We start from the raw sequence: 122,201 nt of genomic DNA, 5'->3' as shown, positions 1-122,201 counted from the left end.
TTGCACTCTATACAAGTAAATTACATCTACGTTGTTAACTAATCTTTTTTTTCTTAGCCTGCCCTCTAGTGATAAAAAATAAAAATAAAATAAAATAATAAAATAAAATAAAATAAACAAAAAATAAAATAAAAACTACAATAAACTCTGCTAAAGTCCTCACGTACTAGGATTCTTCTGGAATTATACAGTTTATATTGTTATATTACGATTATCTTCTGGATTTGTACAGTACAGGTTGCTATTGAATGTTCAGGAGGGGAAAAAAAACACTTCACCAAGTCTTCTTGTATTGAGATTTTTCTTCGTGGTTGCTATGAAGGTTGTAGATGGGTCCTCCATATTCTTGGAATTGTTAGGCCATCATTTTTATTCAGATTCGGATCATGTTTGAGCATTTCATATGCTTTCTTGAATTTCCGCTCGAACCAGGTTTTGGTGCGGTGTAGGGACTTGGTACTGGGGGGGGTGGGGGGGGGGGGGGGTGGGGGGGGGGGGGGGTGGGGGGGGGGGGGGGTGGGGGGGGGGGGGGGTGGGGGGGGGGGGGGGTGGGGGGGGGGGGGGGTGGGGGGGGGGGGGGGTGGGGGGGGGGGGGGGTGGGGGGGGGGGGGGGTGGGGGGGGGGGGGGGTGGGGGGGGGGGGGGGTGGGGGGGGGGGGGGGTGGGGGGGGGGGGGGGTGGGGGGGGGGGGGGGTGGGGGGGGGGGGGGGTGGGGGGGGGGGGGGGTGGGGGGGGGGGGGGGTGGGGGGGGGGGGGGGTGGGGGGGGGGGGGGGTGGGGGGGGGGGGGGGTGGGGGGGGGGGGGGGTGGGGGGGGGGGGGGGTGGGGGGGGGGGGGGGTGGGGGGGGGGGGGGGTGGGGGGGGGGGGGGGTGGGGGGGGGGGGGGGTGGGGGGGGGGGGGGGTGGGGGGGGGGGGGGGTGGGGGGGGGGGGGGGTGGGGGGGGGGGGGGGTGGGGGGGGGGGCTAGTCCCTACTATCTGTTTTAAAACCTTAGCAACCTATCTTGCTTCTTCACATCCTGGAATTTCACACCCTTAGAGGAATAGGTGCCATTATCTTGGGGAGGGGGGGGGAAGACTAAAACCTCTGTGCTTGATTGTTAGATAACATAAAATTTCAGTTGTAATACTGAAAAATAAATAATCCCATAATATAGAAACAATTCTACACCACTAGCAAATGCAATATTTGAGCTACTATAAAATGGCGGTTGTGATACAGCCAAAAGTAATTCCTGTGCAGATATTAACTGCACCATCAGCAATCTTAATATTTATTTTAAAAAATCCAGTGCTAGTGGAGGTGAAACCACCACTAGCACTGGCTTTCCATTCCAAAGGAAAGAAAACCGAAGTACTTATCTTTCTGAAATCAAAGTATCATCAGTGGGAGCCAGACCAACAAGAAAACCAAGGTTAACGAATAATATTTCTGGCTAGATGGGTGAAGAAAAATTGCTTTTCGTATTCCCCTTTGTCTGAAATGAAAAACTTTGAATGGAGTGTTTATGAGCCACATGCTCGCCCAGTGAGCTGTGTTCAGCTATACTGAAGATATATTTTTTTGGCCTTTTATATTTGTAGTTTTTTTCCGCTTCATTATATTCCGAAGCTTACTTGATCAACGGGTTTGGGTGGTTGCTGGTCTTGGTAAAGAACTTCACTGCTAGATCTAGTAGAAGGGAAGAGATGTAAGGAATGTTGACTTCTCTATGGATCTGAGTGTTTCTGATAAACCAAGGGGCATCCAGAATCATTCTCAGGCACTTATTCTGCAATCTGTGTAGTTTTAGAATATTTGTATTTGCGGTGTGGCTCTATGCGGGGGACGCATAAGTGATGATGACCGGTCGAATCACCATCTTGTAAATTGTTAATTTTGTTTGTGTATCCAATTTGCTTTGTCTGTTGATTACAGGGTAGAGTTGGGCTATGACCTTAGATGTCTTCGAGGTAATGTGTCTTATATGATTGCTGAATAGAAGTTTTCTATCCAGGATCACTCCGAGATATTTGACTTCACTCTGCCACGGAATCTTAACTCCCAAAAGATGAATGTCCTCCATATTGTGGATTTTCTTCCTTGTAAACATATGTATACTGGTTTGCAATCTTCTAGTTGCCAGTTTTGGGCTCACAGATCTTGCCATTAATGCAGTATCATCTGCATATAATGCAGTGAGTGTTGTTCTAGGGTTCAGAGGGATATCTGCTACGTAGATTGAGAACAGGAGAGCGGCCAGAAGAAAGCCCTGAGATACTCCTGCGAAGACCCTGCGTCTGGACGAAATCGATTCTCCGTTTCTGACCTGCATATATCTGTTTTTCAGGTATGAGTGCAGTATTCTTATCAACTTGATTGGAAAGCCGAACTTTATGAGTTTATAGAGAAGACCTTGATGCCACACTTTGTCAAACGCCTTCTCTGCATCGATGAAGATGGCAGCAGTACTGATTTTCCAATTGAAACCTTTCGTAATGATTTCTACTAGCCTGTGGATTTGTTGAGCTGTACTATGGGCCTTGCGGAAGCCAAACTGCACGTCAGGCAAAACTCCTAACCTATCCGTTTCTGCTTGGAGTCTTGTGAGGATCACTTTCTCTGCTACCTTTCAGAGGCTGAAAAAAAAACCAGGCTGATTGATCTGTAGCTCTCGGGAAAGTGAGGGTGTTTTCCTGGCTTCTTCAGTGGCATGATGGTGGCTGTTTTCCACGCAGTGGGAAAATGCTGTAATCTGAAAATAGCATTGCTTATATTGACGAGATGAACTATGGCCTTTCTTGGGAGTAGTTTTACTATTCGGTTAGTTATGCCAACAGGTCCTGGAGCCTTTTTATTATTTAGGTGTGTGACGATATTTATTACTTCAACCGGAGTAGTTGGAGTGATGTGTTCAGAATTAACAGTATACTGCCATAAAGATGATCTAACATGCCGGTGAATTTTGTATATAAGGTTAATATTAAGCTTTGCATAAGATGGATTGCAGATTCAAGGTTATCTGTCAGTGTTTCAGCTTTCTCTTCATCTTTGTGAACTGTCCCTTTCTTTGTTTGTATAGGGGGTATGAGTTGCTTTTTGGTGCGGATGGCTCTTAGGAATTTCCAGACGGAGTGATCTTCAGACTTGGTGTTAGCCAGTTTGGATTCCCATTGGTGGTTTCTGTGTTTTTGGAGAACTTCCCAGACCTGTCTGTTTAGGTTATTCAATACTGTTTTGTCTTGTGGGGCTCTGGTATTGTGGTATCTCTTTCTGGCTCTATTTTTTGCTCTGATTAGATCCATGATTTCTTCTGGGATATGGTTGGTTGGGTGGAAGACAGTGGATTGTCTGTCTGATTCTATTGCTTTCTGAATTTGTATGGTTAAGTTATTTACTGCTGAGTCTATCTCTTCCTTTTTACTGATATAATCTGAAAGAACCTTGGCTAACCTATCCCAAGGTATGAATCTGTGTGGAGGAGAAAATTGATCTGATGAACCTAGATTAAGCACTATGGGACTATGGTCAGAAGATAATTCATTAACTGTTTCCAATTTATATTGGTATCTTATATTTTTGAAAATGACAATGTCTAGCACATCTGAGCTACCTGATCGGCTGAAGTGAGTGGGCTAGGTGGGACCTGTCACCACTGCAGAGTTCAGCATTGCGTAGTTGAATAGTGTGTAGCCTTTGGAGTTAATTGAAGAGCTGTGCCAAGCTGTGTGTTTTGAATTGAGATCTCCTGCTATTATTATGGAATCATTTTGTCCAAGTATGGAGTCCAGATCAGTTGTTAACAGAGGAATGCTTTGGGGTATATAAGCAGCATAAATCTTGAGACTGCCAGCATTGCTGGTATGTACCTCCACCCCGGTCACCTCAAGGTTTACGATTTGAGGGTTCACTATTGTATTATGATTCAGGTAACTCTTAATATATATGGCAGTGCCTCCCCCCTCTCGCACTAGTTCAGTCATTTCTGTACATAGTGTATCCATGGATTTTAGGGTTATTTGCTGATCTTAGGTGTGTTTCATCAATCAGGATGATATCGGCACTGAGACGAATCACAAATTCTTGAAGCTCCAAGACCTTGTTCATTAATCCATTCGCATTCCATGCCACTATCATGAGCGACTTGGGTTTAAATTTTTTACTCATGACAGATGGCTGTTATAATGGTTTGAGTGCCTTGGAGGAATCTCTTTCTGGAAGATGGTGAAGGGCTTGTTGAATTCCTGCAGCATGATGGCAAGCGAGGCAGTTAGAACTGATGTTAGGTTGGAACCTTCTGGCTCAAGAGATGTGGGTAACTTAGTGCTTGCAGCCTCAGCATATGTTTTGATCGTAGTTGTGGGTCGTGTTCCTTCCTGCGTGATTGAAGGTGAGGTGTTTCGAACTGGGGGACGGCCCACTAGGTTGCTTATAGTGTCATTACGAGGAGGAGGAGCAAGATTGGCTTTTGCTGACCCTCGATTTTTTGGATTGAAAAGGCATCCCTTGTAGTTGGCAGGGTGAGGTCCTCTGCAATTTGCGCAGCAGGCAGGAGTAGTGCATGGCTTGGAGTAGGTTCTGGTTTGGTGTCCCTCGCCGTACTTCAAACACCTGTAGGCTGCCTTACATAATTTTTGGGCGTGCTCAAACTTTTGGCACCTATGACACTGTCCAGCTGATGCCCTCTTTCTAAGTGGCTCAGTTGTTATTTTGGGTCTACATACTACAATTAGATTGTCGATTTGTTTCTGTGTGTGTTGCTTATTTCCACCAGCACCAAAGGCATTGGTCTTTTATCTGCTCTATCCTGCTCACTTCCACTGTGGATAGGCCCTGTCTAGAAAGATCAGTGCTTACATCTTCAGGAATGATACCTTCAGCTATCACACGTAGCACCACGTTCAGGTTCTTTTCGCTGGGTAAAGTGAAAGTGTGGTATGAGACATTACTATTGTCCATAAATCTGGTCATCTATCTGTAATCCATGACAGTAGTGGGTTGTATTTTAACTCCCTCATCTGAGTTTTTAGCCCATGAGAATGAGATGTTTTGTTCTCTGAGGGCTGACGAGACAGGGATCCATTTTTCTTTATCCCTTAAGATGACTGATGGTATCTTTTCTTTAGGAATATTGAGTGCTTCCATCCCTGTTGTTTTGGGTTCTTCAACATTGGTGGAGATTTTACTCTTCTTTTTGACCATTTGGAATTCTGTATGTGATTCCAAGGTCTGATAACTGCTGTCTTGGGATGTAGCATCTTCCATACTTGGGGAGTGTACAAAATCTGATTGCGTCAGAGTTATGGGATCTTCACTTATGTCATCTATATTTTCCTCTGTGACTTCTGAAGGGGGGGGGGATGTGTCAAAGAGCTTGACTTTTCCCACCCAAGCAGCTTTCCTAGTCTGAGGAATTCCTTGTATACGTCCTCGAATTTAGCCTCATTCAGAAGTTTTGCCACGACAACAATAATTTAGAAATGTGTAAAGACACAGATGGAGAAAGAGTAGAGATTGCTCAGGTGTCCCGAGCAGGTTACAGGTAATCCTGTGGACTTTTGAGGGTCCATTAGCAAATCCCGTAGACACTCTCTGGTGTCTACCAGCAATAAAATACAACTAGCTGTCCTACAGTAGGGAAAAGGAGTGTCACGAATTCACTTGGCTAAAGATTGAAATCCTACCTCCCTAAATAAAACTATAAATCCACCACTGGTCCTCATTGCGGGTGGGGCCTTCCTGCCATTAGACCACTTGCATGTTTCATGCAGAGGGGAGAGACAGTAGGAAACAAACTGTGCCTGCACCAGCGCTATGTGCATTTCGTGATAAATCTTGTAAACAAACTAATCAGGCTCAGTCTAAAATAATACGTCCGCTCACATCAAAAGCCAAAAGGTGTAACACCTCATTACTAATTACTCTAGTTTAGAACTAGTTGTTGAAAGTTTTTTTCATTTGATTATACTATAAGTTAAAGATGCCAACAAATTATATTCTTGATTTCATCCTTTATCCAAGTGTAAGTAAACAAAGTTTTCAAGTGAAGTAACTTCACTACTGGGCTACTTGTATATAGAGGCTAATGACTTCACATCAGTTACCTTAGAAATTAATGATGTAATTTCTTGGCATATTTAACTTATAGTATAACCAAGTGAAAAAACTTTCAATACAAGTTGTAACTAAATTGGAGCAGATGGGATTGGATTCTAGATTATTATTTTTATTCTTATTATTATTTGACACCTCCAGGGAGTCCAAAGACTCATCGAGGGAGGACACCTGCTCTACAACTCTGTCTCCACCAATTGACTGCACCAACTCCATCTACTGCCTACCAACACTATTATTTCCACAGACAATCACAAACATCCATGCCCATGGCGGGATTCGAATCCACAGTCCTTTGGCTGGACAGCAGATATGCTAACCACTCAGCCAACCAGGCTGGCAATTAGCAGGTTAGGTAGGTGGCGTTCTCAAAAAGATGTTAACAAGTTGAGTATGGTGGTGCAGTATCCTGGAAGAGTTAAGTCACTAATTGCATGACACAGAAGTCTGTTTTGGAGCCATTGTTATTTACTTCTATATTAATGATAATGGTATAGGTTTAACTGGTGATATGCAACTGTTTGCAGATGATGCAAAATTGGGGAGAATAATGCAGAGTCAAGCAGAAATAGATCAATGGGCAAATGAGTAGAAATATAAGTACACTGTTGCAAAGCATAAAATTGTGAAAGTGGTATCCCAAATAAGATTAGAAACCAGGTTTTTCCAACCAAAGGTATCATTGGTATTAACTGAGCTACAGACCCTGTTGGTTGGTGAATGGAGACAATATCCAATCAGCCAGCTAGGCTATCAGTCATGATGATAACTTCATTAGAATATTTCATTCTGGTGAAACAAGTTTTATTCTTAAGAAGAATGGGAGGGACTGGAAGGGAAAGAAACAGCTGTGAATTTAAATACTAAATACTCAGGAACTGGCAGTATCATTTTCTGGTTCTTCAATGAAAGTCTTGCAAAAAAGTGCCTAAAGACAGGAGGGAGAATAAGATTGTGCCATTGTAGAAGGTTGGTTGTAAAATGGATGCATGATATTGCAGACTAATTTGTATATTTTTTCAGTAAGTGTTAAGATTTTTAGGGTTCTTAAATAGAGTTTGGCAGAAGAACGAAGATATATATATATATATATATATTTTTTTTTTTTTTTTTTAATGGAGCTTTTTGTTTCAGTAGTCTAGTAATCTATTTATAAAAGCAATAGGAGGCATTCATGAGGGAAATGCATATATTGTGAATTTTCTGGATTTTGAAAAAAAAAAAAAAGTTAAAAAAAAAAGCATTTGACAGTTTGTTGCATGGTACACTGATAATTTAAGTTTCAGTAAATGAGTTTAGATATTGGATTATCTAAATCCAAACTTGCTACATGTGGAATTCCATAAGGATCAGTTCTCCCTGCAATCCATTGACTATCAATAGATTGCAGGGAGCTATTCAGCTTTTTTTGCTGATGATATCTGCATGAGAGTATTATTTGGGATGGTTCTGATGAAGTGAGTACTGAGACCTCATTTTTTGTCAAAAAAGGTATAAAAAATTTATGCTGTTTTTAACAAAAAATATATTTTTGTTATACTCTTTTAAAAATTTAATTTGGTATGTTTTAATTTAGTTTATTAATAATTCTGTTATTTTAATAAAAATTTTAATAGCTTTGTTGTATTCGTTTAACATGTATAATGTTATGTTAGGCCAAGTCCAAAAGAAGTATTATTGTTATTCGTGACACCTCCAAGGAGTCCCAAGACTTATCACAGGAGGACACCCACTGTATAACTCCTCGTCTCCACTACCAAACCGCTACTACCAATCAACTACATCAGCACCATCTACCACCCACAACCACCACAAGTATTTTTTGTCTGAAAATTGCGTGTGTTCTGAGGGGCCAATTTGTCTGTATGCGGGATTGAAAACTCGAGTTTCTGGGAGAAAAAACCCTGCTATTATGAGATCAGCTAACTCACCGTCAAGTAGTAATAGGACAAAATTATTCCACTTTATGAGGAAGATGATAGGACTAAGGCTTAAATTATAGGCCAGTCTGTGTCTCTTGAAGTTATGATTAAGCTGTTGGAGAAGTTAGCATAGACCATGATTCAGAATTGGGTTGATAACAGCAGCATTTTTTTTTTTTTTTTTTTGAATGGACAGCATGGGTTTGCTAAAAGGTGGTTACATTTTAGCAGTCTCCTTACTTATCTTAATAAGGTGGAAAATGCATTGGACAAGAGGGAGAGATGCACATAATGGTATATTTTGATTTTGTGATGTCTTTTGATAAATTTTGATAATTAAATTTTGAGTTATAAATGTTAATAACTCAAGAGTCTGGTTTCTGTTTTAGGATCATTGTTGTTTAACTTGTATGTTAATGATATGGAGAAATGTTTGAATGATGATATGTAGTTGTTTGTAGATGATGCAAAACTGGAAAGAACTGTGGGATAGAGTAGATGTCATTTTACAAGAGGGACTTAAAAAAAAGAGAGGGAGAGGCAGGTGGTGGGTTTGTCAGTTAACTGCTGCAAAATGTAAGTTCTTAAAATCTGGGAGCAAAGATGGGATGCAAGGTATATAATTGGTGGTGTGAATAACTTATAGGAAATGGAAGAGATAAAGGTTCTGAGGGTATCGGTGGATAAAGACCTAAATTCAGGAGAGACATTGCTAAAATTGTCAGGGTGCATAACAACAGATTATGGCAATGATGCTGAGGTCACTGATATCTATAAGTAAAGAGATTATGATTTCATTGTGTAATGCTTTGATCAGTCCACATATGCATTATTGCGCACAGCTCACTATTTTTCAAAAAGGTGAAGAGAGATTGGAAAGGGTCTGGAGAAGATTGACTAAGGGATTTCTGGTCTCTGGAATGTTGAATGTGAATCAAGATTAAGGAACTGCAATTTGCAGCTTCCAGTGGATAAATTCTAGAGTCTCTAGGGCCATCTCTAGATGATGTGAGCAAAAGAGAACAAGGAATAGGCTTTTTGCACCCCACCACTCTCCATGCAAAAAAAAACATTATATGACACCTCCAAGGAGTCCAAAGACTAATCAAGGGACTCTACAACTCTCTGTCTCCACTACTCAAACCAAAAACTACACCAACGCCATCTACTGCCTGCCACCACCACTAGTATTTTCACAGATAATCACAAACATCCATGCCCATTGCAGGATTCGAACCCGCAGCCTGATGTCAGGAGAGCAAATATGCTAATGACTCGATGATTTAATGGTTATGACGAGACCTTCCGCAATGAGTTGTTTTTGACTCCATGGAAGTGTGATGAAAATAATACTAATAAATGTTAATAAAAATGAATAAATTTTTATTAATAAAAATTTTAATAAAAATCTTACATTTCTTAATATATAATTCTAAGTTTTATAATGGTCCCATAATGATTCAGTATCTTAAATGCCTGTTATTATTTTAGGTCAAGTCCATGCGCCTTCAGGTTATGCCCACTGTTGATAGACGATCACCTAGTGAGTCTTCAGCAAGGCTGCCATCCCTTGATCAAAGATTAAAGCAACAGACTGAGGAGATCCTTGATGCCATTCTTCCTCCAAGGTAGGTTATTGAAACAAGCAACTTACTGTAATTTGTGGATCAGTAGCTGAATCAGAAAAAAATGAATTGTGTTGAGGAAAGGACTATTATTATTATTATTATTATTATTCCTGACACCTCCAATATAACATTATAACATTTAATTTAATATCAGCATTTCCTTAGTTTATTCAAGCTTGTGATCAATCCTGGTATTAACTTCTTTGCTTATTAGAAATTTAATAATTTCTAATTATATGCGAAGTTAATTCCTCCTTCTCAAATAGGTTGTAATTTTGGAATAGGGTAATGCATTGTGTACCTTTATTACATAAATGAGAGTGAGAGAATAGGAATAAGAGAGAGAAAGTAACCATTTAAACAGTAGAAGAGAGGGAATGAGAGAGGTATGGGAATGCTAGCAGACAAGAGGATGGAAACAGTAGAAGAGACGGAATGAGAGAGAGATATCGAAGTGCTAGAAGAGGAGAGGATGGAAACAGTAGGAGAGAGATGGAATGAGAAATGGATATGGAAGTGCTAAAATTGGAGAAAATGGAAACAGTAGGAGAGAGGGAATGAGAGAGATGCATGGGAGTGCTAGAAGAGGAGAGAATGGAAACAGTAGTAGGAGAGAGAGGTATGGGAATGCTAGAAGAGAGAATAGCAGTAGAGGAGAGGGAATGAGAGAGATCTACGGGAATGAAAGAAGAGGAGAGAATGGAAACAATAGGAGAGAGGGAATGGTAAGAGGTATAATGTATGGCAACTCAATGATCCGTGGTGTTCAAGATAGGATGTGTGAGGAGTGTTTGCCAGGAGGAACAATAGAAAGGGTGGCTATGGCAATTAAGAGAGGTGAAAAGGTGGATGAGATGATTGTGATGGTAGGAACAAATGACTTCAGTGGTAATGTAAGTCGGGCAGCGAGAGATATGAGATTTTTGCTTGAGGCTGTACGGAAGAAGACACAGAGAGAGGAAAAATAGTGCGCGTGTTGCCTAGGTATGATAATGATGAGCTGAGCAGAAGAGCGGTGATATTGAATGGCATAATAGCGAGAATGTGTGACAAAAGAGGACTGGTATATGTGGATGCTTGGAGTGCGTTTGAGGAAAGAGAGGAATTGTATGCGAGAGACGGCTTACATTTGAATGAGGAAGGACGTAGGCATCTGGAGAGATTGCTGTTCTGAACGAGTCAGTGTGTCCCAGGTAGGATGATAGCAGGGGTGGCCTCTTGTGGGAATGGATACTTGGTAGAAGGGAGACGACATCAGGTAACATCGAGTCCAGTGGAGTCTAGAGGGGATAATGCTGGGTATAGAAACAATGGCATTTATATGCTTTATACTAATGCCAGGAGTATGTGGAATAAGGGAGAGGAATTGGTGGTGCAGATAGCATCAGCCTGGCCAAAAATTATTGCGATTACTGAGACGTGGTTGACAGAAGAGGATATAATAACAGGAATAGAAGTCACTGGGTACAGCATTTTTCGACAGGATAGAGGGGAAAGCGTGGTGGTGGTGGTGGGGTACTGCTTATGATAAGTGACGACCTATGTCCTCTAAGAGTGGAGGCTTTGGAAGGCAGTGAGACAAATGATTTTTAGAGCATATGGTGTGAGGTAGAGGTGGGCAAGACAGGATATTTAGTGGGGTATTGCTACAGACCCAGGAGCACAGAGGATGGGGACTAGGAGATGTTTAGACAGTTAAGTTTGGCAAGTGCAAGAATGATTGTTATGGGAGATTTTAACTACAGTAGTATAAATTGGAGAGAGGAAGATGCATGTAGCAATAGGGGAATGGAATTTCTAGAATTCTTGAGGGACAAATGTCTTAGGCAACATGTAATAGAGGTAGCAAGAGGTTCAAGAGTTTTGGATTTGATCATAGCATCAGAGAAGAGTTGATAATAACTGAGATGACATCTTTCCCACCAGTTGGAGAGAGTGACCATGTGGTTTTCACTTGGAAGATGAATAGACATGCAGGAGTATCAAAGAGAAGGGAACATATGTGGAATTATAAGACAGGTGATTATAATAGTCTTAGACATCAACTTGGGGAAGTTTCATGGAGGGAGGAATTGGAAGGACGGGATATCATTAGTGCTTGGGAAATTGTGAAGGGATATTTGTTAGCAGTAATAGTAAGCTGTATTCCACAAGTGAAGAAGAGAACACAATTTGGTGTAAAGTGGATGACAGACAATATTAAACAGGAGCTGCATGTGAAAAAGAGGCTATGGAAGAGATATAAAGAGACTGGTGAAGAGCAGATGCATGAAGAATATAAGACACAGGCCAGAAGAGTGGCTAGTGTGGTAAGGAAAGCGAAACTGGAATATGAGAGGAGATTGGCCCTAAGATCCAAGAAAATCCTAGGGAATTTTTTAGCTATGTGGCCAGTAAGAGGAGAAATGACTGTGGAAGAATGATATTGTGGGATAAAAATGGGAATAGAGTGACTGATGCAGAGGACATAGTGGAATTGTTCAATGAACACTTTATTGGAGTATTTCAACCATTACAGACTTGCGGGCCACATTCAACTTTTATTTTTAACAATTATTTTTAATATTATTTTAAAAAATAATAATTTATTTTTTAAATTTATTTTAAAAATTAAGAGAAAATAGTGAGGAAAAAAAAAACTTTTTAAGTTATCATTTTATTATATCAATCTTAAAAAACACAGAAATATTTAAAGTTTGAGATTACGATATAAAGTACGATATTCTCGTAATGATGTCTGATATATTCTTTTATAACAGCAACAGTCTTATGACAGATAAGACAAAGGGGATTATCCTCATTTTCAATAAAGAAGTGCTTGCTGTTCCATTCATCATTAAACCTTCTTCTTTCATCTGCAATTTTATGTTTTCTTGAACCCATTTTTGAAATTATTTTTTAGAAATATATATCCTCTGAAAATAATAGTTGATGTTATTGAATTATATTAAAATATGGACCAGGGAACGCGACTGAAAACGTGAACCAAAATCTCTGTTTTCATCGGATGAAGTCGCCTGGTTATCCCCACTCACTCGGTTGACTCGCACCAATTTGCACAGTGATATCACGAAGTATAGGTATAAAATTATTTTTAATTTATTATTCATATTATAAAATGTAAAAAAAAAAAAAAAGAAAGAAAATCAGCTAACGCCTTTATAAAATGTATTATTTACATAATTCAGCATACAGGGCCATGTGCCATGGAAGTATGGTTAACCTTTTGCAGGCTGCCAAAAATGCATGTTTGGGCCGCATGCCCCCATTTGCCGACCCCTGATATAGAGAATGAAGAGTTACTTGTAATGAGAGAGAGAGAGAAATAGCACGCTTATGTGGAGTTCCTTATAGGATGAACTGTGAGCTTGAGAGATTCTAGATTCTGGAAACATCTGGTGAATTGTAGCTGAAAAAGTTGCAAGGAAAGATAAAGGAATGTCTATACTCTTCTTTTCCTGCTGAAATCAGCAAAAACAAAAAAAAAAGGGAGAGTATGGACAGAATTTTGTAAAGAGACTCCATGAAAAGAGAAATATTTGATGAAAGTATGATGAAATCATGTTTTCCAGGTGCAAAAATTAATGATGTTAGCAAAACTATTAAGTTGCTGAAAGGTAAAGTGAAAGTGTTGATCATTTTGGCAGGTGCAAGTAGATTTGAAAGGTGACAAGTATAATATGAGGGAATTTGAGTGAAACAAACGTGCTCCATACTGAGAATCAAATATTTCTGTGCTGTAGCACAGAAATATTAGACATCATCTAGACTGTATTAAATTCCATGAGCCAGAATAATCTGGACTTGCCGAACTCATCTCCTCCAAACATAGAATTCTTTGGAAAAAGATTAAAGTCCTATTTAAAAGCTATTTTGTTATTGAGTAGTTGCATAAAGAAAGCTGTGAAATCTTGTGGCATTGCTCATCTGAATAAATCTGATGGGCTTAACCTTACTCATTGAGTTTATTCGCTGCACTCACCATTGATAACAAAGAAATACTGAATACAAAAATAGAAAAATAGAAAAGAAATCAAATCAAACCACTTCTTGTTTAATGGTTCATTGTTCTTTCTCAAACAGTGTGCCATAACTACTGTGTTTTAAACATATATAAAAATGACATTAGTACTTTAGAGCAGTTTTGACATGCTACTTCACATTTTTGATGTGTAACTGACACATTCTCTTTGTTAATTCATCAGTTATGTTATTTATTTTGTATAAAAAATAATAAAAATCCATCTTGTAGCACTTAGGAGGGCGAAGGACACTAGCAGTACTGTGTTTACCACAGTGTCATATTACTATGTGTGCAGTCATGTGCACATCATAGTGAGATACGAGCTATTAGCGTAATTACTTAAAATTACTTTAAAATAAAATATATTCTTCGGTTTTGTTTCATGAAAAAATATCGTTTATTATCAATAAAATTATACAGTTTAGTATAATTCAAAATTACTTAAAAATAAAATCCATTATCATAAGCCCAATAATGTTCTAAAATAAAAACTATAACAAATGTTATCTCTTTAATTGTAATGTCCAAATATTTAAAGAGACAGAGTAAACACGATAAGCACTACGAACACTCTACTACTGGTGCAAACTGCATTTAAACAACAGTGTAACTGCGCAATGGACAGTGCCGCATTACGCTAATAGCTCACATCTCACTATGACGTGCATATGATTACGCGTATAGTAATATGAACTGTGGTAAACACAGTACTGCTAGCGTCCTTTGCCCTCCTAAGTTATGCAAGATGGATTTTTATTATTTTTTATACAAAATAAAAGAATTGTATAGGATTGGTGATGATAAAATTAAATATTACAAGCAAATATAAATAAATTAATAAATATATTTATATATCGAGAAAAATTGGGGGTGCTGCAGTTCCGCAGTGCCTATACTGCCCTGGCATGGAGATTTAAAAATTTCTACACATATAAATCTAAATAAATATATGTGTATGGCTCAGTAGAAATGATGTTTGCATTCTCTGTGCTTGGCCACCCAAAGGAAGACTTGAGTTCTAGTATAGTCGTTGGCTAGGGGGATTTTTTTCTAAGCCTTTCTTCAACTGGTACCAGAGTTAGTTAATCTCTGTCATGAGCAAGTGGGTTTATCTTCCTGAAAATCGATCATAGAACTCACGCTATTTGAGACAGTAACATATTGTGTTAGGGAACATGAAATGGAAACAAATGTCAATCATCTCTTCATCAGATGTCACTTATAATTAGTGATAGTCTTGGACCAGCTATCTCTGATTGGCTACTGGTGGAGACTGCCCCAAGTTCAATCTCCAAAAGTTAGATTGGCTAAAATGACCTACTACACCCTATAAGGGAATAAAAGGTGTTAGCTGATTTTGATTTTTTGATTTTAATATATATATATATATATGTGTGTGTGTGTGTGTTTAAATAAATTTTTTTACCTCGGGAATAATGTATATTAGGATTACCAAATAATAAATTAAACGGTAGCCCCAATATACATTATTCCCAAGGTAAAAAATTTATTTACATCTATATCTCCTCCAGAGATTATTCAAAATAAAAACACCTTTTAGCAACCTGCATAGGTAAAGTTGATAAGGCTCTGTATTACTAAAACCTTGGTATTTAGGGTCTAGCTGCTCACTGAGGAGACCTCAAAAAAGATTAAAACCGGTCTGGATAGTGACCCCACCCATAATGTATTGCAGTATACATCTCTTAGTGAGATGTGCTTTACATTATGGAAAATACTAAGAATAGTGATCAGAGCTTTACCCACCTTTATAATGAGTTGCCCTGGTGTTGCACCACCTTTAGACTTGAACTACGTTTCAGGCGCAAACTTAACTGTTTGCTTACTTGGGATTAGGAGTAAATAACCAAGTTTATAAAATTACTTGGTAACCCTAATATATATATATATATATATATATATATAAATTTAAAGAACAATAAAATTGTTTTATTCACTCAATAGGGAATACGAAGAAAGTGGTCAGTTATGGGTGCAGCATGTATCCCGCACACCAGCTACCAGAATGGATGTTGTCAATCTTCAGGAACAACTTGATACTCTACTTAGGCAGCGGCAAGCTCGAGAAATGGGAATATGTCCTATTAGACGTGAATTATACGACCAGTGTTTTGGTAATCCCCTCCTTGTTTTTTTTTTTTAATTTTTATATATACTTGATTTTCATTACAAAATAAGCAAATCTTTATTAAATGGAAAATGATCAAATGAGACTATAGGATGAAAGAAATACAAAATAAGTTATTGTGAAGATTTTGTTGATAGTTCCATCATTTTATCCTGAGATTAGCTTACATCTGTGGTGGAAAATAATTCAAAAAGTAGAAATAATTATTTCTCAACATGATAAAAAGGCCTTTAAAGTATGTTGCTTTCCATTTATATATCAGTGTTATTTAGTTTTCATTAATGAAACTGTTTAAGAAATGAAGCTATCATAGTTAGGTTGAGGGTAGGAGTACCGATGATGATAGCATCCAAAATGAATAGGAGACAGGCAGGAGGGTGGCTGTTCATTTGAAGCAATCTGGTGTGAGATTAAGGCCAGAAGGACAAAATATACAGTTGGTTGTTGCTATAGGACAGGAAGTTCCACAGATGATCCAGAAGATTCATCACCAAATTAGTACAATGAGTACAGGTCGAATGATTATTATGGGGACTTCAACTATGGAGATATAATAGACTGGAAGGAAGACAAGATCACATGACAGGAAGGAAATAGAATTTATACACCTGTTGAGAGATAACTACATAAGACAGCATGTCATGGAGAGTACTAGGGGTGGAAAACTATTGGACTAGATCATAGGCTAAGAAGAGTTATCCATAACCAAGGTGACAACATTGCCTCCAGTTGGTGAAAGTGACCATGCAGTCTTGACTTGGGAAATTGTAAAACATGAGGAATATTCTATCAAGAAGGGGTATTTGTGGAACTACAAGGCAGGTGATTATGACATGCTTAGGAAAAAGCTTAAATCTCTACCATGGTCAGCGGGAAGGAGTGATGACAAGAGGCCATCCTTGGAAGTTACAAACGGAGGCTGTGAGCAAGAAGGTGAAGAGTGGTTTCTTTGCATGGAGGGTGGTTGAACCATGGAATGCATTGCCTGAGAGAATGGTTAGAGCAGGAACGGTCAATGGGTTCAAGTAGTGGTATGATAAACTTTGTGTTTCCTAAAAATGACCTCCCACGATGAGTCTTTTGACTTCCTGGAGGCCTGGATAACGATAATAATAAGACACTGTAGAATAAGGATATTAATAGTGCATGGAATATAGTTAAGGGTCATCTAGAGGAAGCAATATTAAATTGTATACCTAGGTTAAGGAGGGTTAATCGGGTAGGAGTTAGATGGATGACATGATGAAAGTGTCCGCACGGTTAGCCTAGTGGCTATGTGCTTCGCAACCATATGCCTGGGGAAGGAGTGTCGTAGGTTTGATTCCTGCCAACAATGTGAGAAGCTTAAGGATATTCCTCAGCCATAACCAAGTTAGCCGGTCTTGAGTATGGACAGCAGGGTTTTTCCCCCAGTTTATCTGGGATTTTTCATCCCGCAAGCAGGCAAACTGGCCCCGTGAACACACACGGATACAGTCATGAATACTTAAGACAATCCCTCCAGCCATAGGTCTGAATTGCCAGCTATGCCGGTCCCGAGCCCAGATAAAAATAGGGGAAATTGAAGTGGTGTCATACCTCGCTGTGAAAGGGCTAACCTTTGAATCACCATACGAAATGGATGATAATGAAATGGTGAAAGTGACCATGCCGTCCTGGTTGGCTAAGTGGTTAGCATATCAGCTCTCCGGCCAAAAAGCTGAGGGTTTGAATCCTGCTGTGGGAATGGATGTTTGTGATTGTCTGTGAAAATACTATACTACTAAATACAGTAGATGCCATTGGTGTAGGTAATTTGATTCGGTATAGTTAGAGGACTGAGTGGTGGAGATGGAGAGTTTTAGAGTAAGTGTACTCCCTTGATGAGTCTGGGACTCTTTGGAGGTGTCAAGTAATAATAATAATAAAGTGAAAGGTGACCAGCAAGCTCATGAACAGTGAGAAAGGTGACCAGCATGGCAAGAAAGGAAAAATCAGATTATGAGGATTTTCTAGGATTGATGGAAGGAAAATATTTTAGCACTTAGCTTAAGGGAAGAACAAGATGACCTCTTGTTCTGGAAGTTGGTTAAGAATGTGGTCAGCAAGGGTGTGAGGACTAGATTTTTCACTTGGAGAGTGGTGAATGAGTCGAATGGGTTGCCTTAGTCATTTGTGAGAACTTTGTCTGTTAATAGTTTCAAGGAGAGGTATAATAGATATTGTGTTGATAGTTTGAGTCTCCCATGATGAGGCTTAGACTCCATGGAGGTGACTGTGCAATAATAATAAAGTGCATCATTGAAACCATCTCAGCTATGGAGGCTTGGAAAGTTATGAGAGAGTGATAATGGGTAATAGTTATGTGATCAGTTCAAGAATAATAGCATGGATGATTGGAGAATGTAGAGTTACTTGTAATGAGAAAGAGGAATAGCATGCTTATGCAGACCTATATAGAGTCCTGTATATGACAAAAGTATGAATTTGAGAAATTAGAAACATCTGGTGAGTAGTAATGCTAAGAAGAGAAAGGAATACTTGACTAAGTGCGAAAGGGACCGTAAACAGAGAATTTTGTATAGAGATTCCATGATAAGATAAGAGCATGATGAAGATTAGTGATTTTAGTGAAGCTATTAGAATAGAGAAAGGTAAAATGAAAGAGTTGATCATTTTTGCAGGTACAAATGATTTTATTATTATTATTATTATTATTATTATTATTATGGGCAACTCCAGGGAGTCCCTAGACTCATTGAGGGAGGCTCCAAATCATGTTCATCACAACTATTCGACATTCATACAGTATCTATCATACCTTGCCTTAAACTCATTCACTGTCACAGCATCCACCACAGACTCTGGCAGCCCATTCCACTCATTCACCACTCTAAAAGTAAAGAACCCAGCTCTAACACCCTTACTAACCACACTTTTGTCCAGCTTCCATGGATGTCCCCCTAATCCTCCCACAACCAGCCCTGTTCTCAAAAATATCTTCTGAATTAATTTTATAGAAACGCTTCAGTAATTTGAATGTTTCAATCATATCTTCTCTCCTCTGCCTATCAACCAATTTTTGCAACCCACAAATCCTCAACCTGTTCTCATAAGATTCATTCCACAGGCCTATGGATCCTCTCAACCTCCTCCCCATCAAGAAGAAACCTAGGTGACCAAATCTGGGCACAGTAGTCTAGATGTGGTCTTATCAAGGCTGGATACAGAGGAATAATAACATGCTCGGCTCTGCTTATCAACGTATTCTTCAGCAACCAAGTGATTTGTTGAGCTGATTTGGCCGCTTTTGCAATGTGCCCCCTAAACCTCAACTCCTTATCCACCAACACTCCTAAATCTTGTGCCTCATCAATTTCCTGGAGTACAGTTCCATGAATGTAGTAAACTGCTGCTAATCTTTTCACCCCAAAATGTATAACCTTACATTTTGCCACATTAAATTGACATCCATTCTCCTTAGCCCAGACCTCCAATCTATCCAAATATCATCCTGCAAAATTTTGACATCATCTGCATTCACTATTGCCCTACCCAACTTCGCATCATCCGCAAACAAATGAACTGTTCCTCTCAGATCCTTTCCTATATCATTAATGAACAAATTAAACAGCAGTGGTCCAAGAACAGATCCTTGTGGCACACCACTAGTCATAGGCCGTCTTGTGGACTCTACTCCTGAATAAATTACTCTCTGATATCTCTCCATCAGCCGCCCTCCTATCCATCTCACCAACCCTATATCCATCCCCATATGCTGCATTTTACTGATTACAATTCCATGTGGTATCCTGTTAAAGGCCTTAGCAAGGTCCAGTTAGACTCACTGTAAACCCATTACCCTTATCCAGTTCAGCCGTCACTGTGTTATAATACGTGAGCAAGTTACTGAGGCATGACCTACCCTTCACAAAACCATGCTGTCCTCGATACAGTATCCCATTTTCATCTATCCAATCTTGTATTTTCCTCTTGACTATATTCTCCAAGACCTTGATAACGATTCCTGTTATGCTGATTGGCTGGTAATTTTCAACAGCAGCCTTTGAACCACCTTTTTGCAGCAGAACTATTTTCCCCTCTTGCCACCCCCTTGGGACTAACCCAGACCCGAAGCTTAAATTAAACAAAATGGTCAAGGGCACTGACAATTCTTTAGCCGCTTTACGTACGACACGAGCTGGTATACCATCCAATCCCACAGATGTATTGAGGTTCTGTAATAGACTATTTACCTCTACTTCATTCATCATAATTCCAGTATAAGCTGTTGGTTCTTCAATTCCTGCAATGTCACCACCTGGATGATATACTCTTGCAAAGTGCTCGCTCAGTAATTCCACTATATCGACTGATTCAGTTACCTCCCTACCCTCAGCAGTTTTTAAAATCATTCTGCCATGAACATTTTTCCTTTTACTTGCAACATATTGAAAAAACTAAGATGAAAAGCCAGACAGCTATTTTTCTGGCAAAGTTGATAAATTAAAGGGATAAAAATCCCTTATTGTTTTTTAAGTATGCGAAACTCTAAGATCGAAAACTACGATATAAGCATTTCATGCCGACGAACCCAAGCATAAGTGACCCCTTGGCAGTACCACACCAAGGCAACTCGATGCAAAGGTGGAGCAAGATCCCTCACTATTCTTGATATTTTCTCATAATGTAAAAACACGCAGCTCCTATGAGATGTAATACTGCTTTACATTATGAGGAGAGGTCACTACCCAGACCGGTTTCAACCTTTTTTGAGGTCTCATCAGTGAGTAGCTAGACCTAAATGATATCAAAGTTTAAGTGAAAAGAACTTATATACCTTCGCTATACGAATGCCAGAAAGGTGTGCCACTATATTATATTATAACATATTATAACTAAGATGAAAAGCCAAACGGCTATTTTTCTGGCGAAGTTGATAAATTAAGGGGATAAAAATCCCTTATTGTTTTTCAGCCAGTATGCGCAACTCTAAGATCGAAAACTATGATCTAAGCATTTCATGCCGACGAACTATCGGCGAATCCAAGCGTAAGTGACCACTTGGTAGTAGCACACCAAGGCAACTCGATGCAAAGGCAGAGCAGGCTCCCTCACTAACACGTCTTAACCACCTCCCATGCACTATCAACATCCAGCCCTTGCAGTTTTACATGCCATGGCACTGAGCCAATCACACTCCTAAGCTTGTCATACTTACCACCCCAGTAATTCCACATGTAGCCTGTCTGAATTGTAAATTTCACTCCTTTAGCCACCTCCCAAGTCATGACCTTATGATCACTCTCACCAATTGGTGGCAAAATGGTCATGTTTGTTACAGCCACATTCTCAGATGCAATTACTAGGTGAAGCACTCTCTGCCTCTCTAATATTTTCCATTACATGCTGTCACAGATAGTTGTCCCTTAATAACCACATAAAATCCAATTCCTTCCTCCCATGTGTCCTCTCCTCCTTCCAGTCAATGTTACCATAATTGAAATCGCCCATAATAATTGCCCTCCTTCCACTCATTTCTTCTATTTGCCTATGCATACTATCCCCACCATCTATTCCATCACCATCATTTGATGAGAAAAGATATAAAGAAGTTATTAGAAGTAGCAAAAGGAAAAGAGTGGAAAGTAAAGATAGTGTGTGAGTTAAGGAGGCCATGATTGCAAATGCATTAATGTGTAGCTCATGCAGGAATCTCAGTCAATCAGATGCTGACAAGGTATGGTTTGAGATTGCACAGATTTTGTTAATGTATAAAGCAAACCTCCTCTTTTCATTTCATTTCATTTAGTTTTGTATGGTGATTCAACGGCCGTGAGCCCCTTTTATGGCGAGGTACGGCACCACCTCAATCCCCCCTATTTTTATCCGGCTGAGGACCGGCATAGCTGGAAATTTAGACCTGTGGCTGGAGGGATTGTCTTAAGTATTCCTGACTGTATCCGTGTGTGTTCACGTGGACAGTTTGCCTACTTGCAGGATGAAAAACCCCAGATAAACTTGGGGGGAGAAAACCCTCCTGTCCACGGCCAAGACCTGCTAACTTGGCTGTGGCTGAGGAAGATCCTTAAGCTCCTCACGTCATTGATGGGAATCATACTTAGGACACTCCTTCCACAAACATATGGTTGCAAAGCACATAGCCACTAGGCTAGCCATGCAGACAACCTCCTCTGAATATTTCTTTACCTGATTTACTAACTGTCTGATCTTTATCACATCATACATGAGCCATGGAGATACTTCTGAAGGCCAAGGATAGTAATTGAATGAAATGACCAGCATGCTGTCAAACCCATAGAACATGTTTGGGACAAAATAGGAAGATGTATTACTGATTGAAATTCTCTTCCAGAAAATAAACAAGGCCTGATCTTTGCTCTGAAGACAGGAGTGAGCCAGTTTGCCTCAAGAACCTGTCCCACCGAACCGCTTGGTGCTTAACATGGTACGATGTTGCAAGAGGTGAATTGCAATTAGGTGGACATATTTCATACTGAAATGTCTCTCTCCACATAGTTTTCTATAAGCACTGTACATTAATTTCATAACTACACTCTTAGAAAATTTGTAACTTTGGCCAGAATTGTATTGTAATTTAATATGTATGAAATTTATAATGGGATGCTTAAGGGTCAAAGCTGTACAACTGAGAGCAGACCTCCACATAGCCTTTAAAGGAATGTGGAGAACCGACCAGGACTTCTGACCTAGTGTCCAATCCTCACCTTCTCATGGTGCACCCTGTTGAGTATCTTCCTGGATACTGAATGAACGAGGATGGACTGGCAATTTGGGATTTAGCCGACCAAATTGTATTCTTATTGGCTTAAACCAAAATACGAAAGTATGGTACAACATGACAAAATTTCATGCCGGTTGGGGTGTCGCCAGGGTAAACAAGCCCCCGTTGTTTTCACCAGGGAACCACGGCGAACGACGAAAAGTTACTGGAACAATTCTGAAAACAACTCCAACTCAACATCACCAGAGTTAAAAATCAGTAATATCAACATAAGAAGCCTGAATGGCAAGGAAATGGAAATAGCTGAGGTATTAGATAAGTACGAAATCGATATAATATGGGTGACTGAAACAAAAAAGATAAAAACTGGTGAGAAATTTCTGAGCAATAAATACAGAATGTTATATTCAGGCAATGACAATCAAGGAAAAGAAGGAGTAGCCATAGTATTCAACACTGAATACGAGGCTAATCTTCTTGAAAGGCAGGCAGTCTCAAGTAGAGTTATGTGGGCAGATATGAGAATGGGGAACTGGACAATGAGACTGATTTGTACCTATGGTCCCACAGAAGGTTCTACTAAGGTAGAAGTGGAAGAATTTTTTGAGGCGTTACAGAAAGCAACTGACACAATGAAAAATGAAAAGTTGGTCCTTGTTGGAGATCTAAATAGCAGAGTAGGAAATGATTGTCAGACATAAAAAAATATATGGAAATATTTGGAGAAAAGAGCAAAGCTAATAATAATGGCAAATATCTGTTGGATTTCTGCTCAGGACATGGACTGGTTATTACTAACACCACGTTTCAACATAAAAATGTGCACAAATTCACATGGAGAGAAGGGGGAAGGAATAAGAAAAGTCTCATTGACTATGTTATTGTTGATAGTGATGTTTTCTTCCTGGACAGGACACCAGAGTGTATAGAGGATTTGAAATTGGAAGTGATCGCTATTTAGTCTTGATCAGGATAAAATTGAATTTCATATTGAAAAGAATAACATCTAAGAAAGTTTTAAAGGGAATAAAAGCGAGCAGCTCTCAGATATGAACTGTAGACTAAGATTATTGAAGTAAAAATGAAAGAGTTTGAGAACAGGAACCAAACCTTGGAGATTCAGCAACATGCCCTAAAGAAAACGCTGATTGATTCAGCCAGAGATGCATGTGGTGAGGATAGAAAACTCAGAACCCCATGGTGGACACAAGAAGTTAAAGAGGCAGTGAAGTAAAAGAAGAAAGCATATCAAAAATTCCTGGTAAATAAGTCAGTCTTAGAGAATATAGAAACAAATTATTATTATTATTATTTAGGCCTTCAAGGAGTCAAAAGACTCCTCGTGGGAGGTTCCTCCCAGGAAACACAAAATCTATCATACCACTCCTTAAATTCATTGACCGTTCTCGCTCTCACCACTCTATCAGGCAATGCATTCCACAGATCAACCACCCTTCATGCAAAGAAACCACTCCTCACCCTCTTGCTCACAGTTTCCTTTCGTAACTTTAACTTCCAGGGATGGCCCCTCATCATCATTCCTTCCTGCTGTTCAACCAAGCGAAAGAACTCCCCAGTGTCAACCCAGTAACCACCTCTCAACAATTTAAAAGTCTCAATCATATCACCTCTCCTTCTTCTATCCACCAAACTCTGCAGTTCACATTCCCTCAGCCGATCCTCATAACTAACATTGCACAATCCTGAAACTGTCTTTGTTATCTTCCTCTGTGTCCTCTCTACAGTTAATTTATCTCTTCAAATCCTGGGGACCAAATCTGAAAACAATGTAAGAAAGCAAAACACTCTGTAACACTGGCTAAACTAATGTCATAAGAGGACTTTGGTAAGAACATAGAAAATAAATATCAAGAAATTTATTTTTTTTATTTATTTATTAAAAGGCAAAATATTCTGGAGGTTGTTGAAGAAGCTTAGAAATGGAGGAAAGAGTGCTGCAAAAGGAGTTAGAGATGATAAAGGTGACATGAAAATGGGAGATGAAGATTTCCTTGAAGTATGAAGTAATTACTTCAAAAAAAAAAACAAGCAGTGATAGCACAGTGGTAAAAAAACACTCAACAGGCATACAGTCAGGAATGCATATACATACTTGAAGTAGAAAAAGCCATCAAAGGCTTGAAATGTGGAAAGGCAGCAGGAGTATATTTGACCAAAAATGCAGATGTATGGTGGTATAAAAATCTTACAGTGGCTGCACTGCACTGCATACTTCAGAAGGCCTGGACAGAGGGACAAATTCCCAATGATTGGAATAGCTCTCATAGCATATACAAAAAGGGGAATAAAACTGAATGTGATAATTACAGAGGTATTTTCCTACTGAGTGTTCCTGGTAAGATTTATGCAAGTATACTTGAGAAACGATTGAGAAGAATTGTGGAAGAAAAGCTTGGTGAAGAACAAGCTGGATTCAGGCCAAATACAGGATGTCAGGATCAGATCTTTATGACGAATAGTTGAGAAGTCATGGGAATATAACCAAGATCTGTATTTAAGTTTTGTCAATCTGGAAAAGGCACATGACAAGGTGCCAAGAGAGAGAAGCTATTTAATACGGTACAGTTATATGGTGTTAATGGGTCATTATATCAATCAATACTTAGTCTTTATTTGAGTTGTAAGTCTGCAGTTAGAATTGAAGGAAGTACAGGAAGATGGTTTAATGTTAAATCTGGTGTGAGATTTAACACCAGATTTAATTCATAATCTATATGATTTACATTATGAAGGAAAGTAGTATTAAACATGATATCAAAATTGGAGATGTTAATGTCAGCTCCTTTCTTTATGCGGACAATGTTATACTTCTAAATAAATCTGCTACAAGTCTGCAAGACTTCCTGACTACATTGAATGACTGTTGTAATAGATTTGGTATGAAGGTCAGCAATAAAAAGACAAAGACAATGAAAATAGGCAGAATCATTGAAAATGTCAACTGTGTTGTGAACAGAGAACCTGTAGAACAAGTAAAACATTTCAGCTACTTAAGCAAGATTTTTAGTGAAGATGGTAAATTAAATATGGAAATAGACAACAGAATCAACAAAGCTGGCATGGTAGGAAGTCAATTGAATAAATTCATATGGAATAAGAGAGAAATTAATCAGAGCACTAAATTAGCTGTATACAAACAATGTTCAAACCAGTTTTAACTTATGGATCTGAGAGCTGGGTCAGAAGTAAAACACTTGACCAAAGACTAGCGACTGCAGATATGAGAGTCCTCAGAAAAATTGGAGGCATGAACAGATGGCAACAATGGCAATATCATATTAAAAACGAGGATATTAGGAAAGAATTTGACATTGTCAGCATCCAGGAATGCATTAGCAGAGCTAATCTCAGGTGGTATGGTCACTTGAACAGAATGGGTGAGGAAAGATTAGCAAATCAAGTGTTCTTTGCCAAGTTGGCAGGAAAACAGCCCAGAGGAAGACCGAGAAATAGGTGGATTGATATGGTACAAAGTGCCTTAGACAATAGAAATATAAGATCTGATAATGTTGGAGTCTTGGCAAGTAACAGACTGATTTGGAGGAAAATTGTAGATAGGTAGTAATGATGTATTTCATGTAGTACTATCATATCCTGTACACCCCTTGAGGGTACACTGCAGGAATTTGATGATGATGAAATTTATTACACATTTCTTGTGTAATATAATTTATTAGTGTCAGCAATAAACTTATGTCCACATTTGACTGTAGTCATGAATTTTTTTTTCATATACAAGTAAAAATATAGTTTGTCCTTAGCGTTTGGACATCAGTGTACCTTTGCAAAGTGATCATGTAATAACTGAACTATTTATTCTGCTTTTGTAACTTTCCTACCATCAGTAGGAAATTACCAAAAATTAGCTAAGCAGAATTTGAGAAAATTAGCTAATTTTCTCAAATTCTGCTTTAGCCTTCCTTACCATACTAGGCACCCTTCTTTTGCTTTATATTGCTCATGAGCATGCAGATCACCTTTTTGTTTATATTGCTTACACAATGCTTTCTTATTTTGCAGCTCCTCCTTTATATTGCTACTCATTCACTTTAATCATACTTGGTTTATTCTCCTGACCACTTCCCATGCACTAATGGCATTCATTTCATGTAACTTTTCATGCCATGACACTGCTCCAAATTGCCACCTCAGTTTGTCATAATTGCCAGTTCAACATAAACTCTTTCTTGACTAAAAAAAAAAAGGTGAGCAACCTACCAGAACAAGACTGCATGGCCACTTGCCCCAATTAAAGGCAGAGTTGCTACTATTAATTATAGATCTTCTAATGCTCTCAAATCCCTAGTCCCCCTCCATCATGCATTGTTTCAGGTAATTATCTGTTAGTAGCATTTCCATTTTGCTGTTCCCTTCCCTCCTTCCAATCTATATACCCATAGTTGAAGTCTCCCATAGATTGCTTGCCCAGCACTCATCGCCCTGCACTAATCTGCCGTTGTATGTAATCCACTTCTTCTTCTGGATCCCCAGGTCTATAGCAGCAACCAACAATATATTTTGGCCTATTAGCCTCTGTCTCACAACAGACAGCCACAAATGAACCATTTCCCACTATATTATCACCTCTAATTGCAAGAATAGACATGCATCTATCCTTGCTTGGCATATATCAAATTCTCTGTTCTTGTTATTATTATTATTATTATTATTATTACGGGCAACTCCAGGGAGTCATTAGACTCATCGAGGGAGGCCCCAAATCATTTTCATCACAACTATTCGACATTCATACAGTATCTATCATACCTCGCCTTAAACTCATTCACTGTCACAGCATCCACCACAGACTCAGGGAGCGCATTCCACTCATTCACTACTCTAAAAGTAAAGAACCCAGCTCTAACACCTTTACTAACCACACTTTTGCCCAGTTTCCATGGATGTCCTCTAGTCCTCCCACAACCAGCCCTGTTCTCAAAAATATCTTCTGAATTAATTTTATAGAAACCCTTCAGTAATTTGAATGTCTCAATCATATCTCCCCTCCTCCGCCTATCAACCAATTTTTGCAACCCACAAATCCTCAACCTGTTCTCATACGGTTCATTCCACAGACCTGCTATCATCTTGGTCACTTGCCTCTGGATCCTCTCCACCTCCTCCCCATCAAGAAGAAACCTAGGTGACCAAATCTGAGCACAGTAGTCGAGATGAGGTCTTATCAAGGCTCGATACAGAGGAACAATAACCTGCTTGTCTCTGCTTGTCAACGTATTCTTCAGCAACCAAGTGATTTGATGAGCTGATTTGGTCACTTTTGCAATGTGTCCCCTAAATTTCAATTCCTTATCCACCAACACTCCTAAATCTCGTGCCTCATCAATTTCCTGGAGCACGGTTCCACCAATGCAGTAAACTGCCTCCCATCTTTTCACCCCAAAATGCATAACCTTACATTTTGCCACATTAAATTGACATCCATTCTCCCTAGCCCAGACCTCCAATCTATCCAAATCATCCTGCAAAATTTTGACGTCATCTGCATTCACTATTGCCCTACCCAACTTCGCATCATCCGCAAACAAATGAACTGTTCCTCTCAGATCCTTTCCTATATCATTTATGAACAAATTAAACAGCAGTGGTCCAAGAACAGATCCTTGTGGTACACCACTAGTCACAGGCCGTCTTGTGGACTCTACTCCTGAGTAAACCACTCTCTGACATCTCTCCGTCAACCACCCTCCTATCCATCTCACCAACCCTATGTCCATTCCCATATGCTGCAATTTACTGATTAGAATTCCATGTGGTATCCTGTCAAAGGCCTTAGCAAGGTCCAGCAGAATCACTGTAAACCCATTACCCTTATCCAGTTCAGCCGTCACTGTGTTATAATACGTGAGCAAGTTACTGAGGCATGACCTACCCTTCACAAAACCATGCTGTCCCCGATACAGTATCCCATTTTCTTCTATCCAATCTTGTATTTTCCTCTTGACTATTTTCTCTAAGACCTTGATAATGATTCCTGTTATGCTGATTGGCCGGTAATTTTCAACAGCAGCCTTGGAACCACCTTTGTGCAGTGGAACTATTTTCCCCTCTTTCCACCCCCTTGGGACTGACCCAGTCTTGAGGCTCAAATTAAACATAATGGTCAAGGGCACTGACAATTCTTTGGCCGCTTCACGTACGACACGAGCTGGTATACCATCCAATCCCACAGATGTATTGACATTGAGGTTCTGTAATAGACTAGTTACCTCTACCTCATTCATCACAATTCCAGTATAAGCTGTTGGTTCCTCCATTTCCGCAAAGCCACCACCTGGATGATATACTCTTGCAAAGTGCTCGCTCAGTAATTCCACAACATTGACTGATTCAGTTACCTCCCTACCCTCAGCATTTTTTAAGATCATTCTACCATGAGCATTTTTCCTTTTACTTGCAACATATTAAAAAAACTGTTTGGGATTCTCTTTAGCCTGCATGGCCAATTTCCTTTCGTAATCTGCTTTTGCTTTTCTTACCACCCTTGTTACCATCCTGGCCTGAGCTTTATACTGTTCATGCACCTGATGGTCACCCTTCTCCTTAAATTCCCTCCACAATTGTTTCTTTTTTTGCAGCTCAAGCTTAATAGTGTTATTCATCCATTTAACCCCTACCTGATTTATTAATCGGACTCTTGGTATACAGTCAACCATTGCCTCCTGCAAACAGTTCTTAACCACCTCCCATGCACCATCAACATCCAGCCCTTGCAGTTTTACATGCCATGGCATTGAGCCAAGCACACACCTAAGCTTGTCATACTTACCAGCCCGGTAATTCCACATATACCCTGTCTTAATTGTAAATTCGACTCCTTTAGCCACCTCCCAAGTCATGACCTTATGGTCACTCTCACCAATTGGTGGCAACATGGTCATGTTCGTTACAGCTACATTCTCAGTTGCAATTACTAGGTCCAGCACTCTCTGCCCCCTGGTATTTTCCAATACATGTTGCTGAAGATAGTTGTCTCTTAATAACTGCATAAAATCCAATTCCTTCCTCCCATGTGCCCTCTCCTCTTTCCAGTCAATGTTACCATAATTGAAATCACCCATAATAATTACCCTCCTTCCATTCATTTCTTCTATTTGCTTATGCATACTATTCCCACCATCCACTCCATCACCCGGTCTATAGCAGCACCCAATTGTATATTTTGTTCTGCTCGATTGTATCTCGCACCAAACAGTCTCAAATGTGCTTTTTTCCCCATCCTGCAGTTCAACTTCTATACTCCTTGGCTGAAGCTCATCAGCTATCATCAATAACACTCCTCCCCCCTTTTTATTCACCCTGTCACTCCTGAACACGCTATACCCATCGCATTCAATCCCACTAGCTTTATCATCTTCTGTCAGCCATGTTTCACTAATACCGACAACCTGTGGCCTGGAAGTGCCAACCATGGCCAAAAACTCTTCCTTCTTGTTCCTAATACTCCTGGCATTAGTGTACATGAATCGCAGAAGCCCATTTGTCCCATCCCTACTTTGATTCCTTATACTAATTATCCCATTCTGATTTGTTGTCCGTCGTACTCGCCCGGGCATAATATACTCATTCATACACTTAACTGCCCCCCCTAAAGTCTGCATATCTACTCCCCCCCTCTTAATAAATCTAGTTTCCCTGAGTCTGTACATCCACTTCCACATCATTCATCAACACTCTTTCAAGTCTCCGTACACCAACTCCATTCAAATGTAACCCATCCATCTTATATAAGTCCTTTCACCCATCGAACTCATTCCACACATCCACAAATTCCACACCACTCTCCATGCATAACCCACGCATAAAGTCATTGGCAATTATGGCCCTCCTTCTAAACACTTCGCTGTCATACCGCGGTAAGATACTCACCATCCTAACTCTCTCACTCTTCTCTTTTGCTACCTCAAACAACTCCCTCACATCCTCTATCATTTCCATTTTGTCCTCTTTCAAATCATTCGTTCCTGCCACTATTATCATCTCTTTCACCCTCTGTTTTTGCAGTCGAATAGATTCGCTGACGTCCTTTATGTTCGCACCCGGCTGGTACGACTTCGTTAAATTCTCAATTATTACGCCTCTTAATAGCGAATCCCCATACAGCACTCGCTCCTTCATTTTATTGACGTTTACATACATTCTATTATTTGCCGTCACAGACTTCCACCGGTTATTTGTCGGTACGTTCAACACACATTTTTGCATACGCTCCAGTTGTCGTTTGGCTCTGTGTATCGCGCCATTTAAACGGGCAATTTCGCTACTCGCATTTATCTCACCATTTTCATTATCGATCAAATCATCCATTCCTTCGGTGTTTCTACCTTCATTTACACTTTCAGCGACGCTCTCACACATATCTGGCACTACCACGCAATTCTCTAGTACACTGCCATTTTCTACATTCTGACTACCGTTAACGATATCAGTTTCGATACACGAAACACGCTTGAAGTCCTCATTCTCTTTACACTTTCTACACATATTAACTCCACTATCACTTTCTAACCAGACTCCTATCGCTCTTCACAAGGCATACATCTCATTCTCAATTATCTTTGCTATTTTGGACAGACTGGCCATTCTGCTACAATTAGAATCTAAGAACATGAAGATTATATAAGATTTCTGGAATCAGAAGGTTCAGGCCTTGTTTTTTGTGCCATTGATATTAGACACAAAGTTCACTGGAACCAAGCCAAGATGCTCTGCTGCAGAAGGTTCAAATTTGATTTGTCTATTTCTCGAATTATGTGAAGCCCTCGTCACTGTCTTAATCGTATTCTAACAGATTGTATATGCCTTTCCCTAAGTTTTGGGAAGTGATTGCAGTTAATTTTTTATTATTTTTTATTTATTTAATTTTTTTATACAACTGTACTCTGAAAACTCTAATAGTGTGTCCTCCTCCTATTCGGCAGACAGCTGTGACCGAGACACATAATAGTATACGCATGCTGTGTTTTTGTGCTCATAATTTAAATGTTGTAGCCAATTCTTCTGCCTTCTCTCTGAATGAATCTCATGACATATTGAGAAATATATAAAAGTAATAAATTCTCTTTAGTTTTCTCGTACATGTGTGAAGCCAGTGGCATATAAGTTATATGGTGACATATAAGTTACATAAAAGATTTTAGAGGATTAATGGAGAGAAAATTTTTCCACACATGGTGGGGGCAGAAAGAACTACAGGTCATTTTCCCAAAAATTTATTATGAGTGTAACTAGCAAGGGTATGACTAAACTAGCATCTTTTGCTAGTCAGGCTAGATTCTTTTGCCTAAAAGTGGATTAGTGGAAAAGTGATGATTAGCACTTGGTGAAATATTTGGGTCCTCCCTCATTAAATCTGTGATCCATGGAGATGCCTGTAAATTGTCTATATTCTCAAGACTGATTTGTCTGTATGCAGGATAAATAACCTGTGTTTCCAGGAGAAAAAATCTTGCTACTTCCTTATGAGATCAACTAACTCGCCTTCAGTTGAAAGAAGAAAAAAAAAACATATAAAGATTCCTCTCATCACGATGAGAATCTAACTCGGGCCGTTTCCAATTGAAGGGTGCAATGCACTATCATTCTTCAAGTTGTGCTATCAAGGTGCTTAAACATAATTTTTCCTAGATAGTATCCCTCTAGATGTTATTTCTCTCTCTTTTTTTTGTACAAACTGATTTGTAGTGGTTTGTGTTATTCTATGACAAGTGGTTGTGCTCTGAGGATACTGGTTTGAAATTCATTTCAACAAATATCAGCAGCTTAATACATGCTTCATTTTATTCTTATGTGTTGTGGTGAATTTAATACCATTTAAATAAGTTATAATATAGTATTTGGGAGTTTTCTTGCAGATCATAAGTTGTACATAGTGTAGTAAATGTGATCAATAGTAGATTTTTATTCCTGTGATGAATCATTGACTCCATGAAGGCATAATGATATCGTCTATCTCCCTCAAATTTAATCTTGCAGATGAATTAATAAGGCAGGAAACAATTAACTGTGCAGACAGAGGCCTTTTGTTCCTACGCATCAGAGATGAACTTCGAATGACTCTGACAGCCTATCAGACTCTGTATGAAAGTAGTATTGCTTTTGGAGTGAGAAAAGCCCTTCTAGCTGAGAAACGCACCATTGATGCTAAAGCTGATGTAAGTGATAGTTGTAAATTTTTATTCAGTAAAATATCCAGTTAATTCTTTGTTACAATTTATAAATATAGGTGATCGGATAAATAAATGAGTATCTTTCATAGGTATAATGTGTGAGTTTGAGCAGACATTATTAACAGTAATTCTGAATGTTAGGCCAACATGTCTTCAAATTAATAAAAAAAAATTCTGCTGTCTTTTTCTATAGACTATTATCAATTACAGCAGTTAGAAATTATGATTGATTATGATTTAATTGTTAAAATTAAAATAATACCCTATCTCTACTCCAACTCTAGTCATATTATACATAGAACCATTATGGATTAGAGTATGGATTAGAAATAGTATAACTTTTTGTAATCCATGCTCTGGATTAGAAATAGTTATACTTAGAGATAGAACTATTTCTAATGTTGAGTGTCAGAAAGAGCTCTGGAAAGATAAGTGCTATTTTGAATAATAATTGGAATTCTTTCATGAATTTTAGGGTTTTATTATTTATTTTTGACAGTGAAGTGTATTTGAATGATTTTTGCATGAATTCTGGTGGATTTATTAGTCTAAATTGCCTTTTTAAGTATAACATAATGGCGGTTACAAGGTTAACCACAAGGACGTTGAACCGGTGCTACTAGGCGAGCACCGCAAAAGTTAAGTGGCATTGGCAACATAGACTTTTCGAAACTGATTCAATGTCATGAGTGCAATATGTATGTATGGCGGAGTGTAAGAGATGTATTTGTGGAGAGAGAGAGAGAGAGAGAATGTATGGATTTGTCGGAAGTGCGATATATTGTTGGACCATGATGCAAGAATTCGAAACTGACTGAAAGGATAGATGGTGTACATGAAAGAAATGGAAATGAAATGAAAGCTAGAGAAACTGAGGGAGTGAAAGAATGCAAGGATGTAGAAGCAAAAGTTATGGACAAAGTTATGAAAAACAGAAATGAAATGAAAGGTAGAGAAACTGAGGGAGTGAAAGAATACAAAGATGTGGAAGCAAAAGTTAGTGATAAGGGAGCGAAAGAAAGTATAAATGAGGAAATGGATGTAAGGTGTGGCAGAATCAGAGGTCGTGAGATTGTGGGAATGATAGAGAGTGAAATTGTCGGAATGCAAGATTTAATAAAACCAGTTATTGGAAATGAAAAATGAAATGAGCAACATATGGAGTGATTATCTAGTGGAAACTAATGAAAGTGTGCAAGAGAACAGAATGAAAGAAAAAAGAGTAAAAGAGGTGATGAGTGATTCCAGGATAGCAGTATATGGAGACTCCATAATTAGAGGGCTAGTTACTGAGAGAGTCCATAAGATATGCTATCCCGGTGGGAAAATGAGTAGGATAATTAAGGCATTGGACATGAAGAAACGAGCAAGAGAGTTAGTCGTGATTGTAGAGATGAAGATCTAAGTGGACATGTGAAGAATGTGAGGACGAATATCAGGAGACTATTGAGAAGAGTGGAAGATAACAGTGTAGTAGGAAAGGTTGTCAGTGTATTGCCAAGTATGGTGATGATGAATTGTGAAGGAGAGCCAAAATCATGAATGGTATGCTAGCGGAACTGTGTGAGGGAGAGAGTGAAGTTTTTGGATGTATAGCATGTGTTTGAGGGAAAAATGAAATTATACAGGCGTGACAGGTTGCATTTGAATGGCTTTGGAATCAGTGTACTAGAGAAAGTGTTGCTGGATGAAAGCAGTGTGTGATGCAGGCAAGAGATCAGAAGAGAGAGATGATGGAAAAAATCAGTAGAGTGGTACTGAAAAGACAGAAGTGTTTGGCAGTGGAAACAGTAGTAGTGTGAGAGAAGAAGAGAGAAAGGGGGATGCAAAAGAAACAGGGAAATGGGGTATCTCGGGTGGACAGGGAGATATGGAATAGGGAGAGTGGATGTTGAAAGCAGCAGTAAATGTGTATATAAAGATGGAGTATATTGTGATATGAGTGGGGAAGTTGAGACTGATAGATATATGTGGTTAGTGGTGATAAAGGTGATTGGGCAGGTGTGGTGGGGAAGTCACAACCAACACGTGGCTTGGATAGGACTGGCTATACACCTAAAAATGAACTGCTGTGTTTGTTTGCAAATGCCAGAAGTATCAGAAATAAGGGGGATGAAATTATTATTATTAGTCACCTCCCAGGAGTCCAAAGACTCATCGAGGGAAGGCATCTACTCTACAACTCTGCTTCCACCAATGCCATCTACTGCTGACCACCACCACTAGTATTTCCACAGACAATCACAAACATCCATGCCCACAGCAGGATTCAAACCCGCAGCCTCTTGACTGGAGAGTAGACATGCTAACCACTCGGAGAGCCAGGCTGGCATCAGTTTCACTGATTGAGTTAATTTTCCCCAAAAGCATTGGAATAAGTGAAACATGGTTGAATGAATATGATATTGTAACAGGAATAGAAATGGAAGGATACAGTATTTTTCACAAGGATAGAAAGGGTAAGAAAGGAGGGGGGGTGCCGCTCATGATAGCAGGGGAATTAAGTCCACATAAAGTAGACATGAAAGGAAGAAATGGTGTCAATGGTTATGAGGCAGTGTGTTATAACATGGAGGTTGAGAGGAAGACATATTTAGTTGAATGTTATTATAGACCTGAGAATGTGAAGGGTAGTGATGAAGAAATGTATAAACAACTTGCATTGATGAACTAAGGAAGGGTAATTATTGTGGTATAGATTGGAATGAAGAGATAGCATTTGGGAATAAGGAAAATGAATTTCTCAAGTTCTTGAGCGATAACTATGTCAGGCAGCATGTAAAGGAGGGCACATGAAGATCGAGAGTTCTAGATCTGTGTTCCAGATCCACTTTGCTCCAGTTGGTGAAAGTGATCATAAAGTAATCACCTGTGGTGTGGCTAGTCATATGCAGACTTTTGTGAGGAAAGGGTATATGTGGAATTATAAAGCTGGTGATTATGACACTCTTAGGAGAGAGCTTGGAACTATAACATGGAACGAGGAGTTGAGCAGTGAGGAAATAAATGCTGCATGGGAACTGACAGAGAAATACTTAACAGCATCAATATGAATGTATTCCGAGGCCAAAAGGCTGAATAAGGTAGGTGTAAAATTGATGAATGTGGAACTTAAGCATGAAATCTGGAAAAAGAAAGTACTTTGGAAGAAGTACAAGATGAATAATGGTAATGATCAGTCACATGAAGAGTATAAAGAACAAGCCAGGAGAGTGACTCAATTAGTAAAGAAAGCAAAAGTGGAGTATGAGCAGAAATTGGCAAATCAGGCAAAGATAAACCCTAGAGAGTTTTTTAGATGTTTGGCAAGTAAAAGGAAGAATGACCATGGTAAGATGAAGTTAATGGATGAAAGTGGTAGAATGGTAACTGCTGCAGAAGACATGAGGAACTTAAGTGGACATAGGAGGGTAATGACTTACAATTAAGCCATTCCCTCCTATGTCCTCTTAAGTTCTCATGTGTACACTTAATTCCTCATGATTCCACTCTGATCAAGATGAAACACCTGTTGAAAATTTATTTATCACTAGGTTAGACTATAATAGATTTAGTTTAATCCTTTATCCCAGTGAGAGCAAACAAAGTTTGCGCCTTGGTGTTGCACTACTTACTGGATAAGATAGTACAACACTATATATTTAGTCCTGAAGATATTTTCAGGCGCAAACTTTGTTTGCTCTCACTGGGATAAAGGATTAAACTAAATCTATTATAAGATGAAACACCCTTATAAATTGATCACTGAATACCCGAACAATGTCTTCTGCGGCAGTTATCATTCTACCGCTTTCATCCAGGAGTTATTTGAGGAAATAAATAAGCTTTATGTCAATAAGCCAATAGGATTTGATGACACATCACTATGCATCTTAAGGGAATGTTCTAGGAATTGGCAGTAGTATTGGCATGTCTGTTTAATAAAAGTCTTATAACAGCACAGGTTCCAAAGGAGCGGGAGGGTAAATTGTTCCACTGCATAAAGGTGGTGATAAGGCTGTAGCTTCAAATTATAAGCTACAGCCTTATAATTGTATATCTGGAGTTGTGGTAAAGGTACTGGAGAGATTGTTGAGAAGTAGGATACAGAAATGGGTTTATAACAGCAGTATTCTCTGTGGTTATCAGCATGGGTTTGTTAAGAGGAGATCATGTTTCACTAACTTACTTATGTACTATAACAAGATGACACATAAACTTGGATAGAGGAGATACATATACAGTTTCAGTAAGGATTATGATTAGTCTAGATGTTGTTTCGCTATTTACAAATGTTCTGTTGGTGGACAGCATAGAATTACTACGCCAAGAATTTCCTCCAGACATTGTCAAATTATTTGAATTTGTAATAAAGTCTGGTTATTTTTCCTTCAAAAACCAGTTATACCAACAAATCGAAGGGACAGCAATGAGTAATCCAATATCTCCTGCTATTGCCAACTACTTCATGGAGTATTTCGAACAGCGTATCCTTGACAACATTACACCCAGACCTAACATTCGGTTCAGATATGTGGAGGACATTTTTGCCATATGGAAGGGCACCACAGAAGAACTACAACATTTCTCTCAAAAATTAATACACTTCGTCCAAGGATCCCGTTCACCCTAGAAGTAGAAGTAAATAAGCAGTTAGCCTTTCTAGACCTCTTGATTCTTCACCAACCAGATGGTTATCTACAATTCACAGTCTATAGGAAAGAGACTCATACAGGCCAGTACATCCACGCTGAATCACATCACCATCCCAGCCAAAAGGCAGGTACTATAAAAACACTAGTTCATAGAGCTAACTCCTTTTGTTCTTCAGAAGAACTTTTACAAAAAGAATTACAGTATATTAATTCCTCCTTCATATCCAATGGCTATAAGAAGTCCTTTATAAAAAGAGCTTTAAGTAGTTGTGCTGCAGCATTATCTTCAAGTACAGAAGAACCTACACATATACCTATCCCCTATGTACATGGGGTTAGTGAACGCATAGCTAAGGTGCTAAAACCACTAAATATCTGTGTGGCTTTTCGACCCATCAGAAAAATCTCCACATTCCTAATGTCTCCAAAGGACAAGCTCCCACATCTCAGCTATCCAGGTGTCTACCAGATTCCCTGCTCGTGTGGATTATCATATTTCGGACAAACGGGAAGATCTGCTCAGGTCCGGTTAGAAGAACACCAGTCATACATCCAGTAACTTGAACCCGAACAGTCTGGAATTGCAGAACATGCCATCAACACCAGACATAGAGTTAAGTGGAACAAGACAAAAGTCATTCACAAAAGTCTGTTCCTAATGGTACGGCTATACAAAGAAACATGTGAAACATTAATTCACTCCCCTAACCTAAACAGATTCGATGGTCTATGTCTTTCCCCCCTTGTGGGAGATAGTACTTTATAAAGCAGCAAATCTTTCCTAACATATAATTGTATACACATTTATATATATCATCATCATCAAATTCCTGCCATGTACCCACAAGGGGTGTACAGGATATGATAGTACTACATGAAAAAATTATATCATTACTAACTTCCTATCTACAATTTTCCTCCAAATCAGTCTGTTACTTGTCAAGATTCCAACATTATCAGATCTTATATTTCTATCATCTAAGGCACTTTGTACCGTATCAATCCACCTATATCTTATCTTTCTCTGGGTCGTTTTGCTGCCAACCTGGCAGAGAACACTTGTTTTGCTAATCTTTCCTCGCCCATTCTATTTAAGTGACCATACCAAATGAGATTAGCTCTACTAACGCATTCCTGGATGTAGACAATGTCAAGTTCTTTCCTAATATCCTCGTTTTTTATATGATATTGCCATTGATGCCATCTGTTCACGCCTATAATCTTTCTCAGGACTCTCATATCTGCGGTCTCTAGTCTCTGGTCAAGTGTTTTACTTCTGACCCAGCTCTCAGATCCATAAGTTAAAACTGGTTTGAACACTGTCTTGTATACAGCTAATTTAGTGTTCCGACTAATTTCTCTCTTATTCCACATGAATTTATTCAATTGACTTCCCACCATACCAGCTTTGCTGATTCTGTTGTCTATTTCTATATTTAATTTACCATCTTGAGTAAAAATCATGCCTAAGTAGCTGAAATGTTTTACTTGTTCCACAGGTTCTCCATTCACAACACAGTTGACATTTTCAATGATTCTGCCTATTTTCATTGTCTTTGTCTTTTTATTGCTGACCTTCATACCATATCTATTACAACAGCTATTCAATTTAGTCAGAGAATCTTGCAGACTTGTAGTGGATTTATTTAGAAGTATAACATCATCCGCATAAAGCAAAGAGCTGACATTAACATCTCCAATTTTGATATCATGTTTAATACCGCTTTCCTTCATAATGTGATCCATATAGATAATGAATAACAGAGGGGATAATGTACATCCTTGTCTTACACCAGATTTAACATTAAACCATCTTCCTGTACTTCCTTCAATTCTAACTGCTGACTTACAACTCAAATAAAGACTAAGTATTGCTTGACATAATACCCCATTGACACCATATAACTGCAGCGTATTGAATAGCTTCTCTCTTGGCACCTTATCATATGCCTTTTCCAAATCGACAAAACTTAAATACAGATCTTTGTTATATTCCCATGCTTTCTCGACTATTTGTCGTAAAGTGAAGATCTGATTCTGACAGCCTTTGTTTGGCCTGAATCCAGCTTGTTCTTCACCAAGCTTTTCTTCCACAATTCTTCTCTCAGTAGGGAAATACCTCTGTAATTATCACATTCAGTTTTATTTCCCTTTTTATATATGAGTACTATGAGAGCTCTACTCCAATCATCGGGAATTCGTCCCTCTGTCCAGGCTTTCTGAACCATGCAGTGCAGCCACTATAAGACTCTTATACCACCATACTTCATCATTTCTTGTCGAATATCATCTACCCCAGTTGCCTTTCCACATTTCAAGCCTTTGATGGCTTTTTCTACTTCAAGTATGGATATGTATTCCTGATTGCATGCCTGATCAGTGTTTTTTACCACTGTGCTGTCATCACTGCTTGTTTCATTTAGCAGTTTTTCAAAGTAATTACTCCATACTTCAAGGATATCTTTTTCTCCATTTTTCATGTACCTTTATCATCTCTAACTCCTTTTACAGCACTCTTTCCTCCATTCCTAAGCTTCTTCAACAACCTCCAGAATATTTTGCCACCTTCTTGATATTTATTTTCTATATTCTTGCCAAAGTCCTCCCATGACTTTTGTTTAGCTATTTTTACACAGTGTTTAGCATTCTTGCATTTGTCTCTATATTCTCTAAGAGCACAAGCTGACTTATTTGACAGGAACTTTTGATATGCTTTCTTCTTTTCCTTCACTCCCTCTTTAACTTCCTGTGTTCACCAGGGAGTTCTGATTTTTCTATCCTTGCAGACAACCTCACCAAATTCCTCTCTGGCAGAATCAGTCAATGTTTTCTACAGAGTTTGCCACTGAATCTCCAAGATTTTATTCCTGTTTTCAAACTCTTTCATTTTTTTCTTCAATAATCTTTGTGTATTTTAGTGTATAGTTCACATCTGAGAGCTGCTCAACTTTTATTCGCTTTAAAACTTTCTTACATGTTATTCTTTTCAATTTTATCCTGCTCAAGAGTAAATAGTGATCACTTCCAATATCAAATCCTCTGTACACTCTGGTGTCCTGCACCAGAGAGAAAACATCACTATCAACAATAAAATAGTCAATGAGACTTTTCTTATTCCTAGCCTCTTCTCTCCATGTGAATTTGTGCACATTTTTATGTTGGAACATGGTGTTAGCAATAACCAGTCCATGTTCTGAGCAGAAATCCAACAGATATTTGCCATTATTATTAACTTTTCTCTTTTCTCCAAATTTTCCCAAAATATTTTTGTATGTCTCACAATCATTTCCTACTCTGCTATTTAGATCCTGAACAAGGACCAACTTTTCCTTTTTCATTGTGGCAGTTGCTTTTTCTAAAGCCTCAGAAAATTCCTCCACTTCTATCTTAGTAGAACCTTCTGTAGGACCATAGGCACAAATAAGTCTCATTGTCCAATTCCCCATTCTCATATCTGCCCACATCACTCTACTTGAGACTGCCTGCCATTCAAGAATTAGCCTCATATTTAGTGTGAATACAATGGCTACTCCTTCTTTTCCTTGATTGTCATTGCCTGAATACAACATTTTGTATTTATTGCTCAGAAAGATCTCACCAATGTTGGTCTTTTTTGTTTCAGTCACCCCTATTATGTCAATCTGGTACTTATCTAATTCCTCAGCTAGCTCCATTTCTTTGCCATTCAGGCTTCTTACGTTGATAGTACCGATCTTTAACTCTGGTGATGTTGAGTTGTGGTTTGTTTTCAGATTTGTTCCAGTAGCTGACTTTTCACTGTTCGCCCTGGTTCCCTGGTGAAAACAGCGGGGGGCCTTGTTTAACCGGGCAACGCCCTAGCCGGCATGAAATTTTGCCATGTTGTACCATCATTCTATACTTTGGTTTAACTAATAAGAATACAATTTGTTCGGCTAAATCCCAAATTGCCAGCCCATCCTCGTCCATTCAGTATCCAAGTAGATACCCAACAGGGTGCACCACGAGAAGGTGAGGATTGGACATTAGGTCAGAAGCCCTGGTCGGTTCTCCGCATTCCTTTAAAGGCTATGTGGAGGTCTCCTCTCATTTTTTCATCAGCTTTGACCCTTAAGCACCCCATATATATATAAAAAAAATATATTTTTAAAAATTATTATAATTGAATAATTAAATAATTATTATTTAATAATTAAATTTAAATAATTAAAAATAAATAATAATAATTAAATAAATTTAGGAAATTTAACCTTAGCTACTTAGGTGGTGCTTTGTGAATATAACAGTTATTGTTTAATTAGCCTTGTACCTGTACTGATGATGCCTGTGATACTCAGGTGAAAATTCTACGAATAAAGAATAATTTACGTGAGTTAATTCCGTTATTATAATAGTTAGTAGTACATATATAGTGGTGTACTTTGCAAAGGCTTTTGATAGACTGCCACATGACAAGCTCTTATATAAATTGAAGCAGATGGGATTGGATAAAAGACTTCTGAGTTGGATCAGTGACTGGCTGTCAGATAGGTATTGGAAAGTTGTATATAGGAGTGCAGTGTACCTCGAGAGGAAGGGCACTAGTGATGTACTGCAGAGGTCAGTTTTGAGACCGTTGTTGTTCAATTTATATGTTAATGATATTAGGATGGGTGTAAGTAGTGATCTGCAGCTGTTTTCAGATGATGCAAAATTGGGGAGAGCAATACAGAGTCAAGCAGATGTTATGGCGTTAAAAGAGGACTTGAATAGATTGCATGAATGGGCAAATAAGTGGGACTATCAGTTCAGTGTTGCGATGTGTAAGGTTTTGAGATTTAGTAAACAACGATGGGATGCAAAGTATATGCTTGGTGGGGAAACTTTAACAGCAGTATGGACAAGGACCTGAAATTCAGGGGCTACATTGTACAAGTTGTGAAGATGTCTCATTGGATAATGGCAATGATGCGTAGGACCCTGACATGCAGAAATAGAGAGATTATGATGCCATTGTATAGGGCCTTGAGCAGGCCTCATATGGATTATGCTCAGATTTGATTGTCAGGTTTTCATGTTGATATGTTTGGAATGGGCACATTGAGAGAATGTAGGTTGCAGAGCCTCATGAATAGGAGGAAGAGGGGAGGATATGATTGAGACATATAATCTAGTCATGGTTGTTATCGGGTTGACATGGAAGAGATTTTCATAGAATGGGAGTGGAACAAGAGGCCATCACTAGGAAACTGTATAAGGAGGATGTGAGCAGAGGAGTGAGGAGAACGTTCTCCTCATGGAGAGTGGTTGGTGAGTGGAATGCATTGTCTGAGTATGTTGTGGGTGTAGACATATTGAATCAGTTTAAAGCACGTTTGGATGAGCATTGTGTGCAATAGTGTGTGCCTCCCATGATGAGTCTCTGATTACATGGAGGTCAATTGTTAATAACAATAATAATCCAGAGTATAGTAATAATATGTAGTGACATATGCTAGGTAACTTGCAGTAACTCAGGAAGAAAACAAAAAAAAAAAAAATATATATATATATATATATATATATATAAAAGTCAGGTACTTTATATAGAAAGTGACTGAGTCTGGATATCGTAAACAAATGAGTGGCACTATCAGCACTATTCAAATGAACGAAGGTGCAAAATCAGGCATTTTGGAGTAGTTTTTTATTTCATTTCTGGAGTGAGAATAAAACATTTCGTGGTAGCAAAATTCTTGGATATTGTGCAAGATATCGTTTAACCAATTAATTCTGGTGATAAGCCATTTTAAGAGTAGAGGCTGGCTAAAGTCAAGTGGAGGTAACCAGATAGTTGCATGTGAGTTATTCTGTTGTTCACAGACTGTGGAACCAATGGACTACAACTGCAGTGGGTGACCGATATCTTTGATTATCTGCTCACCAAAACAGGCGTGCTACCTGAAACCAGCTATGATCTGACTTCATGTTGGCTATAGGAACATTGGTGTCTGCTTCCACTGTGAGCAGAAGGCCTCATGAAAGTGGTCTGCTCACAGACCATTAGTCTGTATTCCCCTAGCCCTAATGCCACAGGCAAGAACATTTGAAATGAACAGGTGCCATGTCAATTGTAGCCAAGAATCAATGCGGGTCAGGACTGTTTACAGACAAGTCCTGATTTTTTTCTACAAAGATATCCAGTGTGTTGTGATCACAAACTTCATTGAGCTGAGAACATGCAGTAAGAGAATGGTGTTGACAATGATGCAAAAACAAAATGAAATGAACAAGGAAAATAATGAATACTAAAAGTTTAAAGACCAAAACGAAATAAAAACGAATGAAATATATAAAGAACTAGCAGCATGATGGTAGTTCTGGCCATTTTTGTGAGAATTGTCGTCAGATGATAAACAGTGTAAAACTGACTATGAGCTGCTGCATCACCTGAAGATTATATATTAAGGGGATCCAATTGACAAACTTAGGTATTGGATGTTATTCATAATTATTTTAATGTTATTACTAGGGATGTGCCGAATATTGGGTTTTGCTTCAGTATTCAGCCAAATCAGTAGAAAGATTCAGTATTCAGCTGTCTGAAGCAGAAAAATTCCTGTTGCATGCATTTTAACAAACACAACTAATCAGGAAAAGCCTCACCTTATCTCATGCAACCTTTCAAATAGAAGAGTTCCATTGCTAATAAGTAAACTTCTTCCATAGTACAGTTACTCAAAAAATCTCTTCTGGCACTAGCTTTGAAATAGTTTCCTTTTTTTTTTTTTTTTTCAGGGGTTGGAAATATTTATGAAGAAACCAGGCATATGCTACTCCAAAAAATGCTGAAAAATTCATTTTCCTACATCATGATTTTATCACAAATTCATTTTGAATATTAAATCCATAATTATTTCACAATTCAAAATAAGTTCTGTTAATATTCTTGTTACTTGACGAAACAAGTGCAATATTTTGTTCTGAGTTTTATGCTGTATTGTTTGTAAATACAATATTCTTTATGAAATTAAGTGATCCTTTTATTATATCTAAATGGAGGATATTATTGCTCTATGTATTTTTTATAGCCAAATGTAAAAAGAAAGTGAAGGTTCTAAACTATACCAGTGAGTTTATGAGAGCAAGACTGGAATTGAAGTTGCCTCTTTGACTGCACTATTTAAACAATACAAACTCTACCCACAACTCCTATATTTGCCTTTTATTAATACATTTGAGTAATTTTCATTAGCTTGAAACACCAGGTTTCAAATTGACCAAATTCAAAAAAAAAAAATTATAAGTAGAAGTGAAGACAAAAGCTCATTCAATGCTGTAACTAAAGCTGTGTCAGAAAGTTAAATTTATCATAATTGATCTCTAGGTGTGTGCATAATAAAATATTAAACTATAGCGCTGAGAAGCTTGTATTTGTTTTATTTGGATATTATAATAGACAATATTACAGATTCATCTACGTTATAAAGCAGAATGTGGAAACAAGTGAAAGTAAGAAATGCAGAAAAATTTTCTTACTTTTGAAAATTTACTAGAAAGCTTATAAGAGGTTATGTGCTTACAAACTCTGGTTGAAAATTTACAAACTAAATTTTCAAATGTTTTAAATTTCTTTCTACTTAGGCTATAAAATATGGATTGATTCATAATATTGATCCATAATTTAGATGGCCTGTGACTAGTGGTGTGCCGCAGGGTTCTGTTCTTGGACCACTGCTGTTTAATTTGTTCATTAACGATATAGGGAAGGATCTAAGAGGAACAGTTCATTTGTTCGCTGATGATGCAAAGTTGGGTAGGGTGATAGTGAATGAAGAAGATGTCAAAATCTTGCAGGATGACTTGGATAGATTGGAGTTCTGGGCTAAGGAGAATGGATGTCAATTTAATGTGACAAAATGTAAGGTTATGCATTTTGGGGTGAAAAGATTAGCAGCAGTATACCACATTGGTGGAACTGTACTCCAGGAGATTGATGAGGCCAGGGACTTGGGAGTGTTGGTGGACAGGGAGATGAAGTTTAGGGGGCACATTGCAAAAGTAGCTAAATCAGCTCATCAACTCACTTGGTTGTTGAAAAATACCTTGACGAACCGAGACAAGCAAGTTATTGTACCTCTGTACCGAGCCTTGATAAGATCTCATCTCGACTACTGTGCCCAGATTTGGTCACCTAGGTTCCTTCTTGATGGGGAGGAGGTGGAGAGGATCCAGAGGCGAGTGACTAAGATGATAGCGGGTCTATGGAATGAACCATATGAGAACAGGTTGAAGATTTGTGGGTTGCAGAAATTAGTTGATAGGTGGAAAAGGGGAGATATGATTGAGACATTCAAATTTCTAAAGGGTTTCTATAGGATTAATTCAGAGGATATTTTTGAGATCAGGACTGGTGGTGGGAGAACTAGGGGACACCTATGGAAGCTGGGCAAGAGTGTGGTTAGCGGGAGTGTTAGAGTTGGGTTCTTTACTTTTAAAGTGGTATATAAGTGGAATAAGCTGCCAAAGTCTGTTGTGGGTGCTATGACAGTGAGTGAGTTCAAGGCAAGGTAGGATAGATACTGTGAGAATGTCTTATAGTTGTGTGGACATGATGTTTAGGGCCTCCCTCGATGAGTCTAAGGACTCCCTGGAGTCATCCATAATAATCATCATCATCATCATCAAATTCCTGCCATGTACCCTCAAGGGGTGTACAGGATATGATAGTACTACATGAAAAAAATTACGTCATTATTAATTTCCTATCTACAATTTTCCTACAACTCAGTCTGTTACTTGTCAAGACTCCAACATTATCAGATCTTATATTTCTATCGTCTAAAGCACTTTGTACTGTATCAATCCACTCAATCCACCTATATCTTGGTCTTCCTCTGGGTCGTTTTCCTGCCAACCTGGCAGAGAACACTTGTTTTGCTAATCGTAGTCAGGCATGATTCAGGTTTAGGCAAATAAATCATGTTTATTGGAATATCAAAGCAAAATACAGTAAAGAATTTCATGCATTCAATTCATTTCAGTACTAAATAAGGGAACTCAGTTTAAAAGACCAACACACTTTAAGTTTAAAGTAAAAGTTATAAAGCAAGGTTGGTCGATTGGTAGAGCCTCTGCTACTATTGGATCGCAAAAAGTTAAGCTAGTTTGAGTGCTGTTAGTAGTTGGATGGGAAAAATCATTCGATGCTGTTGGTACTCTCCCTCGATGAGTGTTTGGACTCCCTGGAGGTGTCACAATAATAATAATAATAATAAAAAAGCATGTAAAACAACAGTAACTGATAATTGGGATTGATAGCAAATGGTATGGTGTTAAACCAAAAGTCCTTTCTGCAAGCAATTCATAAGATCATATAACAAACATTCTACTGTTATTCAGTTGCTATAAATCTGCACTCCTAGTCTCATTATGTTAAATCAATCACATACAACACAAAAGAGAAGAGAGAAAATTATTTGTGAATGTAAATTATGAACATTATTCTAAAGGACTCTATGGACAGACTCTAATTAGATAACTCTAATTAGATAGTTAAACTCCTTTTAGAAGTTTAACTATCTAATTAGTCTGTCCATAGAGTCCTTTAGAATAATGTTCATAATTTACATTCACAAATAATTTTCTCTCTTCTAAGGAATTCAAAACACAAAATAGAGTAATTCTATTTTACCGAACTTTTCCAACGTCCTTCAACACCATGTGTACGTCTGGTTACCTCTTGTCTATTGGCTGTTCTTATGCCAGCATGGGAGCTACGCTATCTTCATAATTACTGCTGAACATAGACTCGATTCTTTGTGTCTCAGGAAACATCTTTATTCTTCTTGATGGGACTTTTCAGCAAGGACTCGATCAAGCGATAGTTGATACGGCACTCATTCCCTTATATTCTTCATTCGAGTGCCCCCTTTTTCGGAGTTCCCTTTGCACACGACCTATGTCTTTTCTCCACTTGGGTTCATCCCTTGCTCTTCTCTTTGCTGTTTTACTCTTGTATTCACGGAATTCGCGTCGGCATACCTTCTGCATAAGCTCCTGCCTCCGGTGTTACACTGGACACGTGCAGTTGTACGCTTTCTATGAATTGGTTGTTGCTTAATATCTACTTACAATCATTCTATACAGCTAAAGTGAGGCTTAAATAATATTAACAAATTCCTCTTTTAAGACATTCTCTAATTTGATCTTGGCATGATCACAATAGATTAAGGTAAATGATACATAAGATTAATGAAATTTTATACATATGTGAAGAAGTCACGCTTAAATTTCAACTAACGTGCAGGTATTTCTCTTTGTCTGTGTAGTTTAGTATGTTAGACCCCGAATAAATGATTTCTTTGCAAGATTCCTTCATTCAGGATCTAACAATATAAACTCCTACCACAACCCAACACAAAAACTAGGTGTCATTAATACTCTAAAAAATAGGGCTTTGAAGATCTGCTCCAATGAACATGCACTGAAAGATGAATTTAAAGTTATCAGCAATACTTTTCTAAAAAATGGTTACAGCCAAAACACTATAACAAAATTCTCTACAAGACCTCAATAAAAAACAAAGATAAACCAGACTACAATAAAACTATAACCATTCCTTACATTAAATGGACATCAGATAAAATAAACAGAATACTACAGAAGCACAACCTCAAAGCCATCTTCAAACCTTCTGCAAAATTAAAAACTTACTCAACTCTTCAAAGATCCACTCCCTCCGCTGGCCCACCCTGGAGTATACTGATCATTCCCTTGAACACCTTACATAGAATTGACTGGAAAAGCACCAGTTGTTTACATCACACCAAAACATGGTATGAATGCAAATTTAAGGAAGCCTGTGAGATTATTATCAGCCACCCCAATCTGAACAATAATGATGGTCTAAAAATCCCAAACATATGGAAAACACATATTCGACCCATGGAACCTTCCTCTCTAAGAGTAACTATAAACAGGACCGTAGATAATCCAGGATCCTAAATCAAAAATAACAATTGTAATGCTAAAAATAGGACATCATTGTTACTGTAAGAAAACTATCTCTAAGAAAGAATATAATAAATTTAGTTTAATCCTTTATCCAAGTGTAAGCAAACAAAGTTTGCCCCTGAAAATATCTTCAGGACTGAGGTAAGGTAGTGCAACACCAGGCAACTCCGAGTAAAGGTGGACCATGCTCTCATCACTCCTTGTCTCAGTATCTCCCATTATGCAAAGCAGATCTCCTTGTGGACTTGTATACTGCTATGCATTAAGGGAATGGACACTACCCAGACCGGTTTCAACCTTTATTGAGGTCTCGTCAGTGGGAGGCAGACCCAAATGTGAAGATACTAAGGCAGAAGCAATGGGATAGGTCATATTTACCTATAGGAGTTGCTAACAGTGTACCACCTTATTACTGAATTACTCTGGATTTAGAGAAAGATGTTGGAAGTTTATTTTACACTTGGTTAGATTATAATAAATTTAGTTTAATCCTTTATCCAAGTGTAAGCAAACAAAGTTTGCTCCTGAAAATATCTTCAGGACTGAGGTAAGGTAGTACAACACCAGGCAACTCCAAGCAAAGGTGGACCAAGCTCTCTGGTGTTGTACTATCTTACCTCAGTCCGGAAGATATTTTCAGGTGCAAACTTTGTTTGCTTACACTTGGATAAAGGATTAAACTAAATTTATTATAGTCTAACCAAGTGCAAAATAAACTTCCAACATCTTTCTCAAAATCCAGAGTAATTCAATAATGAGGTGGTACACCTGTTGGCAACTTGTATAGGCAAATATGACCTATCCCATTGCTTCTGCCTTAGTATCTCCACGTTTGGGTCTGCTTCCCACTGACGAGACCTCAATAAAGGTCAAAATCGGTCTCTTAGTGGCCATTCTCTTAATGCATAGCAGTATACATGTCTGCAAGGAGATGTGCTTTGTATTATGGGAGATACTGAGACAAGGAGTGATGAGAGCTTGGTCCACCTTTGCTCGGAGTTTCCTGGTGTTGCACTACCTTATCTCAATCCTGAAGATATTTTCAGGCGCAAACTTTGTAAGAAAGAATGTTTGTTTATGTTATCATAAATAGAATTTAGCTTGATGTAGATTTTAAATAATTAATTTGTAAATTATTTATGTTATTTTATTTATTTTATTTTTTTTTCACTAGAGGTCATGCCAGTGGAATAACCTGTGATCAAATCATTGTTTCTCTAGCTTACTGTATGTAATGTAACTCAGCTTGTACTGTATATTTGTGTATGTTCCAGATGATGATCTTAATATGAAGATCGAAACGTCGGAAAATTAAAAGAGTTATTTATAACATGGTTGTAAAGTCAATAATTTCTAAAATGAATGCTGATCACCGTGCAACACTAAAAGAAAGGATAAAGCATACTTCAATAAACAAAATGTTCAAAAGAATTCTAGGATATTGTAATTCATTTTATTCAGACGAATATTGTAGTCAATGAGAAACCTGTGATTGTTTTTCTTCACCATTTCTTGGATATTAGGAGTGCTTGAAAGGGCACAACACGGGTCATTTTAAGCCTCCAACCTAATTTGTTGTTTTGTTTTCATTTGCAACAAAGTTGAAAAGCCTGACTCACAAAGATAGCTCTTTCTGCCACTTTTGGATAGGAATCACACATCAAGGGACAAAATTCTGTGATTGATTTCTCATTGAACATATCATACCATTAAAAAAAAAAAATCTTAAAACTCTGAAAATCATATTCAGTTTCATAGATAAATAAATATTTTAAATAAAATTTATGTTACAACCTAAAAATTGTTTACAGATTTCTTTTCAAGCATCCTAATATGGATTTATGGATTAAAGTTATAGTTAACCACCTTACCAGCCATTATGGATCAAATACACATTCTTGTATGCTTCGTATCCATCATATATTTCAATGTAATATCAATGGTATTACAATTTTAATATGCACATCGTATCCACGATAACCTTGATGTCTATAGACATCTTGGCCGGTAACGTGGTTAATTCTGTCTAATGACTTCAGTAACGACGTCATTAATTAAGAAATTTTAAATATAATGATAAATTATTATAGCATACAATATTTGAAATTGTGCCTAACACTTAATCCATCCCCATTATGCTCCCAAGTCCCCTCACCAAAACCCTGAAATCCCCCCCCCCCAGTTGTGAACCCCTGCCTTAGAGAAATACCACTTCATGAGATGGAAGAAAGCCAGGCTACTTTGCAAATCCCAGTTTAAATCAGAGAGACTGTTCCTGGAAGCAGCATAAGTGTGTAACATAATGAATGGTGTAATTTTACATAGATTTTAGTGCATTGTCCTATCTGCCCATCAGAATTAACAACAGGAATCACCATGAATCAAGAAAAAAGGAGAACGCAACTGTCGCCCTCCATGCATGTGACTGTCCTTGTTATCCAGACCATTTTGGTTTATGTCTTCAATGAGTGCTAATTTGCCTCTTATAATGCTACCTTATAATTGAATGTCATCAAAGACAGGAATGGAGCATTACTAACAGAAGAAATGGAAATTAAAAACTGATGGAAAGAATACTGTGAGGAACTGTACAGTAGAGTGGATAAAAAAATGTGGAGGAGCCCTCTCACCAGGAAAATTTTGATTCGGAACCTCTTCCACTTAGGCATGAAGTTGAAAGAGCAGTTAAGCAGCTTGACAACAGTAAGGCACTAGGTGAAGATGAAATCCCAGCAGAGTTAATTAAGGCCACAGGGGATTGAGGTATAAGAGTGTTTCATATATTGATTACGAGGATATGGTTGACAGGATCATGGCCTAGGGACTGGAAGAAGTCTGTTTTCATACCACTACATAAGAAAGGAGATGTGAAAGCATGCAACAACTATAGAACTATTAGTTTAGTATCTCATGCAAGCAAAATTTTATTGAAGATCATGCTAAATAGGATTGTGGCCAAAGTTGTGGCAGAGATGCCTGAGGAACAAGCAGGTTTTAGGAAAGGTAAGGGCACCAGAGATCAGATCCTTTGCCTTAGACAAATCATAGAAAAATATAAAGAATTTAGACTTCCTCTGGTAATGTGGTTCTTAGATTACTCTAAAGCTTTTGACTGTGTTCAGCATGTTAAACTGTGGGAAGTAATGAAAAGAATCGGTTTTCCTCAACACACTATCTGGTTTATAGCCAACTTGTACTGGGTGCAAAAAGCCAGAGTAAGAATAGGTGTTGGATTGACAAATTGGCTTCAGGTTGGAAAAGGAGTAAGGCAAGGATGTTTACTTTCTCCTCACTTGTTTAATATATATACAGAGGACATCATGCGTGAAGCATTGGATAAGTCAAGACAGGAATTAGGATAGGAGGTAGATTGATCAGTAATCTGAGGTATGCTGATGATACAGTACTCCTTTGTAATGATGGAAGAACTAGGACAAATTCTTGACATAATTAACAAGATCAGTAATAACATAGGACTTCAACTAAATCCTAGCAAGACAAAGATTATGGTTCTCAAAGGAAATACAAACAGGGAAGCTCTTGAGAAACAAGTTTACCTTAATGGAAAAAGAATTGAGGAAATCAGTAAGTTTGAGTACCTGGGATCCATTATTAATGTGAAGAATCGCTGTTCAGAAGACATCAGAAGAAGATTAGGAATGGCTAAAACAATAGTCAGAGACTTGTCGAAAATCTGGAAGGATGGATCTATCACAATGGGAACAAAGTTGAGGATTTTGGATACAGTTGTTTTTCCAACGGTGACTTATAGATGTGAGACTTGGAACCTAAAGAAGTCAGATGAGAAAAGGATATCTGCTTTTGAGATGTGGTGCTACGGAAAGCTGTTGAGGATATCATATACTGAAAGGCATACAAATGAATGGGTGTTAGAAAAGATCAGCAGAACTTTAAGGCTCCTTAAGGATATTGACAAAAGAAAGTTAAAATATTTTGGACACATTGAAAGAATGGAAGAAGGACTTCTCAGAACAAAAGTTCCTGGAAAAAGAGGAAAGGGTAGACCATCAATGAGATGGATGGATGGTGTGTGTGTGTGTGTGTGTGGAGCAACTAATCTCCAGAGAGTTGTCTGCAGAAAAGCAATCAACAGGACTACATGGCACATCACTGATCATCGGAGTGATGATACAGCATCTGTGGATGCTGTATGGTCACTCCATCTATATCTGTATGTTAGATATAGATAGATAATGCTACCTTAAGCTAGCAAAACATCAGCTTGTAATTAATTAATTTTAGCAAGAAAATTTTGATTCAGAGTTTAGTTTAGTTCAGTTTAGTTTTCTGTTCCAGAAATTTCAACACAAATAATAGCAACAGGAATTTAAACATGGAAATGCGAAGCCTCTGTATGTAAGTGTTTTTAGAATTTCATATTATTGGGCTGGATTATGATGTAATTGTTTATGTGTAGATATCTTGCTGTGTATACGTGCGCGTGCGCTTTCTATAAATGGAAAACGTGAACCATCTGAAAGGCAAGTGACTAATGCATCAAGAAAAGGCAAATAGTTATTTGATTTTTTTTTCTTCTGTGAAGTGGAGTGAATTTTGTAGTGTTAGCTGTTAAGATACGTTACAAAAGAATCCAGAGTGCCTTGCCCATGTGGCTAAATGGCAAACACACCATGAACAAAACACACTTTAACACTATAACCACACTAAGGGTATGTAAGCAGATGTGGTTCTCAAAGTGTTCCATATGAAAGTTAGCTAAAGAGGATAGAGGAAAATCCATTGCATTACTATTAATCCATTTGTAGATTTTTTCATTGCCAAGTAAAGTAACTTGCAGATACAATAAATTTGAATAATTCAAAGATATTGGGGGGGGGGGGGTGTTAGACTCTATTAAATCAACTTGTTAGCAGTACATTAGTAAATAAGGAAGTGATATCAGAAAGAACCATTATATCTGGATTTTTAAGGATATGATTTTTAACCAGTGATTTGAAATTGACAGAATGTTTTATAAAAGTAGTGTAGTGGAGTTACCATTTGGGTGGGAGGGGAGGTATGCAAGTGGCTTAGCTAATTGTTGAGCAAGTTTATAAGTGAGACTGTCTACTGTCAATTATAGGATATAGGAGAATATTAGGCTTATAGATACCCCATATATATATATATATATGAAACGTACTATTAACTCGGGGTTGGGATATGTTCATTTTTTAAATTAACTGACTTAAACCCGAGAATTATAACACAATGACATTTATTTAAAAAAAAACGCAACATGTTTCGTCAAAAATGACTTCTTTAGGCGATAAGAACATAGAAAGACAATAAAAGACACTTAAATTAACATTGACACACTCTAAAGCTATACAACTATAAAGCCATAATATTCGACTGTAAATTACAGTTATGAGCTTGAACTACAGTCCGAGTTAAAGTTCCATTGTTGTACACCTGTGCATGTGTGGAATCACGCGATCTCCAGTATCTAATAGTAGAGTTGAAAGAGTCTGCCAAATTATAGCTAAGATTATTATTCAAATGAAAAGGGTCTAAGGTGATTTCCCTTGACTCGACAATGCGGCGCTCTATTTCATCATGGCTGATGTGTAGGTTTGAAGTCAATGTCCAATCTATTTCATGTTGGTGGCCTTCGTTGTTCGTGTTTATTGAAAGCAGGACATGGCCCGACAGAGCAGTAGCTCTGGTTCTCTTATAAGCAATGTCTCTCTGATGCTCTTCGAGACGTAGTAAGATAGATTTTTCTGTCTGTCCATAGTAAGGCTTTCCGCATTCACAAGTGACCTTGTATACACCTGGGAATTGTAGAAGGTTATGAGGTTGTTTATAGTTGTTGAAGCGTGATCTTATTTTTGGCAGAGTCGAGAAGCACGTTTTTATGTTAAACTTCTTTAGAATTCTGCTCAGCTTTTTGGATAGTGTGCTGATATATGGCAAGACGATATGACCTTTGGAGTCGTCCTGTGTCCCTACGTTGTTACGTTGGTGGCGGGATAATTGGTTGTTAATACTTTTTAGAGAGTAGCCATTGTTTTTAAAGGTCCATTTAAGATGTTGTAGTTCCTTTTTTAGTTCTTCTTCATCTGACAGTACAGATCTTGCACGATTCACTAGAGTTGATATAATACCCAACTTTTGCACTGGATGGTGATGGGAGGACGCATGCAAATATCTGTCTGTGTGTGTTGGCTTTCTAAAAATAGAGACTTTAATTGATTGAGGCGTCTTGGTGAGTTTAACATCTAGGAAGCAGATGGAACTATTTTCTTCAATCTCCATAGTCAATTTTATATCTTGATGGCGGTTGTTTAAGTGGTCGAGGAACTTGTTAAGATTCTCAGTACCATGCTCCCATATGAGGAATATATCGTCCACATATCTAAGCCAAATTTTTGGTTTTAAAGTAAAAGAGGAGATCGCCTTTTCTTCAAAGTCCTCGAAAAAAATGTTGGCTAACACAGGAGAGAGAGGGCTTCCCATAGCTAATCCTTTGACCTGTTTGTATAGTTTACCTTCGAATTCAAAATAGCCAGAGTTTACACAGTGGGATAACAGAGAGAACATTTTATTTGAAATCTTGTTTTTTAAAATATGGAGAACGTCCTGTGTCGGAACGTTGGTAAAGAGTGCTACCACGTCAAAGCTCACCATGATATCAGAAGATTTTAGTTTTAGGTCCTTTATTTTAGAGACAAAATCTGTTGAGTTTTTAATATAAGAAGAAGATTTTCCCGCATAAGCTTTTAACGATGACGCCAAATATTTGGATAACCTGTATGTGGGTGAGTCAATGCTGTCTACTATAGGTCTCAGTGGATAGTTTTCTTTGTGTACCTTCGGGAGTCCATATAACCTTGGAATGAGGGGGTGTAAAGAGCAGATGGAGAGCCGTGTATTCCGTGGAATTTCTGTGGTCTTTTGTAGGAGATTATTTGTTCTATTGTGTATTTCTCTTGTTGGGTCTCTCTCAATTTCCAAATAACTATCTGAATTTAACAGTGCTAAGATTTTTTCTCGGTAGTCTATTTTATCTAGAACTACAGTTGCATTCCCCTTATCAGCCTTTAAGATGACAATGTCCTTGTTAATCCGTAGATTTTTAATTGCAAGTCTCTCACTAGGGGATATATTATCAGAAGGAGGCTTTGCATCGTTGATTGCAAGAATTGCTTCGATCCGAAGTAAACTCGCGTCTGCGGTAGGAAGTAGCGAAGCTGCCTTCTCCATCTTAGTTAAAAGTAATTCTTTAGGGATGCATTTCGATATAAAATGAGAGACATTCTCTAAACTTTGTGTTAGCACCGAAATGCATCCCTAAAGAATTACTTTTAACTAAGATGGAGAAGGCAGCTTCGCTACTTCCTACCGCAGACGCGAGTTTACTTCGGATCGAAGCAATTCTTGCAATCAACGATGCAAAGCCTCCTTCTGATAATATATCCCCTAGTGAGAGACTTGCAATTAAAAATCTATGGATTAACAAGGACATTGTCATCTTAAAGGCTGATAAGGGGAATTTTAACATAAAGAAGTTTAACATAAAAACGTACTTCTCGACTCTGCCAAAAATAAGATCACGCTTCAACAACTATAAACAACCTCATAACCTTCTACAATTCCCAGGTGTATACAAGGTCACTTGTGAATGCAGAAAGCCTTACTATGGACAGACAGAAAAATCTATCTTACTACGTCTCGAAGAGCATCAGAGAGACATTGCTTATAAGAGAACCAGAGCTACTGCTCTGTCGGGCCATGTCCTGCTTTCAATAAATACGAACAACGAAGGCCACCAACATGAAATAGATTGGACATTGACTTCAAACCTACACATCAGCCATGATGAAATAGAGCGCCGCATTGTCGAGTCAAGGGAAATCACCTTAGACCCTTTTCATTTGAATAATAATCTTAGCTATAATTTGGCAGACTCTTTCAACTCTACTATTAGATACTGGAGATCGCGTGATTCCACACATGCACAGGTGTACAACAATGGAACTTTAACTCGGACTGTAGTTCAAGCTCATAACTGTAATTTACAGTCGAATATTATGGCTTTATAGTTGTATAGCTTTAGAGTGTGTCAATGTTAATTTAAGTGTCTTTTATTGTCTTTCTATGTTCTTATCGCCTGAAGAAGTCATTTTTGACGAAACATGTTGCGTTTTTTTTTTTTTTTTTTTAAATAAATGTCATTGTGTTATAATTCTCGGGTTTAAATCAGTTAATTTAAAAAATGAATATATATATATATATATATATATATATATAGAAACTAGTAGTATCTCAGCATTAAACTTTATTCTTTTTATTCTCGGTATTATTGTCATTCAAACTATAACATTATCTACCGAGTAAATATGTACGCCTATATATATATATGGGGTGGTTTAACATGAACAACCTTTTCTTTGTTGATGAGTTCTTTCAGCCAAGAAGTCACTTTTTTCAATAATTTACGAACCTTTTTCTTTTCAGTATTGGTGGAGTCTCACTCTATGATTTGGGAAGTAGAATTGCCATTTAGGAGATTCTGCATTTTCTTGTTGTAATCTTCCTGATTCTAGTGTTGCCCTTAATCATCTTATAATCACAATATTTTTATTCTTTTAAACTTTTTTAAAGCAGCTATTAATTCTATGGTTATCCTCATGGGCTCACTTTAGTGAGTACGGGCATGACAAATCTGAGGTACCGGATGCTGGACCATGCCTTACTTCATGTACTATACATCTGTTATATTATCTTTAGACTGGCCCTCTCCCCTTCTTTCTTCTCATTTTGCTTCTTACTCCCAATGCTATTAGAGTATTCGAGGGCTAGGGTGAATCTTTCCTATCTTGCTATGTCATTTCGCCTATTGCAGCCACTGAAGGGGGGGGGGGGCAAGCTAGCCCCAATAGGTGCCTGTCCCAAGCCCGGATAAATGGTGAGGGTTGACATCAGGAAAGGTATCCGGTCATAAAACTTCACTGCCAGCTCTAGCTACGATCAAATGAGTTGAAAAGAAAGTGATACAAGGGCTAGGGCGTACCCCTTAAGCGACATGCAGCCACATCGCTCTACAGCTGTGAGAAGTGGACGAGGACTACCGCATCAAGGGCGTGTGCGGTTTAAGAAGCGAGCTCAGCAGGTGGTGAGAATGTTCTGAGTAGGAACGTTGAATGTTGGAAGCATGACTGGAAGGGGAAGAGAGGTGGAATACATGATGATGAAGAGGAAGTTGGACATTTTATGCATGCAGGAGACAAGGTGGAAGGAGGAAAAGGCGAAGGAACTAAGAGTGGCTATAAATTGTTCTCCTCTGGAGCGAATAAAGAGGAAAGAAATGGTGTCGGAATTGTGGTGTGTGGCAGAATGAAGGTCGAAGTACTGGAAATGGGTAGGAGGAACGACAGGATCATGCGAATGAAACTGGGTCTTGGAGAAGAGCAACTGGTCGTCGTATGTGTATATGCCCCACAAGTTGGCTGTACAGCAGAAGAGAAAGATGAATTCTGGGACGTGCTAGATGAAGAAATGAGGGAACTGGAAGAAAACGAGATGTGATTGTCGGAGGAGACTTGAACAGACACATAGGGAGACAGAATAGGGACTGTGAAAGGGTGCATGGTGGCCATGGAGTGGAAATGATGAACCAGGAAGGAGAGAGGATTTTGGACTTTGTAGCGTTTGATCTGGCATTTGTGAACTCCTTTTTCTGTAAGAGGGAAGAGTTGATAAAATTTAGAAGTGGGAACAATAGTTCACAGATTGACTACATTTTGACTAGAAGATAACATCTTAAGGCAGTAACAAATTGTAAGGTAATCCCAACAGATCAAGTGGCGCAGCAGCACCAGTTGCTGTGCACAGACTTTAAAATAAAGTCGAAGACAAGAACCTTTGGAAGCCATAGGAGGAAGAAAATTAAGTGGTTTCGCTTAAAAGAAGAGAGTGTGAGGAACTGTTTCAGGGAGAAGGTGCTAGAGAGGATTTCGGATGAACTGGAAAGTGTACAAGATTGGTGGACATATAATTCCAAAGCAATTCTAAGCTATGCAATTGAGGTGCTTGGTGAAACATCCGGAAAGACCAGAGAGCAGAAGGAGGGTTGATGGTAGAATAATAATGTACAAGAAGCAGTGGTGGCTAAGAGGAAGGCAAAGCAGAAGTGGGACAAGTCAAGAGTGGAAGAGGACAGAAAGGAGTACAGAGAGAAAAAGCGAGAAGGCAAGAGAGTTGTTGCATAGGCGAAGGCCATGGCATATCAAGACCTTTATGATTAATTAGAAACAAAGGAAGGACAGAGAAAGATTTATTGGTTGGCAAAATGTAGAAATAAGCCATCAAATGACACCGTACATGTGAGACAGGTCAAAGACTCTGGAGGAAGGGTATTAAGGAGGGATGTGGATATAAGAAACAGATGGAGAATATACTTTGAAGGGCTTTTGAATGAAGAAAATGCAAGGACTCACAGAGAAGATGGGGAGCCTTTTGAGGAGATGGTGCAGAACATTAGTAGAGTGGAAGTGAAGGAAGCCATAAAGAGGATGAAGAATGGAAAATCGGTCGGCCCTGACAGGATCCCAGTGGAGGCATGGAAGGCCCTGGGGGAAGAGGGGATTGACCTGCTGTAGGACTTGTTAATAAAAGTTTGTCAACAGGAAAATATACCCGAGGAATGGAGGAAAAGTACTCTTGTCCCCATCTACAAGAGTAAAGGGATGCACAAGACTGTAAGAATTACAGAGGAATAAAGTTGATGTCCCACACAATGAAAATCCTAGAGAGGGTTCTTGATGGAAGACTGAGGAAGGAGGTGGAGATTGCAAAGGAGTAATTTGGCTTCATGCCTGGTTGATCGACGACAGATGCTATCTTTGGGTTACGACAGATGATGGAAAAGTTTCAAGAGAAGCAACGAGAGCTACATCTGGTATTTATTGATCTGGAGAAAGCGTATGATAGATTGCCACGGCAAGAAGTCTGGAGGTGTCTCAGGGAGAAGAAGGTACCAGAGAAATATGTCAGGTTGGTGCAGGAGATGTACAGAAATGTGAAGACAAGAGTTCGAACCTGCCTGGGAGAGACAGAAAGTTTTCCAGTGACAGTTGGCTTGCATCAAGGGTCAGCATTAAGTCCGTTCCTGTTTAATATTGTGACAGAGGAGGTGAGAGAAAACATGCCTTGGACTATGTTGTATAAAGATGACTGTGTGCAGCTAAACTGGAAAGTTGGAGGAAAGTACTGGAAGAGAGAGGTATGAGACTGAGCAGAAGTAAGACAGAGTATATGTGTTGCAAAGTGAATGGCAGTCAGGAGACAGATCTGGAGCTGGAAGGAAATGTCATGAGAAAGGTCAGTGACTTTAGATACTTAGGTTCAACAATGAAAGAGGATGGTGAGGCTGAGAAGGAGGTGGGATGCAGGATACAAGTAGGATGGAAGAACTGGAGAGAGAGAGATGGCTGGAGTGCTATGCAATAAGATGGTGCCGATCAATCTAAAAGGCAAAATCTACAGGACAGTAGTGGGACCAGCTATGACGTATGCTATGGAAACTGTGGCCCTGAGGAAAAATAACATCAGCAGGATGGAGGTAGTGGAGATGAGAATGCTTAGGTGGATGTGCGGTGTGACCAGAAAGGATCATCTGAGAAATGACTATGTAAGGGGAATGGTGAAAGTTATGAACTTAGGAGCAAAGATACAGGAGGCAAGGTTGAGATGGTTTAGTCATATGATGAGGAGAGAGGAAGAGTATGTGGGAAGAAAGGTCATGCAGTTGGATGTGCAGGGGAAGAGGGAGCATGGATGGCCAAAGAAGAGATGGAGGGAGATTGTGGAGGAGGACTTGAGGAGCAAGAACTTGGATGTGGCTACAGCCCAAGACAGGAGGTTGTGGAGGATACTCACCACAAACAGCGACTCTACTTAAGTGGGAAAAGCTGAAGAAGAAGAAGAAGAAGAAGATTAATTCTATGGCTCATTCATTCATTTCGTATGGTGATTCAACAACCGTGAGCCCCTTTTACGGGGAGGTACAGCACCACCTTAATCCCCCCTATTTTTATCCAGTCTCGGGACCAGCATAGCTGACAATTCAGACCTATGGCTGGAGGGATTGTCTTAAGTATTTTTATTCCTGACTGTATCCGTGTGTGTTCACTGGGACGGTTTGCCTGCTTGTGGGATGAAATAACCCCAGATAAACTGGGGGAATAACCCTGCTGTCCACTGCCAAGACCGGCTAACTTGGCTATGACTGAGGAAGATCCTTAAGCTCCTCATGTCATGAGGAGCTTAAGATGGAAGATTGTAGATGCTCTGTTCTATGTATGTCATACTTTTAGGTTTTGTAATAGTGAAGTTATAACCACATCCTAATATGCTCGCAGCATCTTCTTTAAGAACCTGTGATAACAAATTTATAACTATGATATTATTATGGCAAGTCTGGACTGGTAGACCATCCTTTGGACATCAACTTTCACAGGATTAGAATGAAGGAAGACCGATGTACTATATGGAAGTCGTTACAAGTCATAAAGATTATTTTTAGATTCAGCAATGGCTGTGAAGCATTCTCCTAACCTTAACAAGTATTGCTCCATTAATTTCCCCAAAGTTTGGGAGACTGTTATCTTAAGATCAACTTCTACACAAGTGTAGTACTTATTTTGAGTGAACAAGAGGACACAATTTGGAGTAAAATGGATGACAAACAATATTAAACAGGAATTGCATGCGAAAAAGAGGCTATGGAAGAGATATAAGGAGACAGGTGAAGAGAAGATACACGAAGAGTATAAGACACATGCCAGAAGAGTGACTAGTATGATAAGGAAGACGAAACTGTAATACGAGAGGAGATTGGCCCTAAGATCCAAAAAAAATCCAAGGAATTTTTTAGATATGTGACCAGTAGGAGGAGAAATGACTGTGGAAGAATGATATTGTGGGATAAAAATGGGAATAGAGTGACTGATGCAGAGGACATTGTGGAATTGTTCCATGAACACTTTATTGGAGTATTTCATCCTGGAGGAGTCAGTTTTAATGCTAGAGGGATTGGGCAGGTTCGAGGTTTAGAGGTACAAGAGGAGAGTGTGTTTCAAATACTGAGTACTCTGGATGTCAGTAAAGCTGTGGGACTGGATGGTATTTCACGACGAGTTTTGAGAGAATGTGCTAGGGAACCGACAGTGCCTTTGACCTGGCTTTTCAATGAAAGTCTGGCTTTGGCAAAGGTGCCCATGGAATGGAAGAAAGGTAAGCTAGTGCCATTGCATAAGGGCGGTAGCAGACTGAAAGTGTCTAATTATAGGCCAGTTTGTGTGTCATCAGTAGTTAGTAAGATCTTGGAGAAAGTAGTGAAGGACCGTGTACAGCATTGGGCAGATGAGGGTAATGTTATCTGTGAGAGTCAACATGGATTTGTGAAGGGGCACTTGTTTTAGCAATATGCTAGCCTTTTATGATAAAGTTACAAGAGCATTAGATGAGGGAAAGGCATATACTGCCATTTTCTTAGACTTAGCGAAGGCATTTGACAGGGTACCACATGATAAGCTGATATTTAAGTTGCAGCACATGGGTGTGGATGTCAGATTGGTCAACTTGATTCAGGATTGGCTGTCCCGATACTTTAATACTTTACAGTACGAGTTGTCAAAAAGGTGCACAAATAAATTAATGAAATAAAGAGCCAAAAGGCTTCACTTCGGCAATGTTAAAATGATTTAAATTAAGGGGATATTTAATCCCACATTATTTCAAAGCCGAATAAGAAAACTCTAAGATAGAAATCAAAGAGTTTCATGCCGAATATAACAAACTCTAAAAGTTCAGTGAGTCCAAGTCTTTGATTTCTATCATAGAGTTTTCTATTCGGCTTTGAAATGATGTGGGATTAAATATCCCCTTAATTTAACATCGCCGAAGTGAATCCTTTTGGCTCTTTATTTCATTAATTTATCTGTGCACCTTTTTGACAACTCGTACTGTAAAGTATTAAAGCTATTATCACTATAATCTTGGTATTATTTGGTCTACCTACTCACTGATGAGACCTCAATAAAGGTTGAAACCAGTCTGGGTAGTGACCTATCTCCCTTAATGTAAAGCAACATACATCTCCTAGGGGATGAGTTTTACATTAGGGCAAATACTAAGAATAGCGATCCTAGCTTTATCCACATTTACAACGAGTTGCCTGGTATTGTACCACCCAGGTGTTTGCTCACGCTTGGACTCGCCGAACTTTTATAGTTTGCTATATTTACCATGAAACTCATTGATTTCTATCTTAGAGTTTTCTTATTCCGCTTTGAAATAAGGTGGGATTAAATATCCCCTTAATTTAAATAATTTAACATCGTCGAAGTGAAGCCTTTTGGCTCTTTATTTCATTAATTCCTTATCTCTCCTTGTTAGTGTGTTCCTCAATAGCTAAGTAATCTTATGAGCTAACTTGGCAATATGTCCTTTAAACTTCAACTCTGTCTGCCCCCCCCCCCCCTCCCAAATCCCTTGCTTTATCTATTTCCTGGAGTATAGTTTCATCAGTGTGGTACACAACTTGTATTCTATTTATCCCAAAATGCATAACATTAAATTTCTCCACATTAAACTGACACCCATTATCTTTTGATAATGGGTGTCAGTTTATTTAAATAATCCTGCAATCTCTCCCCATCACCTAATTTTGCTCTACCTAATTTTGCATCATCAGCAAACTGATTTTTTTTTTTAAGGTTATTTCCTGTATCATTTATGTACAATTAAACAGCAGTGCTCCATGCAGCTAACCTTGTGGCACACCACTAGTCTCCAGATTTCTGATGTCTGTCCAGCTGCCACCCACTTATCCAATATAACCAGTGTTATATTCATCTCCGTTTGTTCTCATTTGCATAACCGAGTTCCATGTGATATTCTGTCAAATGCTTTTGCAAAATCCAGCAGAATCATTGTATAGTCATTTCCTTTATCCAACTCAGCTGTTACTCTATTATAAAAAGTTTGTAAATTACTAAGGCATGGCCAGCTCTTCACAAAGCCATGTTGTCCCTCATATGGTATCATATTCTTATCCACCCATTCTTGAATTCTCTTTTTGACCAATTTTTACCATCACTCCTGAGATACTGATTGGTTTGTAATTTCCTACTGCAGTCTTAGAGCCTCCCTTATGCAAGGGAATTATTTTGCCCTAATTCCACTCCCTTGGAACTCTACCAGAGTTGAGACTTAAAGAGCCTAGTCAGAGGCATTGCTAGTTTCTTTGCACATTCTCGCAAAACCTGAGCTGAGATCTCATCTAATCCTGCAGCTGTGTTTACACTGAGTTTCAGAAATATCCTAAGAACCTCCAGTTCATCGACCTCTGTTCTCACATGTCTTTCACATATGTCACAGCATTAATATCACTTATATGATATACCCTTGCAAAGTAGTCACTCAGTAACTCAACTATTTTATCTACTTCTGTAACTTAATGAGTGCTGATTAAGGTTATTATTCTTCCATAGGTATTCTTCCTCTTAAACTCTTTGAGATTTCCGTTGGCCTGCTTGGCCAGTTTCTTCTTGTAATCTTATTTTGCCTTCTTTATCATACTGGTCACCTTTCATGCCTGATCCTAGTACTTTTCATGAGTTTGCTGATCACCTTTCTCCTTATATACCCTCCATAGCATTTTCTTCTTCTGGAGCTCATGCTGAATGATATTATTCATCCATCTAATGCCTACTTGATTCACCCTCCTTACCTTAGATTGTTAAAAAAATACTATACAATTCAATACATCTTCCACTTGATACACCTTAACCATCTCCCATGGATACTGACATCCTTCCTTGTAGGGTTTTATATGATGGCATAGCTTCTTCCCACTAAGATTGTCATAATCATCTGCTTGTAGTTCCCCATATATCCACTTCTTGACAGAATATTCCTAATTTTTTTAACAATCTCCCAAATCTCTGCTTGGTCACTTTCCCCAATTAGATTCAATTTTGCCACCTTAGTGATGGATAACTCTTCTGATCCTATGACCAGGTCTAGTACTCTTGCACCTCAAGTACCCACCATCGCGTGCTGCCTCAAGTAATTCCATTTCCCTCCTGCCATGTGATCTCTCTTCCTTCCAGTCTACATCTCCATAGTTGAAGTCCCCCATAATAATCACTCAAACTGCACGTTATACTAGTATGCTGATGCATCTCTTCCAGATCATCCCTGCAATCCCCTGGCCTATAGCAGCAACCAACCATATATTTTGTTTTATTGGCCTTGAACTCACATCAGACTGCTTCAAATGAGCAGCCACCCTCCTCCTATCTCCTATTCTTTTTTGGCTGCAATTCATCAGCAGTACCCTTCCCCCATCGTATCTTCTCAATCTTCCATGAAAATACTAAACCTTTCACATTCTAACTCTATAATTACATCCTCTGCTGTCAGCCAAGTCTCACTAATGCCTATAATGTTTGACAAGGTTGCACTAACCAGTGCCTAAAATTCCTCCCTCTTGTTCTTAATACTTTTGACATTAGTATATAGAAACTTTTATTGTAGCATCCCTTTAGGCTCCAAACCATCTTTACTTTCTTAATTGACTATCCTATTCAATATTTTTGCTTGAGAGACTAGATTCGGCACTTGTTGGTCCTTCTCACACCCACTTGCCTTATGGATGCCTTCACCTGCATCCACCCTAAATGGGTGATATGTAATATGAGAAATATTACATTAACACACACATAGAGTCTGAGACTGGAAACTTGCACACAAAATGTTTTTCATATGAACATGGGCTGGCAAAAATTATAGGGAACATTTGTGTTATATATTAAAAAATAAAATAAATAAATAAATAAATATATATATATATAGACAAATCTGCTTTCAGAACACATGCAATTTACAGACAAAAAATACTGTTGTTGGTTGGTGATGGTCAGTAGATGGTGTTGATAGTAGGAGAATTAAGTATTAGTGGAGAGAGATTGAGATGTATTTAGCAAAGTAGAGTAGAGTGCCCTCCTGCGATGAGTCCTTAGACTCTCTGGAGATGTCACATAATAATAATAATATATATATATATATATATATGTGTGTATGTATATAAATCTGTGTGCTGAAAAATATTCAACACGCATATACAGTTTTCCAACCAAAGGTCATGCACACACACAGTTATGTATATAACTATATAAACATTGAATAAAGTTATATTTATTCATAGTTATATTAATTCTTAAAAAAATTCTAATCAGCCAGAGTGGCATATCCAGCATAAACTGAAATTGGTAGTTTTGGTTTACAGACAATTCTCACAATAGTTAATTCTGTGACTTGCTCAGACTACCAGAGTGTCGATAAAAGTCCAATGGGCATAGTGCTATTCTAAAAGAAATTCCACTATAACAAAATATTCCTATTGTTCCTACAAGTTTCTGTAGGAACAAAATTTCTTACAAAACATGCTTAGAAACAGACAAATCAAGTCTGTTTAATGCTTATGCAAATATTTTGCATAAGCATTAATTTAATGCTTTAATTTAATTTATTAATTTAAATTTAATTTATTAATTTAATCCTCTCTTTTACTCCTGCAAGGATGCTTTATAGCATGGTTGCAGGAGTAACTTAACAGTTTTGGCTAACTGGAAGTAAAATTATTCTCTGGTTCTTTTCTGCTTTATTATGCCAGTGATATGTGCTGATACATTTTTCTTTACATTTCATTTTTAACCTTTGAGTTTCAGTAATCTTGATGATCATTCTCTCCTACTATTCAGCTGCTCCTTATATTTTATGTTGTAGCCATTCCTAGTTGTTATTTTATCTATACTATATCAATTCTGTTGTGTATGAGATTATATTTCATGTGAGATAATCATTAAGTTATAATTTAGGTACACCAACTGAGTACTGAAAATTTTAAGTTAAGAGAAGAAGTGAGAGAGCTCCAAGCAAGATATGAACAAATGCAGCAGACATATGAAAGCCACACAGAATTGGAGAAAAAAAAATTCACTGATGAAATAGAATTCCTCAAGAAAACTAACCACCAACTAAAGGTTAGTCTTTTTTTTTTTTTTTTAAACTCTTAATCATTTTAATATTATAGATCTTTAACAAACTAGATATGGTATACAAATTCCAACATTTGTGTGGAAATGTTAATACACAAGTCAGAATAGAAAATTTATATCGTCTTTCTTTCCATTTATTCCTCTGCTGATAATGTAAAACTTCTGCACTGTGGTAAAAAATATGCATTTGTATAAATGTCATATTATCATCATAATATAACAAACCTCCACGAAATCAACAGATTCATCATTAGAAGTCTTGCTAATCCAGCAATGTATCTATCATACTGAACCTTAAAATCATTTCCATTTCTAGCATTCACTACACATTCTGGTAAAGCATTCCACGTGTTATTTTACTTTCCATATAAAAAATCTACTCCTCACTCTCTTCTTTACCATACCTTTACGTAGCTTTCAGGACGAACTATCGTTCTCCGTCTCCTTTTACCTCTTACTCAAGGTTTAGCCCCTTCTGTATTCTGTAAAATCCTTTCACTGATTTAAATGTCTCTATCTTACTACCTCTTTCCTGCCTGCCGATTAAATTCTGCAATTCACATTTCTTCACCGTCTCTGCATAACCATCATTCCAGATTCCTGATGTTTACTTAATCACTCATCTCTAGCATTTTTCTCATCACAGCAAAACCCAACTGACTATATTAGTCTAAGTATGGTCAAATTATTACCTTATGCAGTGGTGCAAGACTCTGTATCACCAGTTGTTGATATGCTCTTCATTATAGCAGTAATGTGCTTTTCATCACTTGCAGCGTAGTCCAAAGCAATACCTTGCACTTTTTAACATTAAGAAAAGGTTAATCAGTATCTACATCATTTGCAGACAAAGAAATTACTTTTATAACACTATGAATGGCTGATTCACATTTCCTCAACTTTTTTCCAGACTGATAATGCCATCGGTTTGCATGAAAGATCATTAGCAAATACATTATACACTAGGAGTTCAAAAACAGAATCCTGTAGCATGCCACTAGACACCTTCCTTTTCTTCATACATCACTTGCTAGTATCATTCAGATAGTATATTTCTAGGAGGTCCTTTTATCATACACACAGCTCATCATACTTCACCATAAACACACTCAAATTCTCTGCAACACCACACTCTCAGGCAAGGCATTCCAATCATTCACGACTCTGCATGCAGAAACCTGCTTCTCACTCCTCTGCTCACAACCTCTTATACAGCTTCCAGGGATGTTCTCTGGTTCTCCCCTGATCTCCCACTGTTTGCTGTAAAACCTTTCCAACATTGATCCTATAACAACTCCCTTCTGTCACGAGGTCTCTATCATATCACTCCCTCTTCCTCCTATCCACTAGACTCTGTAAATTGCATCTTCTCTACCTTTCCTCATATTCAACATTCCAGAGATCAGAAACTACCTTAGTAAGTCATCTCTAGACCCTTTTCAACATCTCTTCGTCCTTTTGAAAACCAGGTGTGCACAGAAGTTCATGTGTGGCCTAATTAAAGCCTTATTCAATGGAACAACAATCTCCTTACTTCTACAAGTCAGTGTCCTCTGCATCATTCATCATTCCCAGAATTCTTTGTGTTATCCTCACAATTTTGGTAATGTGTCCCCTAAATTTCAGATCCTTATTCACTATCATCTCAATATCTCTAATTTCCTTCACTTCCAACAATATATCCCCACCAAGCATAAATTCTATATCCCATCTTCATTTCCCAAATTTTAAACCTTACATTTTGCAACATTGAAATTTCATCCCCATTTCCATGCATGCCCATTCACTCAATTTATTCAAGTCTTCTTGTAAAGCCACATCTTCTCTACTCTTCATGGTTCATCCCAGTTTTGCATCATCTGCAAACAACTGAATATCCCCATCAAAATCTTTGCCAATATCATTAACATACAGGTTAAACAGCAATGGCCTTAAAACAGATCACTGAGACACACCAATAGTAACTTTCCTCTACCTGGATATTGCCCCCTCCCCCCATACACAACTTTCTGATACCTATCAGATAGCCAGTTGCCGATCTAATGCACTAATCTAATATCCAACCCCCATCTGCTCTAGTTTGACTATCAACTTATCATGAGGTACTCTATCAAAAGCCTTTGCGAAATCTAAGTATACTACTGTGTATCCCTCTCCTGTGTCCAAGAAACTGTCGCCTTATTATAATAAATAAGTATATTACTAAAACATGACCTCCCTTTACTAAATCCTTGCTGTGCATCAAAGATAATACCATTGTTGTCTACCCACTTCTGGATCCTAGTTCTTACCAGCTTCTCCAAATCTTATGCATCCCTATCTTCTCCAATTTCTATACTAACTTACTGTGCAGTAAATTATCAAATTATTCCACAAGAATATTATCATATATTGTTGGACTTTGACTATGTGTCATCAATACAAGATAGCTAGTAGAATCAGTTTATTTTTTACTTTTTTACTTTCAAAAAAAGTATTCATTTTGCTGAAAATTTATTTCTTAGTGATACTGAGACTGAATACCTAATAATTATTGAAGTTGCTAGTATATTTATAGTGAGTTTTGTGCAATTTTTGAACATTTAATGAAGGAAAAATGGCAGATAGAACTAGAATAACCAGAATACATGGCATGAAAATCAAATGTAGTTAGTAGTGTGGATTTTTCTAAAATGATTTATTATCAGGAGAATAATATGTATGCATGGGCAAATGTGGGAGATTAATTGGAATGAAGACATAGCATGTTCAATGAGAGATTTAACAAGAGAAGTGAGAGGGTGAGGTTCTGCAGAAAATGTCCAGTGACATGCTATAGGATTCTTTTTTATTATTATTTTTATTATTATTATTATTATTAAACAAGACCTCATGGAGTCAAAGACTCATCTAGGAGGTCCTTTTATCTCACACACATCTCATCATACCGTGTCTTAAACACATTCAAACTCCTTGCAGACACCACACTCTCAGGCAAGGCATTCCAATCACTCACAACTCTGCATGAAAAAAATCTGCCTCTCACTCCCCTACTCACACCCTCTTTATACAGTTTCCAGGGATGACCTTTGGTTCTCCCCTGATCTCCCACTATTCTCTGTAGAACTTCTCCACCATTGATCCTATAACAACCCCTTACCAACTTGTAGGTCTCTATCATATCTCCCCTCTTCCTTCTCTCCACTAGACTCTGCAAACTAGACTCTGCAAAAAGATTGAAAAGATTACATCTTTTCAATCTTTCCTCATACTCGACATTCCAGAGGTCAGAAACTACCTTAGTCAGTCACCTTTGGACCCTTTCCAACATCTCTTCATCCTTCTGAAAACCAGGTGACCAAATCTGGGCACAATAGTCCATGTGTGGCCTAATCAAAGCCTTATACAATGGAACAAGAATCTCCCTAATATTACACGTCAGTGTCCTCCGCATCATTCCCAGAAGTCTTTGTGTTGTCTTCACAATTTTGGCAATGTGTCCCCTAAATTTTAGATCCTTATCCACTATCACCCCCAGATCTCTTATTTCCTCTACTTCCAACAATATATTCTCACCAAGCATAAATTCTGCATCCCATCTTTGTTTTCCAAATTTTAAAACCTTACATTTTGCAACATTGAACTCACATCCCCATTTGCTTGCCCAATCACTCAATTTATTCAAGTCTTCTTGCAAGGCCACAACATCTTCACTACTCTTTATGGTTTGTCCCAACTTTGCATCATCTGCAAACAACTGAATATCTCCATCCAAATCTTCGCCAATATCATTAATATAAAAGTTAAATAGTAATGGCCCTAAAACAGACCCCTGAGGCACTCCACTAGTGACTTTCCTTTTCCTGGATATTGCACCCCCATACACAACTTGTTGATACCTATCAGATAGCCAGTCTCCAATCCAATGCACTAATCTAATATACAACCCCATCTGCTCTAGTTTGACTGTCAACTTATCATGAGGTACTCTATCAAAAGCTTTTGCCAAATCCAAGTATATTACTGTGTATCCTTCTCCTCTTTCCAAGGAAACAGTCACTTTATTGTAATAAGTAAGTAGATTACTAAAACATGACCTCCCATTAGCAAATCCATGCTGTCCATCAAAGATTTTACCATTGTTGTCAACCCAACTCTGGATCCTAGTTCTCACAAGCTTCTCCAACAACTTAACCACAACACCTGACACACAGATAGGCCTATAGTTTGATGCTTCGATCACCTCCTTTATGAAGTGGCACAATCTTGCCCTCATTCCAATCTTTAGGGACTTGACCAAGTGCAAAACTCATATTAAAAAAATATGTCACGGCAGGTGTCAACTCTCTGGCACATTCCTTCTGAATACGCTGTGATAAATTATCAAGTCCCACAGCCTTATTTACATCTAGTTTACTTAACTCCCCAAACACCTCTTGCTCACTTACAGTCAGTCTCTCCTCCCCATCATCAGCTGCCCTTAATCTCTCCATGAAGTCACATTCACAAGATTGAAAGATCTTTATGAACTGCTCATTAAGTATCTCCACCACACATTCTGCAACAGCTGTCTTTATACCATTTCCTCCAATCAGTGTCATCCTTCCATAATCATTCTTTCTTTTGCTGGCTACATATCGAAAGAACTCCCTAGGATTCTTTTAGGCTTCATTAGCTAACTGCTGTTCATACCTCTCTTTAGCTACTCTCACCAACCAAGTCACCCTCCTTGCCTGGTCTTTGTAGACCTCATGAAATTGGTTACTTCCACTTCTCTTATGCTGCCTCCACAATGCCCTTTTTCTCTGTATTGCATGCTTAATCTCTTTATTCATCCATCTCACACCTACCTTATTTAACCTTCTCACCCATGGTATACATTTAGACATTGCATCTACTAAGTAGTTTTTGAAAATCCCCCAAGCTGTATTGATCTCTTTTCCAGCTAACTCTTCATTCCATGCTACACCTGCAAGCTGTCTCCTAAGCTCTTCATAATCACCCCCCCCCCTTGTAGTTCCGCATATACCTTTTTTTCACAGGGGTCATTGCACTGCTGGCAACCACCCAGGTAATCACCTCATGGTCACTTTCACCAACTGATGGACGATTTGACACCTCATTGATAATTACATCCTCCGATGAGATGACCAAATCCAAGACCCTTAGTCCTCGTGTGCCCTCTGTTACATACTGTCTGAGGTAGTTATCCCTCAAAAACTCAAGAAACTCATTTCTTTACTTCCAGTTGCTATCTCTTCATTCCAGTCTATATTGCCATAATTAAAATCACCCATAATGATTAGCCTTTTCTTATTTGCTTGGCTTATTTGACTATACATTTCGCTATCACCACCATCCACATTACCAGGTCTATAACAACATCCCACCAAGTATTTGATTCTATTCACCTCTATCGCACACCATACTGCCTCAAAACCACTGGCCCTATTTCCCTCTTGCATCTCTACCTTGTATGGACATAACTCTTTCTCTATCATCAACAGCACTCCCCCTCCCTTTTTATCCCTTCTATCCTCCCGAAACACATCATACCTTTCCATCTCTATTCCTGTCAGGATGTCGTCCTCATCTAACCATGTCTCACTTATTCCGACAATCTCTGGGTGCACAGACACAATTAGTGCAACCATTTCATCCGCCTTGTTTCTTATACTTCTAGCATTGGTATACAAACACACCAACTCATTTCTGGATCTGCAACTAGTTCCACTGATACCACTCACTCGATGTGATCTCTCCATGCTGGACTGGGGCCGTTTCGCTTTCTGCTTTTTCATTTTAGAACCCTTTGCAATTCCATCTGTTTCCTCTTGATCCCTGATCATCCCATTACTTTCCTGCCTACACATGCTCTCACCTCCTCTTGGAGCATCCACCTTTCTCACACTGTGTTCCCCTGTCCACCCTGAGCCTCCCCGTTTCCCTGCTCCTCTTGCACACCCATTCTCTCATTTTCTATACTCATACCACTCACTTCCCCATTCATTTCCACTTCCTCAATCGCTCCTGTCTTACTCTTCTGCTCTTCCACATCACTCCCCTCTCGATCTGATTCATTCTCTGTATTCACTTCTCTACTTTCCAGCAGCAGTCACTCCAAGCGACTCACACCATAACCACTCAAATGCAGTCCTTCACTCCCATACAGCTCACCTCAAACTCATTCCACACATTAACAAACTGTACTCCCATCTCCTCACATATTTCAGCCAGAATATCATTCATAATCCTTGCTCTCTGCCTCATTTCACCACAATCATACCTAGGCAACACACTGACTACCCTTCCTGTCACACTATTCTCTTTTATCTTTCCAAGCAGTCTCCTGACATTCATTTTGACATGCTCTTTGTTCTCTCTCAAATCATTTTTGTACCAATTAATACAATTAACTCTTTTGCTCGCTCCCGCCTCATATTCAATGCTTCAATCACTGTACTCATTTTACCGCCTGGAAAACATACCTTGTGCATTTTATCCTCTAGCACACCTTTAATAATGGAGTCGCCATACAACGCCACTCACTCATCTTTCATTTTTGAACCTCTACTGTTTAACATATTTGTTAATGATATTTAATGTGTATTTACTGGGGATAATTAGTTGTAATAATCTCCTGGCACAATTATGTCTGCACAAGTTGAGCTATGGGAGGAAAATAATGACAGTTATTTTGAAGCAGTATAGTGTGAGGTGGAGGTTGATGGAATGAGTTATTTAGTTGAGTGTTGCTTGTAGGCTAGGGAATGGAAACAAAGAAATTATTATTATTATTCCGGGAAACTCCAAGGAGTCGACAGACTCATCGAGGGAGACCCTAACATCATGTCAAGAACAACTATTCAACATTCACACAGTATCTATCATACCTTGCCTTGAACTCATTCACGGTCGTAGCACCCACAACAGACTCTGGAAGCTTATTCCACTCATTCACCACTCTCCAAGTAAAAAACCTAGCTCTAACACCCTTGTCAACCACGCTGTTGCCCAGCTTCCATGCATGGCCCCTAGTCCTCCCACCACCAGTCATATTTTCAAAAATATCTTCTAGACCAATCTTATAAAAACCCTTCAGTAATTTGAATGTCTAAATCATATCACCCCTCCTTCGCCTATCGTCCAATTTCTACAACCCACAAATCCTCAACCTATTCTCATAAGGTTCATTCCACAGACCTGCTATCATCTTGGTGACTCGTCTCGGGACCCTCTCCACTTCCTCCCCATCACGAAGAAACCCTGGTGCCCATAACTGGGCACAGAAGTCCAGATGGGGTCTTATCAAGGCTCGATACAGACGAAAAACAACTTGTTTGTCTCTGCATGTTAAAATATTTTTCAGAATCCAAGTGATTTGGTGAGCTGTTTTAGTCACTTTTGCAATGTGCCCCCTAAACTTCAACTCCCTATCCACCAACACTTCCAAATCCCTGGCCTCATCAATCTCCTGGAGTACGGTTCCACCAATGCGATATACTGCTGCTATTCTTTTCACCCCAAAGTGCATAACCTTACACTTTGTCACATTAAATTGACATACATTTTTCCGAGCCCAGTCCTCCAAACTATCCAAATCATCCTGTAAAATTTTGACATCCTGTGCACTCACAATTGCTCTACCCAACTTTGCATCATCAGCAAACAAGTGAACACTTCCTCTCATATCCTTTCCAATATCATTGATGAACAAATTGAAAAGCAGTGGTCCAAGAACAGAGCCCTGCGGCACTCCACTAGTCACAAGACGTCTTTTAGACTCCACTCCTGAATAAACCACTCTCTGGTATCTCTCCTTCAACCACCCTCCTATCCATCTCATCAACCCTATATCTATCCCCATCTGCTCCAGTTTACTAGGGTTCCATGTGGTATCTTCTCAAAGGCCTTGGCAAGGTCCAGTAGTATCACTGTAAACCCATTACTCCTATCCAGTTCAGCCGTCACTGTGTTATAAAACGTGAGCAAGTTACTGAGGCATGATCTACCCTTCACAAAACCATGTTGTCCCCCATACAATATCCCATTTTCATCTATCCAATCCTGTATTCTTTTCTTGACTAATTTCTCTAAGACCTTGACAATGATTCCTGATATGCTAATCGGTCGGTAATTTACAACAGCAGTCTTAGAACCACCTTTATGCAGTGGAACTATTTTCCCCTCTTTTTACCCGCTCGGGACTAACCCAGACCCGAGCAGGTGGAAAGAGGGGAAATTTAAATTAAATTAAATTAAACAAAATGGTCAAGGCTACTGGCAATTCTTTAGCTACTTCTCGTACAACACGAGCTGGTATACCATCCAATCCCACACGTGTATTGACATTGAGGTTATGCAATAGACTACTCACCTCCACTTCATTGACCACAATTCCCGTATAATCTACTGGTTTATTTGTTTCTGCAATGTCACCACCTGGATGATATATTCTTGCAAAGTGCTCACTCAGTAACTCAACTATCTCAACTGATTCAGTTACCTCCCTACCATCGGCATTCTTTAAAATCATTCTGCCAACAGCAGATGAAACTTGGTTGTATCACTATGACCCTACAATGAAACAACAAAGCAGTGAATGGAAGCATCCATCTTCGCCTACCCCCAAGAAAGCAAAAACTGTAAAATCGACTGGTAAAGTTATGACCATAATGTTTTTTGACTATGAAGGCATTGTTTACCAACACGCTGTGATTCTCTTTAGCCTGTATGGCCAATGTTCTTTCGTAATCCTTTTTTGCTTTTCTTACCACACTCGTCACCCTTCTGGCCTGCGCTTTATACCGTTCATGTGCCTGCCGGTCACCTTTCTCCTTAAATTCCTTCCATAGTTTTTTTTTTTTGCAGCTCAAGTTTAATGGTGTTATTCATCCATTTAACCCCTACTTGATTTATTATTCTGACTCTAGGTATACAGTCAGCCATTGTGGGTAACCAAATGTGGGTAACGTGGCTTAGTGAGCAAGAAAAGATGATCATTATGGGTAATTTTAATTATGGAAGTATTAATTGGAATGAAGACGTAGCATCAGGAAATAAGGAGAATGAATTTCTTGAGTTCATTATGAACAACTATCTTATGCAGTATGTAATAGAGGGCACAAAGGTTGAGAGTGGTAAATCTAATCATGTCATTAGAAGGTACAATTATGAATCCTTAGCTTAGAATGGGAAACAAAGAAATGTATAGGTAACTTGGCTTAGTTAGCAAGAGAAAGATTATCGTTTTGGGTCATTTTAATTATGGCAGTATTGATTGGAATGAAGGCAGTATCAAGGAATAAGGAAAATGAATTTCTTGTGTCATAAGCATGTAATAGAGGGTTGAGAGCTTAGATCTGATCATGTCACTGGAGAATGTGATTATGAATCCTGAGATTTTCATAATGTTTATCCATTTTATTTCTACCTTATTTGCCTAACGCTTGGTGTATAGATTCCCTCTTTCAAAAGCACCTTTTGTGAAAACAATCTACTTGTTAAAGTAAAAAATCTTCTTGTTAAAGTCAGCCATTCATAATGTTGTAAAAATCATTTCTTTGCTAACCTTTTCTTATGTTAGTTAAACTAGGGATACTTTCACTATCTGAACGTGTCTTTGGAATTCAGTGAACAAACAATAGGAATGAAATGGATGTGCGACTTAGATCGTAACTTCTTCACAATCATGTTTTATCATCTTACAATTCTCTCTCTTTAATATTTAACTAGTTGTAGGCTGATATATCATCCAATCATGAAGAAAATTTATATTATACTGCGCCACTCCATGTTCTGAATTGCATGAGCAATTTTGATAAATCAACCTTCAACTGTACCAGGTTATTATAAAACTGATTTTAGGCTGAAGTTCTCACAATCAAACAAAGCTCCTGCTTTTGGTTCGAAATATTTAATGAGCGGTTCAGTGAAAGAAAATCAGGCAAACACTAGATTAATCTTAGATAAAAAATTTTATGCAGTATCACATATAATTACATCATAACACAATGTTCCAACAAGGACATTACAAATTAAACGAATATAAAACTCTCATTAAGATATTAGTGCACTACTCAGCTTAGTTTAAAATTTATAATTAAAACTATATTAACAGATCTTATTCTTCTTGTTATAAAGAACTTCTATCACAACTTCACTCTGACCAAGGTTACATCTTAAAACATTTAAATATCAATTCAGTTCAAGATATTCAGAAAGAATACAACTTGTGAACCATCAGACATTCATTTGTAATTCTCTAAGCTCAATTAATCAAAATTAGTTCTTGTAAGTTTGAGATTCCTAAATTACAACAAATATGCTTCTCAATATTCTCGTTCAGTCAATGAACACCTAATTCAATAATATAGCACGTCACTTGACGTTATTGAATTAGGTGTTCATTTAGGTGAGGGAAAAGTCTTAGTACATTAAAGGTTAAATCTTGACTCACTGAATACAGCAACTAGGAATAAACTACTTTCAGCGTAATTAGTTTTCATTACTTCACACTAAGTTTAGTAAAGTAATCTTACCAGGATATAGCTTCATCATATCATAAGGAGATTGAACAACATCCTTAAAGTCCTTGCTGACTTTTACATTGTAGTAACACAAACTTAAAAGAATCTTCTATTTCCATGATTGATTTATAGACTCAGGAGAATATAACCTTTTTGCACTTGGTATAAGTTAACTACTCAGTTCTTCCCTTCCTTATTCGCATTATCCTCTGTCCTACTCTATTACACTGCTAAGCGTTAGGAAGTTTTGAGAAATCCAACTCTGAAAAAAGTAAGTTAAAATGCCATCCAATTCCTGGTCTTTTCTATTCCGTTTATGGCACGTCAAAATCCCCCTTCAGTCTCTAGCTACTATTCTCTTTACTCCCCCACTCGCTTCTCTTTTTACTTTCGTTTTCATGTCCGCTCGTTCCTTTTTCTCGCCAGTAACTGGTTCTCACCGGTTTAGCTCACACCGAACTTGCTTTTCCCTTGGTATATAGTTCATGCTCCAGCACACGCTAAGAGAAATTTGCATGATTTCTCACAACAACCAATCAAATGATATCACAAGGAAACTTCTGGATATATTAAAAATTACATACATCACAGTTTCTTATATTATTATTAAAGGAATAAAACAAATAAAATAAATGACACTTTTCATGTCTATGATATACCCTAAAATTACATAAATAAAAATTAACTAATAAAACTCAAAAGGAATTACATGAATAACAGTTTATAAGCAGGAAACTAACAAAATAAATTTAAATAAGTCCTGCTTGTGATATGGTAAATGATGTTAATTATGAATGAAGTATTATTACTTATAATTATCTTCATTCACAATTTAACACTAATCTTTTCCTATGTTAGTTAAACTAGGGACACTTTCACTATCTGAATGTGTCTTTGGAGTTCAGTTAACAAATACAATAGGAATGAAATGGATGTGCGACCTTATTAAGCAGAAGATTAATAAAAAGAAAATTATGTGAAGTAATGTTAAAGATACCAAGAAATTTTATACTTAGATTTAATCCTTTTCCCAAGGAAGCAAAACAAAGAGTTTTGCACATGAAATATATGCATATCTGAGCTACTTGTATATAGAGGCTAATGACTTCATATCACTTGCCTTAGTATATATCCCATAATGCAAAGTACACCCCTTTCCCACCCACCAATGTGAAGTAATATTTTGAAAATAAGGATGAGAGAAGTTAAGAAGTATATAATGTGAAGGCTAGTATATAATGAAGAAGTTAAGAAGTATATAATGTTCTGTACAAGGCATAAACATGCCTTGTACAGAACACTAAGTCAGACCGAAAAAAAATTGACTGTGCAGGCTAAAAGCAACCCAAAATATATCCTTATGCTGCAAGTAAAAGAAAGAATGAATGTGAAAGAATAAACTTTACCAAATGCACATGGTATATGTCAGAAGCAAGTGTGATTGTTCAAATAATGAGTACTCCTTTTTTCTAAAACCAGTCAACCTGGTGTATGTAACATGGTATACAGTGCTGTCAATGTTGGATGAAGAGACAGAAGTGCATGAGAAGGAGGTTCAGAGCTGTTTCATAACCTGGGTAAGAATTCAGCAATAGGGACAGAGGGAATATCGACATATATGCTAAAGGAATGTTCAGCCAAACCGGTTAGATCTTTGACATGTTTGTATAATTTGAGTCTCAACTCGGAAAAAATTCCACAGGAATGGAAAGAATGTAGAATAGCCCTGTTGTACAAGGGTAGAGCAAAAACCAACATGCCTAACTACCAACCTATCAGTATCTCTAGAGTGATGAGATACTGATAGGATGATTTTAGAGAATATGGTAAGAGCTGGAATATATAAATAGGTTGACAGACAAGCTATACTTTACAGAAACAAAATGGTTTACTGAAGGGAGGTCATGTCTGAGCAATTTGCTCATAATTTAAGATAATGTTACAGCTGAGTTAGATAAAAGGAATGGTTATTCTATGATACTGCTGGACTCTGCTGAGGCATGTGATAAAATACTACATGAAATGCTGTTGAATAGAGTGGATTATATGGAACTGGAATATAAACAGTCGACTTAGAATGGGGATGCAAATTTGCCAGATTTAAGTTGACCAATGAGGTATTCCTGGGATTAGTCCTTGGACCATCATTATTCAATTGTTTGCTGATGATGCAAAGATAGACAGGGAAATCAAGGATATTACTGAATACAGACTTAAAGAATAATTTGAATAAGCTAGAATTCTGAAAAAAAATTCTGAAAAAATGTCAATTCATTATTAGTAAGTGTAAAGTAATGCACTTTGACATAACAAGATTTCTAATGCCATATTATAATGGTGAGATTATGCTGGGAGAAACTGCAGAGGCTAAAGATCTTGGATAAGGATCTAAAATCTTGCATAGTTTCTACCATCCTATAACTGCATAAGGTAGTTACTAAAAACTCTTTAAATTCACTCTCTTTATTTCTGAACACTGAACATCACCTTCAATGTTTATTACCATAATTAAAATCTCACATTAGGGTCATCATTTTATTTTTCTATCCAATTTGTCTAAACATTTTGCAATCATTTCCTTCTTCTTTCAGAGTTTATCAGAACATCTGATTGGGCTTCAGCCTTACACTGAATAGCAATAACATTATCATATATACTGCCATTTTTCATCTCCACTCTGAGTATGCATAATTTCACAACCATCATTGATATTTCCCTCATTTCTTTTCTCCTCCTAACCTCTTGGAAGATTCCATATCCCTCTATTTCTGTTCCTGTTCCTACATCATTTTTCAGTTAATCAAGTTTTGCACATACTGTAATCCTTAAGCACAATGTAGAAATTTAAAGATTATAAGAGGGGAGGAAATTTATTTTAAACTGATATCATTAAAAATCATAATATAGGAAATGCAAAATATAAAATTTACTTTTATGCTTTGTTGCAGGTTCAGCTGGAAGGAATCATAATTCCTAAGGAAAAGAAAGCAAAGGAAAATGAAAAGGCAAAGGAAAAAGAGAAAGAACCAGAACCCACATCAGAATCAGTAACAATAACAGAGTCTTCATAATTGATGTCAGATGATATGCTGAAGCTTCATATCTTGTATATATATATATATAATAGCCAATATTGGTAACTATTCAGACAGTGATTACATTCAAATACATATATATTGACGAATTGCTAGAGTTGCCATAGTAGGTGGTGGGGAATTTGAGCTGTGCTGAAGAAAGTGCTTATTAATTGCTGAATAGACCGTTTTTTCTATGTTTTTGTAGTGCTAAGTTGTTTTCTGCAATACAAGTGTCCGTCAGTAGTTGTTTTTTGAAGTTAGTTGTTGTCGCGATATTGTGTATTTTGGTTACCGAGAAGACGGGGTCAGAATTGAATGCATAATGGTGGAAGACAAGACGAAGGATAAGTTTTCATTATTTAGTTATTTCATTTTATTTATTTATATCTAGTGTACTTAAATGTTCTGTTTGAAATTGTTTGTACTTTTTCTTATAGTTATACTCCCTGATACTTATTTACTGTTTATTTTTTTACACTAATTAGCGACACTATTTTAAATAATGGTGGCAGCGACAGTTAAAATTGCAAATGGCGTATCACCAAGTCCCCCCCCCCCCCATTTAAGGACTCCATTTTGCGCAATATCATACAGGATTTTGTAGCATATGGGACTTGTGGAATGTATGCGTCCCGGCGATTGTAGATGTGGCAGGAGAAAAGAAGGAAAACATATATGCGCAAAATGCAGGCAATGGGAGGAATGTGGTGATTTAGAAATTACTATAACTGACCTCGTTGAGTCAGAGACAGCGGGAGATTCTCAACGTAGAGAGATGATGGGTATGATAGAGGGTAAGAGAAGTATGAATAAAATAATAAGAATGGGAAGTATGGAAAGGTTGAATGATTCTGAAGTTTTAGGAGATAGTCTCAATTGGGAGGATGAATGGCAAACAAGAGTGGCTGACTTACAGACAGAGAGAGAGAGATGAGCTGAAGGAGCAGGAGGAATGTCTGGGGAATGAGATGAGAAGTGTGAAAGATGAAATTAAGTGAATGGAAGAGACGAATGCAAGGCGAATCAGGGGAGGGGTGAGAGAGAGTTATGGGAATGGTAGAAGAAGAGAATAGGAACAGTATATGAGAGGGAGTTATGAGAGTGATAGAAGAGGTTAGAAGAGAGGGAATGAGAGAGAGTTGTATGAATGATAGAGAGGTGAGAATAGGATAAGTGGAAGAGAGGGAATGAGTGTAAGATATAGGAATGATAGAAGAGGAAAGAATGGAAACAGCAGGAGAGAGAGGGAATGAGAGGAATGCAAGGGAGCACAGGGACCAGAGATAGAGTGATGTCAGGAAGGCAGGTAAGTAGGGGGGAGCACAGAGAGAAACTGTTACAAGAGAGAGAGTGAGGGATGCATGTGAGCAATCGAGGAATATGGTGGAAAAGGTGTAATGTATGGGGATTCAATGATCCATGGTGTTCAAGATAGGATGCGTGAGGAGTGTTTGCCAGGAGGAATAATAGAAAGTGTGGCTATAGCAATTAAGAGAGGTGAACGGGTGGATGAGATGATTGTGATGGTGGGAACAAATGACTTGAGTGGTGGTGTAAATAGGGCAGCGAGAGATATGAGATTCTTGCTTGAGGCTGAACGAAAGAAGACACAGAGAGGAAAGATAGTGTGTGTGTGTGTGTGTGTGTGTGTGTGTGTGTGTGTGTGTGTGTGTGTGTGTGTGTGTGTTGCCTAGGTATAATGTCGAGCTGAGCAGAAGAGTGGTGATATTGAATGGCATAATAGCGAGAATGTGTCAGAAGAGAGGATTCGAATATGTGAATGCTTGGAGTCATTTGAGAGCAGAGAGGAACTGTATGCGAGAGACCGCTTGCATTTGAATGAGGAAGGACATGGGGATGAAGGATTGCTGTTCTGAATGAGTCAGTGTGTCCCAGTGTCGATGGTAGCAGGGGTGGCCTCTTGTGGGAATGGGTACTTGGGAGAAGGGGGACGACATCAGGTAATGCTGAGCCCAGTGGAGTCTAGAGGGGGATGATGCTGGGTATAGAAACAATGGCATTTTTATGCTTTTTGCTAATGCCAGGAGTATTCAGAATAAGGGAGAGGAATTGGTGGCACTGATACCATCAGCCTGGCCAAAGATTATTGGGATCACAGACACGTGGTTGACAGAAGAGGATATAATAACTGGAATAAAAGTTGCTGCGTACAGCATGTGAGGTGGAGGTGGGCAAGACAGGATATTTAGTGGGGTGTTGCTACAGACCAAGGAGCACAGAGGGTAGGGACCAGGAGATGTTGAGATAGTTAAGCTTGGCAAGTGCAAGAAGAACAATTGTTATTGGAGATTTTAATTACAACGGTATAGACTGGGGAAAGGAAGATGCATGTAGCAATAAGGGAATGGAATTTCTAGAATTCTTCAGAGACAAATGTCTTAGGCAACATGTAACAAAGGGAACAACAAGTTCAAGAGTTTTGGATTTGGTTATAGCATCCAAAGAGCTGATAATAACTGAGATGACATCTCTCTCACCAGTTGAAGCGAGAGTGACCATATGGTTTTGACTTGGAAAATGGATAGACATGCAGGAGTATCAAAGAGACGGGAACATATGTGGAATTATAAAGCAGTTGATTATAACAGTCTTAGAAGTCAACTTGGGGAAGTTTCGTGGAGGGAGGAATTGGAAGGCCGGGATATCATTAGTGCTTGGGAAATTGTGGAGGAATATTTGTTAACAGCAAAGACGAAAAGAAAAAGGAAGACGAAACTGGAACATGCGAAGAGATTGGCCCTTAGAGCCAAGGAAAATCCTAGGGAATTTTTTAGCTATGTGGCCAGTAGGAGGCGAAATGACTGTGGAAGAATGACATTGTGGGATAAAAATAGGAATAGAGTGACTGATGCAGAGGACATAGTGGAATTGTTCAATGAACACTTTATTGGAGTATTTCATCCTGGAGGAGTCAATTTGAATACTAGAGGGATAGAGCAGGTTCGAGGTGTAGAGGTGCAGCAGGAGAGTGTGTTCCACAATCTGAGTACTCTGGATGTTATTAAGCTGTGGGACTGGATGGTATTTTACCACAAGTTTTGAGAGAATGTGCTAAGGAACCGACAGTGCCCTTGATCTGGCTTTTCATTGAAACTCTGGCTGTGGAAAAGATGCCCATGGAATAGAAGGAAGGTAAGATAGTGCCATTGCATAAGGGCGGTAGCAGACTGGAAGTGTCTAATTATAGGCCAGTTTGTGTGTCATCAGTAGTTAGTAAGATCTTGGAGAAAGTAGTGAGGGACCATGTACAACATTGAGCAGATGAGGGTAATGTAATCTGTGAGAGTCAACATGGATTTGTGAAGGGGCGCTCTTGTTTTAGTAATTGAGCAATATCAATATGCTAGCCTTTTATGATAAAGTTACAAGAGCATTAGATGAGGGAAAGGCATATACTGCCATTTTCCTAGACTTAGCAAAGGCATTTGACAGGGTGCCACATGATAAGCTGATATTCAAGTTGCAGCACATGGGTCTGGATGTCAGATTGGTCAACTGGATTCAGGATTGGCTGTCCGATAGGTATCAGAGAGTTGTGTATAGTGGAGCAACATCAAAGCGGCAAAAGGTTACAAGTGGGTATAATAAATTTAGTTTAATCCTTTATCCAAGTGTGAGCAAACAAAGTTTGCGCCTGAAAGTATCTTCAGGACTGGAGTAAGGGCCTGGCTCCCACTGAAGATACCTCAATAAAGGTCGAAACTAGTCTGGGTTTTAGCCCTTCCCTTAATGCATAACATTAGACATATCTGCAAGGAGATGTGTTTTGCATTATGAGAGATGCTGAGATAAGAGTGTTGGTATCTTGCTCCACCTTTGCAAGGAGTGCCCTGGTGTTGTACCACCTTACCCCAGTCCTGAAGATACTTTCAGGCGCAAACTTTGTTTGCTCACACTTGGATAAAGGATTAAACTAAATTTATTATACTCTAACCAAGTGAAAAATAAACTTTCAACGGTTACGAGTGGGTTTCCACAGGGCTCAGTACTGGGACCTATATTGTTTAACCGTTATATCAATGACATTGTCTGTGGATTGCAAGGGATGTTCGGTTGTTTGCAGATGGTGCGAAGCTGTATAATGTATAATGCATGCATTAAGGTAAGGGTCACTACTTAGACCAGTTTCGACCTTTATTGAGGTCTCATCAGTGGGAGCCAGTATAATGCATAATGTATAATGAGTATAATGCATAACATTATACATATCTGCAAGGAGATGTGCTTTGGATTATGTGATACTATGGCAAGTGATGAGACGTTATACCACCTTTGCCACAGTTGCCCCAGTCCTGAAAATACTTCAGGCACAAACTTTGTTTGCTTACACTTGGATAAACGATTAAACCAAATATATAACCGGTAGCATAGCCAAGTAAAAAAACTTCCATCAACCTAAAAATCCATATTTATAACTAAAGCATACTAATCAAGTAAACCAACATGTCTGATAATAGTTCAGATGTGGTAGCCCTGCAAAAGGATTTGAATAAGCTAGATAGATGGGTAAATGAATGAGGATGTCAGTTTATTGCAGCAAAATGTAAGGTCTTGAGGTTTGGGACACATCGATGGGGCGCTGCATACTCTATGGGAGGAGATAAATTGAATGAAGTAGGAGAGACAAGAGATCTGGGTTTGATGATTGATAGAAACCTGAAATTTAGGGGACATATTGCAAAGGTAGTGAAGGTAACAGAGGATTGCTGCAATAATGAGAAGGACACTGACCTGCAGAGATAAGAGGGTTATCATTCCATTGTATAAGACTGTGATCAGACCACACTTAGACTATTGTTCTCAGATCTGTTCCCCAGGATTTGAAGGGGATAAATTAACTGTGGAAAGGGTACAAACGTGGATAACAAAGATGATGTTGGGACTGTACAATGTTAGTTATGAGGATCGGCTGAGGGAGTGTGGACTGCAGAGTTTGGTGGATAGAAGAAGGAGGGGGTGATATGATTGAGACTTTTAAACTGTTGAGTGGTGGTTACAGGATTCACACTAGGGAGTTCTTTCGCTTGATTGAACAGGGGGAAGGAGTCATGACAAGAGGCCATCCCTGGAAGTTACGAAAGGAAACTGTGAGAAAGAGGGTGAGGAGTGGTTTCTTTGCATGGAGGGTGGTTGAGCCATGGAATGCATTGCCTGATGGAATGGTGAGAGCAAGAATGGCCAATGCATTTAAGGAGTGGTATGATAGCCTGTGTTTCCTAGGAGGGATCTCCCTCGATGAGTCTTGGTAGACTTGTGTTTCTTAGAAAGGTCCTCCCACGGTGAGTCTTTTGACTCCATGGAGGCCTGAATAATAATAATAATAATAATATACATATGCACATGCACTTTTTTTTTTTTTGAAAATCCTAAAAATCCCTTTATATATTTGGTTTAATCCTTTATCCAAGTGTAAGCAAACAAAGTTTGTGCCTAAAGTATTTTCAGAACCAGGAAAACTCATGGCAAAGGTGGCATAACTTCTCATCACTTGCCTTAGTATCCCATAATGCAAAGCACATCTCCTTGCGGACATGTATAATGCTATGCATTAAGGTAAGGGTCACTACTTAGACCAGTTTCGACCTTTATTGAGGTCTCATCAGTGGGAGCCAGTATAATGCATAGTGTATAATGAGTATAATGCATAACATTATACATATCTGCAAGGAGATGTGCTTTGGATTATGTGATACTATGGCAAGTGATGAGACGTTATACCACCTTTGCCACAGTTGCCCCAGTCCTGAAAATACTTCAGGCACAAACTTTGTTTTCTTACACTTGGATAAACGATTAAACCAAATATATAACCGGTAGCATAACCAAGTAAAAAAACTTCCATCAACCTAAAAATCCATATTTATAACTAAAGCATACTAATCAAGTAAACCAACATGTCTGATAATATTCATTGCTTCAACATTGACTTGGTATTCTCTTACTAAAAAGATATCTGAAGAATAGTATTATTGATAACAGCAACAGCCAATGACATCAACATATGTACATACATATACACTAATTTTAAATGATGGAAAAAAAATTAAATACTGCAGTGTAATTTTTAAGGGCTCACAGTTCAAACCAGTATAAAAGTAATTCTTCCCCCCCCTCATATTTGTATCATTCCAGCAATGAAAACTGAGCTTAAAATCCAATACTACAGTCACATAGCGAAGCTTGGTTTTTGTATGCAATCTGACAGAAGGTATCAAAATTCTAATAATAATGATACACTATATTGAAAATAAGTCTTGGAACAGCACTATATTTTTGAGAAACCTAGATCACAAAAACCTTAGTAGTATAATAGGTCCTTCAGTTCTGTTCACACTATGCCATTATAGTGTAAACAGGACTTTTCATCTCCCTCTGTGTTACTGTCGACCAGTTTGTGATAATACAAGTTATGTATTTTAATTCATTCTTCCTTCAGCACAACAACAGTCCTTCATACTGTGTTGCAGTAGCCCCTGCAGTATGACATGGCATGCATCTTCATGTTGAATGGGATGTGGATCTGTTCCATTAAGCTCTCATAGTTGGAAGATTAGATCAGACTCATATAGACTATTCAGATCAGGAGGATCTGAATAGTCTATATGAGTGGGCAAATGATTCGAGCTATTGGGTTAATGTTTCAAAGTGCAAGCTCCTGAAATTTGGTAAGCAAGGTCGGGATGAAGAGTATACAATTAATGGAGAAATTTTGAAGAAGGTGGAGGAATTGAGAGATCTAGGCATGACGGTGGACAGAGACGAAGTTTATGGATCATATTGCTAAAACTGTAAGAACATCCTAACATATTATGGCAGTAACGAGGAGGACATTGACATACAGATATAAAAGTTTAGAATTTCCCTGTGTAAGGTTTTGATTAGACCACATATGGACTACTGTGCAGAAATTTGGTCACCTGGTTTTCAAGGAGATTACTGTGGAGAAGATATTTAATAAAATAGATGGAGGCAAGGATAGAACTAGAGGCCATCCATGGAGGCGCTGTATAAGTAAGGTGTGAGCAGGGGAGTGAAAATCAGGTTCTTTGCATGGAAAGTGATTGGTAAGTGGAAATGCATTGCCTGCAAATGTGGGGAGTGCAGAACCTGTGGATGGGTTCAAGGCATGGCTCGATGATCTTTTGGTATGAGAGAGTGTGGATCTCCCACAATGAGTCCTATGACTTCATGGTGGTCAAATATTAATGATAATAATAATCTAGGAGTGTTACATCTTATCGTCAGTTTTCATCCTTCTTGGTATTACAACAAAAGCTCCAAGTCCCTGCCAGATACAGTTCCAAACCATTATAACTATACCACTAAATTCCACATTTTGGATGTGCACTCAGGCATAACGCATCTATGGAGATGTTCCCTACACACTTTCTTTGGAAGGGAAGGACAGCTGTACATAAGCCAAACATAAACCATGGCAATCAGCTGTTCTTCCATAGAAACTGAGATTGTGCAGTTATTTACATAGTGCAGTGCTCTGTTCAAGACTAGAATATCTTTTATTTATTTTTTTTAATGTGAATCTCACACATGAAAGGTTATAAACATGTTGGACATTAGTACTAGGTAGACTAAAGGTAGTCTCATATGGGATGATAATTTCATTTGTCACTTAATGAACCCACAGTCTCCTGTTATTTGGAAACCAGATATGCTCTCCAACCAGGATGTTATTTGCCTTATATAATGGTATAGTCATGTGCGTGATAAGAGAAACTTATCATTATTGTGGAATGCCAGGCATTTAAATGTGTAAGAGTGCTCTGATTATGTTATTTTTAAGTTATCAGCAGCTAATTTCTCCAAGTCTACTCAGGCATTAATCACTGCTAACCTTAAAAAAAAAAATTCTTATAAGCTACATGCTGTAGTATTTATTTCATCATATGTGATATAATGGGAGATATGAAAATATATAGTAAAATAATGGTAACTTGTTTCATCTGTTCTTTGTTATAGATTATCCCTCTGTACAATGGATTGCTGCCACGTTGGAGTCACGTGCTTGTCCCGAATTTGCCACATTTCTTTTGAGGTTACGAACTTTTCGTGCCGCCGCTTCTAACACTATTTACCTTCAAAGGAATTCTTTGCTGCTTTCTCATCAGTTAGATCCACACCAATGGTCTGAAACTCGAACATTGCCGTCATCTCGTGCTATTATTTTCTTCGATTCGTGTTGCTCAGCAACAAGAAGCACGCTGTCACTTTGCCGTCTTCACACATCTTGTCAGGTATCAGGCATGCTGATCCGCTTGGGAACTTCGAGCAGGAGACCCACAGGGAGGGCCCACATGCGACTGGGGAACACCACAGGAACCAGGAGAAAAACATAAAAAGAAGCAAAAAAAAACTCCTCAACGATATGAATCCGTTTTAAACCCCATTATAGCACCTCTTTCTGTACTCCAAACTTGTCTACGATGCTCTCCCATTTGCATTCACCGAGTGACATCACCTCCTTGCTGTACGCACATCTCTTTTTTCAGGGAACGCGAATTTCTTGTGCCTTCCACGAATGCCTACTCATCGCTCATTACGTCATCTTTGGTGGTCAAACTGCAACCTTTGAACTTTCGTTCGCATGATGATACACGACTTTATACATGACATATTTTAACATTGATGTTTTTGACAAATTAAGATTCCATCTATTTTAGACAATAATCTTAAACATAGTACAATTTAATATTTATTTCCTCCTTTGATTTCATTTTAATTTAAGATTCAACCTCTTCTTTTATATTTTAATTCCTTTTTAAGCAAAGTTAATGTCTGCATCTTCACATATTATGTCTGTTTTGCCAAGAGTACAAGTGTGCTTTTGCTTGATATTGTTCTCTTGTTAAATCTTGAATGGAGCAGTTCTATTCTTCATAGAGCCATCATTCAAGATCTAACACAGGGCTTTGGGGCACTCCTGCTGTAGGGAATGCTGAAGAAAGGAAACTTTGCACCATGACATGTGGTAAATATATAATAAGAAAATTTATGCATAGAAGGAAGATGGGAATGAACAAAATAGTCCAGCAGCACTCTGTAGTAGACACAACTATTTTCTTCAGTGTCAACGATGAGTTTCTTTGCTCTCTTCCAAGCCATATTGGCTACTCTCTTAACACAATCAATCACTACTAATGTTATGGCATTTGCTAATGATCTTATTCTCATGGTTTCTACGAGACAAGGCTTGCAAGAACTCAACCAAGAAGCTGACTTCTTTAAAATTTGAGGCCTAAACATCAACCTGACAAAGCCAAGTATGCTTTCTCTTGTCCTCTCAGATGGAGAAAAAAATTGAAGTTTGAGAACTCCCTGCACAGCATGCCCTTGCATGAGGGGGGGGGGGGGCAGAGATGCCTTGGTGTTCTCTTCTCTCTCTGACAACCACTCCTCTTTCCCATCCACTCTAAGATCTTTTCTCTCTTGTTTCTGAAAAGTCCCACTTAAAACTCAACAGTGGCTCTTCCTTCTTCCTAGACTCTACCATAGTACTATACGTTAGTCATAAGTAAAGTCTCTCTCTCTCAGTACTGTCCCAGATGGATGTAGTACTCTACACTGCAGTTTTGTTTTTGGTTACATTTTCCTTACAATGCGCATCAGCATTTTTCCATGCAAATGCAAACACTGAAGGTTTTGGGATTCCCTTGTTACAATGGCTAGTGCCTAGATTACCTCTATCCAAATTACAGAAATTTTCTCTCTTCACTTCAGAATTGTCTTGCCTCTAGGTCTTCATGTATGACTGCATCAGCAGAACAAAAACAATGGGCTTAATGTTGCACCATTTAGTTGGAGCTGCATTACAAGAATCTGAACATGTTCCTTCTCGACATCAATGGATCAAGGATGGGACTTGCTTTGTGTCTGGATTTGAATACATAGATTTCAATGCTCTGCCAACTTGAGCTGATACAACTTGGAGAAATGATGACAAGAACTACAGAGCAGGCTGTCAGAGTATAGAAAATTTTGGCTCATGTTGTTATTGCAGACAGGGAGTATAATAGGTTGAAGAACAAAGATTTGATAATAGTAGTAGAACTAACATTGGATTGAAGAAGCCTGACCTTGTAGTAAAAAGAGATGAGTTAGTCATTATTGACTAAAAGTGTGGGTGCTGGGTGACCCTCTATCATGAGAACGCTGCCCACTATGCTGAAAACTAAAATATTTATTCTTCATGGCATTGTTAATTCATGTTAATGTGTATGAAAATAGAAATGATCATTTTCACTGTTGCTTGACTAACGTCTGAAACACATTAAAGCTGAGGATTATAGGAATATGAGTTTAAGGAGTGGTATGATAGACTTTGTGTTTCTTGGGGGAGGGACCTCCCCTCGATGAGTCTTTTGACTCCATGGAGGCCTGAATAATAATAATAATAATTGATCTTTGTTAGTTCATCAAGAGCCAAGTGGCACCATGCTCTCTTCCATTGTACACTGTATTTATTGTTCAAATCCTCAAACTGGGAACGTGTGAGAGTCTGTTGCAGTTATTCTTTTGTTATGAATGTCTTTGTCTTTTGGTTTTGCTCATTTAGTAGATAATTAAATGTAAATGTAAAATATTTCCTAGGTGTGGTACTCTATATTCAAATAAAATGCTGTAAACTTAACACCTGATTTTTCTAATTTTTTTTGCATTGGTCTAAATTCTCTGAATTTGTTTATCTTGTTGATACTGATCTGACAGTATTTTATTTCTACTATTATATAATTTTACTTATTGGATAGATTTAAGGTTATGGATATAAATATTTTATGACTGAAATACAGTAATTGTAGATGTTACTACCTCTGCTAAAAAAATCAAAAGGTAGTACTGTTAGGATCAAGAAGTTAAGTAGCTTTAAAATACTAAGAAATTTAGAATAATGAAGAAAGTCAAAACATCTTGTACCAAAACTTCATCTTTGTTGAATCCTCTGAATGGACAAATATATTTCAGCGGCTCCTTCCAAATTACCATTCATACACACTGCTGCCTCCTCACTCCATGATATATTCCTTCCAAAAGTCTCTGAGAGTTTTCTCACACTCAGTAATAGCAATAGCCTGAGATGAGATAACTGTCATATATTATTATTATTATTATTACATAACACCTCCAGGGAGTCCAAAGACTCATCGAGGGAGGATAACTACACCTACACCACAAACTACAACCACACCAATGCCACCTACACACACACATGTAGTGAAAATACAATGTATTTTCACTATGTGTGTATTTTCACATGTAGTGAAAATATATGTAGTTCAAATCTCACTATGCCCACGGTGGGATTTGAACCCACAGCCTTTTGGCTGGAGAGTGGATACGCTAACCACTCAGCCAACCAGGCCAGCAATGCCAGCACTTTTGTGTGAATTGCCTTGCAATGACAAGGCAATTCACACAGAAGTTTTCCATGTTCATAGCATTTTGATCACTCTTGAAAATTTACGTACAATATAATAATGAAATGTATTATCTCCACTTTCAGTAAGATTGATGCTTTTTAGGCTTTTTCTTCATTATATAGATATATATATATATAATGAATGATATATAATTATATAAAATGAATTTAATCAGGATATGCATTGTTTGCAGATAATATAAAGTTGGGAAGAACTATGAGGAATGGAGCAGATGTTATGGCTCTATAGGATTTTAATCGATTGATTGAGTAGATAAGTAAGTGGGGCTAATAGTTTAATGTTGTAAAGTGTACAGTTTTGAAAATTAGGAGGAAATAATGGGATGGGATGCAATGTATACATTAATGGGGATGTCTTGAAAGAGGTGGAGGAGATAAGAAATTTGGGGATAACAGTGAACAGAGACCTGAAATTTAGGACCAACCACATTGCTGGATTGTGAGGATGACAGAGTGGATTATGGCAGCAAAAGGGAAATTGACATATAAAAGTAAAGAAATTGTGGTTTCATTATATAAGGTCTTGATCAGGCCTCATAAGGATTACTTCTTATATATTTGGTCTCATGGTTTCAAGAGGATGAAGACATCTTGGAAAGAGTCTAGAAACTGACTAAGATGGTGTTAGAGATGGAATAGAATGGGATGCAATGTAAGGTCTCTACACTGTTGAGTATGAGGCCAGATTGATGGAATGCCATTTGTAGAGCCTTGTGGATCTGATTCAGACATATAAGTTTGCAAACATTTTTGTAAAAAAATTAATATGAAAATAAATTTTCGTAGAAAGGAGAGTGACATTAGAATATGATGCTATCCTTGGAAGTTATATAAAGGAAGGTATGATCTGAAGAGTTGGGGAGCAAAATTTTTGCATGGAGAATGGTTGGTGATTTGAATGCATTATCAGTGAACGAGTTTCCATGTGTGGGTTGTGTTGTGAGGGGGGGGGGGGGTGGATAGTGAAAGTCTCCCATGATAAGTCTTTGGTTCCATGAAGCTTTAATAATAACAAGAAGAAGATTATTTCAAGCACAGAATAATGAGGGACATTGTAATTTAATATTTAAGGATATGCTATAGACGTGGTTTATTTTATGTGACATGGTATTTAAATAAATCAATAAAGGACATTATTTGGATTCTTATCTCTTCCATTTTCATCATTAAAATTTCATGAGATACTATGTCAAAGGCTTCTTGCAAGTCTTAGAAAAATTAATAAAAGTTTTATTACTGTAACGAGACATAAATTAAGTTTGTCCAAATCATGCTCAGTACTTAACTTTTATCTAAAGCCATATTCTCAATTTACAAAAATGTAATTTTTTTCTTAAACATTTGATTAATCTAATATTCACTAATTTCTCTAAGACTTTTGAGAAAACTAGAAGAAAAATGTTTAATTTTTTGCTTCCCTTTTCATAAATGTGTTATTTATGGTTTTCTTTCAATTTCAGTGTCAAGTAAGTAATAAATTCTAATGTAAATATGCAATTACATATCAACAGTAAGTTCAATTAAATTATGAATAAAGTTTATTTCAGTAATATGGCTTGAAAACAGATTTCAAATTTTAACTTTCTGATTTTAAAAAAAATAATAATAAAATAAAATAAAAAATAAAATTTCTAATTATGTGTTAACACATAACCAGAAATTTTGTTTAGTGAAAATTATTTAGTCATGAAGTAGAGATAAGCAAGTTAGGTTAATTTACTCCATTCATGCACAACAAGATACCCAGTGTTTTTTATTTTTAATAAGTAATTACTTGTACATATATTAGAATTGTAGGATGTGCCAGAAGATGATGTTAATCAGGTTTAAGAGATTGTATGCCATCTCCACTGTTATTTATAATTCATATGAACAACATCATTAATGAAACTGGTAGTGAAAGTGCAACCTTATTATATGCAAGTAGGAGATATTCTCTCTCTCTCTCTCTCTCTCTCTCTCTCTCTCTCTCTCTCTCTGCGGATAATGTAGTCATCTAAAATAAATCTGCTTTTGAGGTCCTCAAGAGATTTTCCCAAATTAAATAATCGCTTTGACAGGTTTGGTATGAAATAAAACTGTGAAAATAGGCAAGAAAGTAGAAAACATTAACTACGTTCTCAGCACTAAACATTTAAAACAGGCTACACATTTCATTTATTTAGGCATAATTTTTAGTGAAGATGGTAAATAAATATCTATATATATAACAGAATAGGTAAGGCTGGTATGTTAAGAATCCAGCTGAATAAATACATAGAAAATAAGAGCAGCCAGTAACATATATGTGTTCTAACCATTTAACCTATAAATTTGAGAATGTGGGTTAAAAATAAAATGTTTGAACAATAAACAGAGACCACTATTAGGAGTGTTCTGGGGAAAATTAGATCAGTGAAGAGGTAGCAGTAGTAGACCCATATTAAAAAAAAAAGAAGATATCTGAAAAGAACTTGTTGTTATTAATATTCAAGCATAGATATGCAGTACTTATTTAAGATGCTATGGTCACTTAAGTAGAATAGGAAATAAAAGATTAGAAAAATAAGTAGTGATGCAAAAACGTTAGTAAAAAGATTCAGAGAAAGAGATGCTTTAGAAGATCAAAATATAAGTGCTGATCTAATCGACTTGATAATAAGAACAGAATAATGGACCAAGTTAGAAGACCAGTTTGACAATAATAATAGTTAGACAAATAAAGTTATGAAGGCAGTTCACAAACTTTTTGTTTGCTCATGCTTGAGTAAAGAATAGAAACAATAATATATTTTCTTATCAAGTATGATTTACTTGCTGTAATATAATTTAATGTGAAAGAATGTTGATTGAAAACTAGTAATAGGTTGTCTTGTATGTGGTATACTACCATGAAAGCATACACCAGAGAATGATGTTGATGATGAGAAAATATATCAACTGATAATAGATATCTTTTGTCAATCATTCAGAAACCTGACTTTTCAGAAGTCATGTTTCTGCTCAACTTCTGAAATCTAAATACATCCCGATCCCAGTTCTCTAGTCAGTGGAACTTGAAAATAATACTATAATAAAACCTGATGTGTAGTTCACACTTAGGGTTGTATCTTTTTGATTATGGTGGCATATAAAAGGCAGTCTTTGTGCCATATTTTTAAGCTATTCATAGATATTATTTGCTGTTAAAATTTGCAGTTTTGAAAAGTTTAGTATTAATAAGGTTAAAAATGTACACATGTGCTTTATTATTATTATTATTATGGAAATACTTCTGTAGCAGAGTCAGAAACATGTGCCTTCTTGTTGAAAAGATCTGAGTTTGAATCTTGTCAGAATGTGAGTTTTTCCTCTAGGAAAGTTGGATCTTCCCTTCAAAAGGAGAAAAAAAAAAAAAGATATTGGTAAGAGGATAAACAGAATTGAAAGTCAATAAGTAAATCCACATGATGTAACTAAACCATAACCATAATTAACATACTGTACACTGGACTACCAGTATACTTGGATTAGTCTAATGTTAATGTTTCCTTTATTACAGGTTTTTAATTATATTTATAATTCATAACCAATTAAATATTTTACTTTTAAATTTAAATTTGCATTTTCTTTATTATTATTATTATTATTACCACCCCAAGACCTCATGGAGTCAAAGACTCATCTGGGAGGTCCTTTTATCACACACACACAGCTCATCATACCATGTTTTAAACACATTCAAACTCTTTGCAGACACCTCATTCTCAGGCAAGTCATTCACAACTCTGCACGAAAAAACCTGCCTCTCACTCCCCTACTTACACCCTCTTATACAGTTTCCAGGGGTGACCTCTGGTTCTCCCCTGATCTCCCACTATTCTCTGTAAAACTTCTCCAGCATTGATCCTATAACAACCCCTTACCAACTTGTAGGTCTCTATCATATCTCCCCTCTTCCTCCTGTCCATCAGACTCTGCAAATTACATCTTCTCAATCTTTCCTCATACTCGACATTCCAGAGGTCAGAAACTACCTTAGTCAGTCTCCTTTGGACCCTTTTCAACATCTCTTCATCCTTCTGAAAACCTGGTGACCAAATCTGGGCACAATAGTCCATGTGTAACATAATGAAAGCCTTATACAACGGAACAAGAAACAAGAACAAGAAAATTGCGAAGACAACACATCAGTGTCCTCTGCATCATTCTGAGAAGACTTTGTGTTGTCTTCACAATTTTGGCTATGTGTCCCCTAAATTTTAGATCCTTATCCACTATCACCCCCAGATCTCTTATTTCATCTACCTCCAACAATATATTCTCACCAAGCATAAATTCTGCATCCCATCTTTGTTTTCCAAATTTTAAAACCTTACATTTTGCAACATTGAACTAACATCCCCATTTCCGTGCCCAATCACTCAATCTATTCAAGTCTTCCTGTAAGGCCACAACATCTTCACTACACTTCATGGTTTGTCCCAACTTTGCATCATCTGCAAACAACTGAATATCTCTATCCAAATCTTCACCTATTTCATTAATATACAAGTTAAACAGCAATGGACCTAAAACAGACCCCTGAGGCACTCCACTAGTGTCTTTCCTTTTCCTGGATATCGCTCCCCCATACACAACTTGTTGATACCTATCAGATAGCCAGTCTCCAATCCAATGTACCAGTCTAATATCCAACCCCATCTGCTCTAGTTTGACTGTCAACCTATCATGAGGTACTCTATCACAAGCCTTTGCAAAATCCAAGTATATTTCTGTGAAGTATATTTATGAATGTATAAATTATTGTGCTCGTTAGCAATGATTATTTTCTTTTGTATATTAAATGAATTAAAAGTAAATATCAACTTTTTATTTAATTTCTCACAATTAGCACTCTCCCCACATAATTTTTATTCTTATAAATTACTTTTTTGCAGTCTCCAAAAAAAAATGTAAACCCAAGTGTTCGGCGTGTGAAAATAACTCTTTATTAAAATACTTTTTATAAATTCTTCTTCTTCTTCTTCTACAGCTTCTCCCACTTAAGTGGGGTCACTGTTTGTTATGAGTCTCCTCCACACCTTCCTGTCTTGGGCTGTCACCACATCCAAGTTCTTCATCTTCAAGTCCTCTTCTACCAGCTCCCTCCATCTCTTCTTTGGCCGCCCACGCTTCCGCCTTCCTTGCACATCCATCTGCATGACCCTTCTTCCCACATATTCGTCCTCCCTCCTCATCACATCTCAACCTTGCCGCCTGTATCTTCGCTCCTAAGTTTGTAACTTTCACTGTTCCCCTGACATAGTCATTTCTCAGATGATCCTTTCTGGTCACACCGCACATCCACCTAAGCATTCTCATCTCTGCTACTTCCATCCTGCTGATGTTATTTTTCCTCAGGGCCACAGTTTCTATAGCATATGTCATAGCTGGCCTCACTACTGTCCTATAAATTTTGCCTTTCAGATTGATCGGCACCCTCTTATTGCATAACACTCCAGCCATCTCCCTCCAGTTCCTCCAACCTGCTTGTATCCTACATCCCACTTCCTTCTCAGCTCCTCCATCTTCTTCCACTGTTGAACCTAAGTATCTAAAGTCTCTCACCTTCCTGATGACATTTCCTTCCAGCTCCAGATCTGTCTCCTGGCCACAGGCCACTGCGCAACACATATACTCTGTCTTACTTCTGCTCAGTCTCATACGTCTCTCTTCCAGTACTTTTCTCAATCTTTCCAGTTTAGTTTCCGCTTCTTCTCTTTAATCTACACACACAGCAAGATGTCATCTGCATACAACATTGTCCAAGGTGCATCTTCTCTCACCTCCTCTGTTACCACCTCCATCACAATATTAAACAGAAACGGACTTAATGCTGACCCTTGATGCAAGCCAACTGTTACTTGAAAACTTTCTGTCTGTCCCAAACAGGTCCGAACACTTGTCTTCACATTTCTGTACATTTCCCGCACCAACCTGACATATTTCTCCGGCACCTTCTTCTCCCTCAGACACCTCCAGACTTCTTGCCTTGGTACTCTATCGTATGCTTTCTCCAGATCAATAAATACCAGATGTAGCTCCCTTTGTTTCTCTCGATATTTTTCCATCATCTGTCGTAACCCAAAGATAGCATCTGTTGTTGATCTACCAGGCATGAAGCCAAATTGTTCCTTTGCAATCTCCACCTCCTCCCTCAATCTACCATCAAGAACCCTTTCTAGGATCTTCATTGTGTGGGACATCAACTTTATTCCTCTGTAATTTTTACAGTCTTGTGCATCCCCTTTACCCTTGTAGATGGGAACAAGAGTACTCTCCCTCCATTCCTCGGGTATATTATCCTGTTGGCAAACTTTCATGAACAGGTCCCACAGCAGGTCAATTCCCTCTTTCCCCAGTGCCTTCCATTCCTCCACTGGAATTCTGTCGGGGCCCACCGCTTTTCCATTCCTCATCCTCTTCATGGCCTCCGTCACTTCCATTCTACTGATGTTCTGCACCATCCCCTCAGAAGGCTGCCCATCTCCTCTGTGAGTCCTTGCATTTTCCTCATTCAAAAGTCCCTCAAAGTATATTTTCCATCTGTTTCTTATGTCCACATCCCTCCATAATACTCTTCCTTCAGCATCTTTGATCTGCCTCACATGTAAGATGTCCTTAGCTGCTTTATTTCTACATTTCGCTAGTTGGTAAATTTTTCTCTGTCCTTCCTTTGTTTCTAATTGATCATACAGATCTTGATATGCCATGGCCTTCGCCTGTGCCACAACTCTCTTGGCTTCTTGCTTTCTCTCTTTGTACACCTCTCTGTCCTCTTCCACTCCTGACTCATCCCACTTCTGCTTTGCCTTCCTCTTAGCTGTCACTGCCACCTGTACATCATTATTCCACCACCAACCCCTCCTTCTGCTCTCTAATCTTTCCAGATGTCTCACCAAGCACCTCGATTGCACAGCTCAGGATTACTTTTGAATTATGTTTCCGCCAATCTTGTACACTTTCCAGTCCATCCGAAATCCTCTCTAACACTCTCTCCCTAAAACGATTCCTCACACTCTCCTCTTTTAAGCGAAACCACTTAATTGTCTTCATCCCATGGCAACCAGAAGTTCTTATCTTCGATCTTATTTTAAAGTATGCGCACAGCAGTCGGTGTTGTTGTGCTACTTGATCTGTTGGAATTACTTTACAATTTGTCACAACCTTAAGATGTTTTCTTCTAGTCAAAATGTAGTCAATTTGTGAGCTGTTGTTACCACTTCTATACTTTTTATAAATCTACCTTCATTTTATTTTTCTTCCTGGTTCAAGAAGCTAATTTGTGTGGGTTTACTAAGGGAAGGAGATGTTTAACTAAAATTTGTGCAAGTTACTTCTGTTGACTTAGACAAGAGGAATGGATTCACCATGATACCTTTGGACTTTGCTAAGTCTTTTGACAGGATGCAGCATGGAAGGCAGTAACTTGGAGAATATTGGATTGGATTATAAACTGTTAACTTGGATATGAGGATGGCTGACTGACAGATATGAAAAAGTGGTGTATGGAGGATGTGAGTCTGCAAGATTTAAGATGACCAGTAGCATACCTCAGGGATCAGTCCTTGGTACATTGTATTCATTTTCTTTACATTGACATTCTTGTAGATAAGCTTATAATTAGACATACTTCTAATTTTTAGGAAATGACAATGTAAATTAATCATAAGCAAAATGTACCATTATGTCCCATGGTGAATGGCATTGATACCCCCACATACAAATTAGCCAAACATTTAGCCAAAATGTTTAAAATTGTTGAAATAAGTGAGACATGGTTAGATGAGGATGACATCCTGACAGGAATAGAGATGGAAGAGTATGATGTGTTTCGTGAGGATAAAAGGGGTAAAAAGGGAGGGAGAGTGCTATTGATGATAGAGAAAGAGTTGTCCATACAAATTAGAGATGCAAGAGGGAAATAGTGCCAGTGGTTTTGAGGCAGTATAGTGTGAGATATAGGTGAATGGAATGAAATACTTAGTTGGATGTTGTTATAGATCAGGTAATGTGGACGGTAGTGACTATGAAATGCATAATCATATTAGCCAAGCAAATAAGAAAAGGCTGATCATTATGGGTGATTTTAATTATGGCAATATAGACTGGAATGAAGAGATAGCAACTGGAAGTAAAGAAAATTAATTTCTTGAGTTTTTGAGGGATAACTACCTCAGACAGTATGTAACAGAGGGCACACGAGGATTGAGGGTCTTGGATTTGGTCATCTCATCAAAGGATGTAATTATAAATGAGGTGACAGATCACCCACCAATTGGTGAGGATGACCATGAGGTGATTACCTGGGTGGTTGCCAGCAGTGTGAGGACTTCTGTAAGAAAAGTGTATATGTGAAACTACAACGAGGGGAGGGTGATTATGAAGAGCTCAAGAGAAATGAAGAAAAAACACGGGGGTGAAAAGGTTAAATAAGATAGGTGTGAAATGGATGAATAAAGAGATTAAGCATGTGATACAGAGAAAAAGGCCATTATGGAGGCAGCATAAGAGAAGTGGAAATAACCAATTCCATGAGGATTACAAAGGCTATGCAAGGCAAGTAACTTGGTTGATGAGGGGGTAGCTAAAGTGAGGTATGCACAGCAGTTAGCTAATGAAGCCTAAAAGAGTCCTAAGGAGTTCTTTCCATATGTAGCCAGCAAAAGAAAGAAAAAGAATGATTATAGATGGATGACATTGATTGGAGAAAATGGTATAAAGACAGCTGTTGCAGAAGGTGTGGTGGAGATATTTAATGAGCAGTTCATAAAGGTCTTTCAATCTTGTGAATGTGACTTCATGGAGAGATCGAGAGCAGTTGATGATGGGGAGGAAAGTCTTACTGTAAGTGAGCAAGAGGTGTATGGAGAGCTGAACTAACTAGACGTAAATAAGGCTGTGGGGGACTTGATAATATATCACCACATATTCTGAAGGAATGTGCCAGGGAGTTGACGCCGGCCTTGGCATATTTTTTTAATATGCATCTTGCACTGGGTCATGTTCCTAAGGATTGGAAGGAGGGAAAGATTGTGCCACTTCATAAAGGAGGTGATAGAACTCAAGCATCAAACTATAGGCCTATCTATGTGTCAGGTGTAGTAGTTAAGTTGTTGGAGAAGCTTGTGAGAACTAGGATCCAGAATTGGGTTGACAACAATGTCAATTGTTGTCAACCCAATTTGATGGATCCTAGTTTTGATGGACAGCATGGATTTGCTAAAGGGAGGTCATGTTTTAGTAATCTACTTACTTATTACAATAAGGTGACTGCTTCCATGGACAGAGGAGAAGGATGCACAGTAATATACTTCAATTTCGCAAAGGCTTTTGATAGATTACCGCATAAGTTGATAGTCAAACTAGACCGGATGGGGTTGGATATTAGATTGGTGCATTGGATTGGAGACTGGCTATCTGAAAGGTATCAACAAGTTGTGTATGAAGGAGTGATATCCAGGAAAAGGAAAGTTACTAATGGAGCACTCAGGGGTCTGTTTTAGGACCATTGCTGTTTAACTTGTATATTAATGATATTGGTGAAGATCTGGATGGAGATATTCAGTTGTTTGCAGATGATGCAAAGTTGGGACGAACCATGAAAAGTAGAGAAGATTGTAGCCTTACAAGGACTTGAATAAATCGAGTGATTGGGTATGGAGATGCGAGTTCAATGTTGCAAAATGCAAGGTTTTAAAATTTGAAAAACAAAAATGGGATGCAGAATTTATGCGTGGTGAGGATATATTGTAGGAGGAAATAATAGATTTGGGGGTGATAGTGGACAAGGATCTGAAATTTAGGGAACACAGCCAAAATTGTGAAGACAACACAAAGGCTTCTGGGAATGATGCAGAGGACACTGACTTGTAGAAGTAGGGAGATTCTTTTTCCATTGTATAAGGCTTTCATTAGGCCACACATGGACTGTTGTGCCCAGATTTGGTCACCTGGTTTTCAGAAGGATGAAGAGATGTTGGAAAGGGTCTAGAGGCGACTTACTAAGGTAATTTCTAACCTTCGGAATGTCGAGTATGAGGAAAGATTGAGAAGATGCAACTTGCAGAATCTGGTGGACAGGAGGAAGCGGGGGAGATATGATAGAGAACTGCAAGTTAGTCAGGGGTTGTTATAGGATCAATGCTGAAGAGGTTCTACAGAAAATAGTGGGAGATCATGGGAGAACCAGAGGACATCCCTGGAAACTGTAAAAAGAAGGTGTGAGTAGGGGGAGTGAGAAGCAGGTTTTTTTTTCATGCAGAGTTGTGAATGATTGGAATGCCTTGCCTGAGAGTGTGGTGTCTGCAGAGAATTTGAGTGTGTTTAAAGCACAGTACGATAAGCTGTGTGTATGATTAAAGGACCTCCCAGATGAGTCTTTGACTCCATTGGGTGGTTGGGTAATAATAATAATAATAAATGTTCACACAATATACTGGCAACATGCCTTCACACATAAAAAACAGCCCACTTTAAACCCAATATAGAAAACCCCTCTCACTCCAAAACATGATGTAATGGTCAGTTTTGATGTCTCCTTATTCACCAATGTCCTGCTCAAAGGTACCTTAGACGTCATCCAAGCCACATTTCTCCCAATATCTCAGTCCTATTTGAGTTCATCATGAACTCGATCTATTTCGTTTGGCAAGGAAACTTCTACAAACAGATAGAAGGGACAGCCATGGGTTCTCCACTCTCTCCACTCCTGGCCAACTTCTTTATGGAGACCTTTGAAGAAAAATACCTTAAACTCTGCCCCTCAAAAAAACCCACTTTTTAGATATGCTGTGTGGATGAATGTGTTCACTATTTGGTTGCATGGCCTGGATAAACTTCACAGTTTCTCAACACACTTTTATTATTATTATGTGACACCTCCAGGGAGTCATGTAATAATAATTATGTGACTCAAATTCCTGATATGCTAATCGGTCGGTAATTTACAACAGCAGTCTTGGAATTATTTATGGAAGTTCTTTTGAACCATTTTTTTACTGTATCCATTTTTTAAAAACGTTTGGCTAATAATTTCTAATTCTGGTTCACAACCTTTTCATTGGAGCAAATTGTTAGGGCTCTGTGTTTGAGGGTGCTGATGATCCCTAGTTTTTGTGTTGGATGGTAGTATGAATTTTTATGTATATGTTGGCCTGTGTGTAGGTTTGCAGTGGACTGTGAAGGAGAGACAGCCTGAGGGAAGACGAGTGTGTCTAGAAAAGGAAGAGAGTTGTTTCCGATTTTGATGGTGAATTGGACACATTTATGTTGTTTGTTCAGGTGGTTTAGGAATGTATTTAATGTTTCGCGGCTGTGGGGCCAAATGGCGAAATTATTATCAATATATCTTAGCTGGAGTTTGTGCTTAAAGCTTGAGCTCATTGCTCGAAGTTTTTTATATAATAGTTACTATTTGGGGTTGGGGAGGGGCTAGTGGTGAGCCCATGGGCGCAGTGCCGGATTAAAATAAAATAAAGTGGCGAGCTGACCAGGCACCCGCTCAGGACGCTGAAACTACAGTTATCTAAAGTAAACTAATTATTTTTTTTTTTTTTGTAAAAGGTCAATAGTTCTTATCTAAAATAGTAGTGACATTGACGGGAACGAACTCTTTGAAGAAATTAAATCTCTGAACAGTTTACTTCCGGAAACCATCATCATCAATTTACCATTAGAAACGTTACAATTTTTTTAAAATCAAGCAATTTGCATAATATAGTTCCAAATAAGTGGGTCGCTTTGACAATTTCTATAACCATTGACCATTGACGTTACTGAGAGGATGGGTGAAGCACAAGTGCTTTCATATTCCCCTTTATCTGTAATGAGAGTTATTTGGGAATGGGAGATTTGTGAGCAATTAAGCTCGCCCTCTGAGGGCAGTAGTGTTAGCTATGATCGGTTGAGAGAAGAATAGCCTTCGGTCTTTTGTGTTTGTAGTAATCAGTCTCATTGTAATTGACAGCTTGCATGATTAGTGGGTTTGAATGTGAACTTGATTTCACGAAGAATTTTTCTGCAAGATCACGAAGAAGGGAGGAGATGTATGGAGTGCCGGTTTCTCGGTGAATTTGTGAATTTCTGATGAACCACGGTGCATCCAGGATCATCCTAAGGCATTTGTTTTGGATTCTCTGTAATTTTGAAATGTTTGATCTTGAAGTGTGACTCCATGCTGGTGAGGCATAGGTAATGACTGGACGTATTACCATCCGGTAAAGAAGCAATTTATTATGTAGGTTCAATTTGCTCTTGCGGTTGATCAATGGGTAGAGCTGAGCTATGACTTTGGAAGATTTGGAGCAAATGAGATTGATGTGTTTGTTGAAAAGGAGTTTCTTATCCATCAATACCCCAAGATATTTGGTCTCTGATTGCCATGGGAGCTTTTGAGGGGGTTTACTTGAATTCTCCAGTTGGTGAACCAGTTTGCTAGCTCATTGATACTTCCTTGGAGTCTAGTGATTGCTAGGTGAGGGCTGAGCGATCTAGCTAGAATAGCGGTGTCGTCGGCATAAAGAGCCGTAGTAGTTGTTTTTGGGTTGAAAGGAATATCTGCCATGTAAGTTGTGAAAAGTATTGGGGCCAGAAGAGAACCTTGAGGTACTCCCGCCAGGATTTTGCGCCTTGAAGAAACAATTCCGTTGAGTTTTACTTGCATGTATCTTTCATTGATATATGAATATATGAGTTTCACTAGTTTAATTGGGATATTGTTTTCAATTAGTTTGAAGATAAGGCCTTGATGCCAGACCTTATCAAAGCCCTTGGCAACATCCAAAAATACAGCAGCAGTATGAAGGTGCCAGTTAAAGCCATGAGTGATATGTTCTGTTAGTCGGTGAATTTGTTGCACTGTGTTGTGAGCTTTGCGAAACCCAAATTGCTCATTTGGGATTATTTTCTGTTGGTCCATTGCTGATTGTAGTTTTGATAGGATGACCTTTTCTATTACTTTGCCAAGACAAGAAAGAAGACTGATGGGCCTGTAGCTTTGGGGAAGTTGTGGGTTATTACCAGGTTTTTTCAGAGGTATAATGTCTGCGATTTTCCAATCAGAGGGAAAGTATTGGAATCTTAAAATGGAATTGGTAATATTAACTAGATGAATTATGGCTTTCCGTGGGAGTAGCTTTATTATTCTATTGGTAATGCCGTCAGGGCCGGGGGCCTTTTTATTCTTCAGATGGGAAATGATATTTATTATTTCTGTTGGTGATGTGGGGGGTAATGGTTTCTGAATCATCCTTAGGCTGACTTAGTGCACATCTAACTTTACGATGAACTTTGTAAATAAGATTGATATTTAAGTTTGCATAAGATGGGCTGCATTGATTTTCCAGATTGTCAATTAGGGCTTCTACTTTTTCTTCATCTGTGTGTGCAACTCCAAGATTGGTCTTTAAAGGGGGAAGTGGTTGTCTTTTGGTACGAAGTGATTTTACAAACTTCCACATGGAGTTATCTTCTGGGTTGATTTCCTTCAGTTTGGTTTCCCCATTTGGAGTTCCTGTGGACCTGGAGGGCTTCTCGAACCTGTCTGTTCAAAGTGTTTAAGGTTGCTTTGTCCTGCGGGGCTCTGGTGTTGTGATATCGCTTTCTGGCCTTGTTTTTGGCCCTAATCAGGTTCATTATCTCTTCTGGGATCCAGTTAGGAGCGTGGAAGACAGTGGTTTGAGTGACTGATGCTATTGCTGTGTTGATTTGCCTAGTTAAATTGTTTACAGCTTGATCTATTTCTTCTTTTTTACGAATGACAGGGGGAGGACTGATGTGGATTGGAAGAACTTTAGAGAGCTTGTCCCATGGTATGAAAGAATGATGGGGAGAGAGCTGGTCTTGAAGTCCTAACCTGAGTAGGATGGGATTATGATCTGAGTTAATCGCTTCTACTGTCTCCAGTTGGTATTGATATTTGATGTTTCTGAGAACTATGTCTAATACATCAGAACTTCCTGATGGGCTGTAGTGGGTGAGCTCAGTGGGTCCAGCTACTATTGATGAGTTGAGTAATGTGTAGTTGTATAAGGTATGGCCTTTGGTGTTGATTGACGAACTGAGCCAGGCCGTATGTTTGGAGTTAATATCTCCAGCTATAATTATGGAATCCGTGGAGCCGAGGATGGAGTCTAAGTCTGCTGTCAATAGTGGAATGCTGGGAGGATTGTACGCTGCGTAGATTTTGAGTTTGCCAGCGTTATTAGTGTGCACCTCCACACCCGTCACCTCAAGGTTTAGAGTTTGGGGGTTGGTCAGCGAGTTGTGACTTAAATAATTTTTGATAAAAATAGCTGTTCTGCCTCCACTAGAATTAAGTCTGTCTGTCCTGTATAAAATATAACCTCTTAGTTTTGGATTGTTTGATGGTCTGAGGTGGGATTCACTGATCAAGATTGTCTGGATTGTATCTTTTTGCAAATTCTTGCAGCTCAAGAATTTTGTTTGTTAAGCCATTGGCATTCCATGCTGTTATCATGAGAGAATTTGGTTTAAATTTTTTAAACATTATAGAGAGCTGTTAATATGGATTGGGTTTCTAGGTAGAATCTTTTTCTGGAGGATGGTGAGGTGCTTGCTTTGCTGAATTCCTGTGGACCTGGAGGTTGCACAGGAATTCAGGTGATGAGTTGCAAGTGATGAGGTTAAAGCTGATGTGAGATTAGAGCTTGTTCGCTCTTGCGATGAAGTCTGGATTCTTACCGTTTCCGCATATGATTTGGACATGGTTGAGGGCTTCCTGTGTTGTCAAATGTGAGGTAATATGATCTGGAGGGCGAACTGCTTGTATGTGCATTGTGTCATTTCTTGGAGGAGCGTGGTTACTTCTTAATGATCCATGGTTTTTTGGATGGAAAAGGCAACCCTTGTAATTAGAGGGGTGTGGTCCTCTACAGTTGGCACAACAGGCAGGTGTCATTCTGGGTTTGGTGCAGGAGTTGGTTTGATGAACCTCACCACATTTTAGGCATCTATATGCAGTTCTGCACAGTTTTGGGGCATGCCCGAACCTCTGGCATCTGTGGCACTGCCCTGCCGATGCCTTCTTCCTTAGAGGTTCGGTTGTGATTTTAAGCTTACAGATGTCCGTTACTTCATAGATGCTTTTTTTGTGTGTTGGAGATTTCGACCAACACCAGTGGCATTGGTGTTTTATCTGACCTCAACATTCTACTGACTTTGGTTGGAGTCATTCCTTGATTGATGAGGTCAGCTGTGATCTCATCAATTGTGATGCCTTCAGCCACTCCTCTTAGAACTACCTTTAAGTTCTCGCTAGCTAGCACAAAGGTGTGGAAGGGCAGTTTGGAGTTGTCAAACATTTTCGTCATCAAGCGATAATCAGTGACAGTGGTAGGGTGGATCTTTACACTCTCTTCAGTATTTCTTGCCCAGGAAAAATTGATATTTTGTTCTCCTAGGGATCTTGAGACTGAGGTTCATTTGTCTTTATCTCGAAGGATAACTGGAGGGACCTTTTCTTTTCTGTCTTGGGAGATCTGATTTTGTTGAGTTGTTACATTATCTTCCAATTCACCTCCCGATGTTCTGCGTCTCTTATTAGATTGTTCCTCATGAGAACAATCGAACTGTCGGGGAATCTTTGTAGGTAGAACAGGTGTAATGTCCTCTTCTATGTCCAAATCATCATCTTCAGTGTCATTTACTTGAGTGAAGAGATTCAAGCAACCAGGATAGTCTGTATCAAATTTCTTAAGGATGAATTTGAGAATGTCAAGTGACATATCTTTGTTTAGCTGTTGAATGGCGTCCTTGATATCGTTTACATTCTCCATTCTTGTGTACGAAATATTAAGATATATTTCGGATAGGTATGATGGCGAATAGAACGGGCTAGGGCCAGAAAATTGTATCAAAAGTTAAATTCTTACCTTCTATTCCGCAAACAAAGCAGATTCACAATATCTAAAACTCACTAATCACCACTGAAATCAAAAAACATTCTTCGCAACAACAACCATCATGCGAGATTACTATGCGAGCCACCATCTTTTTCTTCTTCCATTTTTCCTCCAATTCGACAATTTCTATAATCTTTTATCTTCTGTGGCTTGATGGATGTCAGTCCGGTGGACTTTACTCCCTACATCGCTCTGAAATTCTCTGTTTAATGGAGAAATTTTTAAGCACTTGGCTCGCCCTTGTTAGGGCTGTGTTGAAAGGTTTCAATCTGTGATCAGGGCCGCCTTTGGGCGTTTCTGTTTCCATCTGTCATTTTCATCATAATTGGATGACTCACGAATGAGTAGGTTGGGATGGAGTGATGCTTGAGTAAAGTACTTGGTTGCTATCGGGAGGAGAAATGTAGGTATGTCTTGCAGGTTTCCATCTTGATGGAGAATGGTGTTTCTTACAAACCATGGGGCATCAAAGATCATTCGGAGGCATTTGGTTTGGATTAATTGCAATCGTTTGATGTTGCTAGGAGAGGTGTGACTCCACGCCGGGGAACCATAAGACAGTATAGGTCTGATGATTGTTTTGTATATTCTTAATTTGTTTTCTGGACTGATTTTGCTTCTGCAGTTGAGTAGAGGGTAGAGCTGAGCTATTGTTGAATTTGCTTTATTGCAAGCATGAGAGATGTGGGAGTTGAAACTGAGACGGTTATCTAGTATGATTCCCAGGTATTTTACTTCTGTTTGCCATGGGATAACCGTGTTGAACATCGTGATTGCTCCATGATAGTCTGCTTTCTTCCTTGTAAATAGTATGGCCGTACTTTTATCTGCATTAACATCTATTCTCCATAATCGAAACCATTTTTCAAGATTTTTAGCTGCAGTATGTAATCTTTGGGTGGCCAGGTATGGTTTGAGCGATCTGGTGAGTATTGCCATGTCGTCCGCATAAAATGCCATGATGGTTGATGTCGTACTTGGGACATCAGAGATAAAAATGTTAAAGAGTAGTGGTGATAACAGGGAGCCTTGTGGGACACCTGCTGTGATTCTTCTTGTAGTTGATCTGAGTCCACGAAGTTTCACTTGAAATTTTCGGTCTTTTAGGTAAGAGTCTGTGATTTGAATGAGGTTTAGTGAGTATTTTGCAGTAATTAGTTTGTGGATGAGGCCTTTGTGCCACACTTTATCGAAGGCCTTTGCCACATCTAGGAAGATTGCACCTGTATGCTGTCTCCAGTGTATCTAATAGTGATGTATTCTATGAGTCTGGATTTGTTGGGTTGTACTATGTCCAGTTTTAAATCCAAATTGTTCTTTTGGGATTACACCTAGATTCTCTGTTTCAGTTTGGAGGCGTTTAAGAATTACTTTTTCTGCTATTTTCCCCAGGCTCGACAGGAGGCTGATAGGTCTGTAATTCTAGGGGAACTGGGGCGCCTTCCCTGGTTTGTGTATAAGGATTACATCTGCTTGCTTCCATCGAGTGGGAAAATAATTGAGTCTTAGCATAGCATCAGTGATTGCCACAAGATGCATTACTGTTTTATGAGGAAGTACTTTAATAATTTTGTTTGAAATCTGATCAGGACCTGGTGCTTTTCTGTTATTGAGGTTCTTGATAATTTGGTGTATTTCATTTGGTGTAGTGTAGTTTGAGTTGTCACGGGTGGCGGGACGACGAAGTGCATAGCGTACTTGCTTGTGGATTTTTTCAATGAAGCGCAAGTTCGCATGAGTGTAGTTTGGTTGAAATTGCAGCTCCAATGAGTCTGCAAAAGCTTCAGCTTTTTCATCGTCTCGGTAGACTATACCTTTTTCTCCATGTATTGTATTGGTTTTATGTTGAGGTGATCGCTGCGAAGGGCTTTAGTCATCTTCCATAGCGAGTTATCTTCAATGCTTAAGGAGCTTAGTTTTCTCTCCCATTGCTGATTTTTATGGTCTTTGATTGCATATCGGACTAGGTTTATTGCTCTGTTAAGCTCTTTTTTATCCTGGGGTGATAGGTACCATCGCCTAATTTTGTTTTTGCTTCGGATAAGTTTTAGGATCTCTTCAGGGAGCAGGTTAGTTTGGGTTGGAACGGTGACGGTGGAGGCTGTTGTAAGGCCAGATTGGATTGTTCTTTCTAGTTTATTGATCGCTATGTCTACTTCTTTGGGTGAGGAGATAGTTGGAACAGGGCCTGTGGTGTTACTGAGAATTAAGTTGAGCTTCTTGAGGTTTATGTAGGATTGTTCGGGGATGGTTACTGCTTCTCCGCCAAGGCTAAGCAGAACTGGATTGTGGTCGGAGCTAAGATCATTAATAACTTGCAACTTGAAATGATATGGGGTGTTTCTGAAAATGGCGATATCTAGCACATCAGGCCTGCCCATTGGTCCATAATGAGTTGGTTCGACAGGACCTGCTATGGTGATGTTTCTTGACATAGCAAATTTGTGTAGGCTCTTCCCGTTGTTGTTGGTGTTTCTACTATTCCATGCAGGGTGTTTTGCGTTTAGATCTCCTGTCACTATTGTTGCTTCGTTTGTGTCAAGGAGTTTTGGGAGAGGTCTGAGGCTAGAAGTGATTTGCCTAGAGGGTTGTAGACTGAATATAGTTTTAAACTGCCTGTGTTTTTTGTTTGTATTTCAATTCCTGTTTCTTCCAGGTTTATGGTTGCTGATTTCTTGATCTCATTGTATCTAATGCTATTTTTAACAAATATAGCAGTTCCGCCCCCTCTGGCATTAAGTCTATCTGATCTTAGTAGTGTGTAGTACTTTATTTTGGGGTTGTCACAAGGTCTAAGGTGCGTCTCATTGACCAGAAAGGATGTCTATCTTGTATCTTTCAGTAAATTCTTTTAGTTCTAGGAGGTTGTTTTTTAGCCCGTTAGCATTCCAATAAGCAATCTGTAGTGAATTATTTAAATTGACCATGTTATCCATTAATCATAGAGAAGATGACTTGTGTGCTTTTGAGGAATTTATTGGTGTCAGCCTGACTGGGATTTGTTTTGCTAAAGGTTGTCAACATCTCTCCTAGTGTGGCAGCTAGGATTGTTGCAGTGGCTTTGTTGCAAGATGCCGGTTTATTATTAGTATAGACGGCAGAAGCATATGACTTTTCAGGAGTAACAACCCGCGTTTTGCTTTCTGGTGTAATTCTCTTCTGATTGGGCATGGGTAGAACCTCTCTAGTTTTCTGCAGGTTGAGTGGATAAATTGAGCATCCCTTGTAATTTGCTGGGTGTGGGCCGCCACAGTTTGCACACTTAGCAGGTGTGGTTCGTGACTTGACGCAAGTGTGCGAAGGGTGGTTGTTGCCGCATTTGACACATTTGAATTCTGCTTTGCATAGCTTTTGTGCATGTCCATACTTTTGGCAGTGATGGCATTGACCAGCTGAAGCCTTTCTTCTGAGAGGCTCAATCTTGATGACCAAACTGCAAACTACTTTAAGATCGTAAATCTCTTTATGCTCTTTACTGATCTCAACCAGGACCAGAGGCATAGGACGCTTGTCCGATTGGTACATCCGTGAAATTTTAATCGGCTCTAGGCCTTGTGATTTCAGATCAGTAGCTATTTCTTCGGCTGGAATGGTCTCAGCCAGCCCTCTAATTACTACTTTTAAGTTCTTTTCGCTTTTAAGCTGAAATGTGTGATAAGGAGCATTGAAATCACCCAGCAATCTGGTGAGTTGGCGGTAGTCCGAAATACCTTCAGGTTGAATTCGGATTCCTTCATCTGTGCTCTTTGCTGATGTAAATTTGATGTTTACGTTCTTCATCTTGGTTGTTATTAATGACCATTTTTCTTTGGTTCTCAAGATTATAGGTGGGATCCTCTCTTTAGGTTGTGTCCTGGATTCGGTCTCTATTCTTACGTCAGGTTGTGCTGTTAACTCCATTGGAGTTGTTTTTTCCAGGGATTGAAGGACTATTTCAGGCTCTGTTGCTGGCGAATCTTTCTTACGGTTTTTCCTGCTGACAACCTGATAATCTAATGAGTTATCTGAGTCCACTAGGGTCTGAACATTAATCGGTGACATGATCTCTCTAATGTTATCTTGAGAAGTGCAGGGGAGAGGGTCAGGGGATTGGCAGTCCTCTGTTTCTACCTCCTCAACCTGGTGGATTGCCACCTTACCTGGCCATTTCCTTTGTAGCAGGCCTCCTACATGTTTAAAGATAGCCAATAGCTGTTTAAAATCAAGCTCGTCATATGGAGACTCCATAGTTGAGAGAGACTAACAGTTTCCCAGGTAATCCTGTAGACTGAGAGTCTACTAGCAAATCCCGTAAACACACTAAGGTGTCTACCAGCAATAAGATGTGGCGATATAAAATACAACAATGGCGATACTAGCGGCAGTAGGCCTAGCGTATCGCCCTTGTAAATTCAATAGACTTACCTCGGTAAACCAGTGTTGAAAATAAAGTGCCTGTTTATGGCAGCAAGTAATTAACTGATATTATTAATGTATATGAGCATAAATCTCTAAAAAACATATCAGTTAAATTCACAATTCACCATCAAAAATACACGGCACGAAACACTAACACGCGAGACGCCATCTAGTAGAAATCTCCATCATAATCACAATTTCTATAACATTAGCAAATTAAAACTTCAAAAAAAAAAAAAAATCAGCTAACGCCTTTTTATTCCCGTAATTACGGGAGTAGGCGAGGCCATTTAGCCCTATCTAACTTTTGGAGACTGAGTGGGCAGTTCAATCTCCACTGGTACCCAATCAGAGACAGATGGCCCAAGGCTATCACTAATTAAGCGGTACGCAGTGAAGAGAGACGGCTCAAATGTGCCGCCATCTCGTGGTCTCTAACCCTAACACAATATATTTAATGTCTGAAATAATGTGGGTTCTACGGTCGATTTTCTTGAGTTTACAGGACGAAAAACCCGAGTTTCCGGGAGGAAAAACCTGCTTGCCCGTGCCAGAGATCGACTAACTCGGGAACCGGTCGAAAAAAGGCTTAGAAAAATTTCCTCTAGTCGCCGACTAGACTCGAAACCAAGACTTCCTTCGTGCGGCCTAGCGCGGTGGTATGCAAACGCCACATCCACTGAGTTAACTTATCAAAACATATTGGCGAGACAATGTTGTGTGGGAGATTAAATTCTTTAGCCTTCTTATCTGTTGAGAATGATGTTGCTCAGCAAATAGACATTAGTGAAAAAAATAAAATCTTTCGCAGATTTAAAATCAAGAGAAAAAAAAAATATCTGATTAAATTAAAATTAGAGTGTAAAATCTAATCATTTTTATTTGTTTCTTTTTTATGTAGTATATCTGAGCGAATAAAAATGAAAAGTAGAAATAATATAGTTATGAAATTATGAATAATTTGAAAAATACCTATACTCACAATTAGAAAATATTGTACACCCACAGTTCATAGAATCGGGGTTGGCAGATTGCCAAGAATAGCCAATTCATGCTGAAGGAGAGAAAGAAAGGATGTATGAATTGGTCACCAACACCCGAAATCACGTGCTTTATACCTAAAATTTTCCAATTTTATGAACACTGGTTTTAAAAGTGGTAACTATTTTGCTTGAATAATATAAGAATTTTTCGACATGTAATAAACACTCATCCCACAAGACGGATTGATTACCCTATTATCAGAATGGATTCTCCTTTTGATATGTGCAGAATTTATTATTATTTTATTTTACTTTTTAACACGAGATCAGGCTAGGTTAAATAATTTACAAACCTTTAGATTCATTACTTTTGTATAGTGCAGTGTCATGTAGCTTGTATCTTATACATATGTATTTTTCCTGATGATGACCTCAATACAGAGGCCGAATGTTACTTTCCTAAAGTTTAAGTAAAGTAATTAATCTAACACGTGTGTGTGTTTCCATAAATTCTTCACTATGAATGGTGACCACCGTGTAACCCCAAAAGTATTAAAGCCAGTTAGAGCCTCGTGCGCCTGTGCATAAGTACTGCCCTGGTCTTTGTAATATTAGTTGAATTTTTTTTATACTGTAATGGACACGAAATTTAATAATTTTTTAACAAATGGTCCACAAGTGGTAATAAATTGACTGGACATTAACTTTCAACTAGAGTTGTTTACATAAGATTTACACAAATACAACATTGCATAAGATAATTTGATGTCAGGATTTGATTATTCAGCAAATTATTTTGCTGAAAATTGTTTTCTATTTTGCATCAATTTCAGCAAAATAAAATAACTAGAAAAGCATTTCTGAGTTAATTATGTGTATAGTGTTAACATGGCATATTGGTTCTAGGTGGTATGTTTTAAATTAGATTTAAACTACTTCCAATTGGATTTCCTCGATAGATTTTATTGCTTTACAACAATGTTTACATTTACTAAAATGCATCAATTTATCAAAAAGAACAGAATAGATATTTAGCAACAGAAATTTAAGATCACATGAAAGAAAAGCAGAAATTTTTTCTTTAAAACAACCAGCTTTGCTGCATACTAATTACTTGGTGCAGGATTGATGTTTCTTACATCTAGAACCGGAAGAAGTAATTCATTAGTACATTAAAATTCACGATTTAAATAAAAATGTAAATATTTTAGAAAATGGAAAAAATATACTAAACGTTAATAACCAAAGTTAAAATTAGTAATTCATTAATAACTGAAAAATTGCGTTAACACATTACTAATACTGAATAGACACATTCACTTTTAAAGTCAAATTAGAATCCCATGCTTATAAATTAATGTTAAATACATTCATTAGTAATACGTACTGTGCAAACTATAACTTGTACATTTCTCAGGGAAAAAATCGTAAAAATGGATAATTCATTTCGGGGAAAATTATGAGAAAATCATGAAAAATTCACATGACAACAGGAGTTCTGTGAAGTGAATCAATTACGAAGGTCGATTGGTAGAGCCTCTGCTACTAATGGCTCAGTTAAGTAAATTTGAGCGCGGTTAGTAGTTGGAAGGGGACCAATCGTTCGATGCTGTTGGCACACTCTCCCTCGATGAGTCTTTGGACTCCCTGGAGGTGTCAAATAATAATAATAATAATTATTATTTCTTTGTGTTGTATAAATCGCACTCAAGGCCGCTGCACACGATTGGTGTGCAACTGCTCTGGAGAAGAGCAAACGTAGAATTTTTTTTCAAGCTACTTCAGGTTTCCAGTAAATAGGATTGAGGTTTCATACTGGAAAATATTTATCTGTTTCGTGAATGCCTACCCGATTTGAACACGAAAACTGTTAGAGAGTGCTATCCAATCAGCCACACAGGCCAGCAATTATTGGTTATTGATGAGCTACTGTATTCGAGGTATGCTGGCATTGGGGATTAGATAAAGTTTATCAGATAAATAAATATTACTGTAAAAGATCGATTTCATCAGCAGTATAAATTATCAGGTATTAAATTATGCTAGTTAACTAAAATTTTCAAAACATATCCTTAGCACTAATTGCAGGCTGATTTGTTAAAGAATTTCTTGTATCATACTTTATTTATGAAGCCTGTGTAACTCAGTGGAAGTGGCACTTGCACCACCTGCTCTAGGCCGCCTGATAAAAACTAAGCCTTTCTTCAACTAGTTCCCAAGTTAGTCTGTCTCTGGCATGGGTAAGTGGGGGTTTTTTCCCTCCCAGAAATGCAAGAAAATCGACCGTAGAACCCACATTATTTCAGACAGTAAGACATCCTGTTAGGGTATGATACAAAGAAATGACAGGACTTGTTTTGCTGGTCTCTTCATCGGATACCGCTTGTGATTACTGATAGTTTTGGGCCAGCTATCTCTGGTTGGCTAGGTGGAGATTGAACTGCCTACTCAGTCTCCAAAAGCTAAATAGGGTTAACCGGCCAGGACATATATACATTCAAGTTACCATGGATGCGAAGTGCATATCAAAATTGTAATACCATTGATATTACATTGAAATATGTGATTGATACGAAATGTAGAGGAGTAATGTATTTTATCCATATTGACGGTGATGTGGTTAAAATGCCTTGCCTACTCCCTATGAGAATAAAAGGTGTTAGCTTATTATTATTTTTATTTTACTTTATTTATTTATCTTATCCCACATGAGAGGTTCAAGAATCTATAGCACGTTAGTACAGTGTGTGAGATGCACATGAGAGTTGAGAAAGAAACCTGTTGACGTTCTTAAAGAACTTCCTCATGAAATTGTTCAGAAACACAACATGAGGAAGGCTGTTCCGGAGGAAAAAGGTAAAAGGAATAAATGAAGAAGAGGAGAAGCAGATTTGATAAGTTTGCAGATATTCTGTAAAGGGATGTTGGACAGCGACAGCAACTGCTCTTGTTTTAACAGGCCTAGCACTACCCCAAATGTGTGCATATTATTCTAAGGATGAGCAGATTTGGAACATATGAGGGTGGTCTGGAAAGTTCCTTGCCTAACAATGAAAAAATGAATTTATAATTTCAAAATTATTTTGTATTTTTCAACATAATCTCCCTTGAGTTTAATACATTTATTCCAGCGGCATTAACCCGTCTTTGTAGTGGTTCTCAGTAATATCTGCGAAATACCCCTCTACAGCTACAATCACCTCTTGATTAGAAGAAAACGTTGACCAGCAAGGAAGAGTTTTAGTTTTGGAAAGAGACAGAAGTCAGAGAAAGCCAAATCAGGGGAATAGGGTGGATGTTCCAACCATTCGTAGTGCAGATCCCTTAATTTTCCCATTGCCAAAACAACTTTGTGGGCAGTGCATTGTCCTGATGAAAAATGATTTTTTTTCTTCTGCAAACCGGACCTTTTCTCACGAATTTTTTCGTGTAGTCTGGTTAAAAGATCGGATAATATTCCCTGGTTATTGTTTTGCCCTTTTCAAGATAATTACTAAACAAAATGCCATTAGCATCCCAAAACACAGATGCCATGACCTTTCCTACTGATGGAACCGACTTTGTCTTCTTTGCTGCTGAACAACCGGCTTCTGTCCACTGTTTTAACTGCTGTTTGCTTTCTGGCGTGTAATGGTGAATCCAAGTCTCATCCATAGTAATAAATAGACGCACAGAATCAATTTTATTCTTGTTAAAACGCTCCAAGCACTGTTCAGAGATTTTCATGCGAGCGCATTATTGATCTGCTGTGAGCAAGCGAGATACCCATCTTGCGCAAAGTTTTTTCATTTGCAATTCTTCATGCAAAATATATCCTACATGTTCTTTTCAAATGCCTATAGCCTCAGGAATTTCACGCACTTTGACTCGCCAGTCATCCAATACCATATCGTGCAGTTGATCAATGATTTCTGGTGGTGTTACACTTTTCGGACGTCTGTGGATCATCTTCACGGTTGGTACGGCCATGTTTGAACGCGGAAGCCCATTTCTTAATTGTCGAAAACGAAAGAGAAGAGTGTCCATAAACTTTTATGAACTTCGAATGAATTTCTTTTGGCTTTAAACCTTCTTATACAAAGAATTTTATAATTGCACGATACTCAATTTTATCAATTTCAAGGGATAGACAACACTTTGCTTCAGACAGCTGTATAAAACAACCTACTTGATAGAATGACTTGCAATTTCACACGGATGCTTATGAAAGAATTTCCAGCTTAGAAAAAAATCTTGCCGATAGTGTTGCCATCTATGGTCGTGGCGGAGAACTTTTCTGACCATCCTCGTATATAAGATTAGTAGCTGGGTGGGTATGAAATATAAAATAGCTTCTATTTTACGATACATGTATTGCTGATGATCAGAGAAGGTGAGCTGAGATCCCATTAGTGAGAGAAAAGGCAAGACTGCGATTTGGCGGCAATGATCTTGATTTAAGGAATGTGGGAACTATATGATCTGTGAAAGGAATAGGATGAGTGGAGAGTGCTATCTCTGGCAAAGCTATGGATAGGATTTAGTGAATGAGAGTAGATCATTTATGTATGAGAGAGAGAGAGTAGGTGAGAGAACTGAGCCCTGGGGGTAGTTCGGCGTTAGTGGCAAAGCTCGCAGAGATGGTGCCGTCCACCATAACATGCAGTGAACGATCAGAGAGAAAACTAGCCATCCAGTTACAGAGGGTGGCTGGCAGACAGACCGAAAGAAAAAAGCTTGCAAAGCAAGCCTTGATGCCAAATACGATGGAAAGCTTGAAGCTTTGGAAATATCAAGGGGAATAGCACACGTTTCTCCAAACCTTTCCATGGCACGTGTCCAGTGGTGAGTGATGTAGGCTAAGATAGCTGTGGATTTGGACTGATTAATTGATGGGCTTCTAGGTACTGAAGAAGTTGACCATCGACTTTCCCCATTGTTTTGTAGAGGACTGAGGTGAAGGCAATTGGTTGATAGTTGGATGTAGGCTTTTGTCTCCCTTTTTTGGAATGGGTAGGATATATGTTTCCATCAGATGAGATAGGAACCAGTTGAGTATAGAAGACTGAAGAGACGATAGAGGACAGGTGTTAGCTCTAGAGCACAACTTTGAGTGCTGTGTGTGGGGGGGGGGGGAGTGCCATCAGGATAAGATTAATTTGTAGTGTTCAGGTTGTTTAAATATTCTTATGGTTGAAAAGCCACAGGAGGCATATAGTGCTCAGTTGCTGGTATAGAATGAGGTGATTGCCTTCTTTATCTATGCAGGAGTTAAAGGAAAAAAGTGATGCTTGGAAATCAACTTTTTATTTGGGTGCGGTAACAGTGATGCCATCTGGATGGGAGAGAGGTGGGAGTGCAGACTTGTGAGGACCAGAAGGCATGGCTAACTTTTGGACAGGAGACAAGTTTTCTGCTAGTGGCTTTTATAAAGTTCGATTTGGATTTGCTGGTAGTTGATTTACATTTATTGTGTGCTTCTGTATAGGAGAGTATGAAGTTTGTGTTCTTGATGCAAGCCACCTGCTGTAAGCTGAGTTTTTGTTTTGACTATTTTCTTCTGTTGAACCAGGGCTTGGAAAGTAGACGAGATGGAATGGAGATGAATGCCTGCATGCCACTGAGGATGAGTTCTGCAACTCGCTTAGTGCAGGTGTCTGGGCCAGAAGAAAGGAAGCAATAGCCATACCATGGGAAAGAATTGTAGTAGTTTCAGAGATCATCCCACTTTGTGCCAGAGGACACGAAGTTTCGTGTGGTCAGAGGAGGGGTGTTCTATGAGACTGGAAAATTTCAATAGTTGTCGAGAGGATACAGTGTGTCTGTAAGGAGAGCTAGTTTAAAAAAATATCAAGGGTATTCAGAGAGTGTAGGGGATTACCTGGAGAAGAAAATATACTGGAGGGTTAGGAAAATAGTTTTGTAGCACATATTTACAAACAAAAAGGCGACATACTAGACTGGAAACTACAGAGGAATAAAGCTTACAGAATACCTACTAAAGACATCCGAAAGAATAGTGGATAAGAGATTGCGAGAAATAGTGGATATTAACCATATACAATGTGGTTTCATGAAAGGGAAAGGAACAACAGATGCAATCTATATGATAAGACAACTACAAGAAAAGTATCTAGAGAAAAAATAAAAGGCTTATCGATATATTTATAGGCCTGGAAAAGGCATATGACAATATCAAGGAACCTAATCTACTGGTCCCTCAGAAGGAAGGGTGTAACAGAAAAAGTAGTAAGGATTATAAAAGTAATATATGAAAAAAAACGAGATGGCAGTAAAAACGAGCATTGGAACAACATAATTTTTTCAACATCAAAGTGGACTTGCATCAAGAGTCAGCACTGCACCCGTTTCTATTTTTGCTTATTTTAGACTTACTCAGTGAAGGAATAGCCAAAAATACAACATGGAATATATTATTTGCAGAAGATCTGGCTATCACAGGTGAAATGTGGAAGAGGTCCAAAAGAGTAGTTATAGAGTGGCAAAATACCTTGGAAGATGCTGTTCTAAAAATAAAATACTAGGAAAACTGAAGTAATGGCTAGTAAGAGGGAAGGACACGAAGAAATTAGTATAAATGGATAGAGAGAGGGATATCTTGAAAGAAGTTGACCATTTTAGGTACCTGGGATGAACCATAGAGAGAGAGGGGGGAAAGCACATGTAACTTGGAAATCAGAGAAGGATCAAGGCAGGTTGGACCATATAGAAGGAGATGTTAGGAGTGATATGCGATAAAAATGGACCGATAAAAGTAAAAAAGTATATATAAATCAGCCATTAAACCAGCATTGTTGTACGGATCAGAGACATGAGCAACAAAGAGAATACAGGAGCAAAAATTGGAAAGAACAGAGATGAGGATGCTAAGATGGATAAATGGAACATCAAGGAAATAGCACATGAGGAAGGAAGATATAAGGAAGGAGATGGGGGTTAAAAAAATTAGCGACAAAGAGAGAAAGCAGATTGAGGTATGCCGGTCATGTCTGGAGAAGACCGGTAGACCACCCAATACAAAGAGTCAAAACAATGGAAATGAAGAGTAAGGAAAGATAAGGAAGACCAAGGAAATGAAACGGGGAAAAACATCAAAAGGGATATGGAAGAAGTTGGAATAGAAGAGAAAGATGCCCAAGATAGAACTAAGTGGAAGAACATTGTCCGAGCGGCATACCCCAGGACTGTCTGGAACTAAAATGCCGAAAGGAAGAAGAAGAAATTAATGAAATGGTATGAAAATTTAGCAGCGAAAAATGGAAAAAAATATGTACGAAACTGAAAAAAAAAATTGCATTTCTAATAAGTCGAACTACAAATCAACTTGAAGAAAGGAAACTGAAATATATAATGTTGTCATTCAGATGCCGAATTTAGGATTCAACTACCAGGCCATTGGAATTTTACTCTCTCCCTCTCTCTCTCTCTCTCTCTCTCTCTTTCTCTGTGTGTGTGTGTGTGTGTGTGTGTGTGTGTGTGTGTGTGTGTGTGTGTGTGTGTGTGTGTGTGTGTGTGTGTGTGTGTGTGTGTGTGTGTGTGTGTGTGTGTGTGTGTGTGTGTGTGTGTGTGTGTGTGTGTGTGTGTGATGTTTCTCAAATTTTCATCTCAGAAATATCGACCGAACACGTGATAATACTTGCAAATAATACACTAGTCGGTTGGTTAGTTAGCGCAACGAGATGGCTGCAGTTATCTACTGAATTTATTATCACATTACCCTAGTTTATCCACGCCGGCTAAGAGTACTTAATTACTATGACGAAGGTAAAGATAAACCGATGAAGATATTCCTCTAAAAATATGTGCCAGAGCAGCACACATTATCGTAATCCAATATACTGTACATAGTAGCTAGCTTGCAGTAGATACTAAAAGTGTGGTTTTCACTTATGCAGTATGAACCACGAATAAGAAACATCAAGGAAGAAAGAATTTGCTTAATCATCCAGTTTCCTACGCGTATATCTTCAGGATAAATTATAATTTAAAAAAAAAATAAAATTTTGTATTAACAGAGCGATTCCTACAGTTCCAACTGTCGTCATACATAGAATGAACACAAAGTACTGTAAATGGAGAATATAGCATCGAGATCGTTCATTCCTGCGTTCTGTTATATAACAGCTTTGATGTACGTCGACCAAAGTTGGTTTAAAATGAGACCTTATTTTCCTTTCACAAGGGTTGAACTGAAGTGAATCTGTGAACATAGTTGTTAAATTCAATATATGACATCCCTGTGAACTGTCGAAATACCTGATGTCTTTCTTTAGTGGCATGAAATGCTAATCCCGAATGGTGTGCTCCCTGTTTTTCCACATCTTTGAAGTATTCTTTCATACGGATCTGTTCAACGTAGCAGATGGCACATGCGCGAAAATTTTAGAAGATACCACATGCATGAAATACTCTTGAAAGGAAAATTAAGCTGTTTGGATGATTGCAAACATGGAGCTTTTGGCATAGGTTAGGTGCCTTAGCACCTAACCTATGCCAAGAAGATACTTGAATTAGGATATACAACACAACGAAACAATGAGCCACTCGTTTGACATCTCGATGCTATGTTTACTATCTAGTTTACGTTTATTACAGTTGTATCTGCTAATACAAACTCTTTTTTGAAATCTCTAATTTATCTTGAAGATGTATGTGATAAGTCGTAGGAATATGGTTCGTTAAGCAGTTTCTTTCTTCCTTGATGTTTCTTATTCGTAATTCTTACCAGACATTAGCCTATGATGAATAACTCACGCCATAGAAACCTCAAGTCATGATTTTTACTTGTCTAATTTCAAAACATGCATTTTACTTTAAAAAGTAGTATTTAATTTACTGGGGTCGAGTAATACATTTTAAGTTGTTTTTGCTGAAAAAGTCGAAAGTTAAATTGAGCTAAAGTATTCTCATTAGAACAGATAAGTTCATTCAGGTATGCCTGCTGTTTGATGGGTAAGTTATGCTAACTAATGTGCACTATACCACAAAACAGTTGTGTATATGCTACGGTATCCCCCACCCCCCCGCAAAAAACAATAGCATTTTTAGATAATTCTATTGAGAGAAAGAGGTTAATATGACTGAGATCATAAACTACAAAAGATTTGAAGAACTTGCACAACACCGAAGGATTTTCTTATGTAAAAAAAAAAAAAAAAAAAAAAAAAAAAATTTCCAGGACATATCGCGCAAATATAGCACCTGCGATATGACATGGTGAATCATCCTATTGTTATTCAACTGGTTCGTTTCATAGAACCACTAGGGTGTAGACAACACAGATAGATTTCATCTCTAGAATATCAATATATCGTTTGGTAGTAACTTTTTCAGATAACACAACAGTGCAAACCAGAAGACGCATTCCAATGGGAATGCGTCTTCTGATTT

General features: G+C 38.3%; 1 protein-coding gene across 1 annotated transcript; it reads left to right on the top strand.

The window, feature by feature from the left end:
* Nucleotides 1-1,201: 1,201 nt before the first annotated feature.
* On the top strand, nt 1,202-80,028 carry LOC150097464 (33 kDa inner dynein arm light chain, axonemal-like). Its single transcript, XM_090406927.1, has 5 exons — nt 1,202-1,225; nt 9,505-9,641; nt 15,631-15,800; nt 32,574-32,752; nt 79,906-80,028. Exons 1-5 carry the CDS (start codon nt 1,202-1,204, stop codon nt 80,026-80,028), a joined length of 633 nt encoding a protein of 210 aa, XP_090263053.1.
* The last annotated feature ends 42,173 nt before the right edge of the window (nt 80,029-122,201 follow it).

This window comes from Typopeltis vanoorti, chromosome 17, assembly GCF_054136105.1.
Source record: "Typopeltis vanoorti isolate ZY-2024b chromosome 17, IOZ_Tvanoo_1.0, whole genome shotgun sequence".
Classification (NCBI taxonomy): domain Eukaryota; kingdom Metazoa; phylum Arthropoda; class Arachnida; order Uropygi; family Thelyphonidae; genus Typopeltis; species Typopeltis vanoorti.
Note: the sequence above shows the minus strand (reverse complement) of the source record. Positions and strands in the feature narration are given on the sequence as shown.

What these genes read in the sequence shown, in the direction of transcription:
- LOC150097464 (XM_090406927.1), top strand. Translation starts at nt 1,202, where the DNA reads ATGGCGGTTGTGATACAGCCAAAA. An exon ending in CGGTTGTGATACAGCCAAAA is followed by an intron (nt 1,226 to 9,504) that starts GTAATTCCTGTG and finishes TTATTATTTTAG; the next exon opens with GTCAAGTCCATGCGCCTTCA. An exon ending in ATTATACGACCAGTGTTTTG is followed by an intron (nt 15,801 to 32,573) that starts GTAATCCCCTCC and finishes TTAATCTTGCAG; the next exon opens with ATGAATTAATAAGGCAGGAA.